Source organism: Trachurus japonicus, chromosome 12, assembly GCF_045865225.1.
Source record: "Trachurus japonicus isolate A0001 chromosome 12, Traja_1.0".
NCBI lineage: Eukaryota > Metazoa > Chordata > Actinopteri > Carangiformes > Carangidae > Trachurus > Trachurus japonicus.
The window spans coordinates 16,052,023-16,185,772 of record NC_140918.1 but is presented as its reverse complement, the minus strand read 5'-3'; the positions used below and the strand labels follow the sequence as shown (position 1 = coordinate 16,185,772).

The window sequence follows — 133,750 nt, the reverse complement described above, 5'->3', positions numbered from 1 at the left end:
ACTGATGGCACTTTTGATTATGTAAACTGTTACCTGCATTAACTGATATTGTGTTTTCTGTGATGGCAGCTCTGCAATCACCCATCCATCCCTAGCTGGAGCCAATCCCAGCTGGCACATGGGCCGAGGCCGAGGCCGAGGCCGAGTACATCTTGCACAGGTTCACCAGCGAGGAACGATGTGGAGAGGAACGACCTCACACACTCACATTCACCCATACAGAGTCACTAATCAACCTACGGAGCATGTCTTTGGACTGTGGGAGGAAGCTGGAGTTGCTTATTTACCCACCCAGCAGATACAGAGTAACATCAGTGTTTATGTGGAGTTAAAGGGATAGTTCACCCAAAATTCAAATTTCACTCATTATCTACTCACCCTCATGTCAACTAAGAGCTGTGAGAAGTTTCAGAGTCCTCCGTGCCTTCTCGTTGTTACAGGGGGGTCCGTGCAGCAGTATTTGTCCATATAATGGTTGTGAATGGATACCACTTTTCTTCGTCCAAAAAGACACACCAAAAAACATCCAAATACCTCCATACTGCTCGTCTGTAATGTCCCTCTTGTATTGAAGCCCTGACATGAGAAATTGTTTGGAAAAAAATTAAATAAGTCTATATTTTAAGCTTGTTTGTAGCGGAAGCTCCCAGTGTCTCAGTTCACTGCTCTTCCTGACCAACGGAACAATTTCTCATGTCGGGGCTTCAATACAAGAGGGACATTACAGACGAGCAGTATGGAGGTATTTGGATGTTTTTTGGTGTGTCTTTTTGGTCGAAGAAAAGTGGTATCCATTCACAACCATTATATGGACAAATACTGCTGCGCGGACCCCCCCGTAACTCAGAGAAGGAATGGAGGACTCTGAAAATTCTCACAGCTCTTAGTCGACATGAGGGTGAGTAGATAATGAGTGAAATTTGAATTTTGGGTGAACTATCCCTTTAACACTGTTGTGGCTATTTCTTGGTTTTAAATCTCTCCGCAGGAAAATCCCCCCCTCTGGCTCTACGCATCATCAATGTACGGTCACGAGGGGGGTGGAGCTAATCCCAGGCCCAGCTGACCCTCAGGAAAACACCAAACCTGAGGTGAACTGAGGATGCAGGTGATCACTCTCTGTGGATGCATCAGCACCAGCAGCCTCTTTCACTTTACTAGCAGCCAATTTGAGTCATTGTTAGTGTAGAAAAATTGATGATTGCACCTTTAAGAACGAGGTCTCCATGCCTCCCACTCCCATCCTCCTGGATATGTGACATTTGTCATGTTTTTGTACACTCTGTTCTGGATTATCTTTGCCTTTTATGCACATATTACACGCACATACTCAATCAGTGGAAGTTTTCGAGTTGATCTTACGTTTTATGTTGATGAGAATAGTTTTGTTCTGTATAGTTGAACCTCCATCAGACATAATTTAGACATTATATAAAGCGATGAAGGTTAGTAATTACTCTAATGCTCCGGGGGACACATTAGAGATAGTCTGATGGCTCTGGGCTTTTTCAGCAGCTGGTTTCCATGTCAGCATTTAATACTGCGCGAGGATGAGAATAGTGCCCTGTATGGACCTGTCAGAGGCAGAATGATATCAACATCCTGCTGACTTGTAGAGGCTCTGCTAGCGAGGCGTTTTCATAGTTGCGGGAGGGGGGAAGAGAGCCCGAAGCCATCCATCTTCCACCCCCATTTGTCCCTTCCAAAACAGAGCAGTGTCAAATGACAGAGAGGATCCTGTTCTGGTTTGTAGCCGACGCTGAAAAACCTACAGACGGTTAAAGCTTCATGTCTGTGTGGTTTGTTAGACATAAACAGTGGCTCGTGTGCAGCTGTGGGAGATAAAGTGTATACACTCAAGAAATGTAATCACAGCACAGTTGAATATACTGTAGCTTTTGAAGAGGGAAATATTCTGTTTTCACAACATGTCTTTCTGAGGACTAACTATCAAAATAGACAAACAGATACAGTATCCTGAAAAACCATGAAAATAGCTGCTCTGTTTTAGCTTGATACCACAATTTTGTAAAGATGACTTTTCCATCGAATTTTGGAAAAGGGAGGTCGTTTGGAAATTCCCCAAACTTGAACTGAAAGCATGTTTTCTTCAGCCCTGGTTCTGGGATGACATGCAGCTCAGGTTGAAGATGGGGTCTCTTAAGCCTTTCTCTGGTTTTAAACATAAAATATCTGAGTTTTTAGTCACTAACCGCATCTGTGGCTTTTAGCTCTGCAGGATTTGATTTTTTGAATTCTTTTGGCGATTGTAATCAATTATTTTGTTGTTAATACATCTGTTAATCTGTTTGTATTCATGCACACTGTGCTGCTGCTCATCTTGGCCAGGACATCCTCGAAAAAGAGATTGTTAGTCTCAGTGGATCACTTCCTGGATAAATAAAGGTTAAATAAATAAAAATAAATAAATAAAAAGTCACTAGAACTCGATGAACAAGTTCTCTTATTAGTAAAAAAAAAAAAAAAAAATTAAATTATGAGAGATTTACTACCAACCTAGAAACATTAATGAAGACTTCTCCACTTTCCACCTGCAGCACTAACAACATTAAAATGCTGTATAACTACATGTAAATCCAAGTTTTGAAATGGAGATTTTTCAATACTCCAATTAAATAAGAGCTTGTTTGTTTGTTACCAGGCTTGCACAAGTGCTCTGTAAGAGCTGTGTGTAGTGACTGAGTGAGTGAACAAACTTTATTTATGAAGTACTTCTCAACACAGTTGCTATAAAGAGAGGCAAGGCAAGGCAATTTTGCAAGGAGGGAAAGAGGCAAAAGAACAGGTTACACGCCAATGCAGAAATATAATGCTATGTTTTTTATTCATCGTCTGCAAAGTGCCAATAATGTTGAATAGTTTGACCTCTTTCTCTAAGTGTAAATGTGAACTCAAGCTCTCAGACAGCAGCTGAGCGCTCACTCTCTTTCTCTTTTGAAAAGCATTCATGCTCCATCTAGTGGCGCTTGTTGGCCGCACAGAGCAGCTCCAGATGTTCGCTCCATGTGGGGGCTTCAGCACAAGAGATGCAGATAAGAAGCAGATAATTTATATGAAAAGCATGCCTTTTATGTGTGTTTGTGTGCTTAAGTGTGTGTGGGAGTGGCAGTGGGAGGTCTTTTTTTTTCTTCTTTTTTTTTCAAACTCAAGTTTCACAATCCTGGAAACAGCTGCATGTTGGACTCTCTCCCGGAGGCTTACAAGCCAAATGGTCCTCAAACACAAAGTTATAACTGGTCATCTGCTTTTCATCCAGACTTAATTTGTGAAGACATCTGATCACACAACAACCAAACAAATCTTGATACTGAAATTCTCATTTATTGCTGAGTGAATGAGAGAGAACTTGGTTTCCCCCTGCAAAGACAGGTTTTCCAGTAAGTTTTTGTAATCGTTAAACATTACATTTCCAGGATGAGGTCAGTCATACATAACTACATAACTACAAACAGAGACGATGAATCTTATTTCAAATGACTTGAGTTGTGCAACTGCAGTGAACATGGGAGTCAGTTGTGGGAAAGAGAAAGTACAGATAGTACAGGGTGGACTGTGGGAAGAAAGTGTGTGTTTTCCCTGTTTTGTTTTGTTTTTGTTTTATCTTAAATACCAAGAGATTGAGGTCTACGTCTACTGAAGCTAATGGTAACTTACCTGTGGTCACGTTAAATCTGAATTCAGTGCATGCACGATACTGTACAAACACAGTATAGGGGACATCTTGTGTCCAGTGGTTAAACTTCTGAACTGAACAATGTTTGCAGATTCACAGATTCTGGATTTTCCCTTGATGAAGGAGAAACAGATGGGGTTTTAAGTATTTTAACAGCCTGATAAACAACAAACCAAATGAAAAACAAACATGCAGGAAGAGAAGAAAAGAGATGAAGGAAAAGCAGAAAAAGAAGGGTGACATAAACAAAACCCCAACTTAGTGGGGGATTTGTTTATGTCCGGTCTGGACAGTAAACTGCAAACCCTCTGTGACACAACTAAGACGGTGACACACAACCATGTGCTGACCAACCACTGCAGGATGCATTCAAGGGTGATGCTGTAAATTTATCTCTGTTCCTTTTATATTTTTTATTTGGCTTCACTCAGTACATTTCCTTTGTTCTGTCATCCTGCCTCTGCCTTAGATTTATGTTAAAGCAGAAGTAAGCAGAATATTTGTGTTAATATAAGTCTTAAATAGTTATATCTTCCGACAGCAATCACTTAGGCTACATAGAGTGTTTGGTCTGAAACACGGGTCTGTCAGTCACTCTGCTCTGCTCTGAGCCGAGGAGAAAACTTTCCTTGTATCCTACAACCTTCATCCAATGAGGAGAGAGAACGGCATAAAGGGACGGTCCTCTCTGTGTGTGCAGCCAAGGGATGCGCGTGAATGTGGTGACGTAGGGACGAGGGCGGGGACTGCTAACTCCATCGGCTGACAAGAAGTTAGCCAAAACAACCGGATCCCTTACTTCTGCTTTAATTTCTAATCATCACTCAAAAAAAATGTTGCATTATTTTTTTTCATATTTTTATTGGCAGTAACAGAAACAAATATTCATAGTTCAAACATAATCCCCCACTCCTTATTCAACTTATAGTTGAAGCTACTTGTATCATGTAGTTGAAGGGCATATTCACCCAACGTTTCATGTGATGCTCTTGAGGTCACAGTATCCACTGGCTGTTTCCAAAGAAACAGGCGTTATGTATGATGGCCAAGAGAGCTCAATGCTACAATTTAAAAAAAAAAAAACACATGCAAAGACACAAATGCCCTGCAAAAACTCACAACACAACAGAATAAGCGTTTCTGGGGACACAAAAATTGCCAGACTGGTGTGCTTTTGTTCAGTGTTTCTTAACTTGAGTTTGTTATGTTATGTCACATGATTAAGATATTGCAAACATACCATTATCTTAGTTTTAGCCAATTTTTTGGCTCGGGTGAAGTTTTCTGAATCTGTTTCTTTGCTTGTGTTTTCTTAAAGGGGAACTATGCAAGTCTGGTCGCTTTTCTGTTGTTTTGCTAACCCTCCTCCGGGCCATCTTGTTTTCAAAGAAGCTAGTGAGAAATCAATCCACAGAGCGGTGGATAACAATATTTATCCTTTGTGTTACAATGTGTATATTTGCTTAGTCTAATCTCTCATAAACAAGAGATTCCAGGTTACGGGGAGCATTTGTGTTGTGGTGCTGCCGAGATGAGAGTTGGGACAGAGGATCTGATCTTGTAGAGTTGGTTTCCGGCCAAGAGACACTAGGTGGAAGGCAGAGAGCATCCATTCTTCCTCATAACAAGTTATGAGTCATTTATTTAACCATCACAATTGCTCCAAAGCTGTTTAATTAAGGTAAAAATGTAGCATAGTTGAGTAAAAATCTTGCAGTTCCTCTTTAAGTTGCAGTGCTTTGAGCCCTCAGGGCCACCGTAATTATGAACCTCTCTCTCTCTCTACGACTGGTTGACAGCTAGCTAGCTCGGGGAGTCTCTCTCTCTCTCTCTCTACGACTGGTTGACAGCTAGCTAGCTCGGGGAGTCTCTCTCTCTACGACTGGTTGACAGCTAGCTAGCTCGGGGAGTCTCTCTCTCTACGACTGGTTGACAGCTAGCTAGCTCGGGGAGTCTCTCTCTCTCTACGACTGGTTGACAGCTAGCTAGCTCGGGGAGTCTCTCTCTCTCTACGACTGGTTGACAGCTAGCTAGCTCGGGGAGTCTCTCTCTCTCTCTCTCTACGACTGGTTGACAGCTAGCTAGCTCGGGGAGTCTCTCTCTCTCTCTACGACTGGTTGACAGCTAGCTAGCTCGGGGAGTCTCTCTCTCTCTCTCTCTACGACTGGTTGACAGCTAGCTAGCTCGGGGAGTCTCTCTCTCTCTCTCTCTACGACTGGTTGACAGCTAGCTAGCTCGGGGAGTCTCTCTCTCTCTCTCTACGACTGGTTGACAGCTAGCTAGCTCGGGGAGTCTCTCTCTCTCTCTCTCTACGACTGGTTGACAGCTAGCTAGCTCGTGGAGTCTCTCTCTCTACGACTGGTTGACAGCTAGCTAGCTCGGGGAGTCTCTCTCTCTCTCTCTCTCTCTCTCTCTCTACGACTGGTTGACAGCTAGCTAGCTCGGGGAGTCTCTCTCTCTCTCTCTCTCTACGACTGGTTGACAGCTAGCTAGCTCGGGGAGTCTCTCTCTCTCTCTCTCTCTACGACTGGTTGACAGCTAGCTAGCTCGGGGAGTCTCTCTCTCTCTCTCTCTCTCTACGACTGGTTCACAGCTAGCTAGCTCGGGGAGTCTCTCTCTCTCTCTCTCTCTACGACTGGTTGACAGCTAGCTAGCTCGGGGAGTCTCTCTCTCTCTCTCTCTACGACTGGTTGACAGCTAGCTAGCTCGGGGAGTCTCTCTCTCTCTCTCTCTACGACTGGTTGACAGCTAGCTAGCTCGGGGAGTCTCTCTCTCTACGACTGGTTGACAGCTAGCTAGCTCGGGGAGTCTCTCTCTCTACGACTGGTTGACAGCTAGCTAGCTCGGGGAGTCTCTCTCTCTCTCTCTCTACGACTGGTTGACAGCTAGCTAGCTCGGGGAGTCTCTCTCTCTCTACGACTGGTTGACAGCTAGCTAGCTCGGGGAGTCTCTCTCTCTCTACGACTGGTTGACAGCTAGCTAGCTCGGGGAGTCTCTCTCTCTCTCTCTACGACTGGTTGACAGCTAGCTAGCTCGGGGAGTCTCTCTCTCTCTCTACGACTGGTTGACAGCTAGCTAGCTCGGGGAGTCTCTCTCTCTCTCTCTCTACGACTGGTTGACAGCTAGCTAGCTCGGGGAGTCTCTCTCTCTCTCTCTCTACGACTGGTTGACAGCTAGCTAGCTCGGGGAGTCTCTCTCTCTCTCTCTCTACGACTGGTTGACAGCTAGCTAGCTCGGGGAGTCTCTCTCTCTCTACGACTGGTTGACAGCTAGCTAGCTCGGGGAGTCTCTCTCTCTCTCTCTACGACTGGTTGACAGCTAGCTAGCTCGGGAGTCTCTCTCCTCTCTACGACTGGTTGACAGCTAGCTAGCTCGGGGAGTCTCTCTCTCTCTCTCTACGACTGGTTGACAGCTAGCTAGCTCGGGGAGTCTCTCTCTCTCTCTCTCTACGACTGGTTGACAGCTAGCTAGCTCGGGGAGTCTCAATTTCAATTTTCAATTTCACAAGCTTTATTGGCATGACTGTCATTACAATATTGCCAAAGCATTACAAAAATGGTAAAATAAACATACAATATAAATAAATAAACAGATAATATAATAATACAGATGATACTAATAAACAAACAGTGTAGATATCATTTAGCAGGTAAAACTCAACAGTAGCAGCAGCAGCTGCTCATATAGAGGAGCTCATGTTGAGCAGCTCTTCTCTCTTTTTGTGACAGGCACAAACATATTTTGCTGCTTCTAGAGCAGTGGCTCTTTGTTCTCCTAACAAATGACAGAATTTGTCCTGGTCTGAGAGTTGGGTGAAGTTGGGTGTTGTTAGTGTGATGTTAGTGTATGTCTGTGTCCTGATGTGTGTGTATGCGTCACAGTGCAGCAGGAAGTGCTGCTCTGTCTCTACCTGTCTATGTGGACAGAGCTGACAGAGGCGCTCGTCTCTGGGCAGCCAGGTCTGTCTGTGGCGGCCGCTCTCTAAAGCCAGGCTGTGGCCGCTGAGTCTGTACATAGTCAAGGTTTTCCTCAGTCTGGGGTCAGTTACTGAACTCAAGTAATCTGCCATGGAGTATTCTTTGTTTAGGGCCAAATAGCATTGCAGTTTGCTTTGGGATTTGGTTGTACATGTCCAATAGTTGATGTAATTGTCTTTTTGTTTTTCTATAATTTGGTGGGGCCGGATTGTGTGAGGGTGGTCTTGGTGCTCGGTGCTGGTGGAGCTGAGCCTGTGGACCAGCTGGCTGAGGGGACTCCTGTCTTTGCTCTCCTCTTGGCACTGCAGGGCTTTGTGGTGGTAGGAGTTGGGGTCGCTGGCTTTGAGGTGTTGATAGAATTTGATTGCTCTTTTTTGGATCCGAATTAAAAGGGGAAATTGGCCTAATTCAGCTCTGCATCCATTATTGGGGGTGTTCCTATGGACTTTGAGGATGTTTTTGCAAATCTCGGTATGCAGGCTTTCGATCGGGTGTTTGTCCCATTTTTCAAAGTCTTGGGTTACAAGAGGACCCCACACCTCACTACCATATAGTATAATAGGTTCAATTACCGATTTAAATATTTTCATCCAGACTCTAACAGGGATATCAATACATGAGGATTTTTTAATGGACCAGAAAGCTCTTCTGCCCTTGTCTCGCAGATCGTTAATGGCCAGATTGAAATTTCCTGTGGCTGTAATGTTTAATCCCAGGTATGTGTAGTTGTGTGTGTGTTGTATGTCTGTAGAGTCCAGGAGGAACCTGTGTTGGTCTTTCTGACACTTGGGTCGTTTCTGGAAGACCATGACTCTGGTTTTGTCCAGGTTAATGGTCAGGGCCCAGGTCTGACAGAACTTTTGCAGATGATCTAATTGCTTTTGTAAAGCCTCCTTAGATGGAGCGAGCAGGATTAGATCATCTGCAAAGAGTAGACACTTGACTTCAGTGTCAGAGAGGGTGAGACCAGGGATGTCTGACTCTACCAGGGATTTGGCCAAATCATCAATATAAATATTGAACAGGGTGGGGCTGAGACTGCAGCCCTGCTTCACCCCTCTACTTTGGGGGAAGAAGTCGGTTTCCATGATTCCAATTTTTACAGCGCATTGATTATTTATGTACATTGTCTTGATTATATCATAGGTTTTTCCCCCAATACCTTTTTCTAGTAGTTTCAGAAACAGACCATGATGCCAAATTGAGTCGAATGCTTTCTTGAAATCTACAAAACAAGAGAAGATTTTGTTTTTGTTGTGGTGGACGTGTTTCTGGATGAGGGTGTGGAGGGTGTAGATGTGGTCAGTGGTTCTGTGTTGTGGAGTGAATCCAATCTGACTCTTGCTCAGGACATTATGTTCACTGAGGAAGTTTTGCAGACGGCTGTTTAAGATGCTGCAGAACAACTTCCCCAGGTTGCTGCTGACACATATGCCTCTGTAGTTGTTGGGCTCATACTTGTCTCCACTTTTATGGATTGGAGTGATAATCCCTTGGCCCCAGGTGTCTGGAAAATGACCGATGTTCAAGATGATATTAAATAATTTCAGTATGGCAGTCTTGATTTTATGGCTGCCGAACCGAAGCATTTCATTTAAGATGCGATCCGGTCCACTTGCCTTCCTTGGCTGCAGGGCCTGGATCTTGGTCAGTAGCTCCTCTTCACTAATTTCATGATCTAATGGGTTTTGGTTGTCTTTAACGACTGATTCAAGAGTTTCTAATTTGTTTAGCAGATTATTTTGGGCTGAATTCGGAGTGATTGTACTGTATAGATTTTCAAAGTGTTTTTTCCAAATTTCACCATTTTGAATTGCCAATTCTTCTTTGTGTGATTTGTTGAATGAATGCCATTTTTTCCAAAAATTATTTGAATCAATGGATTCTTCAATTTCTTCGAGGAGTTGCTGTTCGTGTTGCTTCTTTTTAGTGCTTAGTGTTTTTCTGTATAATTTCAATGATTCACAATAACGAAGGCGGAGCTCATGATTGTCAGGTTGCCGGTGTTTTTCATTGGATAATTTACGGAGTGTTTTTCTCAGACACCTGCAGTCAGAGTCAAACCACTTTTCATGAGTAGATTTGTTTGAACTGTGATGATGAGGTTTGCTAAGATTGGACAGAAGTGCTGTTTTGTCAAATATGTCATTGATATCCCCAACAGCCTGATTGAGGCCATCTTTATTGTGGGGATATAAGGTGGAGAGAAAATGGTCCAACTTCATTTGGATAGTTGGGTGCCCGATGGCTCTCTGGTAGTCATCTTTGCTATGACTTGTCCACCTATAAGGCTGTTTGGATGGGTTGAGTCTGCTGGGCTCTGCTACATGGGGGTCTGTTGGGCTCTTCCTAATGTACAGGGTGATTTTGCTGTGATCTGATAGGGGCGTTAGGGGGCTGACGGTGAATGCTCTTAGATAGGAGGGGTCTAGGTCTGTAATACTATAGTCTACTGTGCTGTTGCCAAGAGGAGAGCTGTATGTGTAGAGACCAAAGGAGTCCCCTCGAAGCCGACCGTTGACTATGTACAGACCCAGCGTGCGACACATCTGCAGCAGTTGATGCCCATTTCTGTTGACTGTTTTGTCTAGATTGTTTCTGTGCTGATGTGGAGGAGGGGGGATGTTGATCTGGCCAGGTATGTGTTTGTCCCCATGTGTATTTATTAAGTCAGGTTCTGTGCCTGTTCTGGCGTTGAGATCACCACAGATCAGCACGTTTCCCTGTGTCTGGTAATAGTTGATTTCGTCTTCCAGAATGGTAAAGGTGTTTTCGTTGTAGTAAGGGGACTCTGATGGGGGGATATAGGCTGTGCACAGGAATAGGTCTTTGTCTGTGGAGACAGCCTCTTTTTTTATTTTGAACCAAATTGAAAAATTTCCTTTTTTGATTAACTCTATTGAATGAGTGAGGTTTGCCTTGTACCAGATCAACATCCCCCCTGAATCTCTGCCTTGGCTTACATTCTTAAGTTTCGTGGATGGAAAAACCACTTCTCTATACCCCAGAGGACAACCAGTGGGCATGTCTCCTCTATTCCAAGTTTCCTGCAACACAATGATATCAGATTGTTCTATTTCTCTATTAAAGTCTGGGGTCCTGCTCTTAAGGCCAAAAGCCGAGGACCTCAGACCCTGGATGTTCCAACATGAAATAACAAACGATTTAGAATTCATTAACTATAAATCTCAAATGATGCATTCAGTGTTAAAATGAGATAAACTTCCAATCCTACTGACAATGAAGAGATTAATTCTAATGCATTTTAGGTATTCGTTTCAATCTAATAATATAATAATATTTAAAAATGAACAAATAAATAAATAATAATAGATATGATTGTCTACTGTACTTGGCCCATCAGGTGGGAGCAGAGCAGGCTCAGCATGTGTTGGATGTCTCTCAGCTGGCTGTGTGGGGGTGTAGGGGTGGGGGTAGGGGTTGGAAGGGTAAGGGGGGGGTCTGCTGCTCTCCTCACCACCTGGCTGTAGTTCAGTGGGCCGGGGCCTGGCTCCTGGTGATGGCGATGGGGTGGGGCTCTTGGGGGTAGGAGGGGCTCTGGGTAGGTGTGAGGGGGCTCGTAGCTGCCCTGGGGTCTCCGTGGAGATGGTCTGGAAGGTCTGGAAGGTCTGGAAGGTCTGGGAGGTCTGGGTGGTCTGGATGGCGGTCTGGGGGGGCTGTGGGCCGAGCTGCTCCTTCTGCGGGGGGTGGACTGGTCTCGGTTGAGAGCGACGTCCTTCAGTGTCCGGGCGAAGACGGGGACGATGTTTTTAAAGAGGTGCACGTTGTCATAGAGGCAGCTGATGTCCAGGGAGGGGTGGTGGGCCAGGTGGACGTTGGGCCTCAGGACACAGTCTCTGGAGACGCTGCTGTTGATCCTGTGGATGGTGTCTGGGTGGAAGTCTCTCCTGGGCAGCAGGGTGGACACCACCACTCTGCTGGTGGGGAAGGTGCTGGAGGCTTTCTCTATGACTCCTCTGAGGGACTCTGACACTCTGTCCTGCTGCGTCCTCAGCTCGTTGGTGCCGGTGTGGATGATGATGTGGCTGGGGGAGCCCAGCTGCTCCACCGACAGCAGCTCCAGGGCCTGGCGGCTGGTTGGACACCACAGTTTGGACACGTTGTGGTTGGGGAACAGTTTCTTTTCATCTAAGAACTTTCCATTGGAGTCGATGAGGATGACGATGTCTGGTTGCTGCGCCGGACTGGATGGACGAGGGGTGGAGTCCACCAGAGGGCTGGGGGGGGGTCTGGGTGTAGTGTTGGTCTGTGGACTAGAAGGGAGCTGCTGGGTTGGTGGGGCCTCTTGGGCCTGGTGGTTCTGAGTGGGGGGAGCATATTGGTCCCGGTGGTTCTGAGTGGAGCTTCCAGGGTCCTGGTTGTGGTCTGGGTGTGGGTCTAGCTGTCCTGTCAGGCCTGGGGGGTCTCTGTCTCTGTCCTGGAGCTTCTGTGACAGAGAGGCCAGCTCTCTCCTGGAGTCTCTCTCTCTCTCTCTCTACGACTGGTTGACAGCTAGCTAGCTCGGGGAGTCTCTCTCTCTCTCTCTCTCTACGACTGGTTGACAGCTAGCTGGCTCGGGGAGTCTCTCTCTCTCTCTCTCTCTACGACTGGTTGACAGCTAGCTAGCTCGGGGAGTCTCTCTCTCTCTCTCTCTACGACTGGTTGACAGCTAGCTAGCTCGGGGAGTCTCTCTCTCTCTCTACGACTGGTTGACAGCTAGCTAGCTCGGGGAGTCTCTCTCTCTCTCTCTCTCTCTACGACTGGTCTAGCTAGCTCGGGGAGTCTCTCTCTCTCTCTCTACGACTGGTTGACAGCTAGCTAGCTCGGGGAGTCTCTCTCTCTCTCTCTCTACGACTGGTTGACAGCTAGCTAGCTCGGGGAGTCTCTCTCTCTCTCTCTACGACTGGTTGACAGCTAGCTAGCTCGGGGAGTCTCTCTCTCTCTCTCTCTACGACTGGTTGACAGCTAGCTAGCTCGGGGAGTCTCTCTCTCTCTACGACTGGTTGACAGCTAGCTAGCTCGGGGAGTCTCTCTCTCTCTCTCTCTACGACTGGTTGACAGCTAGCTAGCTCGGGGAGTCTCTCTCTCTACGACTGGTTGACAGCTAGCTAGCTCGGGGAGTCTCTCTCTCTCTCTCTACGACTGGTTGACAGCTAGCTAGCTCGGGGAGTCTCTCTCTCTACGACTGGTTGACAGCTAGCTAGCTCGGGGAGTCTCTCTCTCTCTCTCTACGACTGGTTGACAGCTAGCTAGCTCGGGGAGTCTCTCTCTCTCTCTCTCTACGACTGGTTGACAGCTAGCTAGCTCGGGGAGTCTCTCTCTCTCTCTCTCTCTACGACTGGTTGACAGCTAGCTAGCTCGGGGAGTCTCTCTCTCTACGACTGGTTGACAGCTAGCTAGCTCGGGGAGTCTCTCTCTCTCTCTCTCTACGACTGGTTGACAGCTAGCTAGCTCGGGGAGTCTCTCTCTCTCTCTCTACGACTGGTTGACAGCTAGCTAGCTCGGGGAGTCTCTCTCTCTCTCTCTCTACGACTGGTTGACAGCTAGCTAGCTCGGAGAGTCTCTCTCTCTCTCTCTCTACGACTGGTTGACAGCTAGCTAGCTCGGGGAGTCTCTCTCTCTCTCTCTCTACGACTGGTTGACAGCTAGCTAGCTCGGGGAGTCTCTCTCTCTCTCTCTCTACGACTGGTTGACAGCTAGCTAGCTCGGGGAGTCTCTCTCTCTCTCTCTCTACGACTGGTTGACAGCTAGCTAGCTCGGGGAGTCTCTCTCTCTCTCTCTCTCTCTCTACGACTGGTTGACAGCTAGCTAGCTCGGGGAGTCTCTCTCTCTCTCTCTCTCTACGACTGGTTGACAGCTAGCTAGCTCGGGGAGTCTCTCTCTCTCTCTCTCTCTACGACTGGTTGACAGCTAGCTAGCTCGGGGAGTCTCTCTCTCTCTCTCTCTACGACTGGTTGACAGCTAGCTAGCTCGGGGAGTCTCTCTCTCTCTCTCTCTCTCTACGACTGGTTGACAGCTAGCTATCACAGAATCAGAGGACACTGACTGTAGAAGTAAATGTTGCTTGACTTTTGTTTTCATAATATAATTTTCCTGCACTGTATTTGCAAAATCTTTTTAACTTGTGTGCACTGGCCTTTTACAGTAAAGTCACATCCACATCTACTCCAACTGTTTCTTTGGCGATATTTCCCACATGTTGGGAAAGACTTTGAACACTTCCATGCTCCAACACAACTTTGATGTGTGAGCACTGCGGGGGGACTGTTTTGGCCATTTCTAAAGCTCTTATGTGTGTCGCTGCTGCTGCTGCTGGCCCCGGGGCCCCAACAGATCTTTTAATGTGGCTGTGCAGAGTAAAAATCAACGGGGTCACTGTTTGATCCACCGGAAATGACTCTTGCAGCAGCTTCATGTTGTATATTTACATCATTGTGAATCCTGATCCAGATCTTTTGTCTCCTGCACAGCTGCAGCAGCCACATAATAACTCATAAATTCTGCATGACGTCTGGCTCATGATCATAATAATGATGATGCAGCGCTATCTGCTGCCCCCTGCGGGCTGCTGGCGGGTACTGGTGGTGTAATGGTGGAGAAGCCCTCTAATCTCCTGACTGCAGACAGCAGCCTATGCACATGCACGCACACATAAGCCAAACATGGCGGTAAATAAGATTGTAGACGCTTTTAGTTTTGCTATAAAAACCATGATAGGAATAACACAATGCATGTGGTGATGCGTTGATGATGAGTGTGTCAGCTTCCTCTCATTGAAACAAGACCCTGCCAAAAATAAATAAAGCCTCAAGCTGATGTTTATATTTAGATATGCATATATATAGATATATAATAGATGGGTTATATTTGTCCCTGGAACCCAGTGTGTTGAGGTTTGTTGCAGCCGAGCTCGCCACTTAGCACCTTTAATGTTGGTGATACACATGTGAAACCGAGCCTGTGAAACATGGCATGATGCGTCTGTCAGTGGCTCTCACACGAGTCTTTATGCACGGCACCGCACGCCCACTCCCGGTGATGTGTTAAGGCGGATTGGCTGCTAAAGATACCAGCGGCCGTGTGCGCGCTGTGGTTGGCTGCGGCTCTGCTGGCCATTACGTTATGCTTACTCCACACACACAGGCAGTCGGAGAGAGGGAAGACGTAATGGTTTGATTCCCTGTGTGCACTTGCAATGGTCGTCGTTCTGACATTACTCGGCAAATTCCTCAAACGGGAGGTGCAATGAAGGTACGTGGAGCCGCCTGCGCTTCTGTGACGGGCTTTTTTTTGGGGGGGGGGGGGGATTCATGTAGGAGCCGATTTGTTGTATTTCTGCGCACGATGCTGCACAAGAGAGGCAGGAAATACCTCCATCCTGATGTCAATTCATTTTGTTTGCGTGCACTTAGTTGTAATTAGATCAACAGGCTTGCGTTTTAATGCTGCACCGGCTGCTGTCGCTGCTATTCCTGCTCTGTCAGCCTGATTTTTTTTATTTTATTATGATGATGATGATTATTATTTAGGTGGTCATGCAAAGCCTTGAAATGCTGCTATCCCCCCCCATCCACAGTCGCTCGGGTAAACACTGGGTACAGTGTGTAGCCTTTTAATGAGCCTGCTTTGACCCCACAGTGTGATAGTTCAGTGGACTAAAGCCGCTGGAGCGACGTCCATTCATCGTCAGGCTTTAATCCGCTCTAATGAGATAGAAGACTGCGGTCAGTGAGTGAGGAAGCGCGGGGATGTTTGGGAGACGTCTCGGTGTTGGAGAGGAGAGGAGAGGAGAGGAGAGGAGAGGATCACCTCTCAGGTCCGAGCTGTGTCAGGCTCTGGAGCTGCCTCTGTGTGTATGTGTGTGTGCCAGAGGCAGGCTGCCGCACAGCAAACAAACACACACACCAATGTACACACACACATACACATACACATGCATGCACACACACAGAGGGAGGAAAAGGTGATGCTGCTGTCTGGCAGCTCGAGCTCAGGAGGACTGGTGATGATGAAGATGATGGCGATGATGTCATTGGTGCTCTGGTGGCGGCAGGTTGGTGGCGATGAAAGGTTAGACAGGAGGACTACCACTGCAACCACCACATCCACCACCACCACCACCACCATCATCATCATCATCATTAGTGCTGTGTACACACAACATGAAGAGTGCTGTGTCTCTGTTGGAGGCTGCATCGCTTTAATAGGGCCTGATTCAGAAATCTAAATATCTTTTATTGCCAGAGATGCAACATAAAATACAGAATTTACTCAAATACTCTGCACTGCTTTGGAGTACAGGACACTGACCCGAGTATTTAATCTGTCAGACTTCAGCTCCACTGCATTTCATGGTGAAACACTGTGTGTGCAGGAACAGAGAGTTCCCTCAAGCACCAGATGTAAGATAAATGCGTGAGCGCTCGGGTCAGACCGGACCATTACTTTCACATCTAAACATGTGTGGACTTCAGGACAGGTCTATTGAGGTGATGTTGTTGTTTTTTCACATTTCTTTCATCTCGCATTTGGAGTAATGATAATCTTCTGCTTAGGTTTTCTGCCAGTGTCGGACATTTTGAACAATAACATTGTTATTTGACCTTTTCACTTTCATACATGTCCAAAAAAGTTAAGTTATATACATTTAACTATAAGATTTACATGTTGAACAACTTGAGCTCATGAGATATGATAGTGGCTTCTGTCTTACTAAGTGGAAACAATACTGTGATACTGATCAGATCCATTCTGCACAGTGAAGTTTTGCATGTAGGTCAAACATTTGAATAATGATTATCTCCGTACTGAGGAGGTGTGTAACCCTGGTGGTGGACAGTGCAGTTAATTTGCCTGAGGCACATTATTTTTGTGTTTTATTGATTAATCTGCTTTATATTGAAAAGCAGCTTTTCTGCCCCAGTGGCACAGACGGGGCCGTAGCTGAATTGTGTAAGCATACATCTCGGATCAGGCTGCAGGATCCATACAGTACGTGTTATCAATGCCATTTTAATCAGGGATGGACCTATGACTTGATCCATGATGTTTCCAAATGAATGTTTGATTTTGATATACTTTCCATTCAAAATCCTCTTACCGTTTCATTTTCCCTGTCGTCCATCACGCTGTACATCATGGACGCAAACACTCACAAATCTCTGCAGTAAAATTATAAGATGCAGCACTGATGGATCATACTTTATTCCAGATGAGGCTAAGCTCACTTAGGGCTAACTCCTAAAGTGGATGAAGAAGTCTAAAGCTATAAAGAGAGGCCGGAGGGCACGGCAGATTCCTTCTGCTGGTTGTGGGAAGAAAAAAAAAACAGTCCAGTTGTGTTTTAATATTTCAGGACAGTCTCCACAGCAGTCAATATCTGTTTGTGTTTGTGGCACCAAAAATGTTCTCCAGGCTAAATCCTCCGCAAGTCATCCTCTGCCCTTGGAGTAAACTGTGTAAATCTCTTATTTTGCAGACACAAATCCAAACTTAGCTGGTAGCCGATTGAGTTTTATGTGCATGTCTCTCCAGACTCCAGTGGATTTGACGGCTGCAGGCTCCAGCAGACGCCACTGAATCATGTACATCCAGGCCACGTTTGAGTGATGTGCACTTTGAATGAAATATTACATTTGAGTCTTATCACTTCAGACAAATGACGAGGGGCCGACAAATATTAGTTAATTTTCTCTGATAGCATTTCTCTGAACAGTCGAGCTTCTGAATTCACTTTTCGCACAGTTTGTGACATTTCCAGTTGATGCCAGAGGAAGAGGAGGAGGAGGAGATTCACCTGGCAGAGAGAGGAAATGAGATGTGAGGGAGAGACAGAGGGTGATGGAGAGATAGTGAATAATGGCGCTCTATAAAAAAAAAAAAGTATAATAGTGCACAGCTGTTTACACTGAAAGCCTCATAATACTGCCCAGTTTAGTGTGTGTCTGTGTATTGATCGCTAAATCACTGCAAATGCAGAAGCTGGGGGTTGGGCTGATGAATGCCGTGAGACAGAATTTGTCAACCGTCAGAGATTTTGTTACAGCAACACACACACACAGACACACAGATGCAGCTCTCCTCCATCGATCTTATAGCGTTGCATTCCCATAGTCAGAGTTGAGATCAGTTGCAAGCAGAGCCAGAGATGTCATCTGTTGTAGCCACTGGAGGCAATTTCATAGGCTTTAAACAACTTTTGTCACACACGGAGCGGCACCCTTGCGAGACCTGTAAACAAACTTTGATGGGTAAAATTGTTGGAGCTCCCCTTTAAACAGGTCTATTAGGACGAGGCGGATGGTGTTGCAATGCGGTGAGCGTCACTGATTGATACTAATATTTGATGTCGTAGTGTAGAGAGACAAGAAACATGGGCAAAGACACGGGATGTGTAACAAAGGCCCCCGGTCAGGATCAAACCGTGGATGCTGCTGTGATTTGGTTATGCAGTGTAAACATTGGACTATCATCGGCACCTGAGTGGTTTCAGGGTGTTAAATTCACTGGATTGAATTGACATTAATGCAGCACATCAGTCGACCGTATCTGCTTATGCTTGGAACAATTTTTTTTCCCCCACATTGTCTGTTAAAGTGAACTTCTCAGTCACCTGCTCAGAGGAACCGAGAAAGTGTTATCTGCTCCATTTCAGGCCTCGTCTCGGTTCCACTTAAACACTCTCAAGCTCCACATGACCCATTTTAGACTCTACACATCTGGTCCCGTCCCAAACGGTTCCACTTGTCAGTGTGTCGGTGGCGTCTTTGAGATCTGATCCTCACCAGATCGTTTTATGAGGTCAGTTTGCCGTTCATCAACACGACGAGGCCCTGGATGCTGCTGATTTCCCTCCCCCTGTGTTTGTTTATTTATTTATTTATTTATTTTACTATTTAAATCTGTGCCACTGTTACTTTTCGCTGATGCTCCCCTCTTGGTGGCCTCGAGTTTGTTTGCACACACACACACTGGATCTGGATTGTTTGCTGATCACATTCCAGCAGCACTGTGAGAAATAGCTCAATTATTTGGCCGAGCCCTGACGGCGATGACAAAATACATTACAACAACAACACAGTATTTCCAGAGGTAAAGTTAAAGTGATCAAACGGTGGAGATAATACAAATGCTGCTGCTAAAAAAAAAAAAAAGCAGTGTACTAGGCCTACATGTGATGTTTGCTCTTGCCGCTTGTTTGTTTGGGACTCCCTGCCTGCAGAGCTTACAGTGTGCTAATTGAAGTGACAGAGGGATCTCGTGCTGCTGGCTCCAGGCCAGATGAGACTGATTTCATGGGCAGACTGCAGCGACTCCTCATCCCGCAGTAAATGCAGTCAATATTCTTCTTAGTAGCTTTCACCCTCTCGTGAGGGAGGCCGGTTCTAACCTGGGAGACTTTTTTAGCAGTTGAACATCAGGTCAAGTTTGAGCCTCGGGCAAATAATTCGACTTGTTATGCATCGTATTCTGTGCATAAAGCGAGGAGGGGGGGGGGGGGGGGTGCATGGTGAGGAAGTGAGCAGCTCTTGGTAGATTTTAACCCAGTATTAGAGGACACATAAAAGTACAAACAGACAAGGGATTAACAGAAAATTAAGTATTGATAACTGATTAAACATCAATTAATCATTAATGTCAAATAGCTGGAGCATCCAACACCTGAAATTAGAAATTCTTTCCTGATTTTCTCAAATGTATGTTGCAGTAACTTGAACATTTTCAGGTTTTGCACCACTACTCAGGCAAAACAAGGTTTTTAAAGAAGAACACAGTGCATGGAGTGCTGCTTGGGTGTAGCAAAAAGGGTATCCCTCAGGTGCTCTTCAGTCAGGGAGATCCAGGAAAAGCTTACAAACGGAGAACTGAGGCACTCATGAGGGTGATACTTAAAAACGCCTTTATATTATTGACTGGCCTTCGTCAGGGCAAGGATGACAAACATACCATCCTTGCCCTGACGAAGGCCAGTCAATAATATTTGCCAGTTTGGCTGAAACGCGTAGGCATGTTTTTAATAGATTAGCCCTGTATCAATAAAGGCGTTTTTAAGTATCACCCTCATGAGTGCCTCAGTTCTCTGTTTGTAAGGTTTTTAAAGATATCATGTCACCTTGCTTCGATGAACTCTCCTTTTTTTCATTTTGTCAACCAAAAGATGAATCTGTTTCAGTTTGGTGATAGATAAACAGGAGAGAAACCATTAAATGAATGAAATCAGTCGAAGCTGTGAACTTTGTAAACACATCCTGACCCCTTTGACTCAGACCTTCCTCCCTCTTCTCACCGTGACTCCACATATAGTAGTGCCTCCTCGTTCCTGCATGGGATTACATAACGGATCCCTAAGCAGATGGGTGAGGTCAGATCACAGGGTGTTTGTGACAAGTCGGAGCAGAGCGCTGCCTTAAGAAGAGATGTGGCAGGACCCTGTGAATTCCATTGTTTTCCTCACGGAGCCGGGAACACACAGAGGGCTTACATTATGCTCATGTCAGCTATTGATTCTGCAGGCCGGGCCGAACAACAGAAGACATATTCTCTCCTCGCTCTCCTCCCCCTCCCTCCTCCTCTCATCAGTATGCTCCAAGGAGCCGTGGCTCCCATCACGCCATCTTTGCTCCCTGTCTCTGGCCCGTCTTGTGGTCAGCAAACACATCCCCACCGATTCTTCACCACATTCTGCTCTCGCTTCTTTAAAAAAAAAAAAAAAAAACTTGCTCGATGCTCAAACTTGAAACTTTTGTTTGCGGGCAGTGTGACGTCCAGTTGACTGCAGCAGGATATTTTCCATGTGGATTCCTCACACATCCTCTTCATCGTCCACTTGGCTCATTTGTTTATCAGATTGTATAAAATAATGCAGTCACTGTGAAATTTAACCCGCGGATCTCTTTGGAGAACATCATTAATAGGAGCTTTTAGAGTCCACTTCAGTCTAATTATCTCTAACCTCAAACACCCTAAAAGAGCACTCTCAATAATGTGCTGTCCAGTATCTCTCTCTCTTTTTCATTCACTCTTTTTCTTTCTTCTCTCTTAACACTTCGACAAGAAAGAATCTCCCTTTAAGTCTCTCTGGGTGTTATGATATAATTTATAAGGCACCGGCCTGGATGACACCGTGTATTTTCTAATAGTGTGATGATATGCAGAAAGGTGAGAAATGAAAGTGAGAAGCAACGCAGAGCAGAGTAGTTTCATACAGGACACTGACACTGAATTGTTAGCATATGAAAATAATATGTATCTAGATCTCCATCCACACACAGGAGTAATAGAAATTTTACAGTGTTAGTTTGATCCCTTCACTAAAAGCCGACCAGGCCGAATCCTCACACTGCACGATCACCAAAATCCAGACAGGAAAAAGCTCTGAGTTAGAAAAATGTTCATCTGAGTTGTTTTCAATTTTCACCAGATCTCAAGATTTGCAACCACTAGAAAATCGTTTGACCTTTGACTTCTTGGTCTTGGATTTTTGCCTCTCAGGCAATAAACTAGCTGTTTTATTTACCCTGATGGTGGAGGTTGTTGGAGCTGTGTACAGCTGGAGAGGAACTCTGCAGACATTAATGCTGCAAAAAACTTCACAATAACTTGACATTGTGTTTTTGTGTAAAACAAAAAAAGACGATAAAGTAAATTCTAAGTTTTTATTGTTTTTAACTACATATGATTCTGCAAAAAAAAATACAAGATGTGATCATCAATCAGAGATAAAAGAGTAAAAGACAGTGCTATGTTAAGGTTGACATGATAATAGCAGTTTTTTACGTATAAAGGGAAAATATAGGTGATTATTTAATGATACATTATAATGCAGCAACCACACTGTTTTCCTGTATAATATGAAAATAATAGACATTAAGATTAATTCAGTCATGGATTGTTATTGCATATACTGATATAGATTACTTGTACTATATACAAACTTCCTTTTATCCAACCAAATATGTCAACCTAAAATGTGAATAAAATGACTCGCAAGTCATGTAGATAATTTCCATTTGATGGGGCTGTGCAGCAATAAAAACTTTAAAAAAAAACCATAGCTCAGGGTTTAAATATTCCACTAAGCAGAAACACGATTTAGTTTCAATGAGGAGCTGGAAGAAGCTGATGCAGAATACATATGATGCTGTCAGAGAGGAGGGATTAAGATGATTCTCCAACCTTAAAGCTGTGAAAAGGATAAAAAGGTGGAAGAAATGTAACACGTCTGTCTCTGATGATGCCAGAGGTGTAATTTAATAAGCTCCACAAAACGTCTGTGTGAGATGAAAGTTTTATAAGTGTGTGTGTGTGTGTGCTCCGTAGGCAGGGGCATCGTCCATGTGGGCGTCATGCTGCGGACTGCTGAACGAGGTGATGGGCACGGGCACGGTGCGGGCACAGCAGCCGGGGTTTGGAGCGGGGGCGGGGCCCTTCCGCTTCGCCCCCAGCGCCGGCTACTCCACCTACCCCCCCACCAGCTCAGGGAGCGCTGCGGCTGGGCAGCTGTGCAAGGCCTGCGGACTGGCCTTCTCTGTCTTCAGACGCAAGGTAAACAGGATCGCACACACTCTCACACAGTCAGCCGGGGGGTGGCGTTCAGGGACATGAGGCATATGATGTCCAATAAAAAAACATGCTACATACATTAGGGGTGGGAGAAAAAAAATCGATTCCCATAAGTATCGCAATATTTTTTTTGACGATTTTTAAATCTTTTTTTTTAATATATATATATATATATATATATATATATATATATTGTGCAATGTGCATTTGTTTGCCTTTTTTTTTTTACATACAGAGAGTCCAGGCTTTGAAAAGGGTTTAAACTTTATAATGGTGTATGTTAATTTATAGGCTCCTACAGTATTTGTGTGCAGATAAATGTTAAAATGTAGCAGTTTTACCTCAGTCTATAGCTCATTTTGTCAGAAAGGTTTCAGAAGCCTGTTTTTTCTATACTCTTTTATTTTTGCCTCTTTTATGCAGTCCAGGCTTTTGAAAAGAGAGTAATATAGTATATTATATATATTGCATACTGTACATATTGCCTCTGAATAAATCTTAAAAACTGACTTATATGTGATTCCTGCAATAGTCTGTAGACAATCATAATCATTCAACTGTTTCACTGGTGTTAAAAATGCAGACTAAAAATCGAGAAAATCGGCAATATCGTAGAATCGCAATATAAATCGAAAATCGTTGAAGAATCGAATCGGGAGAAAAGTGTATCGTCCCAGCCCTACTGAACATAAACACTGAATATTTTCAAAGCAAACTCCGTGTTCAGCCTGTAACAGCTGTCTGACCCCCTCCCTTCCTCCTCCCTCTGTGTCGGTGCAATATAAAAAAAAAATCAGCTGTCAGAGAACAGGCTGGGAACTTGCTTGAGTAATCCTTCACATCACACATTTACTCAGCATTTTTTTTTTTTTTTTTTGACAGAATTATGTAATGGTTGCGTGCTGTTGTGAGAGGGACTCCTCATTCATGGTGCATTCAGGGAAACACTGACATCTGTAATTACTGAGTCCCTTGCTGAACCTTTTTAGGTGTTAAAAACTGTGAGATAACACACATTAGGAGATATTTCCTGCCCACCAATGTGAACCAGTTCCACCTTATACATTAGAGTCTCCCCATATAAGACCAAACATCATCCCTTTTCACATTTTTAAAGGTCATGTGTTGTCTGTCTGCATCACCGTCAGGATGTAACTCATGAATGTGCCTCTTTTTGTGAGGTCAGAGCACTGAAATCTCTCGAACTCAGTGCATGAGGGTTATTTATGCACTTTATCTATACAGAGGAGGCTGACTGAGCGTACAGCAGCTTCTTTAAGAGTGAGCAGAGCCATTAATAGAGTCGGTAAGAAAAGCTCAGGCTAAAGGCTGAGGTCACAAACAGGTACAGGGTGATCATGTACAGTACAGCCTGCAGCCTGTAGGTTTACTGTGACTGAAAATTTATCTGAGGCGAGTTTAAAGTCTCAATGGTAAAAAATCTAAATACATTCAGTCAACTGCTGTTCTTAAATACAATTTTGATGTACTTGACCTGAGTGTTAATGCAACAACAGGTCTTAATTCACTAGTGTCAACTGTGGTGACTGACTTTCACATTAGGAAGGGCGGTCCTCTCTGTGTGTGCAGCCGAGGGATGCGCGTGAATGTGGTGACGTAGGGACGAGGACCAATAGATCCATGACGAGGGCGGGGCTGCTAACTCCATCAGCTGACAAGAATTTAGCCAACACGACCGGATCGCTTACTTCTGCTTTAAGATTTCACAAGGACTCCTGCTAGAAATTAGCTGCTGTTACAATTCAGTTGGTTGGTTTTATTTACATAAGTGTGTCTTGATCAAAGAGGTGAACATACAGTATCCACTGTTTAACCAAAAAAAGCAGCAAACAAAGAAAAGCTATAGAAACATTTAAGTTTCCCACGTTTTGTGGTACTTGACCAAGACTAAGTTCAAGGTCAAGGTCTTGATTTTGTCTCAGAATCAACAACATATTTACTCGGACTAAACCAACCCTAACCCCCTTGGTCTTGGTCTTGACTCAGCCTCGACCCCATCAAAGTCTTGGTCTTGGTTTTGACTCGGTACCCTCACATTTAATTTATGACCCTGTGGAAGGGCTGGTATTTTGATTGGGTACCACTGAACTACCTTAAATAAACAGTAAAATGCTGGTTGCACACTTGTCATTTAGTCAGGATTTTAAATAAGTGCAAAAAGGTCATGGAGAATTCTCAGTGTTGTAATCTTTTTCTATGTAATCCTTATTCTACCACTTAAAAACCGCAAAGTCACCAATGTGAATCACACGCTGTGATGAATGTGCTAAAATGCAAACCCACTGCCACATGCATCATATTATATTCATGCTGGTATTTGCAGGGTCTCTGCACAGCTGCATGTGTCAGAGTTTAATGGCAGAGTGTGTCTGTCTGGCAGTCGGACGCACCGAGTGCTGCAGTGGCCCCCGGTCTTCAGATCGCTCTATCATCATCCACACACCAGCTACCTTTCTGACGACAGGTCAACTCCCCCAGAGACACACGTTTGTGTGCGAGTGTGATATTTTCGCACTAGGGGATTAACAGCAAATGATTGAAGAAAAGTAGCTGTTGTGCTGGAAAATCTTCCTCTGCTGGACCAGACTGTTTATGTGGCCTAGTGATAAGGAAATGTTTACAGCCGTGGTCGACCTGCTTTCCTGCCCATTTGAAGTGTCAATCTACTCCGCTGCTCTGTATCAGGAGACAGTGTTAAGTCTGTAAAATGTCAAACATCACCAGCAGCTAGAGACAGTTTATTTCTCTTTTCTTTACTCTCTCCTAGAAAATAACTGCGAACACAGGGTGAATCACTGTGATGGACTTGTGTTGCCAGTTTATAGTCTCTCTTGTGTCTCTTTTTTTATTTTATTTTTTACATTTAAAGGGACAACGAGGAGTTTCTAATCGGTTATAAAAAAGTCTCACGTTAATGTGGATGAATCTCCGCTACCCACACTTGTTAATGGGCCCATTTTCGATAAATATATCATTCTGTCTCTATCGTTATTTTGTTACTATTAGTGGTGGCGGAGATGCTGGTCGAGCCGACCAGCGTTTCTTTACTTTCAGTTTCGCAACGAGTCATGAGAATAACGTAGCTGAATCGCCGTTTATGGTCGGAACTAAGACGGTATGTGAACCTCTTTGAACCTCTGACTTTAATTATTGATGAATGAAAACATGAGTCCGTCTTGCGCCGGTCAAAAGAATTTTACGGTGTGCGCGGAGGCTCATAAATGTAGTGTGAAAACGCTTCGCTTTTCCAAAACTCCTCGTTGTCCCTTTAACAAGGTCTTGAAAATGTTTGTTTTGTTCAAACAAAAGTTAAAAATCCAAAAATATTAAGTTTACAATGACAGAACACAGCAAAAAACAGGAAATCTTCACACCTGAGAAGACACAACTTGGAAATATTTGAGCATTTGTGGCTTAAAGCAGAAGTAAGCGGAATATTTGTGTTAATATAAGTCTTAAATAGTTATATCTTCCGACGGCAATCACTTATATAGAGTGTTTGGTCTGAAACACGGGTCTGTCAGTCACTCTGCTCTGCTGTAAGCCGAGGAGAAAACTTTCCTTGTATCCTACAACCTTTATCCAATGAGGAGAGAGAACGGCATAAAGGGGCGGTCCTCTCTGTGTGTGCAGCCAAGGGATGCGCGTGAATGTGGTGACGTAGGGACGAGGGCGGGGACTGCTAACTCCATCGGCTGACAGGAAGTTAGCCAAAACGACTGGATCGCTTACTTCAGCTATAGGCTTATAATTCATTTTACTGACTGATATGGCATTACATGGAAAACACATGCACACATTTTTCACACATGTAAAACAAAAACCCCAGTTACTAGTTTAGCTGAGTTTAAACTCCAGTTTGCTCAGAAAAATGTATTCGCCTAAAATCATTCAGTGAAGTGATAACAAAAAAAAATTTAATTATTCAGCAGCAATTCCAATGAATAATAATTAATGATGATAATACTGCATGGATTATCACTCAGTCCTCATCAACAATATCTTGCAAGGAAAACTGTGGGCTGGTGAAAACAATGCCATCAGCATTGTGCTCGGCTCCATCACATGACCTATTTTCTACTGATCAGATCAGTCAAACTCATCAGTGCTTGGTTGATTTATTCATCAGAAGTGACATTGAGTTAAATATGCTAACAGATCTGGGCCTACTTAGGAATAATGGAAAATACAGCTTCGTTAAATGATGAGCGTTGAAGATGAAATTGTTTTGTTTTGTTTGACTCAGAAGAAAAGGAATTGCTGATCAAATCGCTTTCTTCTCCTCCGTCTGTCTGCAGCACATCTGCTGTGATTGTAAGAAGAGCTTCTGCGCCCTGTGCTCGGTGCTGCAGGAGAACCTGCGCTGCTGCACGACCTGCCACCTGCTGCGCGGCACGGCCTTCCAGCGGCCGCGGCTCATGCAGCTCCGCGTGAAGGACCTGCGCCAGTACCTGCTGCTGCGCAACATCCCCACCGACACCTGCAGGGAAAAGGAGGACCTGGTGGACCTGGTGCTCTGCCATCAGGGCACGAGGGAGACGCACAGAGCCGTGGTGGTGGAGGAGGACGAGGAGGAGGAGGAGGAGGAGGAAGAGGAGGAGGAGGAAGAAGGAGAAGAAGAAGGAGAGGACACACATGAGGAGGAGGAGGAGGAGGAGGAGGAGGAAGAGGAGGAGGAAGATGAAGGGGGAGATGACACAGACAGTCTGCACTCCCTCCCCCACTCGCGCCCCGCCTCGCCCCCCTCCGCCACGCGCTCCACCTCTGAACAGTCGGTCCTCTCCGCCTCTCAGGGAGACGTGCTCAGCCCAAGTGACAGCTCAGGGACCACCAGCCAGGTCTGATGTGCAGACACACACAGACACACACACACACACACACACACACACACACACACACACACACTCACACGTGCGCTCACTCATTCACTGATTTCCATATGCCATACTTCTTTCACATCTGTCCTCATTCTATCCGAGATAATTAATTTCAAAGGTGAAATCAACTTATTTACAAGTTTCAGTCTGGCTGTTTTTAAGTCAGGCGAAGGCCCACTCCTTTCAACTGACAAAACAAACAAACAAACAAACAAACGCCCTCTCGTGCATCGCTTCAGATGTCACGCTTTTATTTCATCTCGTGCTTTATTCTTTCCTTTATTTTCTGCCTTTTTAACTGTTTTGTTTTGGTCTCATGGTGGTTTTCAGTTTCAGTTTCAGTTTAGTTTATTTGAAAGGGACAATGCACATTAATAAACATTGTAGCCTATAAAAAAAACACACATGGAAATGTACTCGAATTAGCTTAAAAAGCTAGTTTTCATCGATTATCCTTCTGCCAATTTGTACAAGGCAACCTTTAAAAAGAACAACAATGGAATAAAATATTGTACCACATAGGGTAGAACACATACACATACTAACTGTCTGTAAATACATACATAATAAATACACATTTGGACGACAACAAGGTGATGTGTGTCCACGTTAATAAATACACATTTGGACAACAATATCAACATCAGTGCTCACATCTTTGGCCAGCTCTTAACATTTGTTTGGATATGATGGAGATTCTCTGATTTATTGTGGCACTGAATGGTGGTTTTGTCCTGAATGAGGAGTTTCTCCCTGAAAAACCTGCTCCATCTGTAGATCTGTTTACCTCCTCTGACATTGACAAAGCTCTGAACTGCTGGATGCTCTCATGTCCACGTGACAGCTGCAAACAGCTGGGTTAGCTCCATGTGTGTGAGTGTTTGTGTGTATTTACGTGCATGTGTGTGTCTGTGCACGCTCTCTCTCGCTCTCTCCGACCAGCCAGCCAGCCACGCAGCTTAAGCCCTTTGCCTTTTTTAGGTCTGTTACATGGGCTGAGTCTGTTATGTAAGAGCCACACAGGTTGAGAACTCCCCACAGCGTCACAGCTGCAGCTAAACAACAGAAACACTCCAGCACATCGCTCCTCTCTCTCTCTCTCTCATGGCCCTGTGCATAATCTCTCTGTATGATTTTCTCTTTCCTCTTCAGTTTGTGCCACATCAAGGCTTTATGATTCTCAGGGGTTATTTATTCTGTCAAATGTGTGGATGTAGAAGGAAGAAAATTACTGTGTAGCTGCAGTTCATTTGTATCAAACAAAAAGGACATCCAAATTGCAGCAGCAATCTGCAAGTCCAAATAGATTTTATATCAAACAAGAAAACATATAGCATATAGGCCTACTGCAGTGTGCAGTTGTATGTAGTCTTTTGGTGGACCTAAAGTGAACCAATTCCTTCCAGTTTTCTCTGAATAGATGTTTGGCATGTTGATTTGGTAACTATGAAAGCTGCTCTTCAGATTTGAAAAAGATCATATAAATATGTATAAATAATATATAAGTAATCAAGCTGGGGCAACACAATGAAACAGTGGTATCACCTCACATCGGGCCTTTGTGTGGAGTCTGCATGTTCTCTGGCTCCTTCCCACAGTCTAAGAACATGCTCTCTCTTTTGATTGGAGACTCTAACCTACGATTTTATGTTTATTTAACAGGGACAATACATACAACATTGCCATAGAAAATGGAAAATGTGATGCATATAAGACTGCTTCAGCTAATTTGCAGTCTTTGTCCCTGGTCAGGCTTTGAAATAGGATAAAATATACTGAATACAATAAATGCAATAATAAAAATACAGTGGATAATACAGTGAATAGGTTGAATAGCCAGCAGAGATTGGCTCCAGCCCCCCCTTGCAACCCTGCACTATTAAGCAATCAATCTTATCTAACTTTGAACAGGTTGAATAGTCTAATGTAAATGGTGATTGACAAGATAAGAAAAATCTAACATGTCATCATTTTAAAACAACAGAAATCCACCAGACTGTCTGTCTGTATCATGTGGGTTTTCTATAGTTAAAACAGGAATTAGCATGACTTATTGGATGTATATTTAATATTTTATACATAGTATAAAGACTCTACCAGGGAGGTTTCTATATGTGACCTCATATTTTAATGATATTTGGCAGAAGAAGTCATTAGATCTTGATGTTTCAGAACATCTATCTAATATTTTCTCATTAACTGTTGCTAATAAATCTGGCCCACGTAACTCATTTCCATTGTCAGTCACCATGTACGACATATTTAGATGCAGCGGAAACATTTCTGAATAAGTTGTATTATTAAAGCAACAAATGCAGCCGCTCTGACATGACTCTGCACTCTCTGAGAGCTCTTTAGTACTTTCACATGTTTGAAGCAGCTCAAACATCAAGTCAGAGAAAATTTCCTCCTCTGAGGTTTGGCGTGTCGACGCCGCCGCCACCGCCACTCCTGCATGTGCGTGTGCGTCTCTGAGGGGTCTAGTCTGAGTGAAAGCATGATGTCTGGGCGAGGGCAGGCGTCTCGCACCGCGACGCTGACGGATACATTATTAACACATCTTCATTCGAGGAAGTGGGTAATCTGCTGGAATGTACTGAAGCAGAGAGAGAGAGAGACAGACAGAAGGAGATACTTAGTTTATATTTTTTATGGTACAGACTATTGATATCATACAGATATAGAATATTTCATCTCTTCACAAGCGTCCTTTTGTCCGGAAGATAAAAGGGTAAAGAGTACAGAAATGGCCGAGATGACACCGAGCTCTGCGGCATCTGAACTATTCTATGTCTCCATTTATTCTCCTTTTCATCTGGCTCCATCCTGACCTCCACCTTCAAAGAGAATAATTAACTGCGGAGATAAGAGCAGCTGAGTCAGTGTTCAAACATCTCCATTTGTTCATTAGACATCTGAGCTGTTGCAATTTAAACATTAGCTCACAGATCGCTGTGAAGTCTCTCTTTTTTTCTATCATGGGATTGACAGTCATAACAGAGCTGGAGGAAATTATGAATTATAATCAGGCATCTTGTACGGGATCTAGAAAGATGGGAGAAGGACCAGAGTGCACTTTAATTTTTTTATTTTTTCTACCTTCTTTATGAATAGGAAGTGATCATCTTTATGAGACAAAGACATCAACTGTGTTTCTTTCCAGTTCAGTAGCTTTAAATCTGGAATTAGATTTGGTGTCTTGGTTGCATTTTACGCATCATTTGATTTATAGTGTTTGCACAGGCTGAGCAGTGAGTGAAATGCTGTTATGGGAGTTTAAACAGATGTAAATTGACTTCAGCTTGTTGATTTCCACCCACACAGGAGCATGAGGATACTCCAACCGCGTCCCTCTTGAACCTGGAGCCCACTGAAAATATCATGGAGGTATGATGTTCTTTTTTTTTCTTTCCTTTTTTTGTATTCGACATGTCCTTGTGTGAGGAGTTAAGTCCTGCTGCTCATTTAGTGACCGCCGCCGCTCTGTCTCCCCCCCCACCCCTGTGTGTGGAGTGTAGGTCAGTCCGGCGACACAGAGGAGGATCAGGGCCTCGCTGTCTGATCTGGACAATGAAGCGGCGATAGAAAACCTCTCAGTCCGCCAGCTAAAAGAGATACTCGCCAGGAACTTTGTCAATTACTCCGGCTGCTGCGAGAAGTGGGAGCTGCTGGAGCGAGTTCATCGACTCTACAGAGAAAATGAGCAGAACAGGAAATCCAGTAAGCACTTTTGATTTGACTTTATATTTGAAATTTATAAAAAGCGTCACGACTTCTCTTCTCGTATGATTAAAAATACCTTTTCTCCTTCTTTCTTTTAGTGGAAAACGTGAGCATAACTGCAGGTAATGATTATTTATCATACTTTAAATATGTTTAAATATATGTATATGTTTATTTATGCACTTGGCTTTCTCTCATAATTGAAAAACAAATGCAATGATTCAATGTTTCAACCTTGTTTTATGTAAAAGGGCAAATCCACTGTTCCCTAAACTAATAGATTTTTTTGTTGTTATCACTGCCCATTCGTATCTATAAAGTGGTTGCATATCCTCCACCTCTGTGCAACAGTGGAGATGGAGGTAAGAAATCTTCGTATAAAAGGTCACCTCACAGCACCCTCTGCATCTCCTCCATCAACAAATATTGTACGTTGCACTAATCATCTGCCGGCACTGAACAGTAAAGGCATGCCACAGCCATTTTTACCCACTCGGTCCTTTATGTCATCCTCTATATTATGTCATTATGGTCACTCAAGTCATTATCCACTGTCTGAGTCGGTGTCTCCTCGTTCTGTCGCCTGTGTTTCTTTTCCAGTGTGCATCGTCTCGTTTCACTGAGCAGGACAGCCTCTCGTTCTGTCATTAACACTCTCACTAAGAGCTTTTACCTTCTGATGAGTCATCGTGTTGCTTCAGCGGCAGCATGCCTCCATCAGGTGTAATTACACTGACAGGCTTCCTAGACGCTTCCTCTTGTTGATATGAAGGACTCGAGGATCATATTAGTCCACTTAGCCCACTGTTAGTGAGACGTGCGGGGACAACAGACAGTGGCTCTTTTACAGATGCGAACAGCTGGAGCCAAATTGAGGCCGGTGAGCCGATCAGCGAGCTGTCAGACGTTTAACTCACAGAGGCCAGAGATGATCGATTGGTGGCATATGAGGACATTTTTTACCCTTTTTTTTAAAAATAATTCTCCTATGATTTATTTCTGAACTTTGACTTGAAGTAAAAGCAACAGCTGCACTTGTAAAATGACTTTACAGATCTGGCTCTGGTTGATGCCAGTTTTTCACAAGATAAATTATTATAATGCTGCTGATGAAGCATTCTCACCAGGAGGAGTAGCTGTTCTTCAGCTTTCTACCTTATCACATGATCTTCATTAGCAGATGGATTTTTTTCCCCAGTTGTCATGGAAATATAGTTTTCAGTTTTCCATTTGCTTTTTCTGAGCAAAGAACATTTTTGTCCGTGTCGGTTTAAAAGCTGAGGATCAACTTAGCTCGGTTATCACAGGTAGATGACAGATTGAATTGACACAGTATAATGGCACAGTCCTAATGTGTATGTAAATGCATTTTTTATTCTTGTAGGAGTTTTAAGCTTCCACACAGTGGTTGTCACTCTGCTTGGGGTCCACACACAACAAACAAGTGTTAAAATCACAGTAAAGAATGAAACAAGCCAGAATATAGAAATACAGAATGAAATACAGAAATTAATTACAAATAACTTTACATGTAAAACAATAAACAATAGTTCATTAATTGTCATAAATACACATTTAGAAAAAGGGGAAGAAGACCGCTGTGACTCATTTTTGTTTTTTGGACAAAAACTCAAGCAAATAAAAGCAGTTTTGTGTAACAGATGTGGCATTTATTAGGTAACAGACTTGGACTTGCTGCTGTAACATAGTGAGGAGCAGAGATTTAGGAGAGGAGAGAATTAACTGCTCGTGGACAAACAGGTGAATGATGCAGCTACAGGACTGCAGGAGTTTGAAGTTTTTCCATCACAACATCATTGAACCCATTCAGCATCGTAACGAGCCTTACAGAGAAACTTTGTTAACTAACTGTCTAATTTCATGTCTTTGTCCACAGATGGAGTCAAAGCTCAGCTGGCGGCCGACGAAAACCTGTGTCGCATCTGCATGGACGCCATCATCGACTGCGTGCTGCTGGAGTGCGGCCACATGGTCACCTGCACCAAATGCGGGAAGAGGATGAGCGAGTGCCCCATCTGCCGGCAGTACGTGGTGCGGGCCGTGCACGTCTTCAAGTCTTAAAACTCTGAGCGAGCGCGCGTGCACGTCGTGGCCCGAGCCCCCGAATTCATCGCCCAGGATGAACTTTTGCTGTGCATGACGTGACGTCTCGCAGGGCCCAATGCTGCAGCAGGCGCCAGCAACTTCCTGGTCTCTGAAACCAGACTGTTGCCTCTGGCCTACCACGGTTTGCCCCCCCCTCCTCCTCCTCCTCCTCCTCCTCCTTCCAAATCCCCCTCTTACTAACTCATGTCCCAGTCCCACTTCTCCTCCTCCTCCTCCTCCTCCTCCTCCTCCCTGGTGGACCATCATCAGCTGCACCGGGACGCTCACTCTCTCTGTCTCTTAGCTCTGTTAAACACACAGCAGACTCCCAGCTGCCATCACTTCCTACTCTCCATTCTCTGTTTAGATTTGACTCACAGGAGAGGAGAGGAGAGGAGAGGAGAGGAGGTGGTCCCGCCGTGGATACTTGAAGTGGATCGGGGAGAGTTTTTTTTTTCTTTCTGTGTGCTGAAGGGAAACAGTGTGACGAAGAAGAAAAAAAAAAAAAAAAAGATCCCAGGGTTAGAGTCAATATGGTTTACACAGTCATGCCACATGACACCGTGTTATCTCCCTCAGTGTTCTTTAGGATGTGCAATATCTGAAAAAAAAACATGTTTCTAGAAAATGTTAATTCTTTAATTAATCCAAACATGCACCAAGTCATCATCATCATCATCGTCGTCGTCGTCGTCGTCTTCATTGTCGTCTCTCACACAGGAGGGTGTATGGTGCCAAACGTCATGCCTTTTTTTGATTGATATTTGGGTTTAGGACTTCACAGTATATGCATCTCATAACCAGCAAAGCTTGGTGTGATAGTTTTGTTTGTTTTTTTCTTTCTTTCTCTTTTCTCCGACGAACTTTAGGAAATAAAAGTGTGTACCTGTAAAAACCTTTGGACACTCACTGTGTGAATGTGTTTCCTCCATCTGGAAACAAAGCGCACAGGTGTGTGGTCACCTGCCGTACTTCACATTCCTACTACACCTACTGAGCGGGAAAAGTTGATTCTGGACCTTTTGAAACAGCAGTATGACAAAAAAGAAAAACTAACTAAATAGCTAACTTTTTTTTCTTTCCTGGCTTTCAACCACATTTCCTGACCCAAGGTGAAGAAGACCATGGGATGCTGCTGAAAGATACAGCTATTATACGGACCTTGAGTCAAGCTGATCATCCTTCTTTGATTTTAAATAACTTCCACCAAGCAATACCATTTGATTTAACATTTAAAGTCTACCAAGTGTCTTTTGTTTGATTGTGTTGTCCGTCAATGTCCATTCTTAGGTAGGTAACAGGTGCTACTTCCTCTACACAACCTTTTTTTTTTGTCTTTCTTTTGGTCATGTTGTCGAGGTGTCCTTCCAAACATCCAGCGAGAGGTAGAAGAAGCCTGGTTTACTTTAACCTGTTATGCAAAATGAAACACTTTGTTTTCTTGTCATGAGATCCAGTTAACTCAGATGTCACTAAAAAAAATATCTGTCTTCAGTATGCCTGTGGTATGTTTAAAAAAAAAAAGCTGAATTGCTGTTAAGTGAATTGCATATAGATAGTTTATATTGTTGTTTACTGATAAGTTATTAAATGTATATTTTTCCATGTACTCGGGAGACAACATGATTTAAAAATCTAATCAGTACAAAGGGTTTAAAAATAAAAATATAAACAGTTTTTGAGAATGTATTTCTGCTGGTTTTGGTCAGACGAGCTCCTCGGTCCTCTGATCGTGTTGGTCTCTCACCATTAAAGTTGCGTCCTTTGGTCTCGCTTTCTAGCACTTTTTATTTATTGATTTTTTTTGTTGCCGTTGTTGTCGTCTGCTTCAGATTAAAACCTGACACTGACACCATGCACTGTAACAAACACTGTAACTCTGTAAGTCTGTTTGTCGATGCTGCTGTTTCTCAAAGATGTCATTCATGGGCAGCTACAGTATTATCAGAGTAGGAGGGTATCATGAGCACTCATAATCCTGGATCTTTATATTTTGGAATGTTGAACCTTTTTATTTTGGTAAACGAGAGAAAATAATTTATTAGATTCAATAAAATGCAGTACTACAAACCAGATGATAAAACCCTGCTCTTCATTTGTAATTTTAGGTTGATGTTGTTTACTCAGGGCCATAACGGAGGCTGACATGTTGCCTGTCTTCACCTGCCAAATAATAGGACGTAATCTGCAAACAGAAATATTCCAGTATGAGCATATAATCTTTGTTTATGTAATCAAACCCCATTTTTCAATTACATATCTTGTGCATTAGCCGCTCGGTGTGTTTGTATTGTACATAGATGTTTTCATTATTAAGTGCTGGATTCACATTTGCCTACCTCTGCATATCTGTTTGGTTTCACTGTAAACAGATACAGGTTGTATCAAACTGTTGTATCAAATTTTCCATTTGCTGTTAGCACAGTAACCAAAGGTGTCACCAAAAAGTCAAGGAGGGAAACCACGCATGTTTCGGTATTTAAAATGAGTTTAATATCTCAAAGGCTGACTTAACTTTTCCTAGAGGCTTTACATGTACAGTATGTACACTGAACATTTACAGTAATGTACTAAAATATTTCATGGAGACATGGTCGTCTAATAAAAACAAACAAAGTACAATTTAAATGTAAACCCATCCACTGAAGTGTATCAACTGCTATTCAAAAGGTACGCAAAAAACTTTGAAATACTTTTTATTTAAAAAAAGTTTCGCTTCAAGATCAAGAAAAATGCAAATCTACTCAATCGTTACATCGTAGAGTCGGAAATGTTATTAGACAAGTTCCAATAGCAAAATCTGTGATTTCTGTACCACTTCAAATATTAAGATGGTGAATAGAGGCGCACAGTAAGAACGATACTTCTGAAAATGCTACCAAATAATGCAAAAGATGCAATAGGTTTTGATGATTTTAAACAAAAAAAGTCATTAAAAAAATAAAACTTTTAAGAAACAATTTTAAAGAAAACAACCTTTGTTCCAGCTGAATCTGTGATTAGGAATAAAGAGTGAACAAAATCCATTTTCATGTTTACATTTTCACAAATCTTTCAGGAAAGATGCTTTTGCAGTTTCTTCCTGAACAGTGTGGACACGTAATGCCTATAAAACTTTTACCTCATTTTTAATTTACTAATATTTGGCCCTAAAACTGAATTTATCAACTTTGTGGAGATAAATATTGAAGCAAATATGGTTTAAATAATAGAGAAGATTTTCCCTCATCGCTATTCTGAACTCAAATTTCTGGGTCATAAGAATTTCGGGATGTACGGTATAAAGAAAGACTCATAGTTAACACTTATCTTGTCTGTTCTCATCTAAAAGATTTGTGTGAATGTAACGTCCTGTTCCTGGACTTTGGTTATTCTTTATTTCTTGCATGATTCAGCTCTGACTCCCAGTCTTTAATCATGTGGAGTTCAGCTAAAGGACAGGAGTAAACAGATGATTATAATATTTAACAGTTACTAACTCTACTGACTGTGTTGTAAACAGATTTCTTTTCTGCATGCAGCGCTAAGACGCTTCCTTTCACAAAGCACCAACGACACTAAAGAGTGATGTCTGACAGAACAGACACCTTGTATGCAGGTATGTGTTTATATGATATAATATAACCCAGTAACTAGAAGCTGTTAGTAGAATTCGCAGAACATTTTAGTGCTGAAAAAATAGGCTTTATACACTGTACACTGTATAGTGTGTGTGAATACATTCATGTATTCGTATTTACCGTATCAGTGCAAATAAACTCTTTAGACTTTTCTTCTAGAGACAGAGCAACACCGTATGTAGTCATATGAAAAACAAAATGCACATTGCCTGTGTCCAATCACAGACCGCGCATCGACATATATATTAAAATACAAAAACAGCCACACAAACACAAACTACCAACCTACAGTTTGGCAACAAATCTTCAGACCTTTGCCTCTCAACAATAAAGAGCTTAACAGTAATGCCGAGTGATTATCAACTTCAATGGTATGACACTGTACACTGGTGCAGTCAATTCTGCACATAAATGTATGAAACACTTTCTGATACAAAAATATTACTCTATAATGCAATAAACTTTGCATTGGAACAAAAAATAGTCTATGAACACCAGAAGATTAAACATGATACAATACGTAAACAATCAATACAAAGAAATAAATAACTTATGAACAGGTGCAAACAACAACAAAAACATTTTTGCAATATTGCCTTCGCTGGACAAGGTTTCCGCTTTTTTTTTTTTTTTACATTCTGGCTTTGCAGCACGGCGACAGACAACGTCCCCGGTGTCTGTTCAGTAGTCTGCAGATGTTTGTGAGACCCGGTGCCGCTTCTCCACGAGCGCACAGTCGTCTGCTGCCTCCATGTGGACAGTAGCTTCACCGCTTGTACAATGTCAAAACTGTCTCCCACACAGTCCCCGTGCGTCTAGCTGATCTTTTGCAGCAGTTTCTCCTCTATCAGTTCAAACTGCACGCTGACCGACATTTCTGCGATGAACTGGTCACATCCCTCCTTGGTCACCTGTTTGCAGTATCGCAGGTCGATGTGACATATGCTTCCGCAGCGTTTGAAATAGGTCAGCGACTGGTCTGTGACCCTGTTACAGACTGCACAAGGAGAAATTGGGTTAGAAGAAAAAGAACAAATGATGCGTAATGGGTCACCTGCACTGACAAAAAGCTATGACACACATGGATTAATCAACCCTTTGGGATATTCTAGGACATGAAATCCAAAGGCCGCACTGTGGTGAGCAGTATTTTTGGAATAAATGTGGAGACTGCTGCACCCGACAGGAAGCCGAAACACATTTGTCTTTCAGCTGTTTCCATGAATGGCCACGGCTTTTAACATTTTATGGCCTCCCAGAGAGAAAACAAGCGTACAATCTGATTATTTTTAGCATTGTGTGCCCTTTCCAATAAAGGGTGAAATCAATTTGGATGATATTTAATGCCTCCGACAGAATAACAACAAGTAACGATACAAACTAAAGCGTTTGACACCTCTCTGAAACAGTTTCAACAAAAACTGAACGTTAACATCCCCTTAAGGATAGGTAAAAAAGAAAAGTAGGTGTGTTAATGTAACTGTGTTTTCAGGTTTTAAATCTTTTCCTGCTAGTAATGTTTTAGGTGATAAAATGTTCACGTGTGCGTGTGTGTGTTATTTGTGTTTAAGGGACCAATATGATCCTTCAGCTAAAGAGATGATACTTCAGTGCATCTAATTCAAGTTTCCATGTGAGGGAGCAAGTCAGATGCAGGCAGATTTACAGCCAACAAAGACAGGCTCGCACCTGACAGGTTGATGTCAGTGAGCGAGTCTCTGGTGGTCGTCCCTGCGGCAGTCAGGATGTTGACAGACTGGTCCGTCACGTGGTTGCAGTAGCTGAGATCCAGCTTGGATAACAAGGGCATGTAACGGATGATGAGGCGCAGAGACGTGTCTGTGATGTCCAGCCCGGCCAGACGCAGGTCCTCCACGTTCCTCAGCTTACTCCTGTTGTCTAACTGACCTGAAGGAAGAGGGAAGGGCGTTAATGGTCGGACAGAGGAAAAAAGTAATGTGTCTCAGTGTAATAATAGTAATAACAATAATAATGAAAAACTGTATTTATATTTTTCTTAGTAAGTAAAATTAAACTTGGTAAGAGAAAGGAAGAATTCAAGTAAGCATCATAAAAGTGTAGGACATCATAAAAACATCCCAGCATTGAGTAAATGTTCTACCAGCAATAAAAACATGTGGAAACAATACTGGAGTTAAAACAATAAAACAAGAATCAAACATTAGCTCGCTCAATTGCCAAATCTCTTTTAAAAACTCACTCACAAGTTTCAGTTGGGCAGTTTGGGCCAATTAGCCTTTGCGTGAATTTTTTTAATTGACTTAAATTAAATGTTAAAGGGATAGTTCACCCAAAATTCAAATTTCACTCATTATCTACTCACCCTCATGTCGACTAAGGGCTGGGAGAAGTTTCAGAGTCCTCCGTGCCTTCTCTGAGTTACGGGGGGGTCCACGCAGCACTGCATTGCCATATGACGGTAGCGAACGGGGCTCACTTTTCTTCATCCAAAAGACATACCAAAAAACATCCAAGTACCTCCATACTGCTCGCCCTCTTGTATTGAAGCCCCAACATGAGAAACTGTTCCGAAAAAAATTAAATAAGTCTATATTTTAAGCTTGTTTGTAGCGGAAGCTGTCTCACTTCACTGCTCTGCCTGTGCAGTGCAAATCGCACAAGATTTTTTTTCGGAACAATTTCTCATGTTAGGGCTTCAATACAAGAGGGACAATACAGACGAGCAGTATGGAGGTATTTTGATGTTTTTTGGTGTGTCTTTTTGACGACGAAGAAAAGTGAGTCATGTGGCAATGCAGTGCTGCGCCGAGCCCCCCTGTAACTCAGAGAAGGCACGGAGGACTCTGAAACTTCTCCCAGCCCTTAGTCGACATGAGGGTGAGTAGAAAATGAGTGAAATTTGAATTTTGGGTGAACTATCCCTTTAAATCTGGTGATGTTCTATATGTTTCTTTAGGATTAAAGGATTTCTCTCTGCTTTGTCAGAGCGTGTGAACGGCAGGTTGGTACCTGGCCTGTTATCCGTGGGAGGCGACAGCAGGTCTCTCATCTGGGCGTCTTTCAGTCCCTCCACCCACTGGACGTCCAGAGTTCGCAGGAGAGGACAGCTGGAGGTGCAGAGCGCGGAGACAGCCACCCAGGAGCAACCGGACAGCAGCAGCACGCGCAGACCTGCGGGGGCGCCAAAGAAGACACCCAACACGTCAGCACGTTGAAACCAAGCAGCTTTCTTCGTGTTCTTTTGTCAGCTCTATCGAGGGGTTTTCTACGTGGCCGCCAGCAGCAGCAGCAACATAGCAAGCTAAATATACACTCCAGATTCATCTCGTCTCTTCAGCCTGGTTTGAAAATGTGTCCTATTTTCCAGGTTTTCTGTCTCCAGAGTTTCAGTTAATCTGAGGTCACAAAATAAACCAACACAGATGCAGTTAATATTCATATCTAATTAACCACATGATCCAGCACAGACGTGAATAAGTAGCAAAGAAAATCACACAAACTAACTAAACCATCTAAACTCAGGAGACTCCTGGGAAACAATTACCATCATGGAGGAGCCATGTGGGAACATGTTACACTCGTGGTTCATATTCAGAGAGTTTCACAAAGACAACTCAAACTTTTTTATTAGTGTCAGAAAAATATTTTGGGTTGTGCAGTAAAACCACCATCTATTTTACACTCTGCAGTTTTATAAATGGCTAATTCTGGTCAATTACTGCATGTGCTAATGGTTACTAAGGCGGCATCAAGGTGACTCACCCTCTCCCTGCATCTCTATAATTTACCTGTCAAATACATTTTTTCATCATAACAAAGAAACCAGCTCCTCGGGTTCTTTCTATTCATTATTCTTTGTAACATTTATGTAGAATTATGTAAAAATTTCAACATCATCCGTCTCATGTGGATCTGCTCGGCTATAGAACATCTCTGAGCTTTTTGCCTCCTTTTGTCCCCGACCTCATGTAATATTTAACACACAACACTGTCACAGAGAGCACTCTAATTTCCTTTCCAGAGTTGCATCTAATCTCTTCCACTGGCTGTTGATGAAACCCAAACAAAGCGCACACAAAGTGTTACTCCCGGTTGATTGTGTCGTGTGTTTACCTGGCAGCCTGTTGATGAGCCAGCTCAGCTGCTTCTTGGAGATGTTGGTCCAGCTGAGGTCCAGAGCCACCGGCTGCCTCCGGATGATGCCGCTCAGCATGAGGGGCGTGATGGACTTACACCGGTTCAGATTGATGTGCTTCCAAAGCCTCTTGTCGCAGCACCTGTCGACACACACAGGGGAAGACTTCTATTAAGGCTGGGATGATATACTTTTCTCCCAATTCGATTCTTCTGCGATTTTTTGGATGCCGATTCGATTTAAATTGCGATTCTACGATATTGCCGATTTTCTCGATTTTTAGTCTGCATTTTTAACACCAGTGAAACAGTTGAATGATTATGATTGATGATTCCAGGAACCATATTTCCCCCAAAAATAAATGTAAGTCAGTTTTTAAGATTTATTCAGCAGCAATATATATGTTTACTCTCTTTTCAAAAGCCTGGACTGCATAAAAGAGGCAAAAATAAAAGAGTATAGAAAAAGCAGGCTTCTGAAACCTTTCTGACAAAATGAGATACAGATAGACAGGTTAAACTGCTACATTTTAACATTTATCTGCACACAAATACTGTAGGAGCCTATAAATTAAACATAACATAACACATAAACATACTCCATTATAAAGTGAACTTAAACCCTTTTCAAAACCTGGACTCTCTGTATGTAAAAAAGGTGAACAATGCACATTGCACAATATTAAAAAAATAATAATAATAAATTCTAAAAAAAAAAAAAATCGTTTTAAAAATCGTCAAAAAAAATATTGCGATTCTTATGTGAAACGATTTTTTCTCTCCATAGCAACGCTTTTTGTGTGATGCAGCCTAGGATACATGTTTTCATCCGTATAACTGTTCTTACCATCTGTTCCACGTCCTGCACACGCGCATGCACACGCAGAGATCTCTGTGCGTCAGGTGGCCGAACACCGTCATCCACATCTCCCGTCGCATCACGTGAGCTTCGCCGTCGTCGAGGGGGAGTCTGTCGGGCGGCGGGCTGATGGGAGGCGGCCGGATCACGTGGCGCTCCATCTGGATGCATTTGGGCGGCGAGCGGCAGGGCAGCGGCCGGGGGCACATGGGCGTGATGGGGGCGCTGCTCCTGTTCCAGCCGAGGGGCGAGTAGCCGCGCGGCGTCCCGTTCACCTCCCGCCCCCGGTGTCGCAGCCAGTCGCCCAGGTCGCTGCTGCCGTTGTTGAGAGGCCAGCGAGGCTTCTGGTCGTCCACTTCGTTCTCGGGCTCCTGTTTGACCGGCCTGTGGTTCTGATTGGCCAGGCTGTCCTCCGTCTTCAGCGGGCGTCTGTTCTGATTGGCCAAACCGTCTTCCGTTTTTAGAGCCTTGCGACTCTGGTTAGTGGTCGTGTCCTCCGTTTTCAGTGGTTTTCGGTTCTGATTGGTCACAGAGTCCTCGCTCTTCAGCGGCCGCCGCTGACCGTGATTGGCCGGGCTGTCCTCCGTCTTCACCGGACCGTGGTTCTGGTTGCTCAGACAGTCTTCCGTCTTGGGAACCTCCTGGTTGAACTCTTTGCTCAGCTCCTTGTTGGGGAGGCGTCGGCGCTGATGGCGAGCTTTAATCTGAGCCGAGCTCCTCTCCTGAGCGTCTCCCGACTCGCTGCTCGGCCCGGCTCTGGGGGAGTTGGACGAGGAGTGGTCGCTCTCTCTGGCGGCAGATGTCCTCAGCAGTGGACTCAACATGACCTTGCTTTTGTCGTCCACGCCGCTGTCTCTTTCTTTTATCGGCGTCTCCTCCTCCTCTTCCTCCTCATCTTCGTCTTGGTCCTCGTCGTCATACTCGGTTTTCTCTCTTAAAAGAACCCTGTCCAACGGGAATCCGTCTTCTTCATTATCCTCCGGATCATCATCGTCATCGCCGTGATCGTTCTCTGTCTTGATTTGACGCAGCAGCTTCGGAGCCATGGGATCATCTGGTTTTGAAAGCTTCTTCTGTGAAAGAACGAGACTGATTATTTTTGAGGCAGGCAAAATTATCAGGTTATCAGTGTGAAGCTGAGAATACTAATTAAAGCTTTTCATGTTTGATTTTTACAGTTTCTCTCCTATTTTCCAGATGTCTAAGGGAGCTCTGCGGATACTCTGATGTATTTCAATCAAATTTTTTAATTTAAAATGGAAACAATTTGGTCCAAGAGCGGTGACCCAAAAGCAGCAACAATATTTTCGCACAGTTCTTTTCTTCTGTTCTCAGGGTTTTTTCTTTCTGCTGCTGCACTACGACCTGCTGGACGCACCACAGCTGTTCACTTCCAACTAAAGTCTAACTTCAATACAAACAATGATGGCAACCTGGCAGCCACCTCTCTCCACTTTGTCTTACCTTCTTTTTCACAATGACAGGTTCATCATTGGTGTCAAAAAGTTTCCTCTTTTTCCTCAGCGGGTTGTCCTCGATCCTCGGTCGCGGCGGACCGTCCAGAGACAGCAAGGGGGGACGTTTCTTTGGAGGCTCCTCGTCTTTCCTCTTGGGGACTTCTTCCCGCTCTGCTTTTCTCTTCACGGCAGACGTGGTCGTCAAAGCGGTAACGGTCGCTGTCGCCACCATGGGGGGGTCGGGCTCCTCTTTTGAATCCCGGTTTAAGCGCGGTTCTTTCAGTAGCGAGCCAGGAAGGTTTGATGCGTATTTGAAACCTGGCCCCCTTTTTTGCTTTGAGGCCAAAAGGTTAGAAACAAAGAGAGCACAACTTTATTTTACTAGTTCTGAGATCCTGAGACACATTAATTGTTCTCAGTTTGTTTTGTTTTTTACACAATTCACACTCATACCATACAAAGCCTATACAGATGCTTACTTTCCCTGTTTTCCCAGCATGGTTGCACTTTGGGCACTCCCAGCAGTTAGGCAATTCATCGTTGACGACTCCATTTGAATCTTTTACCTGAACAAAAAGAAGCACATAGGGACGATTTAACAGATTTAATACTCTAAGAAAACACTCTCCAGTCGCACATGTTTTCTACTGAGTAATTTACCTTAAGACAGTTAGGATGAACAATCTCATTGCAGATGGAGCACTCCATGAGCATGAGATTAAATTTTTCCTCCTCATCCTCCACAGTGTCCTCCTTCCCTGCCTCTCCACAGACGAGACACACCGCTGTGTGGGGCAGGACGGGCTGGAGACAAAAACACCGAGGACAGGATAAGGTCAAGTCACTCTCCTCTTTTAGAACAACTCCTGTTGCTCAAACCTGTGATTAAACTGGCTAAACCACACCTCCTTTTCTGTCACTTACATATCACATCGCTGCATTAGCTATCAGCAGTGTTTTATGTGTGTCACCTGTGAGCTAAACAGCATCAAGACACTTGATTTTTAAAATGTGGCTCAGTGTATTCCCATATTAAAGATTCAGGTTATATACAGTAGAATAAATTGTGTTTCTTTTACTGTAACTTGCTCTAAAAATGGTTTATTCATTTTTATTTGATCATATTCACTCAAATCCAATACGTTATGCTTTGTAACTCCCATCTTGTTTAGAGATTCTCGTCTCTTCCTAAGCAAACGAGATGCTTTACTCATGTGGCACAGCAGGTGATGATGAACCGAGGGATATACTTAGCTCTGCATCGGAGCAAGTGAGCATCAAGAGTGGGTTCAGCATATTGGCGCAGATTAAACCACCGGTTGCTAAACAGCTGAAGACCATGAGTGTGGGATAATGAGGCAGAAGCCAAGTGGCCACACTGTCAAACTGAATGCATCTCATTGTCTACACACTGTCTGCTGCAGAAACAATCAAACCCAGTCCTCGCTACGTGTCTCTGTCCGTGGTGCTGAAACATACAACCACACTACACATGGCCGTCTGCTAACCCTTCTGTTTCTGCTGCTGCTGCTGCTGCTTGCTTTTCTTACTACTACCAGTGTTACCACCGCAACAAATGAAAAATAGGAACCAGCAATCACTTAGAGTTACCACAGCAACCACACAATTCACCCAACAATTCACCTCCTTCTGCCCTAGCAGCCAGGTTAAAAACTCCAGTTTCACAGAATTAAAGGAGAGGTTTTAGTTTTTGAGAAATGCACTTAAAAGACTGAAAGCAGTCAAACTGAACCCTAGGTTTTGTGTATGTTACACAAATAAAACATATCATGGTAATTTGAGGGTTTCATAGTTGTTGGTAGGTTGGTTCTTTGTCTTTGGATAAACCCATGTTAGCTGTCTCCCCCTGTTTCTAGTCCTTATGCTAAGCTAAGTGACTGATGGCTGCAGCTTCACACTGACACAGAAGTTGTCTCAATCTTGTCACTGAACTATTTGTTTATCACATAAAAAAATCCACAGGGAACAATATGAAGGAGGAACTCACTGCTATGCACTGCCTCATTATACAGGACTGTTTCATTCGGCCTGGCCCCCCGAACTTCTTCATGTCTTTACAGAAGTGGCACTCTCCGCACTCCGTCCGCAGGCATGCCTCACACTTCCGACAGCGGGTCCTTCTCCTCCTGGCGCCAGATGTTCCCCGACTGGCTGACAGCTTGACTGCTGATGCAGGAGAAGCTGCCATCTTAGGTTTCGGCCGATTGGGAGGCCGAGGCTGAAAGGATGAAGAGGATACAGTGTCAGGTACCAAAAAAAACAAACATCAGAGAACAGATATACTATATTAAATAAATAGCATCTATAGGTCTGATTAATTAGCTTCCTCATTAAGTTGTATGTGTATTAATCAATGTTATTCTGCTACATATTGAGAAGAAATATAAATGTATTCAATTATAATAAATGTATGAATTTGTACATACAAAAAATCAATACAGTAATAGCATGAAGCATATCTGAGCATGTATGTGTGTCCAAGGCAACATGTTTGCATTCGCAAGACTTAAAGGTTTGGGATCCTCAAATTACCAGATACTAAATAGTCAGCCAAGCGTATATTATAAATCATGTATTGTACATAATTATCAATTTTTAATTCAATATTTTTTTACCAATTAATTATGATTTATCAGTACAAGGAAGTCATGAGAGCACCTCGATCTTAAGCTCTGAATTGCACTGTATTTCATTTAGTAATGGTGCTGTAGCTCTTTAATAAGCGCTTACAATCATGTTGTATAATAAGAAAGACCAAAACATTAGATTGAATTCAGCTGTGGTCAGTGATATGCTCCATGTCGGTGGTACAGCCAGATCCTTTCTCTGCTCTTTCTGATTCTGGGTCAGTGATTCCAAACAAAAACACATGCAAAATAAAAACAAAAAAATAAAACAGGAAACAGCACCTGCATCCTTATGTGAATACAGATACAGTGTATTATTTTCAGACACAAACCTGATCAAGACGTGCTGTGTTTTAACACATTTTTCATGGCTGTTATAGCACAAGATCCAGGAGAAAACAAACACATCAAGAATGTCCCCAGAGGCGTCTTCCAGATTTAGCACTTCACTTGCTTGCATGTTCCTACTTCAAAGAGAAGCTGCACTTATGGCTACATTTCACACATGGATCACTAGGACCCATTATTCTGTGTTAGGGGGCGTGCAGACAGATTTATAACAGTGCACATTAAATGTGCTCTATTTAATAGAAGTGGGTAATGGAGATGAGATGCCTTTGATCTGAATCATTACTCTTCTTGTGTTATATATGTTTTTGCTCCTTTCCAAGCTCAGAACCTCAAACCACAACAATGTATTTTTAACATGAAAACCACATGTCAAAATGCTGCCAACCGTGCCACGTGAGGAGATGTGTGGCAGAGGGTGAGATGAAATAAACGGGAACGGGGAGTGAGAAACACTGCAGCTCTTGGAAATGAAGATCAGATTTCTTTAGTTACATCGGCAGTGCAGATTTTCCTAGCGTCAGCATAGCAACAGCCACGTCCCGTTCCCTAACAGAACAGTCTATGACACGGAGACTTGTAACCAATAAGAACTGTAATGAGACCCTCTACCAGAAAAAGAAAGCAGCCTCAATCTTAACCATATTACAATAATTTATTCTAACAACAGCCATGAAATAGACTGACATAGGCATTCGGATGTGTGGTTACCAGACAGGATTAGAGTGAAATATTGGGGAAGGAGGAGGAGGGGTGGGGTGGGGGGGGCTGGGCGTGTGCAGCCTGTACTGTACTGTACTGTTCTGTTCTGGGGGTATTCAGGAGGATTACAGACACTGAAATGAGACCAGATATCCCAGGAAAAAAAAAAAGAAACCCCGCACTGTAGCTGAAGCACCGTATTCTGTAACGCTGCTCCTGCCAGGTACGATGTGTCAAACTGAAGGTCTCACTTTATGATCAATCTGCTGATGCCAGACTCTGCACATTTAATAACAGGGAGTCAGACGCTGTGGTGTATACATACTGTGTCCTCGCTGCTGCTCTGTTACACCTGGGACTTGAACTGCATGTGAGAGGATTGAATCAAAAATGATAGAGGGGAAGACGATTTGAGATAGCTGTCCATATTGTCCCCTAAATCCCCCTCTAAATCCCCCCCTACTGTCTGCTGCTGAGGGGGGTGATCACAAAAGCAGATATCCCTCTGACAGACTAGGTCAACAACAATATTATGCCTCTCAGTTTAAGTAACTACCCTGTGTCTCAGGTACACATGCTTTTTTGCGACAATATCTAAGCTACCTGATCGGGAGATATGATACAGCTCGTATCTGACTTGAGTTCAGCCACCGGTAGTTGTCTAGTGTACGCATGTCCCCTCTTTGTACAGTAATAAGGACAGTACAAGTGACCAACTAGTAATTCCTTGGCTCCTCAAAGCGCATTCAGCTGGGAATCGTTATGAGAGACGGGCTCTTATGTTCACCGACACAGCCTTGGCAACTCTTCAGCTACTGTGGAGAACAGTGGAAATCAATTACTGGAGTGTGCTTAACATCACCTTAAGCACACACAGAGGACAGCACGTTCTGAGCACAGGTTGCAGAAAACAACAGGGCAAATTGTTTAATCAAAGCAGATAAAAAATCCTGAATCAGATAGCCGGTCGCAGCAGAAAGAAACACACCTCAGAGTCTGGTAAACACTGGTGTGAACAGATCACTGACACGTTTGTTATTACATTTCTTTTTTTTTAAATGCCTTATTTCCCCTTTATGCTGTCTAGGAATATGCATAGAAACAATTAACTTGGCAATAAAATGGGTTCACAAGTTCCAGGAGGGATTACTTTCCTGTTAAGCTTTAGGGATGGCATATGTTGTAAAGCTGATGCTGCACATCATGCAATTGCTCTGGTGCACAACATGTAGGATTTTGGCCAGATTTCACTAAGAAGACAAGAAGTTACACACCAAAAGGCTCCGGTGTGTATTGTAACTCGGAAGCAGTGAAGACTGTGGATTAAAAAACTGCAAATAAATAAATAAATAGTATCAGTTGGAACAACAACAACTCCTTGGAGTGTTTACACCTTGGTTTCAAGATGGTGACAGGAGGCTGTATAAGCAGCTTTTATGGCAGTTCAAATAATTCACAACTTGCTCAGATTGCTGCTTAAAAGCTCAACTGTGTGTTTGGCTTTTGGGCAACACTTCCTAAACTCTTCACAGCTACTCAGCCTGCTGTGGATTTCTTTAATTGCAGTTCAAATAGCTGAGCTGTGACACCAAGAACAGGTGCATCCACACAAGACTGAAACAAACAGACCTGAAAAGGTCTGACGGTATTTGTCAAAAAAGAAGAAATAAAGATTCAGTCATCTGTGGTCAATGTATGATTTTAAATCCAAATACACATCATTAATGTAAAGGGATGTGTTGCAGAGTAAAGTCAGAGAAACATTCAAATTAACAACACATTTCTTTCTGTGTCAGCAAGTCTCATCTCATCAACCTGACATTCATATTGCACAATATTTAAAAAAAGAAGAAAATTCTTAATGACTGCCCTCTCATTAACACATACTGCCACAATAACCTTTTGTTTTGTTTTGCCCATCTGCTGCTTTTGCAATCAAACCATCAAAGATTCATCCTCTGCATCTCCATGAATTCCCATTCCTCTGCTTCTCTCCTTTGAAACAACCAATAGCAGCCCTGAGGCTCTGAGCTATATAAACACAGCCCTCTCCTGATTGCTGGCTTTACCTGACAAAAACACACAAGCATGCACACACACACACACACACACGCGAGCCCAACACAAAAACCTAAAAAAAAACAAAGGGCAAAAATCAAACACTAAGCTCAGTAGGTAGACTGAATCAATGCATTTCTCTCCAGGTAGCTCCATTTCCTCGCTGCCCTGTGATGCTGCACGCTGATCTGTCTGGCACAAGCATTCCTCTGGTGGCCTCACTATGCCTGCCTGCAGGGGTTTGATGTGCTAACCTGCTCAGAGTCTGAGTCGTAGTCCTCATCATCAGCGCTCAGCGACATGGCCATGGCTGGTTTTCACACACCGTCCAGCTCACAGCAAACTGACATGGCTGCAGTCTCCTCCTCCTTCTCTACTCCTGCTACTGCTGTCTGGCCTACAGCCCTCCCTCCTGCTCCAAAGCTCCACAATACCACAAGCAGATGTAGGAAACACAGACAAGCCTGCCTCATTAATATGGATTGACTCCCTGTAAGAGAGGAGGGGTGCCGGGAAGCACGGGGCCAATGGGAGGCTGCAGTGCATCAGAATATGTACCGGGGTAGTCCGCCTCCGTCCAATGAAAAGAGAAAATGCAGGAATCGTGTTGTCATATTCATGATGAGTATCACAGGAAGAGGAGAGCAGGCTCTGCACAGCCAATAGAGCCAGATGGCATCTCATTACAAAAGGCAAACACAAAGAGGCCCCGCGACCAGCAGCTGGCCTTTGGAGGGACGGGCGGGGGGTGATCCAGAGGCTCCACGAGACCAATAGAAACCACCTCCATACATTCATATACAACACACCCCACTCTCCCCCCTGTTGAGGCTTCTCTGCCTGTTACACAGCTCGTGCGGTGTTTAGACTCACAGAAAATAAAGCATGGACCACATCTCAAACACAAAACAGATACAATAGAGTCATACTGCGGTGCATGCAAACACTTTACTAATTAAACTTAACCTCTTTTTGGTTGACGTACAATACAGGCTGAGCACACGAACTGTACTCTTCACCACCCTTATAATTATTTCTGCACATTTTGACAAGTGCTGTTCTTGATTATAATGCACTGTAACTAAGAGAACAATGCAAATGAATACCCAATTCAGTTATCAGTTATAATTATGGCTTTGGCTTTCTAACCCTGGCATTAAGGAAAAAGACTCAATTAAAACAAAGGGAAAATAATACAGAAATCAAGTCAAGACAGAAACTGCAGGCCAGTTATGTATGTAAATATACATTTGTTAATTTGTATTTACATACTAAGAATATGGCTGAAATGTCCCTTTTAATTGCCCATTATAACCACAATACCTGCCAGTAATTATAAATCCTTACACCAGTCTGAGCTTGGTAAACTAGAACTGTGACCACAAACATGAAAGCCATGATGTAGTGAGGTGTAGGTCAGCATCAGTTGCTCTGTACTTGCTGTTCACATTAATCAATGTTTTTTGTTATCTACAATTCACTTGAACAGTTGTTTTGTGATCCAGAGGACAAATTAAATCGTGAAAACAAAACACAGCATGTAGACAAATGTGTTTTCGGGGTGGGAGAAATAAATGATAAAAAAAAAACTCATTATATACTTCGTTAAGCAATACTGCAGCCAGTTAAGTCAAAATTATGCAAATAAGTACATCTACTGCTCCAGGGAAGGAGTGCAATGAGTGTCAGAGCAGGAGAGGGGAGAGAGAGTAAGAGGGGCTGAAATTAATGAGACAATGAGAGGAGAGTGAGGACGAAGGTAAGAGAGGTAGGAACAGGAAATTCAAAGAAGAACAGGAGCAAAAATAATGTGAAATGTATAGGTGGAAGCGACAGAATCTAGATGTTCACACTGCCCGTTTGTATTATGATTCAATTGAGAAAACAGATCAAAGAGAAATAAACTGGGTCAACCTGATGCTGCTTCAAATAAAAACTATTCTGGAGTAACTTCATAAAGTAGTAATACTAAACTTATAGTTATATAAATACTACAGTTCCATAACTAAACTAATTAAAATTCAATACATAAGCTTTTCTGGCAATGAGTCATATTTTAAAATTGTATTTCTGTATTCTCAGCAGCTGATTTGTAGCAGTAGCCATCACACAAAAGTATTTTATACCACTACTGTGTTTGAGCCATCACTATGGAGAGTGATCCCCACCACCATCTCTCTCTCACTGTCAAAATACATTGCACTATTACACTCAACTAAAAACTACAAAGACGATTTCTTCAACATACATCCTCCCATACGAGAGCTAAATTCTCAGATGAAAAGTTCAAATATTTAAGCCAAGCAACAGGTGCATAACATCAAAGCTGATTTTTCAGTTGTAAGATGTGAAAAAGCCCCAATGAATTGTGTATAAAATGTAAAATGCAACTTAATTTGAAAGACACAGTTGTGATGCAACTGACCCACTCTTACCTTTATAGTTTTCTTCGGCCAGAACACCACAGGAAGTCCAGTGATCGCTAATTTGGGGTCATCATCCGCATGTTCCTTTAAGACAACCTAAACAGCCACAGAGGAAGTTAAAAATGTTACTTTTTGAATCATATGTCTTGTAAATTCATGTGTGTAACTAACTTGTAACTTGTTCTCTATCTACCTTCATGTCTTCCAGCAGGGCTTGTGCATTCTCTAGTCCCACTGGGACACTTTTCTTATTTTCAGGGAGTGACTCCAGTTTCTCAATTAGTGTCTTCAGTCCGTTCAGTTCATACTCCGTCAAATGAGTCCATTTATTCTGAGATTCTGAGGCCGGAGAGTCGGAGGGGGTTTTGGGGAAATCTAGAGAAGTGGAGCCAGGATTACAGCTGTCCTCCGAGTCAACAGATAAAACAGCTTTGAGGTGTTGGCCCCTCCCGTTGTCTGGAGAACAGGGGCCATCCTGAGCGACCCTCTCTGGTTTTTCACCCTGTTCCTCCTTCACTTGAGTTTCACACGAGTCCTCGTTCATGTCCTGGCTCCGCGAGTCAGAGGAAGGGCTCTCTGTGTTTGCCTTTGTCTCATAGTCTGAAGGGACAAAATAAGAGAGAAATCTAATTATGAAATTACTTGTTTTCTATCTCTCCACACTTATTTTTTTTGCAGTGCCAGGTGCAGAGATAAAATACCATCTGGTAACAGCAGAGCACCAGAGTAAATTACTGTATACGTCCAACAGTAATGAGCAAGGTCTTTTAAAAAGAGAGATTAGAAGCAGCTGGGAGGATATTCCTACATTTGTGGGTATGTTCGTAGCTTAACAAGAGTTAGCTGGACTCCCTCCAGCAGAACCAACACAAATGAGAAGACTGAGTATTTTCTCACTTTGCATGGGCAAAGACAAGTGCACAGACCATAACCCACCCTTTAAAATCTAATGACCTCACAGGCTTCACAGGTCTTGACTCATAGTTTGGTTAAAGGCACTAAAACAGAGCTAATGCTGACAAATCGAATTAGAGCACCTAGAAATCAGGGTGTGTCGATAATGTTTCTGGAGAGACTGTTAAAATGCAGCAGGACAGATGGAGATCAGAAATGTCATTCATTATTAACATCTAACAAGAGATTTAGTAACTGGAGAGAGCTAATTACAACTGCAGTACAGGGTTTTTGAGGAGTTTCTGAAGACGCACAAGAGATATTACAAAATGGCTGCATTACTGAATTTCACTGACCCATTAGAACAGGTTCCTTGCGCATCTCCTGAGAAAGGTAGGAGCGTTTGGTGAGGCAGTGCAGGTATCTCTCCAGGACATACCAGCATATCTCATAGTAGAAGGGGAAGCGGAACTTGGGATGAACCTGAAAGCAGAGACAAAAACAAACAAACGTGTATTTACATGCACTCAATAATCCATGGGTAATTTAGTCTTTGTTTGCTTTTTGTAGTAACCTGATCTCTTAAATGTCTTGTAATTAAAACTGGTGCTGTTGGATTTCTGCAGGCAGATTTCTGTCTGTTTTTGACATGTTTTACAGACTTCAGACAGAAAATGCATCACTACAGTAGTGTAAAGGAATAAAGAAGCTAAGACTATATGTAAATATAAATATGTTTTCCCCCCAACACTGCAGAAACTGTGCACACAAACAAACTGACTGTATTATTATTCTTTTTTAAATAATACAACACTGAAGAGGTCAGTGAACTACACAAATAAAATAGTAAACATGATCCAGAAATAACCCAGAAAGAATAATTTGCATCTCCCCAAACTATTTCAGGCTTTTTAATTTGGAATCCGGTACATAAACACACAAGTAAGAATTTCCTTTGGGCCCTACATATCTTTTCAGTATGTTTTTTCGACACTGCCAGATATTCTGCCCTTACAATCCAAACTAAACTAATTCCTTCTCCATCACACCTCTAACTCTTTCGTCTCTTTCCCCTGGTTCTCCAGGAGATTAACTTATCCCAGGTAGAGTTCAGTGTACTGCAGTGCAGATCAGATCTCTGCCACACACCTTAGTCCTGTTCTCTATCTCATGGATGGTGAGCTGCATAGGAATGTTAAAGCTGTGCAGTATGTTGCCTCCGAACACCAGCGTGTCCTCAGGAGTGTAGACAGCATGAATCCAACCTTAATTATATTAAAAAATAAATAAAAAAGGCACAAGTAAAACACTTATATAAAGAGATAAGGATTATACAGGATTCATGCAAACTCACAGAGATGAATGTAGTGTATAATGCTCAGATAAAGCTTAGGATCTCTGTTCATTCAAGTGGCTGCTAATCTATTCCTGCTGGCTACTTTAGAACAACCATGCCAACACACCAGATGGGATGAAGAAGGTGTATCCTTGCTTAAGCTCCACTCTCTGGCATCCATCAGCTCGGTCTCCCAGGAAGATGTCACTCTGCTTGCCTGACAGGACCCAGTCTTCGTACAGGGCAAGGTTATGAGAGGTGGGAGGCACCAGCCAGAACACCTGAGGAGAGGCAGAAATCCTTATTTAGAGGTCATTTTGTACAGTCGTGACCAGGTTAGGTTTCCAGAAATGTTATCAGACATTTATTTTATTCATTTCTTCCCCTAAGTGAAGGCACAAAGAAAATAAACTGAACTTACTTTCTGTCCCTTGAACACATGATACCACACAGAAGTTCCCCCAAAATCAATGTGGAAATCTGTGTAGCAGCCCTTCACACTCATCAGACAATACCTAGAAGAGAAAATTGAAAAACTCAATTATTTACAAGATATGCACTGTACAAAGTAGATAGTAAGGATCTCCAGGTTTAACAGACTGCAATCCATTTTTAAAAAAGTCTATGAAAGAAAAGCACAGTTCATCCAATTAGAAGACAGCAGTAATCCCAGTTGTGTTTTACAAAACATTACCTACCAATGAAAACAACTCACAGGGGCACTACAGCATAGAAAATTGTTCACAATAGGACATCATTCCTCTGAAATTAATTGGAGAATGATAAGCGCTCCAAGACATTAATGATTCACCAATTTAGCTTTGTTTATCTGAAAAAAGTCTGTGCACTGAGGTGTAAACAGAAATTAAAAAAGGAAATCTTTACACTGTATTATGTTGTGTAACCCACTGAGAGATGATGTGACCGTTTCTTTAATAAAATTTAAAAAAAGAATAGAGCCACTGACCCAGTCAGCTGTAACAGTATGAACAAGTAGTGGAGTTCATTATCTATGTGACTGACCAGCAAATGTCAAGACTGGTCAGTTAATGATGGGATGTGATATGATGTGGTAACAATAGATATAGCTCGGCTCTTTTTTAGTGCACTGCTGCTTACACATGTCATCTCTGTCTTGGTTTTGCAAGCCACAGCTAGCGTCAAATTAGTTGATTTACAGTACATCTCTTAACTTGTACCTCATTACTCTCCAGGATGAGCTGTCAATATAATCAAGCAGAACAGGTTGCTGTCTAGAAATGTTAAAAATTATCACTGGCATCATTTTTTGTCAGCTTCGTGTCGTGTTCTGATCTAAAACATCTGCAGTGTCATCACTTGTAAGGCGAACCAGGTCACTCTGAACTAACAATGACACAGCAGCCAGGGCAAAGAATGGCTTATAGGCACAATTGCACATTTGACTCTATAATAATAATTTCATTTGCATGAAAGAGCATGACAAACCGAGGGCAAATGACAAAATGCAACTAACAGTTATTCTCATTATAAATTTATCCGCTAATACTTCTCTGCACTTGGTGCTTGAACTGTGACAAAATCCCCATCAAATCAAAGCTAGAGACCAAACTGACTTCATGTAGCTTGTTTGGTGTTTATGCTTTTAGAAAACACAATATACACATAGATACATTATCAAAATGCAATCAATTGTAAATTACTGATTAATAAATAAATAATTAATCAACCCTTATAAAAATAGCAAATTTCTGTGACATGTTTCTATTTGCAAAATGTACTGTATATGAATTACACATTTGTACAACTAATAATGATGCATGGTAAATAGGTAAGTAAATAAGTAAGGCTGTACAATATATCAAAAGAAATTTATTTATATATTATGCAGCTTTATGACAGAATGATTATATCCTAAAAGAGACCTAAAGGCAGAATAGAAATCTTTCAGGCAATGTTGTGACAAGTAGCAATTTAAGGGGAAGCCTGCAAGCATCAGCTGGCTTATGAAAAAAAAGAAAGAAAGAAAAAAGACTAAAATGGTGGTGGAAATCTGTTAATGAATATCAGTAAAAGTCAGTCTTTTCTCCTCTGGCCTGACCTACACAGGCACATATCTAACTTCAATGAACTGTATTCAATTAATATAATAAGAATGTAATGTAGCTCAGGACGGGGACGGACAGGGATAAGTAGGGTGGAAATACCAGCAACTGAGGTTTAAAGGAACATCACGGTTGGTTTTGATTCCTGTGTACCAATGCTGACAGCTGACTGGCCGAGAGGTGTCTGTGCAGTCAGACCACAGCCGTTATAAACCATCCTCCACCATCAAAAACTCTGCTGCCTAGCAACAATCAAGAGCACTTACAGGAGGTGGAAAACACAGACAGCATGCAGCCCTCTACAGTCATGGAGACATTCAGATGGGAGGGAGATGTGCACTTCAACAAACACAACTGGGATCACCCATACCTTTGCACTTTGGGGTACTTCATCTCTGAGATTACATTGGTGGCTTCTGTTTGGCTTTGTTTCAGATCACGAGGCCACATATTGTCCACCCAGTCAACTTGATCCACCTGTGAGAGAAATTAAAGGGACAGTTCAACATTTTGGCAAATTGGCCCATTGCCATAATCCCTATAGTCATAGCAGTAGGTTTGTTACCTTGTCAGTGCAAGTTATTTTTAGAACGGTGGAGCCAAATCGCAAGCTGCTCAGAACTACGCTACGGAGGCTAATGGGATTTCTTGGTTTATCATCAAACTCATCAAATACACAATCCAACAACTCCAAAACGCTCTCGTGGACAAGTTCTGACCTGCACATTCACCGCGCTATGCGATAATAACCGAACGTTACAAGACAGAATTGTTTTCGAGGTCAATTCATGCAAAACCGCTGATGCGCTTTTCTGTCTGGGGCAGTTTTTTGTGTCTCTGCATTTGCCTTGTTGGATTGTGTATTTGATGAGTTTGATGAGGGAAACCAAGAAATCCCAGGAGCCTCCGTAGCGTAGCTCTGAGCAGCTCACGGCTCTGCTCCGCCGTTCTAAAAATAGCTTGCACCGACAATTAAAGGTAACAAACCTACTCCTAAAACTATAGGGATTATGGCAATGGGCCAATTTGCCAAAAATGTTGAACTATCCCTTTAAAACTGTATGCTTAGCGATCAGTGTTGTTAGTCAAACTTTCTTCCAAGATGGCACCAGGTTCGTCACATTCATATAACCAACATCACAACACCATACAGAGAGTGTGTGTTGTGTTACCACTACGGGTCGTTTGATGAGGTTCTCCAGCTTGGTGTGGCTGAACTCTAAACTGATGACATTGAAGAGTCTGTCCCGCTCCTCCTCTGGCGTCTCATAATACCGGACAAACTGAGCCATGCTCATTTCAGAGCCTTTCTGTGTGCTCACATCCATGACATCCACAGACCGACGACTGCCTGCAAAAGAACCACCAGGACACATGATGAAATGAACTGGTGACCACTTCCCCTGTCATCAACATGTAATACAATATGTCTGCAAGGTGGAATAAACATGCACATGTTATCTTTGTTATCTTAGATTTATACACAGAAAATGTGTTTTGTTCACAATGGACAGATTCCAACATGAACAACTGCAGCATCTCACATTATACAGATTATTTATAATTTCTTCCACTAGGGGGCGCAACTACACTCCAATCAGGCCTCACTTCATACAGATGACTTTTGGCATATTCAGAAATTATTGTAGCTGGTAAATTGTCTAATAAATATGTTTAATATATAAATAACAGATACAAATGCAAGATACTGAATGGAAACATAGACTTTTCAGTATTACATAAAAAGCCCCTCAGTAAGTGGTCATGAACAAACACCTAGTTTAAGAAAAATGATAAGACTGTCTTACTGTCTATTTCAACATGTGAGAGAGTTGTGTGCATGTTCATTCAGTTAAAATCACTAACATAAACCAAAGACTGTGATACTGGTGAAAGAAGACATATCATTAATGTCATTTAAAAATACTACGGCTATGACATTTAATTTCATTGTTGATTTACATCCACCTGTCAGATTATTTTAAGCATAACATAACATTTTTGGTGCTTACTTTCTTTTGCATATGTAATATCTTACAAAACAGCAGCTTTTTTTATTAACATTTTCTTCCTCTTCTTTCCACAGACTTTTAAACTCGCAGTCTAAACCTTAGGACAGACCTACTGTAGTTACATTATAGGCTGTTTGAACATGTTTTTGAACATGTATTTCCCCTCTGTACACTGTGTTGTCATAGTAAATATGACAATGGATGAGACAATATGGCACTCTGAGGACAATTCAAATCTTTTGTGGTGCAAGTGTCTTCAATCAGTGTGATTAATCTGGCAACTATTTTATTGCAGAGATTTCTTATCTGGCATGTCTTGGATTTTAAATTATTATTAATGATCATTTTTGCACTATTCGGTCACTCACTAACCTATACAGTTGTTGTTCCACCCAATCTCTGGCTTGGCAGCTGGGATTCTATCTCTCTTTCTGATGCACCAAAATGTAATTGCTACATCAGTAAACATATTAGCTTTAATGTGTGTGATGTCTGTAGCTTTCAACTTACCAACTAAACCTTTTACTTCACTCACTGTAAAGTCTGAATCAGGCATCCTGTGCAGACCAAAGAGAGGTATAATGACAATCAGTTAATCTGTTACATGCACTGACAATAAAAAAAAAAGAATATATGGCAGGTTCTGTCAAATATTATTCTTTATAACTTTCTATAAACAGGTCAGTGGCTTCTCACCTGATCCCTAGTCCATCCTTCTCTTTAAAAATGAGTGGGACCCTGAGAGCCTCTCTTTGCACATACTCATAAGTGAAGTCTGCAAGACAGTGAGTGCCTGTTTTAGTCCATGGCATTAACAGAATTAAACTGGTAGTAAAACAACAACACAACACACAACAACAACATGGATAGATGTCTTCTTGCAGTGCAATGACAAGCAGTAGTAAACGCTGATCAAAGGTGGATATGATGTTGGTGTCACATTACCTTTACCCTCCATCTGGCAGACAAAGTTTGCGTTGTAACTGTCACTGGCGAGCTTTTCCTCCACGCTGAAACCTCTGATGTTTGTGATTTCTTCAACATCAGACAAATCCTCGTTTTCGTCATACATCCTCCGGCAGATGGAGCGCTGCCATTGAAAACCAAGATGATTAACATGACAAAACTGAATCACTGGTGCAGGGCAGAGCGAGCTCACTGCCACAAAGGCCCTTGTCTGTTACACAAACACACCGTATTACTGGTGTAAAGTGACTGAATAATTATTTCATCCCAAACTTAAAACTAAACCAGGACTCCAGACAAACTTTTTTTTTTTACTAGGAGCACAGTGGCCCCTAATTTAGCGGCGTGGTCAGAAAATTTAGGGACATAAATCAACTTGCAAGGCAAACATTCACATTTCCTTTTCATTCATGATCCTCACACACATTGCCCTGCCATCTGTAATGACAGATAACAGATTTATTTATTTTTTTGAGTCGCCCCTTGCACATTTCACCTGTCTAAGGTAAATTTACTGCATGCACATGTGCAAGAAGATGAAAAATTTACTTGTGCTGTCTCAAATTTTAGGTGCATAATGCCCCCATTTAGGGTCAGTCTGCAGCCCTGTGAATGAGGGGGGAGTTTTTTTTTTTTTTTTTTTTAACAGTACATACGTTGCAGCAGTAGACTCATTTTTCCTTAACTGTGACGTCAAGTACAATAATTATTAAACGACACTTGTCCAGGGAGAAGGCAGCTGTTTTGTTTGGTACGTTATCAACTGGCGATAAATGTGAATCTTTGCAGGTTTTCCACTGATTTGGATGTTGGTTTATCTTGTTTTAACTAACGCACGGCTCGCCGAACAACTATGGAGACAAAGATAAGTTATAAAAGCACAAAATGTCAGGTCTATTGATTTCCCTCGCGGGACCCTGCCTCGAGCAGGTTAAACCGACTTGACAAACATCCTAACGGGTACAGTTGCAAACGTTAGCCTTTAGCTCACTAATTAGCTCGCTGCTGCCTGCCAGTCTCGGTTCATAAGCTAACGTTAACACGGCAGATGGTTATGGGCTACACACCAGCCTGCGTCCAGATTCAGCACACGTTTCCGCGGGCTGAGCCATCGTCTCTTTTGTGAATGTTTTGTCCGGAAGACGACTCAGTTTCGGGAAAGCATCTTCGTGCGTGGCGAAGTTTAAAGGAGCACTTTAGCTTACACGCTTTTTCAGGTTCAAAACAAGGGAACCATGTTTTGTGTATTACGTCATCGCCAGGAACCAAAACATTGTAGGACAGCGTCACTGCATGTCAGTCCCATTGGGGTTTTTTTTTTCTCATCTGCTTTTTTTACAAACCAGGAAACATCATGCATGCATTTGGCGGACAACATGCTATTTGTTTGTGCCAAGAACAAACAACATTCCCTGTGACGAACTGTTAGCGACATGCTCAGTTTGCCGTGCGAAAGTAAAACAAGCGATAAGCATCTAGTTCCCAACGAACCGCTGCTTTTGTCCCTTTTCATTCATTTTAACATTATTTATACTTTAGATGCACTGGCCGTGGCGGGAATGACGTGGAATGGGGTAATAGTGCATTCAACCGTTCAAGTTTTTTTCCCCCAATCTATTTATGTTACAATTATCGCACATTGAAGGTGGTAAATACGCTACTATTACCCCCCCAAGGGCTGTGAAACAACAACCCCCATTACTGAGCAAATATGCAGCCAACAGTTTTTCCTCAGTAGCGGATGTTGTTCACTGAGCGCACAGGCTTGTGGGTAATGCAAGGTGCAGGCACGCCGGAGACTGGTGGTGGGGAAAAAAAGAATAGCTTCCGCAGTTCCGTCAGCTGGCTGAGGGTAAATGTTTTGCAAGTGTACACTGTTAGCATGTTGAATGCTTGTTTCTGTTGCTTCCCGCAAGAGTAACTAGGTTAACTACACCAGCGCTGCTCGTCCTGTCCTCGGTTAAAACGGAAAACATGAGTCTGAACGAGCATTCACTGCAAGCACTGTCCTGGAGAAAGCTGTACCTGAGTCGAGCTAAGCTGAAGGCTTCCAGTCGGACATCAGCCCTGCTTTCAGGATTTGCAATGGTAAGCTGTCTGTTGCACTATGCTTTCACTTTTTGTATGAATGAATCTGTCACATCCTACAGCAGGATACTGGAGTGAGTTGTATAAAGTTGTATTTCCTGGTCTCTTCCTTTGACAGGTGGCTATGGTGGAAGTACAGCTGGACAACAGCTATCCTTACCCACCTGCTCTCCTCATCGCCTTCAGTGCCTGCACGACCGTCCTTGTGGCTGTTCATCTGTTCGCTCTCATGGTCAGCACCTGCATTTTGCCCAATATTGAGGCGGTCAGCAATGTCCACAACCTGAATTCTGTGAAGGAGTCTCCACATGAGCGAATGCACCGGCACATTGAACTAGCATGGGCTTTTTCCACAGTCATCGGGACGCTGCTCTTTCTAGCCGAGGTGGTTCTACTCTGCTGGGTAAAATTTTTGCCAGTGAAGCCCAACAAGTCCAGCAATAATACAGTTTCATCGGGTGTGGCAGCTGCCATTACATCCACCTCTATCATGGTCCCCTTTGGTTTAGTCTTCATTGTCTTTGCTGTGCATTTCTACCGCTCTTTGGTGAGCCACAAGACTGACCGACAGTTTGAGGAGCTGGAGGAGCTGTCTAACCTCACCAGGCTTCAAAATGAGCTTGACAACAGAGGGGAATCTTCCATCTTGCAGTCCCCAAGCTCACATTTCCCATAGACGTGTGTACACATCTACGGGGGAACTTTTAACTCCTTGGGATCTCTCCAAGCCAGAAGCCACATTATAGGCTTCTATTTTTCTACGGGAATGAAGTTGTAAATCTCACCTCTTTGTTGTGAATTTTACTTTTGTGAAAAGATTATTTTTTAGAAGACGTTTGATTAACTGTGAACTCATAAATCTGCCATAATGCATGTAACTTGAAATTGGAGAGTCTTAACTGCCATAGTTGCTTGATTTACCGTATCTCTTACATTATGGCAGAGATATCTGAACAATAACTTGGAATCCTGTCTGTTGCCTGCTGCACCTATTTAACTGTTTGTCAGTGACCACTGTTTGTTAGGATATTTTACCTTGTTGTGTTTTGTGAGCCACAAGTATTTAACTTTCTATCTTGTTCACAGTGTATATGTAATGTATGCAATGTGCATTTGTAATCCCTGTTGTTTGTGTAGACTGACTCAACAGCTGCCACAACTACAGTATTATTTGAATATATTTGCTGACATATTGTAGCAAAGGCTGATGCTAAAATAAAAACTTTTTTTTACCGACTTGCAAAGATTCCAAATTGAGAAAGTAATGAATACATGCTGAAAATATATCAATATTGACTATATATCTGTTTAGATTATTATCCGTGTGCTCTATAACCAGCTGAGCAGGTCCCAGGAAAATACAACTCCTCCACAGAGGTTACAGGGGAAGTACTTGTTGATATAGACACCAGTGCTCCCCTGTGCTTCATTTTGTAAATCCAGAGCATTGCACTTGTCTCACATACCCTGAATTAGCATGTTTCTTTCATCATTCACTCTTAGTGCCAATGGGGTGCTTTTCCGTCAAACTGATGTTTATTCTAAGTCATTTGGGATTTTATTCCGAATGATCTGAGTTAGCGGTCTGTATTGGGGGACGTAAAGGTTCATGCAATGGTTAGAAATCCATTTAGAGGTTGAGGTCTTGGGAAACAGAGAGTCTACTTTAGGATCATAATTAAAAGGTTGAGGTGGGATGGGGATGAGAAGAGATCTGCATCTTTTGCGGGAGCACATACTCTTTTTTTTAATGATGAGATAAACTATTTAAGAATGAACAGAGCATAGTACCAGAACTTCCTTATTCAATAACAAAGTGTGTCTAGTTTACAAGTTTGAATAGACTGTCAGGGTATACAACCATCATCAGAATCCAACATACAGAATGTGTAGTAAAAAAAAATATGAGGTCTTATCAGTTGAATATCCCAATAATATTACTGGTAATACTGAATTCATGGTATGACCAAATCTGACGGTCTCTGGTTGTGTGTTTGTATAGGCACTAAACATGCCTAATGTAGTAAATTTAGTAATCAAGTGCAACATTATCCATTTTTCATCATATACATAGTTGAACAGTAAATTAGGAACCCTATCTGAACTGTTGTGGCAGAAGCACCAAGCCTTTTATTATGATTACAGATAGGCTAGTTGGCCACCAGCATTGGTAGTTGATAGGGTTAACATTAAAAAATAGTTAGCACATTAGTAATTGATGATTTTGGTTTACATCACAGTGAAGAACAAATCTTTTGGTTGGAAACCTTTTGACAAACTGAAAACACAGGATGTGCCATGCCATTTTTATTTTTTGTCTGTGTGTATGATGGGGTGGAAACTTGCTGTTGCTCCTCTTGTTGTTGCTCATCAATACTGATCCATATAGGCTGACTGGGCCTCCTCTAACACCAACTGCATATTCACCAGGTGTATCTTGAAAGATGAGATAAGGTCATGTTTTAATCCACAATACAGCATGAGCTGTCCATGATTATTGCTTTTGTGCCAGGTAAGTTTTGAGAGAGCAGTGAGAGAGGTATAAGGAAAGTATAGTCGTTAAACTGAATATGTGGTTGTAATAATAGCCACAGCCATGAGACGTACCTGTGGAATGGGATACTTCGTTGGGGTTGGGGCTTCATCCCTCCCAAAATCAGACAGGGTCCCACATTTTGCTACTCCATTCACCCAAAAGCCTTCATAGAGCTGGCCTTTGTCAGAGTGGTAGTACTTTCCATCCCCGCTCTTCTTGCCATCTTGCCATCCGCCTTCATACCAGTTTCCATTTGCTTGGACAAAGTTGGAAAAGTTTTAAAATTGACCATCTTTGTCAACAAATCATAGTCATATCTTTGGTTTGAAAATGTTTGCTTACCAAATCGGATGATGCCCTGTCCATGATTTTTATCCTTCATCCACTCGCCCTCGTAGATATCACCATTCTCGTAGTACATTCTTCCCCAGCCACTCCGCTGGTCCTCAGCCCACTCCCCTTCATACACTGCTGAATTATTATAGAAGTACGTCCCGTAACCCTGAAGGGAAAGAAAGTGAAGCAAAACTTATCACAGAGTGTAATTATGTTTGGTTATCATGAATGGCAGTTTATCACTTACGTGCTTCTTTCCATTCTTCCATCTCCCGCAGTACTTCCTTTCATACTGCTTTGTACCAGGGAGGAGTACACTGTAGGTACCATACCCATCGCATTTTCCATACTTCCACTCTCCATTATAAATGGCACCACGTGTCTTCCAAACCTGTATCCCCTTTCCTGGAAGATATTAAAAAGCACAAACGTTTTAGCTATACTGTAAACAAACATTATAATGATTCACAACCAAGTGTTCACAAATGTCACAAATCCCAACACAGTGTCTAACCATGCTTCTTGTTGTCCTTCCACTCTCCAGTGTATTCATTTCCTCTGACTGAGAAGACTGTGTGCCTCATTCCACATTTCTGGGACTTAATATCCAGCAGGATTGAGATCTTCTTGCTTCCCTTTTTAACATATGGCATGGCTGGAGGTAGCTTGATGGAAACCTGCCTAAAGCATAAAAATAAAACATGTTAGACCCATGATTCTTTACAGTTCAACCTATTGCCCCCAAACTGACAATACTAAACGTAAGACAATGGCAGCTAACAGTATGCATAATGTGTACATACTGTAAAAAAAAATTGAATAGAATAGAACTTTAGAATAGAATACTTCCTGCACTAATCTGCAATGCATTAATGATTGTGTCACAGCAGCTCCAATAGAATAGAATAAAAAATACAGGAAGGATAATTAATTAATTATTAAAGAGTTGTACACCTGCACTTTGTACACTACATTGCACAATTGTTCATCCTGCACTAACTGAATTGTATGTTTTTATGTCTCCTTATAGTTTTATACAGATTTATACAGATCAAAATCTGTTAGTGCAGGTGTACAACTCTTTAATATTATTAGGCTATTCTGTATTAAAGAGTCTGATAATAATGGGAAATGATAACATTTTGCTAAAAGTATATCAACAGTCGTCCTTTTCTCAGTATGTTACTACTACATTATGTGTTAGCCTATTGATTTTACAAAAACAATTGCTGATGAGACAAACAAAACGACAAATGCACATGCGGGAGTCAAAGAAACACTGTAACTTAACACCTTGCAAATTACTAGGATGTGAAAATTAGTGACTAAATCAGAGCAAATGACTCGTACCTGAGCGATATTTCCAAGCGGATGACTTAATTAAACTCAATCCGCGAGTAAACTCAACTCAACGCAAGCAGCTACTGAATCAATCCAAGGAACGCGCTGGGGTCATGTCATGTTTGTGTGTACACTCTTGTAACTTAGCAACAGAATGGTGCATACTGTGCGTGTATTATAGTTTTTGTTTTTTTAATATAAAGTTGATTTTAAAATGATTTACTATATTTGAAAGCATCAGCCACCATTTGTAACAATCATTTTATGTACATTGATTTATGTTCTTTTAATTATATTCACTTGCGTCTCCAGGATACGCTCAGCTCATCGGTTGTCCTGGCAGCGGTTTACGATGTGCGCATGCTCAGTGCAGTCCAAACTAAAAGAGGGTCTGCGTGAAGCCGTGAACAGCCAGTCAGTAGTCAGAGTGAGGAGGGAGTCAGGCAGCTGCCGTCCTCTTCGCCTCATCCGCGACTGCACCACAATGTCCAAACCGAAGTTCCAGACGGAGTGGGAGGAAATCGATGAGGAGTACCAACAGTTACAGGTGACATTAAACAAAAACAACAACAACACAAATGTCTAAATCTACCGTCGCTTGTGGTTGGATTTGTTGGATGTAGTGTGTCGTGGATGGCACTGACAGCACTGACTGTGTAGTGGCTACGTTACGTTAGTTTGGCTGCCTCTTTCCTGTTCGCCATTCATTCTCAGATCAACCTTAATTCCAGCATCGAGCTAGAAAGAAGAAAAAAACTGCGGTATTTGTAGCAACATCTGTGAGACGGGTTATGTTTCAGAGAGAGGGGGTTTGTTTATTTTTTTTGACTAAACTGTAACGTCCCTGAGTTTTAGCCGCTAACGTTAGCAGCAGGTTGGCTGCTGCTGCTAGTGATGCGGCTAATAAGCAGCTACAGTAACTTAGCTTAGCTGTACAGTGTAGTTCAGCCCGACTGAATACATGTTTCAAACGACTAGAGCAAGAGTTAGGTACAAGTCGTAGATTACTTTTGGTTGTTGCTGTTGGTTTATGTGAGTAAATTATGTCTTGGTCACTGAATGCCCCCCCATCCCGTGCATCAATACCACGGCTAGCTCACCTTAGCTAGCTGGCTAACTTGAAACAACAATACAAGTAGTAGGTGATGGGGGCAGTATTGACAAGATAACCAGGTACTTTGAGGTGCAAAACAGGCGCCGTGTGGTGTCACCCCTCTCTCCCCATGGTGGCACCAGACAGCTGAGACGTGGGTCTGTGTCTGTGATGCCATCACAATGTAAAATGTGGAGCTGCTCCTCAGGGAGGTGATGAAGGTGACTGTCACTTGTTCAGGGATATTTCTTTATTATTATTATTAAATGAAGCTCACACGTTTTGATGAGTAACTGATGCCAGATATTTCACCTGCATGGACACAGCTTTCCATTCATAAGTAGTGTTATCCGTCCAGATTTAATATCTTTTACATCTCTGGCTTTACAGGGTAGTTCTGCTAACTCTAGTGCCTGTGGGGTTTTAAAGAGACCTGCCCATGTGCACATTGTTGATAGACTTTTTCTAAACCCTTAGAATCATACATCTATTTTAAAATGGTTGTATGCATGTTAACAGTATCATGAGTAACTAGACTGTGCAGGGACATGCATATTGTAAATAGAAAAGCAGCATAAAGCATGGATCGCACAATGTCACAGCAGAAAGGATAGTGGTTCATGTAAAGAGTTCATACCTTCCATTAAACATTTCCCAGAGTTTAGTATAATGCATGCATGAGCCAGTATATTTTGTCTTTATGTGCACAAAACAGGTTTGTTCAGGCCACTTCTCCCATTTTAATGTTGAAATGCAATCTTAATTGTGGGAGTTTTAAACAAAGGTTGACACTTTAACCTCATACAGATCAGATATGAGACTGAGTGTAGGAAGTAGACTGATGTCAAGGGTTCATGTGGTTGTGCAAATCAGTCTTGGGAAGGGGGAATAGGCATGACTTCTTAACCTCAAGCCACAGGACTATGTCTGCTGATAATGATGTGCGTCCTCTCCTCCACACACTCATTGCCAAAGGGGAAGAGGCTTGAGTCTGGTGCTGGTCAGCTCCGATGCATGAAACCCGAGATAGCCTATATCCTGTATTTGACCACATAGGAGTATTTAGAAGGAAGGGTGTCAAACGAGATTTCACAGCACGAAGCGTTTTCATCTCCACTTCGTAGAGACTCTATTCAGTTTTGTCCACTGAAAATGTTTAAAGCTTGGCAACAACATGTATTTTCACTGTCTAAAATAATTGTTTCAGCAGAGCGTGACAACAACTCAATGTATCTTCTGCGTAGACTGTAATCACCCATCAGTAGCAACTTGTCATTTTGTTTCGATTCACTTGTGACCGCAGTTCTCTTGCAGAAATGTACATTTAAATGAGCTGTTGTCCATTTCACTGAGTCAGCAGGCTTACAAATCTTCGTTATTGACTTTGTGTATTTGTTTGATCCCTAGGAAACTCACAAAATATACAGACAAAAACTTGAGGAGCTCACCAATCTTCAGACAACATGCAGCAGCTCCATCAGTAAGCAGAGGAAATGCCTGAAAGACCTACGGTACAGCTTGGGAAAGTAAGTATCCTGTTCAGCACAGAATCCAGATTTCTGTTCTTATATTTTAGTAAATGATTTGCTTAAGTTACCATATAGTGAGTGCACAGTCTAGCTAATCAAACAATTGAGTCCGATGTAGAAACTGCATCCTATTTCCTTTACGGCATTCCCACATGCTCATTGTTTACAGTGTCCCTTCTAAGTCATGTGGAAAGGGAGGAAGAAAAATTGATAATGTTTTGTCGGTACTCAAGGAAATGATTGTGCAGCCAAGTCAGCAAGGAAGCTGTTTATGATAACTTCACTCATCACCCCGTATGGAAAAGACAAGTAGTAAAGGCAGGGTTAATAGATTTCTTCAATTGAATTGAACAGTGTGTGTCTGTGCTCCCCATGAAAAAATGTTTTTGTTTGTGGACGTCTTTGTCAAGTTACAGACTTTGCAAAAACAGCTACCGTTTCATCAGCAGTAACTGAATTGTCATCTTTCATTTTGACACATGTAATATAAACAGAGAAAGATACTGTATTTTATATCGATTTAAAGGGATCGTTCACCCAAAATTCAAATGTCACTCATTATCTACTCACCCTCATATCGACTAAGGGCTGGGAGAAGTTTCAGAGTCATCCGTGCCTTCTCGGAGTTACTGGGGGGTCCACGCAGCAGTATTTGTCCATATAATGGTTGTGAATGGTGCTCACTTTTCTTCGTCCAAAAAGACACGCCAAAAAACATCCAAATACCTCCATGCTGCTCATCTGTAATGTCCCTCTTGTATTGAAGCCCCGACATGAGAAGTTGTTCCGCCGGTCAGTGCAAATGACACAGGCAGAGCAGTGAACTGAGACACTGGGAGCTTCTGCTACAAACAAGCTTAAAATATAGACTTATTTAATTTTTTTCGGAACAATTTCTCATGTCGGGGCTTCAATACAAGAGGGACATTACAGATGAGCAGCATGGAGGTATTTGGATGTTTTTTGGTGTGTCTTTTTGGATGAAGAAAAGTGAGCACCATTCACAACCATTATGGACAAATACTGCTGCACGGACCCCCCCGTAACTCTGAGAAGGAGCGGAGGACTCTGAAAATTCTCCCAGCCCTTAGTCGACATGAGGGTGAGTAGATAATGAGTGAAATTTGAATTTTGGGTGAACTATCCCTTTTAAGGAGTTCTTCCTCCTCTCGGTCGCTTTTCCTCTCATCATTATTTCATCTGTTGATTACAGGTGCGCAAAGGGGTGTGATGAGAAAGACCTGAATCTCATAACGGACATCAAATCACAAATCAAAGATAAAGAAAATGTCTTCTTTGACATGGAAGCGTATTTGCCAAAGAGGAACGGGTCGGTGCTTTTTCATGCCACAAGTTCATCATAGACCATCAGTTTTATTTCTCAGATGTATTAATGCGGATGTTTTCTTTTGTTTTATTTCCAGTCTGTACTTAAATTTGGTCCTGGGCAATGTGAACGTAACGCTTCTCAGCAACCAGGCAAAGTATGTCAAGAGCTCTGACAAGACACTCTGGATCTGCTTGTGATCGTTGGTTTATTTTCTTCACCTCTTCTTTTTTCCTCATAGATTTGCCTACAAAGACGAGTATGAGAAGTTCAAGCTTTATATGACAATAATCCTGATGTTTGGAGCCATAACCTGCCTCTTCTTTCTCAACTGTCGGTGAGTTTTATGTTTTCCCCTCAAGCGTTGTTGCTGATGTTGATTTGCCTCTCTCAGGAAATGTGCTATATAAATAAAGTGTCTGCTTCTTCTTATACTTATTAAAGAGTGGCTAACAATTTTATTTTCTCTATTTGTTTTAGTGTCACTGATGAAATCTTCAACTTTTTGCTAGTGTGGTACTACTGCACATTGACCATAAGGGAAAGCATCCTCATGAGCAACGGCTCCAGGTGTGTTGTGATGTTAATTCAGACTCAGCTTCTTCTACATCTCTGTAATTCAAGATAGGAGTTTTGATTTTCTCTGAAGTGCTTGTCTGTTCTTCGTCTACTCATACACTCCATTTGTTCTGCTCCCCAGGATCAAAGGTTGGTGGGTGTCTCATCATTATGTATCCACCTTTCTGTCAGGTGTGATGCTTACCTGGTGAGTTTTGGTGACAACCAAAGCAAGAACGGCTGCTTGGTTAGTCTAAATCTAATCCTTGTTTAACCTCGTCTCTTCTCACAGGCCAGAGGGCCCCATGTATCAGATGTTCAGGAGCCAGTTTCTTGCTTTCTCCATCTATCAGAGTAAGTCGTTGATATCTTTTTACAAAACCTATGTACCGGTAAATGTAAAATTCTGTTTGCGGTGCTCTGAGGGTACAAAGGGTAACACTGAAATTGATTGAGACTAGGATTTTTGTTTGATGTCTAGACAGTGTTGACTCACATCAAATCCCCATAAGTAGTTTTTTTTTCTGTTGAAATAATGTATTACATTCAGCACTATGCTGGGCCTGGTTACAGTGGTGGCAGGAGGTTAAAATGAAGCATGTTGTCACTCTTTTGTTATGAGCACCCTGTAGCAAACACAGGATTTCACAGGCTTTCTGTTGTTGTTGTTGTTGTTGTTGCTCTGCCAAGTTCACAAACGGTGAAGCATGCCAAATATTATTTCTCACTGTCCAAGGTGATGCACACTCCAGATGCTTTGTTTTGTCTGGCTAACAGACCAAAACCAGACAGATTCATCTTACCACAAGAAAGAAAAAGAAAGCAGCAAATTCTCACCTGTTAATTTTCAGTCCATCAACTCTTTGACTGATTGTTTCAGTTTTAGGATGATATTTATTTTATTTTTTTGGGTTTAGCTGCTTATCTCAGCATTTCCTCTTAAATATTCCCATGTTGGGTGTTGTCACCTTATGAAACTAATGATTGTGCACTGAGGCCGGAGTAGGTCAAGGATCACCTGCAACGCATTTGTCACGCGATAGTGAAATGTCCATGACATTTGTCTAGAGTGTATTTAGTCTGGTGCAACAATGATGACAGTAACTAAATTTGGAGGCAGCGAGACACAAGGATCTTGATGTCTGGAGATGACGTTTACACATTGAGTTGAGATGAGTTTATACATTTTAGTGCAAAAATGTTCCTGTGTGGATGGAAAATGTCTTGTCACCCGAATAGAGAAGTGAAGTCTGTCACATACTGGTGGTTACAGTCATCTTCTAGTTTATCACATGTGAGAACTAACGTCTCTGGTCACAGCTTTCTACGAAAAGTCAAAATAGTAGTCATAGTTTAAAAAAGAAAGAAAAGCTGTCAAGTTCAGCCTAAAATGAGACTGTGTGACTATAGTCCTGTTGTGTTTCTGAGGACAGAACGACCCCATTTCAATGTGTAACGCTTCACATCACAGGCCTCTATTTATTTTAGTTTTATGGGGGGAAGGTAACTGGTGTTAATCTGGTGATTGAGGCATGAATCAGGTCATCTGAACCTCATTGATCGGTTCGTGTCGGCCCTGCAGTAATCTGTAAATTGTGTTCATCCATTTGCTCCGCAGGCTTTGTTCAGTTCCTCCAGTACTACTACCAGAGCGGCTGCTTATACCGGCTGCGAGCTCTGGGAGAGAGGAATCAGTTGGACCTCACAGTGGGTGAGTTGTAAGCTATTCTGGGTGCTAGTCATTTCATTGGTTTGAACTCTTGAGCCATCTGCAACGTCGTGTCTGGGGAGGAGGGGGGGGAAAAAAAAATAGGGCAAAGGTGAGATGGAGACAGTTGTTAACATCAGTGCTGGCACGCAGATATCGGAGTAATTTGAGTAAGGTCTCGGTGGACGGTCTTTAATGTCAGAGAAGGCCGATCGTTTGTGGAGTGCTCTGTGTCGTGTTGTCCTGAGGTCACTGTTCCAGCTCTTCTGTTTCTCTGCAGAGGGATTTCAGTCCTGGATGTGGAGAGGCCTCACTTTTCTTTTGCCATTCCTCTTTTTTGGCCATGTAAGTCGAAGCAAAAGTTTTCTCTAGAACGAGGACATTGCACATGATCATAGAAGCTCACCGAGCAGTGCCACGACACATTCTTCATTTGTAATTTAAAGTGTATCAGATGCACTTAAATCTCAGTTAGTCCAACGAATATGCTTTTTTTGATAGCGATTGTACCTAATGAGAAGAAGGATGTGTGAAAGTTAGCTTGTGAGATGAGTTTGCGACAACTTCATGAAAGATAATGCCTCCTGTTCCTCCCCAGTTTTGGCAGCTGTACAACTCAGTGACCCTGTTTCGCTTGGCAGGACATGAGGACTGTAAGGAGTGGCAGGTAAGGATTGCATTTGCAGATCCATCGTTTAAATGTCAAAGGACGTGTCGAGGCAGAGTTTTAAAAAAACCACTTAGTTTGACAGGCTTCCTCTATAGAATAATCCATGCATTTTGCCTGCCAACCGAGTTCACAGTTTCACAATCGACGCTCTAATGAGAGTTTAAATGATTCGCTGGCTGGTTACGTTTAAAGGTTTTGTCCAGAAGTGTGCATGGATGATTAATATGACACAAATAAACTAAAATGAAAAACTAAAGTGATGTAGTGTTTTTAAGAATTTTACCTCCACCTGCCTCGGCATGTCCTCAACTACAGGTCACAGTTATAAAATAACTTGTCACAGCTCGTCTTGAAATAAAACACTTGTTTGCTCATTTTCTTCCCAGGTATTTATGCTGGCACTGACGTTTCTCGTCCTGTTCCTGGGAAATTTCCTCACCACGGTAAAAGTTGTCCACCAAAAAATTCAAAAAAACCAGGAAAAGGTGCAAAAAAGTGACTGAGACATAAACTCGCGGAGAGACACCTCAGATTCATCCAACGGCCAGTAATTCCGAAGCAACACGCACAATCGCTTGTTAGACTGACCACAGCACGGTCGGGCCAGGAGACAGCAAAGATGAAACCACTGTTTTCTCTCAGGCTCTGATTCCAGCAGCGGCGTCCAGCCAGAGCACCTGGCCAACAGGCTTTTTGCTTTCTAATGACTCGTCGTTGTCGTTGATGTTGCTGCTCAAGTCGGTCCCAACACACACACAGTGTTGTTCACCTCATAGATGAACAGTTTGTCGCTTTACATTGTACATTAAAAACAAAAAAAGAGAAAGGAAAAAAAGTGAGTGGGAAGGATGCGTTAAATTTTGTTGTTTGTGTCAGTGCATGAATCCGTCTGAGAGCCTTTGTTCAAATCATATGCAACTAAAAGAGGGCAGGTAGCATCGGTGAAAAGAGCAGAATATAGTTTGCCTTTTGAAGACCCAACGTCTGTCATGTACGTACTTCATACTTCTGTGAAGTAGGAACAGTCAAACTGTCTCTGGCTCGAACAAACTTGGACGTGTTCACCTCAGCACTGCGATGTAAGTCCTCAACTCCGTGTTGTGCTGTTTCACTGCTAACCAGTCGGTTGTTTTACTAGACTTTTGTTCTCATAAATATCAAACGTAGGTCTTTCAACTTAAAACAAACCAAACAAACATGAAGCTGATATTGGACTGCCCAGATATACTTTAAGTTTCATGGGGGGGCAAAAACATCCTCCAGGTTGTTGTTTTCAGTCAGTGGCTGCTCTGTTCTTTTGTTTGTTTTTCTTTTTTCCTAAAAAGATTCAGGATAATAAGGGAACTCAACACTATTATTCCCTTCAGGCAGACGTAAATGTTTATGTTTGGTTATCTGGCTAAGTCACTTTAACACATACAAACTGTCTCGATAAAAACACCTCAACTGAGCTCCTTCCTAGCACTGTCAGCTTTTTTTTTAAATCATTAACATAATGCTAACAAACTGTAGTAAATGTGTAGGTTTATCCTGTTTTACTAACGATCTACATTGATACTGGTATAGAGAGAGCTTTAAGCTCGGTGAACAATTTTATCGCAAATGTTAAAATTCAGCTTAAACACTTGAAGTCCAGCCACAGTGTTTGATTTTGTCATGACTGCCCACCAGGTCCCACCTTGTTCTGCAATGTTGCAGAAATGTATTATGATCAAACCGCTGCTATCGGCACCTGTACTGTAAAACTATGATACACAATGATGATCAATGATGTGCTGGATGATAGTTGTTTTTGTTTAGTTTTTTTTTTTTTCCAATCAGCATAGTAAATTAAATATGTGTACTAGTTAAGTAATGGGCAGTTCTGGGGCTTTTGCTCTAGCTCACTGTAGTTTTGTCTGGTTCACATTTCACGCTTGTTTGAAATTATTACACAAGAGTCTTTTTGTTTTTTCAGCGTCAGGTCAGGTGGGTTCAAACGAACAGCTGTAGTGGTGTCAGGTCTCTGTTGCCTTATTCTCCCTCTGGTCTGTCACAGCAAAAAAAAAAAAAAAAAGTAAATGCCCTGCTCTACTTCTTTTTTTTTTTTTTTGAAAATCCAAAGACTTTGGCATCTTTTTTCTTTCTTTTTTTCTTCACAAAATGCAGTCACATTGGTCCTGTAGAGAATCACAGTATTTATGTTTCACTTTTTATTGAGGGAAAATTGAATCATGTTTCAGTTTCAGACCAAAATGTTACATTTGATGTGAGCGCTGCCAGAATGCACAAAACAATTCCTCGTTTTTATGATGTATCTGATGTTACATAATGTTTTCATTGTTCATTTCAAGACTGTAACTGGTGCCTGAAAACGATCAGTGACAAGAGACAGTTGGCAATTTCTCTATCTGTGTACATTGTTGTAAAAAAAAAAAATATTAATAAACACCTAATTAAAAAAAAAGAGCTCTTCATGTTTCTTGTGCAGTCAGACACAAACTGCGTCATTTTGCTTTTTTGACACTAGTGGGCGCTGTAGGTAAAGATAAGAGCCCTGTTGTAGCTGATGCAGCTTCAAAACAAATTCCAGCCCAGTTTTTTTCTTTACTGGAAATGAACTAACCTTGTTGGGTTTTTTCTTCTCAGTATTGTTAAAGCTACAGTGTCTTTACTAACTGAATTTCAACAACTGTTTACCCAGGGTGTCTCAGTCAGATCTTGAACATGCATTAAAATGTTAATAAGCTAAATTGACATTATAAAAACTATTTGTTCATATTCTCCCAATAAATATACTTTTAGATTGTATAAACAGTACAAACGTTTGTATTAGAAAAAAAGGTATTAAAAAAAATAAGTGGAAAAAAAACATGAACCAAAAGCGTTTCAAGCTCGAACACCACGAAAATCTCTGTGCTGCAACTTGCAAAATTGTCTTTCCTGTTGCATCATTTTCGTTTGACGGTAAATGTGTCTGATTCACTGGGGCTCAGACTTCAAGAGTGCCAGCCATTTCCACATCAGACAGTCTCAGATACTGAGCACACTTCACTTACTGAACATTCAACTGTGCGAGTTGTTCACCTGTGGTGCTCAACCACGTAGGAGGGTGGAGTCCTCAAGCCATTATAGTCCTTTTACAAAACCACACACTTCTTCTTCCTCTTGTGGGTCTTCTGTTTTCGTTGAAAGGCCAAAGCTTTCTTGGTGGCCTCTCGAAAAATGTCCTCCACGTTCTCCTGATACTTTGCTGAACACTCGAGGTAGAGCTCTGCATTCATCTGCTGCCGGGTCTCCTCACCCTACAACCAACACCAGGAATTAGACTGTGACATGCATATTGTTATTGCACTGGGACTCCAGTCCAGTTAAAATATGATTATGGGTTCGGGTTAAGGACGACACCCTTTAACCTTAAAGGGATAGTTCTACATTTAGGCAAATTGGCCCATTGCCATGATCCCTATAGTTTTAGCAGTAGGTTCGTTACCTTTAATTGTCGGTGCAAGCTGTTTTTAGAACGGCGGAGCAGAGGCGTGAGCTGCTCAAAGCTTGCACCGACAAGTAAAGGTAACGAACCTACTCCTAAAACTATAGGGATTATGGCAATGGGCCAATTTGCCAAAAATGTGGAACTATCCCTTTAAGTTTTCATAGCTAAGTCAATGTCTTACTCTGTTCTTCTTTGTCTTACCTGTATGTAAGTGATGGGAGCCAGGTTCAAGGCCTTCAGTTTCCTTGAACACTCTTTGTCTTTCCTGAGGTCGATCTTGCAGCCAATCAGGATGACCGGTACCTCCCGACAGAAGTGCTTCACCTCTGGGAACCACTGCATTAGAAATAAATCAATCAATGTCTCACACACCGGTCCGAGATACAACACAATATTTTATTTAACATTACAATAACATTTCTTCTGTCGGCAGCTTTCTGACACTGTGGCTACTGAGCAGAGAAAGTACCTGCATGCATAAGGTCAATGTCCATGGCCACGTGAGTTAATCATAGCTACAGGAATGCAGCCAACATCAACACACCGGGCTCCTGACAATCATTTACATTCACTTGAGCTGCAAACCTGAAACACCAGTCGAGCAGTGACATTCTTGTTTGTCTTCGCCCGGCCGTTGTTGATGTACTGCAGAATGATTACCTTTATCAGGACGTTCTCATAGCTGGTGGGGTTGGTCACATCAAAGCAGACCAGGACCAGATTGGCTTCTTGGTATGAAAGCGGTCGAAGTCTGTCATAGTCATCCTGTCCTGAGAATAAACAAAGGTGTGAAACATGGGTTAGCTGATAAAATGCACAAGTGTGAAAAGGAAACGCCAATAAAGTGCAGACAACAGACAGGACTAAGTGGTCTAAAACATCAAGATACAACATATGGTGGTTGGCGTAGATGTAGAAAACCCACATCCTGGCTTCAGCTTCCTTTTCCGTTTATGTAAGGAACTCTGCTGCAGTTATACAGAAGATAAGTTGCCAGTAGTCTATAATGGGTTTTCCTAAAAACTGTTTGAAATAAAGGTTTTGTCACACAGAAACACAGCAGGCTGTAAAATACATGTCAGCTTTAGGGTCAACTGAGAATTATTTAAGGACCACTAATACAAGATGGTGCCATTTTATGACACTCTCCTGTGCCAAAAGTAGACATTATTTCCACCGGATACATTCAGTATTTAATTAAATTTGAACTGAAATGAATTATGCTGACTTTTTTTTCCTCAAACAATACTTAGAAAGTATTGTTGAACTTGAAGGTGATCCACTGGATAATAACAAAACATAACAGTCACATATAAGGGAGTATAATATAATATATAAAGTAAAAGCTCATTCAGAAGATTTTATTGAATCTAATTGTTTTTTTTTGGATTCCTCCTTCTACAAAATGTTGTCTGCATAACAAGAATAATATGCAAAACAGCTTCCTGGTTCCTATAAGATGCTTTTGATGAAACTGACGTTAATTGTGACCTTTACCACTTCCTCTGTGTCTCTCAAAGACAGATTAATTTGATAAAGACAGAATGAAGAACCACAGTGAATTTTATTTTTTCTTTAACATAAGAATGACCACTATGAAATAATGCCCCCTATGGCGGTCACATCAACACTGACATCTGAGTCAGTACGTGTGCTCTTTGTCTGCACAATGTTTCTATTATATTCAGTCCGGTGGACACAGTGTGTGTGGTTACTGCTCGTCATGCTCACAACACTAATGTCCTCTTTTCACATTATAGAGAAAAAAAAGTTCTGCTCTGACACTGAGAACTGATTGTTGGAGGTGATTTTCAATGAGGAAACTTACCGGCCGTGTCGTACAGGTTGAGTTTTATCTCTTTTCCTCCCAGTTTTATCGTGGTGGCATATTTTTCAAACACTGATGGTGCATATTTCTGTTTTTGACACAAGAGAAATATGTCGATTTTATAATACAGCTATGTGTTGACATATTATTTCATGTGTTGTCATTTCAGCACAATTCAAGTGACATTATTAAATTAGCCAATCATTTAATACATGGATTCAGGTCACAGTAATGACAGAACTAAATAAGGTTTTACTCAATTACATAGGTGAGAAATGACTTGGGTACTAAAGGATAATACAATATCAGGAGATGAGGTACAATATGGGACACTAAACCACCTCTTACCTCTGGAAAGTCACCTTTGGCATAAACCATGAGAAGAGATGTTTTCCCGCAGCCTCCATCTCCAACAATCACAATTTTAAGTTCTTCTCCTTTCTTGGCGGTACCATTACCAGGCCCAGCACCGTTTTGTGTCATTTTGCCTCCAAACAGGTCAAACAGGTGCCAGGTAGGACGAGGCTGAAGATACTCCCTCCAGATTTAGGTTAAATACATGGTAGAAACTGATGAGTCTACATTTGGATAGGCTGAGGTGGTTTGCAGGCAGTGTCGGGAGAGAGGAACAGACAACCCTCATGTTTTACCAGGTAGCTCTATCTAGTCACCACTTCCTCTTCCTGTCTCCTCGCTGAAGCAGTTTCCAATTGACCCCCCTACGCGTCCTACTGTCGGTCCTCTCACCGAAGCAACATGTCTGTATATGAATAATACTGCGGCTGAGTTACACATGTGGAGCATCTGAGTCTGGCTGCTCCTACTTCCTCTATTGCATGTGCTCGCCGTTTTCATTCTATGGGTGTGTACTTGATGTGAAGCACTGCCTCCATGCACAAAAGAGTGCGTGTGAGAAAATGCTTGAACTGTTCAGTCCTATTTCTGAGAAAAGATCAACAAGGGCTGTTCAAACAGGCCCTAATCAGTACTGTTAGATGTCTGGATTGTTATCCGTGACGTCATGTGTGTGGCCTGTGAGATGCTCTGGTGACAGTGAATGGGCTGAATTGGTATCTCCAGTAGAGCGTCTGAATTTGTTATCACAGAAACAAACACAAGTAGAAAGCATTGAAGCAACTTTATTTGATTAATAGATGAAGGACAAATGATGACCTGTAATAAACCACATCCTTTAAATATACAACACCTGTGTGAATTTTTTTTTCCCGGTTGCCAACCCTTTACATTGTGAGGTGTGGAAGTTTGAATCTTTATGGAATATTCCTATAAATACCAGTATACAAGAAAGAAATGCGAGAATATAGATGTATTTGTGAATGATTAAATATGACATTGATTTAAATTGCTTTAGATTATGTTTCGTATCATATGTTACTTACAAGGAATGCCTTTGCCTTTTAAGAAACTATTTTGGATCCAGGGGGTAGTTACAAGGAAGATGTCAGTCACCCTCTGTTCAGTCTGTATGGCTGAAGACGGCAGTGACATCACAGGCTGGGCGTAAGGATTGACTTTTCTCTGTCGGCCTAGGGTGCAATGTACATAGATCCAGCAGCAAACTCATGAAATGGGCAAAATAAAGTGACTGAGATGGAGATAATATTAGAGGATACTGTGCGTCACCTAGCTGTACAGCGCCACATGACTACAAGATGGTTTTTTTAATCGGAGAGTAATGGAAACAAGCTATTTTAGGTTGTGACAAAATAATCTCTGAGTAACGACATCAGCTGAGATCTCCCTTCAACAACATCTTGGACTAGGAATGAAAGTTAAAAAAATTTACCAAATGGACATGCAGTTTGTTCTGATACATGTTCTTTAGACATTACATTATATTGCATGCAATAATATAAAATTTTTGATACACAATTTGGAAAGATGCTCTAATGCTAAATAGATATGTAGGTAGGTTATAGGCTGTCAGAAAAAAGCGGGTCATAATGGAGCGCATAATCAGAATACACCACAGTGATTATTTCATGATTGACATTTTCTGTCATCAAGGCAGCCCAAGCTCAAACCGATGTGGGCTACAAGGTCAGACTGAAGGGTTATATTTCAGTGGTCAGTGGTGAGAAAGGATGCAGTTTGTTAGTGCAGAAAATTTGGGCAAGCTGTCCCTTTAAGAGGATAAGCTGACACTGCCCTTCACTGTGTCTATTTTAAGAGACATCATGTAATCTTTCAAGTATTTTGCCTGAAAACATATTCATACATACCCTAACAACTAAATGAGAATTCCACCTCCGACAGCCATGTCTTCTTGCAGCATCAACCATGTTTACTGTGTATTTTAGTGTAGTGTGTAGCCAATATATCAGTGCAGGATAAAATTATCTTTTAAATACAGGCCCAATGTAATTTTCAGTGGATCCATCAAAAAATACAACAATCTGCTTCAGTTTCCACAACAACAAAACAAAAATGAGTGTACAGTCTATTTATTTAAGTCAAATCAAAAAAACACAGACAGATGATAGTATTACCAAGTAAAAGAGACTAAATCACAGACCATACTGTGGAATATTACACTACTGATAACACTAACATGCAGATAAAGATAAGATTAAGAAGTAGAGAGAAGAGGAGCTATTGTTTTAGATACAACAAATACAGTACCACCAATCTGCATTAAAACATCCTTGAATAAGCCAGTGTCTACCCATAAATAATCAAAAATCACAAAACGCAGAGGATACCTGATTGGATTCAGGAAACAATCCGTCAGAGTGAAAGGCTGGCAATACAATGAGAAACAGAGAGAAAGAGTGCACGTGGCAGTTTGCCTGCCTGCCTGGTTTGTCTGACTCCAGAGAAATAGCCACACACCACTCTCATGTGCCCCCTATGCTTTTACAATACTGCACTGTGCAGCACAAGCTATGAAAAATTGCTGCAGCCTATATTAATCTAAAAAAAAGAAAAAAGAGAGAGTGCTTGTTTGACTCACGAGGTGAAACTGGTAGTACAACATATGAATAACCCTATAAAGGATATTAATTGTCCTGTAGGTGTACAAAATATCCATACATGTAAAGCCCCATTTTCATCAGTTAATAAACAAAGAGCAATTGTCAAAAATAGTAGTTAATCGCCGTGCAGAGAGACAGCTGTCCTGCAGAAGAGAGAGGCCAATCCTCTGTGTGGAATATTCCAGTCTGTCAGCGGCGAGCAGTGTTGGATGGCGCAACCCACCGGGGAGGAGTTTTTTTTTTTTTTTTTTGAACAAAGGCCTATAAATAACCTCATTAACGGATTTGAACGCAAATCCCCTAGCTAATGTCAAATGTTCGCCTTTGGTAACATACATAAAAACCATCACAATCTTGCCCTCACTACACTCAGGGTGGTGGTCTATCGAGTCTGAGAGAGTAGAGCCGTAGTGCCTGCCTGCCTGTCTGTCTGTCTGTCTCTCTGTCTGCAGCCTTGTGACCTGCAAATGGAGGAATGCGCGCTCTTGGCAGCCGGAGCTAGGAGTGGATATCTAGAAAAACAGGCCTCTCTGACACACTGACAACGGGGGTTTCCTGTGTCCTCAAACGCACCGTGCACACACACACATACCACCACCACCACAACACTGCGCAATACACACAAAGCAGTGGCACACCTGGAGAACCAAACGATTAAACACCCCTCCCCCATCTCTGAGTCTCTCTCTCCCTCTCTCTGTTTTCAGCTCCTTACGTCGAACAAGCAGTGGAATCGCATCTTGTTTGTTTGTATTATCTGGTCTACAGCACTTAAAAACACACGGTGACGACGACGCAACGATCTTTGTTGTGTCGAGCCAAAGAGAGAGCAGCAGAGTAGAAGACGCGAAAGCCCAGAGTCGAGCACCCGCGGTGTTATTTTCACCCAGATACAAAACTACAGGGCTGCAGCAGGATTCCTGTTGACCTTATATGGCAGTGCGGGGGGTGCTGCAACACGCTCGAGCTCTCATGGCAACCGTCCAGAGCTCTCGGATTACTGCCGTTGCCAGGGCGAGTCAGCCAGCCCAGCAACCGACAGCCTGTACGCGCTTAATAACGTTTCCTTCCTCTTACGCACTGTCGACTGCCTTTCATCTTTCTTTTTTTTTTATATATATATATATATATAGTTCGTGTAAAACATAACACTTTTCAAGAAAAATCATCCCCGTGTCGCTTGGTGTGTAGACTTCCCGTTGAATCTCTGAGAATCACCGAGAATTGTCCCCAGAAAAAAAGCCTCTCTCTCCCCGAGAGCACGAGCCTCACCCAGTTATGGCGCAGCAACATTCTACAGCACAGTGCTCTCCTTTGTCTGTAAAGAAGCCATTTTGAGAAGAGAACAGCAGAGAAACCATTGAACAAGAGTAGCTTACATTTCCACCAAAAGGTGTCTTCGGACAAAGGGAAGCACTGAAATATACGAGATTTCTCCCAATAAGATTCATTTTGCTCGTTTTAAGACTTGGATTACATGTTTTGAATGCTACCTGTAAGTTTACAACATCTATCAAAAAATGTTGGTTACAGCTTTTTAAGCTAAAGTCATATTTATTGATAGCATTTTAATCACGATATATTGTTTATGTCGTCTGTTCTCTATGAGAATAACTACATGTAAACATACAAACTGTTAAATTAAGTTAAATAGCTCAAAATCCATTACCTTTCAAAAACAACATTTCCTTGTGGTTTTATATGATGTAGCTCAGCTAGAAATGTCGAAATGAAAGAGGTTATACTTGACTGCAATCCTGTCTTCAAGGAGAGAGAGGAGATGGTTTGCATATTGCCCACACAGATGATGCTTGAAGATGCATATTCGCTGGCAGAGAGGCAATGACTAGCACTGATCAAAAAGTTTTCAAAAGAGCTCTATCATTCGTGCTAATGGATTCCTTCCTTTGCAGGAGACGCATTCCCACCCCTTATTAATGTCATTATTAAAGGATCCGAAGATGGAGCTGAAAACATTCCTCCTGCCCCAGCGTTTAGGCCTGTTAACTGCATTTCACCAAAGTGCTGAGGTAAATATTTTCACCATGAGAGTTTTCCCTCCATCTGTTTCCTCTTAAACGTAACAGTGTATTTTTTTTTAGACTGCTGTAGAAAATGTAAATAAAAAAATGGCACAGACTGGGCTTATTTAGAAATTTAAATATGTCCTTGAAGCAAGGTCAAGCCGACATTTACACTTTGGACATAGTCTTAAATGGCAAATGGACAGCACAAACCTAACCGTGCTTGAAGTTGTCTCCACAGTTGCAGGAAGGGTACAACACAAGTCATCAGGGTGTTAAGCGTTGCTGTTGTGAAAGGAAAGTGTTTAAAGTCATTAATCAAAGCCAAGGGATTATCAATCAACAGTCAAATTTGCAGGCAGCACAATAAACTGTTTTGCAAACGGGCCATTAGTTATCCATGGCCTGTCTGCTGTCCTGTGAAGTGCAGATAGGTACATAATCTGGACTGTAGGCTGTATACTTATATGTCAGCATGCCAGTGAACATAATAAATACAGCTGGCTGTTACAAATGCCACAATGTCTATGTGATAAAAGTGATAAGCTCAGTAGATAAATTGACAGAAAAATACTTTTAATAACAGTAACTGCATGCCTCACATTTACATTACTAAATTATCAAAATGTCAAATTATAAAAGAGTTGAACTTACTCATTGCTACTCATATCCTACAAGGCCATAAGTGCAATGCCAGCAATCAGCCATTACACACTTAGTTACTTTAACTGTGTTTTTACCCCACCTAACCTAACATCTTCAAACCCATAAAGCTGTTTATTCACAACATTTGGTTTCTTTTCACTTAAGAAATATAAATACTATTGTATGGGTGTGCCATGACCTAGTTAAGACAAAGATGGATTCCAGGCAGAGGAAAAAAGGCTCAAAATGTCACAGGGTATTACATCCAGCACATTCTCTTCCTTCTTCTCAGTCCTTTAAAAGGAGCAATCATAGTTTTATCATAGTCCGTGAGAGATGAGGAAATCAAGTGTAAGATCCCTTTTGGAACAAAGGAAACCCATATAGGCCATTGAGTCCTGTTTTTTAGGAAAATGGCTGCCGAGAGCGCTCGGCCCCCTCTCTCTGCTCTCTGTTGAAGGACTCCTGAACCGTGCCTCTAATAGCAGACAGCTCCTCTGCTGCTGCGCTCTGATTGGCCCGCCGTGCTGCCGCTGTTAACCAGCCAATTGCCCGAGCACTACAAAACACCAGGCAATGTCAAACAAAACCCACTTTATTCGACACTATACAGTTCGCGAAAACATATGTTAAATCAAAAATAAATAAAAAATCCAAACTGTTAAAACTATGTGATAAAAGAGCCCCGCGCTTGCTTGTAAAAGCCGACCGAATCACAGGTTTGGGACTAGTTTGTTGTAGCGGATTGGACGAACTGTCAGAGAAAGAGATGTAACAAGCCGCCGCATTCCAACGGTTGTTAACGTTAGCATGACTGTAAATTTCAACAAATAATAACCGAGCTTCATATTAAAAAATAAAATTTAAAAAATCCTCGTTGAGACCCAAACAGCTCGCCGTCAGCGATTTTAGCTTCACAGCAGCGCAGTCCCTGTTTGTTTCTTGTCGTTTTCTAATATAAATTCAGGTTTCTATACAAAAAACTACGACCGATCCATTTTTATTAGCCTTCAGTGGCAGTTAAGAAGAGATTGCCCCCTGTGTCTCTCCTGTGTTTGCCATTTGGGTAAATGCAGCCGGCAGATTCGACACAAAAACGATTATGAGGTTTAGCAGCACGCGACTGTTACAAACCCCAAAATAATATTATATATGAAAATAAAATCGCTAATCGAGCCTGTTAAAATTCTGTAATTCCACCTTCTGCATAAATAACGCAGAATTACCAACGGAGGGAAATAAGTATACATCGAAAGTGCAGCTAGCATCGGAGGTGGGCAAGCCTAGCGGTGTATTGTGGGAGAGACAGGAGCCACAGACCAGAGGCACACACACACAATATGTGTTGGCTCTCGCTGAAAAGGAGGCAGTATTCTTCAAGCTAAATCATGTAATGTAAGCGGCGAGAGGAAAGCGATTTCTTTCGTCTTTTCATCAGTTAAAAGAAAAAACACTCGATCGGACGAACCATGTCCAAGCCAGGCGAGAGAAACAGATTGAACGAAGACCATGGCAGAAAGCAGAGTTCAAGTAAGCTTGTTCTTTTTTTCCTCTTTCTCCAGCCCTCCTAATGCCTAGTGTTTTCCGTAACTGGGATATAGGCTACACTAGATCCCGATTTCGCTCTCACTTGGGTTACCCCCCCTTCCACCAAAGTCATGCATCTGTGTCGTTTGGCTGTGTTTTTTTTGTTGTTTTTTTCAATGTTGGGGGCTGGTTTACAGGACCGTGTTTAGCGTTGCCTCACGAAAGCTCCTCTCTCCTTGTCGCTGCCTGTCGTTTCAGGTTTGGCGAACGGCATGGACAGTCATCCCGTCTGCGGCTCGGCGGAGAAGCGGAATCACCACTGGAGAAGTTACAAGTTGATTATCGACCCGGCGCTGAAGAAGGGATCACACAAACTGTATCGCTACGATGGGCAGACTTTCAGCATGCCCGTAAGTGGACCCCTCCTTTTGACGGCGGGCGAGAAGCGGCTACAATAGTAACCGAGTAGCCGACCTCCATGATAGGTTACAATGTGGCTGTGTTTGCCGTGGCCGGCCACGGGCATGCTCCAGCATCCTAAAAGACTGTCTGTCGGTCGGACGGCGTTGGTTTGTAATCAAACAACGCGTCACGGTTTGTGCAAGGAGGACGACTTTGCAACAAGTTAGTGGCGTGTGAAGTTGTGAATGGGATGGATAACAGCATTGTGTGTCACCCCCCTCCTCCTCCTCCTCCTCCTCCTCTCCCTCTCTCTTCTCCCAGAACCCGGGGATACCGCCGGTGGACATCGTCCGGGACCCGAGGATCGGCCGTCTCTGGACGAAGTACAAAGAGACGGATCTACCGGTGCCAAAATTTAAGGTACAACGCTCTGACATACAGCATGGTGCCAGTTTATTTTTTGTTCCTTGTGGAAAGGGGGTGCTGTCAAAAGTTGCAGACACACCCCCTTCACTCATCAGTGGGACGTGGAGTCCAAGTATGATTGTCAGAGGGCAGATAAGCACCGAAATAACCTGCACCTCTCTAATGCATGCCCCGTTTTTGGACTTTAAGTTGTGTTTTTTCTAACATGACTCTCTGGATTTGCATGTCGATCGTAACTAACCCGACACTGCCCTTCTTATCCCAGCTGTCAGAAACGACCCCACATGGTGCAGACATTAACCCGAAAGCACTTCCAACATTATAACTCACCTCTTTTCTTATTGCAGATCGACGAGTGTTACATCGGCCCCGTGCCCCCGAAGGAGGTGACGTTCGCCCGGCTCAACGACAACATCAGAGAAGGATTTCTTACGGACATGTGCAAAAAATTTGGAGAACTCGAGCAGGTCGAAATCCTGTACAATCCGAAGAACAAAAAGCACTTGGGAATTGCCAAAGTTGTTTTTGAGAACGTGAAAGCCGCCAAGGTGGCCGTGCAGTCGCTCCACAACACGTCTGTTATGGGAAACATCATCCACGTGGAGCTGGATCCAAAAGGTAAACAGTGATTCACTCATTCAAGGAGGAAGACGCGTAACCTACATTTATGCCCGATCGGGCCTGTTTTCTGCTGCAGGAGCACTTTGTGTACTTAAAGTGAATTGTTGCCTTGTTGATCATTAGAGAGGGGGGCAATAGTCACGTGTGTAAATTTACGTGCGTTGCCTGGTAACGTGGGATAATTGAATTTCATTGAATGTAAGCCTGCTCCCGCGAGCCCACAGCTGAGGGTGCTGTGTACTCCCACTGTGCCTAATTTCAGACCTGTAAACAAACACAAACCAACCTGTCATACCCCCCCTCCCCTCACCACCTTCACTGTTTATCCTCTGTCACTTTTAATAGAAATTGTAGATATTTCTGTCGGTTTTTCACTCAGTGTTGTTGGTATTCAGAGTCTTTGCTTCTGGTTTTTGCACAACAGCAACTTTAATTCCTCTTTAGAAAATGCAAAAATATTTACTGATTAATTTTTGCACATGTGCTAATTTAATTAGTTAAAACTAATGGGCAGTGTTGGCGGTTGCTTTATGTACAGTTTGTTTGGTTGCATAAGTGCTATTTTGTTTTATTGCCACAATTTATTTTCCATTAAATGTCAGAAAGGTGCTTCAATAAGTGTTTATAAGGAGCGAAGCTTGTGATTGTTTTATTTAGTACATAAAAGTGTACAAAGCTTATGAAGACATGTTTTGGTTGTTATGGCATCTATGCTTTGCAGTCAATATTTCTGATTACTATATGTACTTGAACAATCATTATTTTACAATTCATGGGTAGGCAGACGTGCAATGTTTTCTAAATAGTGTATACTCTAAGGAAACTGTATACATGTTACCCATTTACAAATGTTTAGTTTTGTGTTCAGCTGGTTACACTGTGATTTGAATGGAAACCCTCTCGTATGAAGCCAGTTTTATAGTCTTGGCAGCAGATCAACTCATGCTTACTGTTTTGCAGGTGAGAATCGCCTTAGGTACTTCCAGCTCCTGATGAATGGCAGCTACACTCCGAAGAACCTGCCTGTCGGCGGAGAGGAGACCAGAGAAGTTTCCCCTCGTAGCCTGGCAGAAGCCTTACTGGTAAAAAAAAAACCTTTAATTGTATCGACCAGTCTTTTTGTTGTCACTTTAAACACTTTTGCACTCTCTCTGTTTTTTTGCGAGGTCAGCCTGGAGAACTGTTACATGTTATTGTGAAATGGGATTACCGAGTCGTGGTGTTACTTTGTAACAATGAACCAATTTGCAGATTTAAGCTGACATACCAATCTGTAATCCATTTTATTGGTGCAGCAAATAGTGGAGCAGAGCAGAGGAAATGTTATCCGGACACTTTGGCCTGTGAAGTGAAATCACAAAGCCACTGAAAATGTGCACTTTGACCTTGTAGCATGAGATCCTGCAGGCATTGTGCCTAGATACTCTTATCCTCCAGTTTGGCCTTAGGTGCAAACTGTGACTGCTAACTGCTAATACGGTCGGGAATGTCATCTCGCTGTTTTACATCACCTTCTAATGTGACCTAGAGACAATCTAAGTGTCGTTCTCAGTGGTTTGATGATAGAGCGTTGTCTCGCTTTTGACACGTTGTTTGTTTCTTCACAAACAGGATCCCATCCGCAGGTTGTCGGAGGGCAACATGTCCGCTGTGGGAGCAACATTACCGCCCAGCAGCTCCACCACTCCTCTGTCCCTGGAGACGGGCTACTCCAGCCTAAGGCAGGACACCCCCCAGTCCCAGGGAACCCCTCATACCCCACGCCAGACGAGTACGCCTTTTTCTCAAGACTCCAATTTCTCCAGTCGGCAGTCCACGCCCGCGTACCAGTCCAGCCGGCCCGAGAGCTCCGGAGGAGGAGGAGGAGGAGGGGGAGGAGGAGGAGGATACAAATCCCGGAGACACGAGAGCAAGTTCCAGGACGCGTACAACCGCAGACCAGAGAGGCCTCAGTACCGTAGCAACATGTACCGAAGCACGACGTCTGAGCCGGCCCCCTTCAAACAGCAGCAGCACCAACTCACCCCGCCCGAACCCCCTCCCTCCACGCCCTCCTTCACCTACACAGCGCCTCGCCCCGCGACACCCAACTTTAAGTCGGCGTTCTCGCCCTACCAGGCCCCCTTGCCCCCCGCGTTCCCCCCTTCAGAGCCAGCTTTCCATCACCCGCCTCAAAGAGAGGGCGAGTACCTCCGACCTCCGCAGCCGCCCCTGGCCGCCGCCGCCACTGACTTTTTGCCAGTCAAGGAGAGACCAGAAACTCCTCCCATCCCCGAGCCCCCGCCCGAGCCCATGCCCCAGCCCGCCACCCCTCCTCCCCAGACGCCAGAACACTGCCCCTCGCCCGGCTCCCCCACGCTGGACCCAGAGCGCAACAGCCTGGACTCGCGCATCGAGATGCTCCTCAAAGAGAAAAGGACAAAACTGCTGCCCTTCCTGGAGGAGCGCGACTCGGACACTGAGGTGCGAATGGAGGGAAGCCCCATTTCCTCCTCGTCCTCTCAGCTTTCCCCAATCCCCCCTTACACAAGCGGCTCTCAAGGCGGGCAGCAAAATTCCCGTCCCTCCAGCACAGGTCTGGAGGACATCAGTCCGACGCCGCTGCCGGACTCGGAGGACGAGGAGCCGATTCCCGGAACCGCCTCTCTGATCAAGAGAGGCGGCTCACCTGTCCACGAGAAGATCAACAGTGACCTCAAGGACGGACACTTTCGAGGCCACACTCCTACTGAAAAGATGGACACGGTAAGACGGATGTTTTCTTTATTTTTCTGACATTTTTTGAATTGAAGTGCAAATTTGCAATTAGAATAACAACTGCACGGTTCCACGTGTGGGGCTTCTTAGTACCCTCAGGTGCCAAATGTTGCCCAAATGAGCGCGTAATCCTCGTCTTGATTAGCTGATAGGAGCATGGCGCTGATGTTTACGCACAGCTGTGAATGACAGTTACACACAGGACACAGGAAGTGAGGTCTAGTTTCAGTGTAAGGTGGTAGTAGTAAACTTTCTCTTTTGTTTTGTTCGTTTTGTTCTGCCTTAGAAAGGAAGTTCCGGTTTCACACTAAACCACGTGCATAAGTAGCACAAAGACTTTTTGAGTAAGCTGCCTGCTGTTGCATTGTTCATTTTATGTGTGAACAATTAAAACAATCTTAAAACTGGTAAAACAAAAAGTAGTGTGTCTAATGACTTCATCTCATTTATTCCTTTTTATGTGTTTGCACAATAGCAATAGTTTGTGCATAAGCTACTAAAAGATGCAAAAGTAAAAAAGTTAAAAGAAGAGCTGAAATGAATGATCAGTGAAAAGGTACAGATGTGGGGCGTGTTGCCTGAGTTTCCTGTGATGTCGTATTTCTACACTTGTGCTTTGAAAGGAGAAACGAGGGCTGCTCTGCTGTTGGGGAATTGAACACTCTTGTTTCCTCTTTCTAACACTCGCTGCACGCGCTCAGGCAGAGGAAAACACAGTTTGGCTGTTGGCCCCATTCAACGCCGCACTTCCTGGTTTTGCTGATCCTGACAGTCAGGATTGGTCACAGCGTCTCTGGTCTCACATTTCGAGTTATCACAAAACAAACAGCGCAAACAGGTCATTTGGGTAACGACACCACTCCCCGTACCGAGCCAACTCTGCGCAGTTTCATTTCTGCAGCAGTTTGGACAGAGATCCTTGTTTAATATGAAAGAAGGAAGAGAGTTATGCTGTTATGTTTGACAGCATTATTCCTGCACTGATATTCGGGTTTGGTAGCACACAGTTTGATGCCTGAACAAACAACTTTGTTTGGAAACCTACTGACCAAAGATTATGGGTCAGTTGTGTTTGACTGTGTCAGTGCATGTCCTAAACTTTCTAAACTTTGAATTTAGGCCAGCATTAAAATATTTGGTGCTCTTATTTAAATGTCCCGATCAGATTAGTAATCTTGTTTACTCATTCTTTTAACAGTTATTCTCCTAAAATAGATGCTTTCATTTTTGTATGGCTGCTTCTTTACAGGCATTTGAGAACTCACTTTATTTCAGTTTTTTTTGTTTGTTTGTTTAGTATAAACCCCCCCAAAATAGCTTTAACCCAGGTAGTTTTACAGAAAGAACTATTGTAAAAGTTAAAGCAATCCTAACTTAAGATCCACTTATTAGTTTTATACCTGAGCGGGTTTTGCTCAGTTGTCATGGAGCTGAAAAGAGCAGGTGACCTGTGAAAAGGGCTTGAAGATGTTCATCTCTCACAGCGCTGACACCCTGTCTCCTCACACGCAGGCTCAACAGTCGTCGGGAGAAGACATGGAAATCTCAGACGACGAGATGCCGGGGACTCCGATCACCGGCGGAGAGTGCGGGAAGGGCATCGTGGTCAACTCCGCCGTGTCCCCGATGCAGACCATCTCCATCCCTCCCCCCGGCTTCCCGCCTTTACACCAAGCGGGCTTCGGCATCCCGCACCACCACCTGGCCGCTCACTCCGCCGTCCCCGGACATCCCGCTCACCTGGCCGCTCACCCGGGAGTGCCTCACCACATGCTGCCGCACATGGCGCCCTACGCCCACAGCATGGTGCCGCTGATGCAGATGGAGCTGATGAACTGCCTGCGGTGGGAACAGTGGAGCACGGTGCCCATGTCCTTCCAGATGCAGCAGCAGATGCTGAGTCGCATCGCTCAGACTCGAGGGCCCTACCCCTACCCGCATTTTATCGACAGCGCCGCGTCGGGGCCGTTCGGCGGGCCGTACGCACCGCTGTCTATCGGTGCGGCGGCGCCGGCCAGCGGCAACGCGGCGGCAGCGGGGGCGCCCGGGCAACAATGGCAGCATCCCAGTATACCAAAGTTCAACCCCACTGTTCCTCCTCCCGGATACGAGAGTAAAAAGGAGGATCCGCACAAGGCCACCGTGGACGGCGTGCTGCTGGTCATCGTCAAGGAGCTGAAGGCCATCATGAAGAGGGACCTCAACCGCAAGATGGTGGAGGTGGTGGCGTTCAGAGCCTTCGACGACTGGTGGGACAAGAAGGAGCGCTCAGCGAAGGTAAGTCTGGCAGTTCACCTTTAAAGACACAAACACACTGTAGGAGAGTTTCTATCTACACACACATACACACATCGACTGTGTGTTACAAATATACCTGGACTCACTCTAGATGATTTATTAATGTCAATTAAATCGCCAAAACAAATTATTATGGGCATATTATATGAATTAATTGAACAGCAGTGGATTGCAGTGACATTATTCAGTCTTCACTACAGAATAAATGTTCATTATAAACATTCACAGTGAGATAACTTGATGCTTTTTGCACATAATAAAAAAATTGTACTGACCTCTTGTCTCTGTGGCCCGGCTGCTTCCACAAGAGTCGTCCAATATTTATCAATATAAAAGGATAATTATAAAATTGAACTAAAACAAATCTCCTTGTACAGCCACAGGTCGGCAGCAGGAGCTTATGATTTTTCACCTATAATTATAAAATGATTTGGACAAAAAGTTGATGTGTAAACATTTAACAAGAATATAGACAGGTTGTGTTATGCTGAATTGATCTGTCAAATACTCAAATTAATTAAGCAATTCAGTTTTTTCAAGGAAAAACATGAATAAACAACCAAACACCTTTAGAAAAACTTTTGTTTGTAGCACCTGATCCTGAAATTCAAGAGTATTGTTCCAGACCAGGGTTTAATACAAGTTGCATTGTTTTTCCCAGGCGTCTTTAACTCCAGTGAAGGGTGCGGAAGGGAAGGAAGAAGAAAGACCCAAACCCAAAGAGACAATGGGTTCAAGTCTGCTGGAGAACTGGAACAAGGGCGAGGGACTGGGCTACGAGGGAATGGGCCTGGGGATCGGTCTGCGAGGAGCCATCCGTCTGCCGTCCTTCAAGGTAAAGCCCTGAGATGTGTCTCTACCTTAACATGTATCAGGAGGAAGCTTCTTTTCTCTCCAGCAGCTGCTCTGCCTGTTGATAGTTAATATTCACGTGTTCTTTCAGGTGAAGAGGAAGGACCCACCTGAGGCGGCGGCTGCGGGCGACAACAAACGAGCCCGACCCTCCACTCCAGTGGACGACGAGCTGGAGGATGAAGGTAACTCTACTCTCTACCGTCGGCGCAGCAGCAAAGATGTGAGTCTCTCTTTTCTTTTCTGGTGCTGATTCATCTTTCATCTTTCATCCCTGTCAGACCGGGATCGAGACCCAGCTGAGCTCCCGTCGGACGACTCTAAATTGGACGGCGACGGCATGGCCGCAAAGAGACGGCATTCGCGGCCCCTGGAGCTCGACAGTGAGGGAGAGGAGGAGCTGGACACCTCGGGCAAGGAGGAGTCTCTGTCCGACAGGGAGGAACCGGATGAAGCCGAGCCTGCAGAGAGGCTGTCATCAGGAAAAGTAAGCGTTGGGGAAAATCACTACTTTTACTTACATTTGTTTGTGTATGAATATGAATTCCTCTGATTATAAATCAATCTCTCTTAGGCGAGTGGCGACGAGGAGGGTGATGATGAAGACTCATCCAGTGAGAGCTCGTCCTCCGATTCGTCTGATGATGGTACTTTAAATATCTGGCAACAGCACAAACCTCTTTTTTTATTTCTATCAAGTCTCTTTCCTGTAATAAATCATTACAACTATTACAGAAGCCGGCAGTTCAGCCTCGTCCAAGGCCAGCTCCTCCTCCGCGGAAAGCTCGGACTCCTCCGAGTACGAGATGAGCTCAGAGGACGAAGACGACGAGGAAGCGGTGACGGCGGCCGAAGAGGCGGAGGACGAAGGCAAAGTGGCCCGGTCGTCCTCGTCTTCTTCGTCCTCGTCGTCTTCGTCTTCCGATGAAGAGGAGGGGGCCGGCGGCGGCGAGGCGGAGGTCAAGCCGCCGAGCCCTCCCGCAGAACCGGTCCTGGAGGAGAAGGAGGACAGGAAGATCAAGGAGGAGCTCAGCGTTGCGCTCAAACACAGACCTCCGAGCCCCGAGGAGCAGGAGGAGGAGGAGGCCATGGACCTGAAGCCGCCTTCACCTCAAGGCATCGCAGGTGAGAGTCGACAGACGGGTCTCATCATTTATCATATTATCATATTATCATACTGTTGTGCTATTTCACTTTCACTTTCTTTTATCCATCTCACAAACAAACATTAGACAGTAAAAACCAACCAACTAACCAACAAGCAGCAGTGGGGCTGTACGTACTTCCATCTCTGACAAATGGAGGACATACAAAAAAAAAACATAGATAAATAGACAATTAATATGGTAAAGTATCACTTAAACAAACGAAGGACACACTTCAGAAAGGCACCTAACTTATAAATAACTTTTGTTTTATCGGACATGTCCTTCTCTTTTTCAATCATGTTTCATCGGCCTTAGTGTGTCTGTTGTGTTTATGTTGTCTGTTGTCTCTGTGCTGTATGATTGATTTTTGACCTGGTGGTAAAATAAAGTGTGTCCAAACAAATTTCCATCAGTACGATAAATATTGATGAATAGTGATGTTGTGACAGCTTGTATGAACTAGATTTAACCTTTATTCCCACACTGTGCAGCCGACCAATGACACCATACAAGAGTTTAGTGAAATTCTACCGACGGATATTTGCTTGGACACACTTTAGTTTCCCCATGTGGGATCAATAAAGCTTACCTAACCTCACCTAACCATCATATTGAAGTATTTACTCCAGGTTAAATTAATTAATGATCTTCTTTTGTCTCGTAGTCAAAGAACGAGACGTCAGAGACAGCGTCGTTCCTGCGGTGAAGTCTGAACCTCAGGAGCATGCAGCGAGCCTTCGGCCGCCCACGCCCACGGGCGCCCTGCCCGACAGCGACCAGGAGTCCAAACCCAAAGGTAAAGCAGAGCCCGGGGACGTTCCCTGCACCCCGGGCCGACTAGCCCCGCCCCCTCTAGATCCAAACACGCCTCCTGTCCCCAAACCAGCCTCCACGTCCGTAATGCACCTGCCTCTCCCTCCTCACCCGGCGCTAGAAGGCCGCTCCCTCCTCCACCCGCCCCCCGGCCCCCTCCCCGACCTCGCGCAGCGGCCCCGGCTCCCCACAGACGAAGACATCCCCCGCACGCCAGGCAGGGACCTGATGGAGCGTGCCCGCAGTCTGGGCAAGTCCCAGAGCACGGACACGGTGCCCATCACACCTGGAAGCGACGCCCCGCTCACCGGCAGCAGCCTGTTGCTTAGCTCCCCGCACATCCCCGGCAGCCCCTTCTCCTACCCCGCCCAGTCCCCCGTCCTGAGCGCCGGCGTCCCGCGCACTCCAGGAAGGGACTTAACCTTCACCCCCGTCTTCCCCGACCCCTCAGCACTAACTCTGAATAGGAAAGTGTCCTCAGAGAGCCTGGACGACAGGCCGGTGTTTAAGGAGCCGCCCGTCAGCGCGCTGCCTAACCAGGCGCTGTCGGCCGGCGCCGAGCTCTCGGCCAGTGTCCCTGAAGATCTGCCCGCCGGTCTCACTGTCGACGTCCCTGTCCCATCAGACACCGCTCCGTCAAAGAGGAAACCCGGACGACCCAAGGGCAAAAAGATGCCGGCTACCTCTGCGGCCGACGAGTCTCTGGAGCTCTCGTCCGAGTCCACGCCGTGCCCAGACGCCGCCGCCGCCGCCGCCGACAGACACCTCGGAGACCTGCCGGTGCAGACGCTGTCCTCCAAGTCCCCCGACCACCCCAGCCTCGACTTCCGGGAAGAAGAAGACGCGGAGGCGCGGACGGTCCTGCCCGCCGAGGACGGCTTCCTGTCCTACGACGACGAGGCGCCGGTGGCCGTGAAGCCCACGCGGAGGGCGAGGAGGGGCTGGGAGGAGCTGCTGCTGGTCAGCCTGTCCCCCGTCACCACGCCGCCCCGGCCGTACTTCAACCCGCGCTCCGAGTTCGAGGAGATGACCATCCTGTACGACATCTGGAACGAGGGCATAGACGACGAGGACGTCCGGCTCCTGCAGGTCACCTACGACAAGATGCTGCAGCAGGACAACGGCAACGACTGGCTCAACGACACGCTCTGGGTCAACCACCCTTATATCCTTCACTACTGACCACCTACTCATTAACTCAGATTGGGTTTTCTATAATATTCATCTGTATATGTCTGTCACTTTACAAAACAGATTACTCCTCAAAAGAGAAAAATAAAAGACACAGATCAAAGATATTAATAAATATATTATATATGTAAGATAGATATATGTTATATTATATTATTATAATGATATTATTGTCTTTTTTAAAGTAGTTTTGTATGTGTATCAAATAGCAGCCCCCACTGGTGGTGAAACTGAGGAACTGTCTGTCTGGAACAAAGTAGCCCAGTTTCTGTTGATGCACAGTGTTTTCAGTTTCCTCCTTGACTCCCCTGCACCGACCAACATCCCCGGGGTGAAGAAGAAGAGGAGAGACGACGGCATGAGGGATCACATGACCGGCTGCGCCAGAAGCGAGGGATACTACAAGATCGACAAGAAGGACAAGATCAAGTACCTGCAGAGCACGCGGCTGCAGTCGGAGGAGCCGCCGGTGGACACACAGGTGGGCAGGAGAAGATGCTTAAGTTACCCACGTGAAAACATGAGAGACAAGCAGCACATCTAACTCTCTCTCTCTCTCTCTCTCTGTCTCTTCTCTGTGCAGGGGATGAGTATTCCTGCTCAGGTCCACGCCTCTTCCAGATCTGGCTCGGAGCGGCGGTCGGAGCAGCGGCGCTTGCTGTCCTCTTTCGCGTGTGACAGTGACCTGCTCAAGTTCAACCAGCTGAAGGTAAACAAACAGAACTTTGCCCCAACGGGACCGCCTGCTTTCACCCCGACTTTAATATAGAAAAAAAAACAGCACACAGACAGCTGATAAATTCAGGATGTTGAGCTGTTGTTAAAATAGTCGACAAAAGGTCAGTTACAAGAGTTTGCATCAGGGGGAAAAAAACTAAACTACATCATGTTTTCAACCGTTCTCCCATTTTTTTCCCCCTCTTTCAGTTCCGTAAGAAGAAAATCAGATTCTGTAGGTCGCACATCCACGACTGGGGTCTGTTCGCCCAGGAGCCCATCGCTGCTGATGAAATGGTGATCGAATACGTGGGACAGAACATCAGACAGGTGAGAGACAGAGGACCGGTTTGCTTTGGAGTGGGTTTTCTCTGTGTATATGAACACTTATTATATTTTATTAACCTAAAATATGCAGGTGCATCTCAATAAATTAGAATATAATGGAGGTCAGCTGTATTCCCCGTGATAGTGTCGCTACTGAACCAGACTAAGAGACCGTTTAAAGGCTCAGTTTTGGGTTCATTAACGGATTAGAGTGTGACACCGTTAGGTTACAATAGTGAACTTGATTTGTACTTTTTTATTTTCCAACATTTTCATCCTTGACAGTACATGGCAAACAAGACAACAACTACACACAAAAATAATAATAAAAAGAAAAATATAATATAATAGTGAACTTTTTCCCTATATTCTGATCTTTTTAGATACAGAATTTTGGGGGTTTTCATTCAATGTAAGCCATGATCGTTACAATTAAAAGAAATAAAGTGTGTGTGCAATGAATCTACAATATTTGAGTTTAACTATTTGAATTGAACTACTGAAATAAATGAACTTTTCCATGATATTCTAATTTATTGAGATGCATCTGTATCTCCAGTGCACATTTGCTTTTCAGGATAACCAGGGCTGTAAAAAATCATGTGATAAATTGCATTGAGATTTACAATGGGGTTTAACACAACAGCCTCACAACCAGACAAGAACACAGAGTTGAAAATTAATCTCTGAGTCCCCAGTTTCATTTTAAACTTGTCAGACATCAACAAATGACCGTGTTGTTTTTACAGGTGATTGCCGACATGCGAGAGAAGCGCTACGAGGAGGAGGGCATCGGCAGCAGCTACATGTTCCGCGTCGACCACGACACCATCATCGATGCTACAAAGTGTGGAAACTTCGCCCGTTTCATCAACCACAGCTGCAATGTAAGAAAACAGCTGTACAGCGTCTCCTCGAAAAAATGATTTGACCAGTGGTTCATTTACATTTACTCATGAGCTCCACCTCAGCACCGTTAACACTGAATTTGCTGTTAGTTTTTCTGTTTCCCTATCTTTTACTATCTCAGAGGGAAATATTAGTATTTTTACTTTACATATTTATCTCACAGTTATTGGTACTGGTACATGACAGTGTTTTCTTTTGTTGTTGTTTTATTTATTCTAAACGTTTGCGGTTTTCCAACAAGATTTAGTCTCCAATCAGGGTTTGAATTTTCTTAGAAAAACCATACTATATTGGGAACATTTCAACCTGCAAATGAACACATTTTACAAATTGTAGCACAGCAGTTTTCCTTATTTGTTTCATTTCAAAACTTTTTCTTTTGCTAAATTTACATTAAAAATTGGTTGAATTATTGTCGCTGCTCTGTAAGTTTTTAGTTTTACAGATCTTGGGCAGAAATGTCTTTTTTAAATTCAAGAGATTTTTGCAGATTAAAATACCCAGCATTTAATAAGGTATTCAAAATCACAACTAAAAGCCTCCGTTCACAGGGTTTAACACATTGTTATATTGCTATTGTTGTATTTTCCATCTGTGTATTTTCTTCTACCACTGTCCATGACCACAACTTATCAGCCATTAAACAATTTGCTGTATTTCTTTTTCTTTCAGCCTAACTGTTACGCAAAGGTCATCACGGTTGAGTCTCAGAAGAAGATCGTGATCTACTCCCGGCAGCCGATCAACGTCAACGAGGAGATCACGTACGACTACAAGTTCCCCATCGAGGATGTGAAGATCCCGTGTTTGTGTGGGGCCGAGAACTGTAGAGGAACGCTGAATTAACGTCCGGAGAATCTCCTACAGGATGTACAAAGAGCTTTCCCTAAACTTTTCTTCAAGGCTCCTCCCTCCCTCCCTCCCTCCCTCCCTCCCCGGACTCGGACAAAGTCGACACCAACACTCCCGGAACGAGGAGGAACCGAAGAAGGGAAGGTTTCGTTTGGGAGCGAGGGAGAAGAAACCTGCAAAGTCGTCTGGAGAGAGGTCAGGCTTCCTGTACGGCAACTCTTCACATATTTAACTCTAGATTGTTTACGATTTATGGTGCTCTTGAAATGAAAAAAAAAAGCAAAACAATGCATAGTTTTTTATGTATGCCAGTGACCCAGAACTTAAAACACTTGACTTGCTGGTGCAGCGTTTCCTCCTCCTCCTCCTCCTCCTCCTCCTCCTCCTCCTCCTCCTCCTCCTCCTCCTCCTCCTCCTCTCAACGTTGGACAGTATTTTTCAGCTCGGCTCCTTCCACAAAGAGTCCTGGTTTGTACAGTTCTACATTCGTCTCATTAGCTTTACGAAACACAACACAGACTCACATGATCAGCTGCTTACTAACACTGTTAAAACGCACAAAAGCCCAACCAGGAAAAGACCCACCCCCCCACCCCAACCCCCTCTCTCTCTCTCTCTCTCTGTGGGAGAAGACGTGGTCGCCACCTGAGCAGACAGGCAGATGTTTCCACCCGGCATTAGGCGGGAGGAAGGACTGAACCCATGCTTCTCTCGCTCCTACCTCCTCCGCACCAGTTTTCTCTGAAACGAATCAAACTGATGAAACGACAACAAAAACGAAAACAAAAAAAAAGGTTAAATCCTGCCACAAAAAATCTGGAAATCTTTGGAAATCACACCTGCTTTCACCAGCCAATGATGGATCGTGCTGCTTCCTATTAGTTTATGCAAAAGTGAAAAGATGACGTGCAAAAATTTGTATTACTGATATTCCAGTGTTTTCCAGTTTTGTTTAAATAGTTCACTTCTTGCGTGTTTCCTTCAAAGACACTATATTTGTGTGTGTGTGTGTGTGTGTGTGTGTGTGTGTGTAAGAGAAAGATCGAGAGAGAATGTGAGTGTGTGTGTGTGTGTGTGAGAGAGAAAGTTGAGTGTGTCAGGCCTCTGACTTGGAGTATTTATCATCATATCTGAGTGTGTGTGTGTGTGTGTGTGTGTGTGTGTGAATGTGTGTGCACTGCCCCCTGCAGGCCACAGGCGCAGAAGGCCGACCAATGCAGAGTAAGAAGATTTAAAATTGAATCGCTCCCTCTCTCTCTCTCCTGTCTTGCAGCATCTTGGTAAATTGAGTTTTCAGCTTTGGGGGGAAAAAAAGAAGGTTTGTTTCTCATTTTAAGTGCCATATAAATGTGTAACTGTCTTTGTTTGAACACCTGAGCAGAAGACATGTGACAGGTAGAAACAGTCAAAGTGTTTGTTTGTTTTTTTCTTTTCTTTTCACCTGCCGCTGTGGTGTCATGCATGTACAAAGAGTTGCTGCCTTTCCTTTTTTTTCTTTCTTTCCCACCAGCGTGGGTGTTTGATGGTGACGATGATGATACTGATGTTTCATCCTCATCTTCATCCGTACCTGAGGTCTCATGTCTGTGCTCATTGACCCCCCCCCCCTCAGCAGCAACACGTATTACTCCACCAGTGTTTCTTCGACCCCCCCACCCCGACAGACGCCCACTCACCCTTCACCACAGGGGTCGTTCTTTCTTTATAAACTCATTAAGATTTTTTTTTTAACTATCGGTGAATGCACTCTAGGCTTGCACTTCTGCTTTACGCCCTCTTCGATCTTCAATCAGCCCCGCGCCCTCAAGACCAAGTCAGTCTCTTTGCTTTTCATTCAGTTGGATCGATTCTGGAGATTTCCTCTCTTCTTTTTCTTTTTTTTTTTCCACCAGTGATGTTTATATTGTAAATGATGACTTGTACAGAAGATCTAAAGCTTTTTTATCTTCACAGGGGTAACACTTTTAAGATGCATCTTTCTCTTGTCGCTTTCTCTCTTTTTTTTTTCTTTTTTTTTTTAACAGAAGATTGAGTATTTAAAACTATTTTCAGGGATCTGTAAAAGGAATCTGAGGGTTTCAAAGGTTGTTTATTTAAAGGAAAGGTCCACTGTGTCCAGAGAAAAGTCTCCACCTCCCTTTTTGAAAGATTGTTTCTTGTAGAAACGTCTTCATTTTCTGCCCATTTGCTTTATAATCCTTAAAATGTAAATGTAAATACTGTAACTGTGAATACTATATAAATATATATATTTTTGTTCCCTGGGATTTGCTACGTGAATACAGCTCAGAGGTCTATGTAACATATGAGGTGAGCGACGAGCTGGTAGCAGGAAATTCAGCTTGTGTCAAGCTTTGTTTTTTTTATTTTCTGTTGTAAATTCTATGAAAAGTTGTTTGCGGTGTGGAGAAAAAAAAGGTGCAGAATTGGCATGAGAAGAGGATTGAAGCTTCAGCCCGTTTCTCATGTCTATTTATTACACAACAAATGTATGAAAAAGGAAAAAAAAAATGGAAATAAAGCGATTTTGCATACATCCATAAACAGTGATTTGTTTTTTCATCGATTCATTGAGACCTGAGTTCAAACCCCTCGTGCTCCGACTGATTTTCATGAATGAAGGCAGAAGGCAGCAGCAGCAGCAGCAGCTGAACCAAACAATGACTCTGTGTCAGGCTGGTTTGATGGAGGAGGTCGTGTGATTCACTCCTCACTGACAAACACAAACACATTCAGGATGTTTCACACTAGAGCAAAAGAAAACAGGACATGTACAGTAAGGAGATTTGCTTGGTGTCATAGATGGATAGATACTTTATTCACCCTGAGGGAAATTGATCTGTCCGCTGCTCCATGTATTCCAATAAAGAAGAAAAGAAAAAACTGCATATAAAATAAAAGTAAAAGAATGCAAGAATCAACAGCAGCAAATAGAAAAATACTTGGAAGTGTTCTTAAAGTGGCTGAGGTGACTTATTGAATATATTGAAATTAAAAAGTATATTGAAATGTGATCCACCAGGACTCAACTTAAATTTTAATTGATCAGATTATCAGATCAGAACATAAATGTTAATAATCAAATGGAAAACTGAGGTAAAAGTAAGAGGAAGTGGTAGCTTCAAAGAGTTAAATGGAGCCGACATGTGAGTGGAAAGTCATTGGTTCGATCTCTACTAGACCCTGGGAAACTCTATGGGTCCTGGTGGGAACAAAAAGGAGCTCACTGGCTTGTTCAGTCCAGGTCGAAGGGCAGAGCGCTCGGCCGACTTCACCCGTCATTTCCTCCTCTGGTTGAAGCCGTGGTATTCATTCATCAGTGAATTCAGCTGCTGTTGTGTTTGGTTGCAGCCTGACATCACGTTGGCTGGCCCAACCCTGGACTCACATCCACACACACACACAGAAAAGGCTTTACAGTGTTGCTTTCTCTCTTTGTGTGTGTGTGTGTGTGTGTGTGTGTGTGTTCTCCTGAGGCCGTGACAGGAGGAGGATGGTGTGGTGTGACCACAAGCAGAGAGGATGGGATGGGAGAGTGAGCTTAGACAGCATGGGTGTCCAGTTCACACTCGCCTCCATCTGCTGAGTGATATCGAACACACACGGCTCCTCAGGGACTGATCTGATTGGTCAGATGTTATCACTCCGACTGCGCTCTCTTGTTTTTGTTGGTCATTTTTCCAGCTACGTTTGTCACCACAGATTTATTTATTGCTATAATGACATACCGACCTGATGTCCTGTTTTATTGTTACACTTCTGCTCTCAAACTCAAGTTAAACTCTGAATTCTTATAATGTTTTGACTTGAAAATCCATTAGATTTATGTCTTATTATTCTTCTTCTTATCTGTTTATTTGGTAGTAAGTAGTTTAATTAATTAGATTTAAGTTTCACTAAAGGATTAAGTTTCACTAAAGGATATAGATTACAGATATGACCCTAATTTTGACATTTGACAAACACAGATTTTCCTTTCCACACCTATGTGAACCTGCAGGGTTGTGCTAGATCTACAACCTGTCTGAGCTTTTTTTTGTTGTTTTTTTTGCATAATTGTCTTTGTTGTTTTTTCCTCTCAGGTGTTTTACAGTCTATTTGCATACCAATCTGCACAAAGTTCATTGATGGTAGCCTAATGGATCCTGGCAAATATGCAAAATCAATGCACAGAGAAAAGTTTGCATGTTGGATGCACTTTATTGCAGTACACTTTATTTAAAGTCATTTATCATGTGTTTTGCAATAGTAGAGATTTGACTTGGAAAAGCACAGGTGTTATAAATGATGATTTTGTTTTGTCAGGGAGCCAACATGCAAAAATAACAGGTCAAGGTGAATGGATTTGATGCCTTATTAATATTATTAATTAGACCTGTGGTTCTCCTATCAGGACACAGGCCGTGTAAACAGACCAGACTCATGTTCAGGCTTGTTTGGGTTCACAGCTGCACAGATTGAGTAGCCATGAGTTGCTGCGCCCACACACTGTTTGGTTTCAAATAATACAACAGCAACAAAATGTTTTTTGATAAATATGATAATATTATATACAGTATATATAAAACTAAGGCCACTAAAACTCACAGTTGTGGCTAACACTTTTCACCAGCCTGTCATCTAAAAAAAAAAACAACCTTTTCACCCTATGCCATAATTAGGCAAAATATTTATTTGGTCCATTACTTCGTTTTATGATAAAATACTTGTAAAACACACAATATTTCCATCTACCTCTGTATTTATAGCTAATTTGCAAGAGCTAACATACAGTAAACTTTAGGCTTTAGCCTTTTTTTTTGTTTTTAACTATTAACAGACATTATTTTGAATAGTTGTCGAGCTACGAACTAATTTAGATCCAGTGTGATGAAAAACAATGAAAAACATCCCATGTTAGCTAGTCCAGCTACTAGCTACAATATAAAAAGCCTAGTTATAAATGCACTTGTGCTACCAATTTAACCATTATTAGTAAGGCACTAAAACAACAATAATACATCCTCATATTACAGTACTTGTCTTCACAGTTTGTTTCTTTAACAGGGCCGTTGTATAGGGGAGAAAGGTGATGATAATTCTAGGGGCCCAGCGGCCAGTTGGGCCCACAAAAAACCCCAGTAGTCTAATCTTTGTATGACTGAATTATTCTGCATAAGACCCTGACTGATACTCATAGTAATGCTGCATTAGCATCAAAACAAAGTAGGCTAAATAAAAAATGATAATACATAGTAGTCTACGAAAAAAAGTGGAAAAGTCAGGGGCCCCAGAATTCCTAGCAACGGCCCTGTTCTTTAATAGCTATATATCTATGTATTAGTTGTAGTATCTCTACAGGTGTGACTGCTCACACACTCACAAACTTTGCTGACCCACAAGAAAAAAACAAAACAATTAATCTTTGTTTGGTTGTTTGTTGTGTTTCATGATTTGAACTTGGTGCAGCGCTACAGTCCGGAGACGAGGCCTCCCAGTCCCAGCACAGTGATTTGAAGCAGCTGCAGCGACACAGCCGACCCGAGGCGACCACCACCACCTGCCGTGAGGAGTTTGGCATCTCTGGACGCGGAGACGACGCGGCTGAAGGTCGGGTGGATGTGCCTGAAGTTGTTCTGCAGAGGCGTCACCTGCTCTGCATCCTCCTCTGTGGAGAAGATCTGAGAGGTGAACTGAGCCAGCTGTAAGGGAAGATATAAAATCATTAGGCCTATATTCATACACTGAACCCAACAGAGCCATATTATTATATAATCTGAAATGACTGTGGAGAGACATACTTGAGACCATGAGATGTAGATGGGGACTTCATACATCGTCCAGACCACCACTTGAGAACATGGAGGGGTGGTGAGGCTGCCGTAGTAGCGGTAATACTGAGTCATGTTGTGTTTGGGCAGAAGGCTCATCAGTGGGAATGGCTTGATTTTAGTAGTTTGGCCTGAGGAAAAGGATACGCAGCAGCGATTACAACATCACAAACGACATCTAGAAATTTAGATCTAGATTTTTTCGTCCATTTCCACAAACCTTTGTAAGCTACAGAGGACAGTTTCTGTGATATGTGTCCAAAGTGCACATTGTCTGCATAAACAACCTGCAACACAAACAAAGTCAGGGCGTGTTTATATATGAAAATACCTACACTATATGAGATATAGATTTGACAAACTGACATCAATGAAGAATCCAAGCACGGCGAGGCCTGTGGGGTCGCCCAACGCAGCTGTCAGGTTTGGGTAGATGGACTTCATGTTGACTATGTGCATCTGGATTGAAACATAAAAGCACATGAGGCAGCATCAGGGACTCCGCACCAGTCTGCTGCTGCTGCTGCTACCGGAGGTTTGTAAACTGTGACAGTGCAGATCTGTCTCTACTGACCGTAGGCTACTGTACCTCCATCGGGTATCTGCGTCTGTCCACCGTGTGCTCCGAGCCGTTGGTGGCCAGGCCTCCCCAGTGGAAGTGCACCTGGATGGTGTGGTACACATCTGGAAGACCCCCGCCGCTCACCGACATGCCGCCGCCCACCTGCAGCACGACTGTGAGGCAAACCAGAAAGAAACAATCACCTAGACATTGTTACCACTGGTACCAATACAATCAGCTAAAACACAGTCATGATTCGTATACTGTATTATATGCCACCAGACAGGCGACACAAGGCCGGTTCACGCCTCCCAAACCAAACACCAACTTTTTGAAGCATACAATAGAATACAGATCAATGGAGGCAGGCAGAGATGGACAGAGTACTTGACCCCAGTACTTGAGTAAGAGTACAAATACTACTAGTCAAAATTTACTCTGTTACAAGTAAAAGTAGCTCAGTCGACATGTTACTCAAGTAAGAGTAAAAAAGTACTTGCTTTTAAAGGTACTTAAGTATCCAAAAGTACATGCTTTTAAATTTACTTTAAAGCAGAAGTAAGTGATATATTTGTGTTAATATAAGTCTTAAATAGTTATATCTTCCGACAGCAATCACTTACATAGAGTGTTTGGTCCGAAACACGGGTCTGTCAGTCACTCTGCTCTGCTCTGAGCCGAAGAGAAAACTTTTATCGTATCCTACAGTTTTTATCCAATGAGGAGAGAGAACGGCATGCAGGGCTGTGTGTGCAGCCAAGGGACGCCGTGAATGTGGCGACGTAGGGACGAGGACTGTTATGGTGCGTTCAAGGAAACTCGTGTTTTTCCGACCGTGAAGTCGTACCAGTTCGATCTGGTACCACTTCACGGTCGGAAGTTACGAGTGGCCGTTATAGTGACTTTCACCGGTAAAACAGGTCGGAAAAACACGAGGGGGTTGCCTGGAACGCTACAAAGTCGTAAGTTGTGACTTGAAGCTGTAATTTACGATTTCAAAAGCCTGCCTGGAACGCAGCATTAGCGAAAACGACCGGACCACTTACTTCTGCTTTAAGCAAAAGTAAAAGTAAGAGTAAATTTCTTATTTTTCACATCAGTGAATTACTATAATTTTTTCTAAATGAATTTAAGGACCTTTTAACTCTTGTTTCTGAGAATTAACTCTTTGAAACCAGCTGATGTGCTGCTTTTAGGGGTTAGGGTTTCCTCCTCTGACAAACACAGCTTGTGTTCAATAGTATTTTAGAGAAAAAAAAAAGAAAAAAAGAGCAGACCTGAAAGTAACAAGTACTTTTCATCCTTCCTAGAAATTAACTTGAGTAAAAGTAAAAATATTTGTCTTGGAAATGTATTCAAGTAAGTAATAAGTACCAAAGAAATCTAATACTCAAGCAAAGTACAAATCCTCTGGATATGTACTTAAGTACAGTACTCAAGTAAATTTACTCCGTTACTGTCCACCACTGGAAGCATGGAACTCCTTACCACTGCCAATAACTAAACTCACACAGAAACTAACATTCAAAAAGCAAATAAAATATCTTGGAACTTCATATCTGTACAATAACATACGCACACACATAGGTACACACAAAGGGTTTTATGTAGGGTAGCAGGGTTTCTTGTTGTCATTTTCATTTGTTTTACCCTTTTATTTTATATCTTACATACGTTCTTTGATGTAGATGACAATCCAATTATGCAGATTTAATGTAAGTTTTTGTTGACTTGTCTTTTTCGTGTTGTGATTGTAGATGTGTGTTTAAATGGTTTTAAATGTGGACCCCAGGTAGACTAGTGGTGCTCTAGAGTGCGAACAAATAAAACAAATAAAAACCCAGAGACACACACAACACAACAACACACACACAGGCTGAGGACGGTGTCAGCTGGATATTCACCAGAGTGTCCGTCGTTTTCCAGCGTCCAGTGGCCTGTCTGGGTCAGATCGAAGCCCTCCAGATGCAAAGAGCCCAGAGAGTCGTTTCTGCTCATGTGCTGGTCGAGGTTGATGGGAGAGTGGTGCTCTTCAAGTAGAGGGTGGCATGATGGGAACGTGTCTCCCCATGAGTAAGGGTCTGAGCAGGGGAGACGGGATGGGAGAGAAGTGATGAGTTCACTGGGTCCTGAGACAATTATCTGATAAGAGCTGAAAAAGCAAATCTCTCCACAAGATCCATTTAGTAGCTGTCACAAATTCTTCCTCGAGTCGGGAGGAAGTCGCTTTCTGTGTTGAAACTTAAATTGAGATGTCTTTTAACAATCTCTCCCTCTGAGCTTTCAATCACACCACCCTCACATTGCACAGTTGTCATGATAATATGCTTAAATTCCCTGTTTTTCCTCATTTTCAAAGTATTTTTTATTGGTTTTGATAGTTTTTTTGTGGAAAACTTAACAATTTAACCTCTTGAGCCTTGTATCAGTTACTCAAATGACTCAAATCCAGATGTTACCGCCTTCTTTTCCGCTCTTTTCACAATCTGCTCATTCCTCATAAAACCTCTGTCCGTGGGTCGCAGGAAGATGTTGCTTCAAACCAAAAAAGGACTTTAATTGTATAAAATAACTTGATAATTTAGTTCAGTCTTTTCTAGTGCACACGTGAATTTCCTGTCTGTGTAGTTTTAAATAAAGAAGTAGTTGACATGTCACTTACCACAATGTGGCTCATTGTAACAGTAATCGTCTGGAATATAAAAACAAATAGAAACATCAATTTTCTTCTGTCTAATTTGATTAGCTTGAATTCAATTAGATTTACATATGAAATATTGTTTTTTTTATGTGGCAGGAGACAAAAGCAGCAGCCTCACCTGATTTGGCGTGAGCGACCAGAGTGATGAGGAGAGCAGCGGTCCAGATCATGGTGGGGTCCGAGGGGCCGCGGCAGCAGACAGGTGTCAGCGTGTGAGGTAGACTGAGGAGGAGCAGAGCCGACGTGCTGCTTTTAAATGGGAGCGGAGGTGAAAGCTGAGGTTTACTTTTCTCCTGGTCGGATCAGTGAACCGTGTCATTACCAGTCCGGTGGTCTTCTTCTTCTTTTTTTTTCTGATTTTCTTCTGATCAACAGGCTCATTGATGCACAGACAGCCTCACCCCTCCCTCCCCTCCCCTCTCCTCCCCTCTCCTCCCCTCCCCTCCCCTCCCCTCTCCTCCCCTCTCCTCCCTCGCTGCTGCCAGCATCGATGCCCAGTGACTAGTAACGAGACGCATTATTCATCTCCTGGGAATCAGAGCAGCAGATTATACAGTTTAACGTCACCGATGATGGAGAAGAAGTGGAAATCCCACCTGTGTCATTGTGTGAGATCAGGTTTACTTTTTTTTTTTTTTTTTTTAACCTTTAGGTTTTTCCTCTCAGCTCCTGTCCTTGTCCTCCACAGCCAGACATCAAAGTCCTGTGAGTGAGTAAATGGAGGGGCATAAATTATATTATATAGCCTACTTTCTCCTCGGGTGTTTTAAATGTTTCCAAAAATAAAAAAATACAGTATATAATATTGAACTAATGTTGTGGCGCATGTTGTGACGTGGTAGTTCTGCTGCCAGATAATATATCCAACCTGGTTTATATAAGAAGCTCTCCTGTCTGCTCCTTCAAGGCTGAAGGGTTTTAAAGTGATTTTAAATGTCTCCACTGTCTCATAAATTCAATCATGGTCTTGACAGAGCAGCTCAGCGTTAAGTGTTGCGTCTCTCCCTTCCAGGAATAGATTATGTGATTGTGTCACTACTCGGCCCGTGTGTGAACAAAGCCTCTTTTCTTAAGGGACAATGCTCTCCAGCAGGGTATCACTATCTCCGCTCCGCCTGCTGCCTTATGAGTCACCGTGGTGTCGCTATATCCGCTTTCTTTAAATTATCTGACTTGGTTTGATTGCTGTGGATTGGATTTATCCCACAACCTGTCTGGTCATGGGGGGATGGATGGGGGGATTTCCCCTGCATCCCACCTTAATCCTCTTTGACATTTGGTCAGTGCTGGTGGAGGAATTCCTTCAGCCAAGTCAGAGAGCAGCTAAATGTCACGATTGATGAGGTTCAAGGTAAAAGTTCAGTATGTCTTCAAACCCACTGACGCATGAGTCGTCCTTCATGGTGCAATTTATTTGGCATTTGATTAGATGTACATCTACCTCAGAAAAACACAACCCACCGCCCCCCCACCCCCTCCCTGCAAACGAAGCATTTTTGTAAAATTTAAAGGCTATGAAATAAAAGACAATGAAATGTAACATTTGTTTGTATTATACATAAAACATTTCAAATCCATTGAAATTAGTTGTAACACCACCATAGTCTTTGCACAGTAACTACAGTGTAAATGCAGCTGTTGGGAGTCATGGGGCAGGTTTTCGATGCATGTGGAAATATTAAACTATATGCAGGAGTCTTTGAGCCTATTGTACAGGACAAACTGTAGAGCTAAAACTTTCCATCAACAAAAAAAAAAAGAAATTAAAAAAAACAAAACAAAAAAAACAACAAATCTCTTAGCATGCCAGAAGATAAAAACATGCACTGCAGGTCAAAAAAGCAGGTTGAAAAATAAAAACCAAACAAGCTTGATGAGGAACAAAAGAAATCCAAACCAGTAAACCATCTCCTATACACACATGCACATTATATTTTCTACAAGTTATGAGATTTTGTTTGATGGGGAATCCACTGTGGATTGTCAATATGCCAAATAAATGGAGAAAATAAGCTTCAGCACAAAGAAAAATAATATTTATACATAAAGTACATTCAAACATGAGACACTCACGTGCACAGTCATTCAGACACATTTACAGCTGTTTTTCTAGAGGCAGATCAGAAGCGGTTTGAATGCTGGTGGCTGTGGGTCGACTCTGACTCCCTCAGGCTTAGAAAATTCATCCTTGAGTGAATCAAACGATTGTCGTCATAACTCGGGTCTAACTCGTTCCAAATATACAGTTTACACTTTTCCATTATTACAATTTTTTTCTTGTTTTTATTTTTTATTTTTTAAGCGATCCCACTGAGAAACAAGAATAACAACAGACCCATCAATCAACACCAGGACAGAAAAGGTTCACGTCTGCAGTCGGGAGACATCATCGTCTTTAGTAGCTGAAAACAAGCTTGATAACTGAGACAACAAATGTAGTAGTGTATGAAGAGTCACACAAACACACACATCAGGGATGGAGGGGCAGCATCCAAATGTAACAACTGAAAAATTACCTTCCAAAAAAAAGAAAAAAAAAAGAACAATAAAAAACAAAACCTGATTTAGTCGAGAGATGAGCGTGCAAAACACTGGAGTCACGAAACCTGGTTCAGTTAGCAAATATACAACTCCCCTGTGATGATAAATATCAACACTGGGGCTGCCTGCATCATTAACCCACTAAATGACTTCATGATTTTAAATAAATCTTTTTTTTCCTTTTTTCTTTTTTTAGATTGAATTAAACCGGATATCGTCCATAATCTTCACACATACATTTGAAAAGCTTCATTGCTTCCGCTCGCTGATCATTCGGGAGATCGGGCTGCGTCTATCCCACAATTAAACAATCGAGATTACAGCCTGCAGTCATAAATTATCATCAAAAAACAAAACAAAACAAAAACAAAACAAAAGAACACAATACCAAACTCAGTATTCATCAGTACCACAACATTCGTTGATACATAACGCCTTGTTTTGGCATTACCTAATAAAAACCCTACGGGAGGAATCTAACTGTACCTTCTTTCAAGGGTTAAACCTCTGAACTACGAAACATCTTTTGCTGCAAATATGCGCTATAAACCTGGAAGACGGCTTCATGTGTCGGAGCAGTAAGAAAGTGAAGAGACAGAAGGTTTTTTTTTATGAGCGAGTAGAAATCGAGATCTGGGACATGCTGGGACAGATGAGAGCGTTACTTTGTAGCCCGGAGGTCGAGTGATCGTTACAGATGTGCCCATTAAAAACGACAGCACGGTGCAAAGAAAGAAAGAAAGAAAGAAAGAAAAGAAATTACGGACGAGGGACAAAAGCTGGCTTCACTGTCCGTCTGTCGCTATTCGCCTTGTGCTGGACAGAAACACACGAGTATTACAAACTGGACTGGCACAGACCTGAGGGGGTTATTTACATCAGGACTTCTGGACCGATCAGGGCCAAATCTGAGATGTTTCAAAAGCTCCGCTGAGTCCATGCTAAAAGTAAAAGTGCAGCTTCCTCAGCCTGAATGTAGTGTTTGTTTGTTTGTTTTTTTTTCTTCTCGGTACAGAAACAGTCTGCTCTGCTCCCTCAGATCCCAGTGTCTCAAAAAGAAACAACAAAACAAAAACAAAACAAATCAAAAAAGCACTCAAGAGTCCGACTGAGCAGTCTTCAGAAAGAGGGCATCCGTCGCCGCCGTGACGCCTCAGACATCCGGCTGCTCCGCCTCCTGATACGTCTGTATAAACTTCATCTCTTAGTGTCTTTAGATTAAACGACACAACGCTGCGCTGCGTCGACTCGTCTCCCGTCCGCAGACCGCGCTCCTGACCTTCCTCCGCTGGCTGGTAAAGTCCTATACCACGGTGCTGAGGGAGGCGCAGTCAGGAGGCGCGGGCGCGGGGGCGCGGCCGTCCGTCGGCGTGTCGGGCCCCACCAGGAGCGTGCTGCTGTCTATGGAGTCCTCCCTCTCCTGAGTGGCCAGCGCCGAGCCGGGCATCATGGGACCGGACGCGTTGTTGGGAAGATCGCCCTGGAGACCGTCTCCCATTGTGTTCATCTGGCTCGGCACCATGGAAACCCCGCTGTGTCCTGAGGGCGACAACAGAGAGAGGAAGTGAAAACTCTTTTTCTGTGCATGATGATGATTAGGGCTGGGACGACACGCTTTTCTCCCGATTCGATTCTTCTACGATTTTTTGGATGCCGATTCGATTTAAATTGCGATTCTACGATATTGCCGATTTTCTTGATTTTTAGTCTGCATTTTTAAAACCGGTGAAACAGTTGAGTGATTATGATTGTCTACGGACTATTACAGGAATCACATGTAAGTCAGTTTTTAAGATTTATTCAGCAGCAATATAAATGTTCACTCTCTTTTCAAAAGCCTGGACTGCATAAAAGAGGCAAAAATCAAAGAGTATAGAAAAAACAGGCTTCTGAAACCTTTCTGACAAAATGAGATATAGACTCAGGTAAACTGCACACAAATACTGTAGGAGCCTATAAATTATCATACTCCATTATAAAGTGAACTTAAACCCTTTTCAAAACCTGGACTCTGTATGTAAAAAAGGCGAACAAATGCACATTGCACAAAAAAAAAAAGACCCTGCGCCTACCGAGGTCCACGTAGAGGAGGCTGTCTGGGTTGATGGAGGCCTCGTACGGAGGCGGGGGGTCGTCGGGGTGCTGGATGTCTGGGTATTTGTAGGCTGCGTACGGCGGAGGAGGCTCTTGGAAGTGAAAAGCGCCTCCTTCTCCGTCGTCAGACAGATGCAGGGGGGTGAGGCCGGTGCCGAAGGCGTCGGGGCCGTAGTCGAAGCCGGGGACTCGTCTTCCAAGGTTGAAGTGGTGCACTGAGCGAATAAAAACAAACACAGAGCGCAAAGTGAAACGACTGCAACAGTTCACAACGAGCAGCCGTTTGAAATTAATATAAAAACTCATGTGCTGCTGTTAAATCAACTGAGACTAATTATAATGAGAGAGCTTCATTACATAACCAGATTACTATGAACCAGAGAGTCGTGTTGTGTACGTGCATGTGTGTGTGTGGTGTGACGCTCACAGTTTCCTCCAATCAGGGTCTCGATGCGTTCGCGCCGCCGCTGACGGAGTCTGTGCACCATGAAGAGCAGCAGAGAGAGGATGAGGAAGGACGAGATGCAGCTGACGATCAGCCTCATCCCGCTGGCCATCGAGTCGAACAGGCTGTTTCCGTCTGAGGGGGAAGACGACAAAACGAGAACGTTACTCTATTGGTTTAAAAAGACCTGTTGGAGTCACGCTGCTCAGTTTGACAAGTTTCTCCTTATAGGTAGGAAGATTTGAAAAAGCAGCGGCAAAAGTCGCACATACAACATCTCATTTGAATTAACTGACACGACTTAAAGGGATAGTTCAACATTTTGGCAAATTGGCCCATTGCCATAATCCCTATAGTTTTAGGAGTAGGTTTGTTACCTTTAATTGTCGGTGCAAGCTATTTTTAGAACGGCGGAGCAGAGCTGTGAGCTGCTCAGAGCTACGCTACAGAGGCTCATGGGATTTCTTGGTTTCCCTCATCAAACTCATCAAATACACAATCCAACAACTCCAAAATGCTCTGGTGGACAAGTTGTGACCTGCACATTCACCACGCTATGAGATAATAATGGAACGTTACGAGACGGAGTTGTTTTAGAGGCAAATGCAGAGACTACTAGCTGAAAAAGTGTCCCCGACGGAAACGAGCATCAGTGGTTTTGCATGAATTTACCTCTAAAACAACTCTGTCTCGTAACTTTCCATTATTATCTCATGGCGTGGTGAATGTGCAGGTCACAACTTGTCCTCGAGAGCGTTTTGGAGTTGTTGGATTGTATATTTGATGAGTTTGATGAGGGAAACCAAGAAATCCCATTAACCTCCGTAGGCTATCTCTGTGCAGCTCGCTGCTCTGCTCCGCCGTTCTAAAAATAGCTTGCACCGACGATTAAAGGTAATTAACCTACTCCTAAAACAATAAGGATTATGGCAATGGGCCAATTTGCCAAAATGTTCAACTATCCCTTTAATGACAAGGTGCCAGTACCTGGGTCCAGGCAGGTGAACTTGCAGCACTCTTTGGGGTCCTTGCGGAAGTGCTGGCAGCCCTGCGGCCGCTCGCACAGCGCGGCCACGCACATCTCCGGCTCGCCGTCGTGACACGTGCAGCTCAGACACGGGTCGTCCCCTTTAGGGGTGAAGTAGTAGCCCTCGTTCACCACGTTGTCTTTTATATCCACACACGTTTGCCCTGCGAAGGAAGTATAACCTGAAGACATAGTGCGGAAAACATCAACACAACAACTGAAACTAAATAAATATTGTTGTTACTTTGATGAATGTGGACAATGACTAAGTGAGCACATACTCCTCTTGCAGAGAAAAGGGAACTTTTTGTAGCAGTTCTCAGCGTGCCAACTGTGCAGGCCGCGCTCGTTCATGCTTTTGATCTGAAAGCGCTGCAGCTGAGCACAGAAGACGTTGTCCTGGGTGGGAGACGCCTCCCCGAAATTGGTCAGACCCTCGGGGGGCAGGAACACCTGCATCGACCCTGTTGAGTCATAAAACAGCAGCAGTTTAAAACACTGATATTGTGATATTCTGTCTATAAAGAGGCAGACAAACACAAATGTGATACCTTTGTATGCGACCTCCCAGCGGCCCTCCAGAGAGTGGTTCTGATTGGTGATCACATACTGGTAACCGACCCAAAACCTTTGAAAACAAACAGAAAGAGCTGAAAGTTACAGCATCAACTGATCCCTACGAGGATGAAAAAAGAAAATACAACTTTCGGCCACTAGATGGCCTCCAATCGATATCAGACCCACCTACACTTCAACAGGCTGACACATTCGACTCTACACTGTAGCACATCAAGAGAAGTCAATAAGAGAAAGTCTTTGATTTCAGTTCAGAAAGTGGAGTTGAAATGTAACATCTGGTCTCCAGTGTGTAAGACACGGGAGGATGAGAGAGCAGAGGTTGGACATGGACATGTACGGGGTCAGAAATAACAGAAAAGTTACACCCCCACCCTGTCCTCTACTTTTTGTCTTGTTTTTTCTGTTTTGTTTCTACCTATGTTTTGATAGGCATTTGTATTTATGATTTATGTTTATTTAATTTTACTGTGCAGAGACTCTGTTCAGAGAAATTTTGGGTACTGGGAAAAAAAACAAACAGAAAAGGAAATGTGTGTAACCTCATTTTATCTGTAATCACTGTTGCATTTCTTAAAATAGATTGATAAAGCGTTTGCAGAAAAGTGTTTCTTCGTGCAGCAGTTTTCTTCACAGAAACTACAGACTGTAACAGATACTAAGTGTGATCACAAGAAAGTATTTTTCACACACTGGTCACTGGTAAATGTTTGTAGGAAGTCACAAGATTGTGACTCAACTTCAGCGAAGTTCGGTTCTTTCAGGAACTCGAACGACGACACAGCTGGTTCTCACTCACTTGCACTGGTCTCTGCGCTCACAGACTTTGTCGTCAAAGTCCACCTCGATCTTCAGGATGAACTGCAGCTCCTCATTGGTCACAAACGTAGCCAATGAGCCGTTGACTTTCTGACAGGTGTCCACGGCCTGCCAGTAGTTCTCGTTCCTCAGGTAGACTTTGTAACAGCTGGCCGTCTTCTCGTAGTGGTGCCAGCCGCTGGGGCATTTCTCTGCGGACGGAGAATATGCATTAGCGCTGTGGTTGGTGAAAGCTGCGTCCGCAATCGCTGTGCAGAATCGATAACTCACAGATCGACATGCCACAGATCGACATGCCACATGCCGGGTGAGAGTAAAGTGAGATACTTACTGTTGAAGCGTACAGGCTGAGCCACACCGAGGAAGTCTTCTTCGTCGTCATAATCGTTGCCAAAACGAAACCTCTCCTCCTTTATAGCTGCAAGAAAATGACAAAAAGTCAAAATGTGTGGACGTGTTTTGTCCCCTTTTATATTTATTATAAAAAGTTCTCCGGATCTTTTTTTTTATTTTTTTTTTAATAAGAGCCCAGATTTGTTTATGTTGTGCAACCTGTTAAAAGCTTGTGATGTAATGAGCCACTGTCTGACTGCTCCCCTGTTTAAAGGCAAGAATAAACCGTTTTCATTTGTCTGAGAGCCTGACACATAAATAGATAAACCCATAAACTGCCAGTGCTGCTTATTTCTGCACTAGCTCCGTCTGGTATTTCCTCATTCACAATTATGATGGGAAAAAGAGCCCTGTTTGTGTTTCATGTTTCATGTATTCTTGGACTCGTCATTGTGAACTAATGCGTCTCCGATCAATGACTCTTCCTGCGCTGAGGTTCATTACTTATAATAATAGGAATTTAGAAAAGACTAGACTAGACTCAGAAAAGATCAAGGAGGAACTCCAGATGCAGATTTGAGGAAGATAAAAGCAGAACCAAGTCTTTAAAGACTGACAGTTTTACTTGTACTGCCATTTTAAGTTTACAGTGGTTTGGATCTGGTGTGTGTTACTATGGTCTGCACATGAAAATGTGGTGGGAGAGGTGACAGGCTAGAAATACCAAAACGATACGAATGTCAGTGATCAATACCATAACCAACAGACACATTTTACTTTACCTATAATAATAAGTAGGATGTTATTATTGATTAATCAAAATAAACTTTGTACTCCTGTGCATTTAACTCAGAAATGAATGAAAATAAAAAAAAATGTTATATTAAAGCAGGAGCCTCAGTTTTCAAATTAAGAATTTAACTGAACTAAAAACTTTCTTATCTCCATCTTTAGCTCACACTTGAAATATTTCATTAAAAATAATCATATGACACAGTGTTTTACTTTGACAACAGATACAGTTTCAGTTCTGCAGTCCTATACTGTATGTGTTGTTCACTGTGGGGGTCTGTAGTTGCAACATGGCCGACTTTTATACAGCCTGCAATTTTTTGCTAATTAGATTTTTTATAAGACCATTTCCTCTTTTCATGTGCTGACAATACAAGCTTGAACAGTTCCCTCTGCATTTGTGTGGCTGGGATTGGAGTGAAGGATTGCTGCACCTTGCCATGTTATTCAACAAAGAGCTAATCCCAAACAAGAACATTGATTTCCATGCGTGCTGTTGATTCAGCAGACAATAGCCCCTCACTGAGGCATGTGTAAACACTGTGTGGGTTTTTTCCTTGCTTCTCTCTATGAAATCACAGCCGCTCTACACAGGCAGAGATGTAACGATCGGCTGCAACTGTTTTAAACGAACAACAACACCACCACCACCACACATTTGCTTCTGAACATACAGAACATACTGTAAATTAAACTGACTTGTGGTTGGCAACTGTTTTATCTGTGGATAAACAAAGCAAACCAGAGGAAGTTTCTGCTTCCCCAACAATTCCTGCCTTTATTTTGTTGGCAGGCTTACAGCGTTAACTCACGGAGAGCACAACCGCTGCTGTATGGAGGTCACATGCTGGACTCAATCCATTCAATAATTCCCATTATGCGGTCAGAGATCTGGGGATAAGGTCTATCAGGATTTAAGAGGGGGGGAAAACAATAGGATTTCGGTCAAAGGCTTAGCAGCGCTGCAACATCTATGATCAACAAACAGTAAACAAAAACAGAGACACACACAGACACATGTGCAGCCACTCGGAATTTAACTCTGCCTCCTTCTGCCATGTGACGCCGTCGTCGGTGCAGAGCAGCTAATCTCGCATTGTGATTCACTGGGGGGGATTAGGGGGACTTTTCCATACCTGCAGACTTAAAACCAGGTCTGAACGACTTGGTAAACGTGGGACATGTGTTTGGGCTCTTATTGTGCTATAAACACATATTAGAAATCTGACTGGGCTACTTTGCAGTTAAATTAGTAACGTGCATCTTCACTGGCCACACGATTCAATTTTGATTATGATTCACCAGTCTACAATTCGATTACACGATGCATCTCGATGCATTTCAATGCATCATATCCTCAATTTTCTATGTTGCCACACATGGCCTTTTCATTAATTAACATAAACAGTCAGATAATAACATAGAATTAAACAGAAAATATAATTTAAATGTATTTCCATTTAAATGAACTCCTCCTTGGAGTCTGAACACACAAAGAAAAAGAAAAGGCCTACCCTTCTTAAAAGGTGCACTTGAATCTTGGCATTTTGCCTTTAAAATTAAATAAATAACTGTCTCTGTATGTGAACAGTTTCATCAAAAATCGATCATGTGACATAACTGCGTCGATGCATCTTTGAAACGATTATTTTTGGCACCCCTAAGTTAAATTGCATTTGTTCTCTCACTACCACTTCTATATATTAGGCTTAAATGAAATGTTGTATAATGAAATGGCCTGTACCTACTCACTGTGTCCACATGCACCACTGAACACTAGCGACTATAGCTTGATTAAATCCCAGTGTGTCCTTAAGGCGCCGTGGCTGCGCTCACACCTGTACGCAGAGCTCTTCCAATCGGCCGAGTGTGAAAAGGTTTCTGGGTGTTGCTATTCTTTCCAGAAATCAATCATGTTATGGGTGTTAGGTAACAGAGTGGGTGTAAAAGGGGCTTAAGTGAGATATACTCACGGGGACAGTCCATCTCGTCGCTCTTGTCCTCGCATGCTGTCCAGCCGTCACACTGCCAGGACATTGGGATACATTGCATCTTTCCACTGCGGCAGGCAAACTGCCCGGGGCTGCAGCGCTGCTCTGAAATACAACGAGAGGGTTCGCGGGGTCAAAACCTGCACATGAATAAGATCTTTTGATACAAGAGAAAACCATTTTGAGGCAGAGTGCAGCGGCGGGCTGAATGAGGGCACTTCAGTTTTTTTATGGCAGGTGATAAGAGGAAGAGATCGTCGATGGAGTGAAACTTTGGGGAAGGGAGTAAATTAATAAACAAGAGTGAAAGAAAAGCAGCGCTACCACCACAGTTAGCGGAAAGATCTGAGTCTAAACACTTCAGCTATACAGTATAAGTGTGTCCAAACATTTGATGGTGCTGTATGTGCTGTTAGCTCATTAGCTCCACTGACAATTTAATACACCGTTCTGTTGTTTGTTTGTTTTGTTTTTTCATAAGCTTAAGTTTTGTGTTGTATTTGCAAATCTTTAAACCACAAACTATTTCTTTCAATATCTGGATAATTGTAGTGTGGTTTTAGTTTGTTTTTTCGTGTTGTTTTTAGTATATATGTGCTGAACCCCAAGAAGAATAGCCATTGCTCATATAATGAAGTAATGGCTGATGGGGATCCTAATAAATAAACAGAGAGACAGCAAAAAAGGAAAAAACAGATAATTAACAGAGCTTAGAAAGGGCGAAGAAAATCCACAACAGCTAGTAGCTCAATAGGTTTAGATTAGTTAACACACATTCAGAAATGTGACTCCACCAGAAGAACATTGTTCTGTCATGTCTGCAGGTTTGATCAGGCGTCGAGTAGCTTATCGTGTTAAACAAAACCAGACCAGGAAGAGCAAAAAACAATGGGAGTTTTGTGAGCGCGTCTTTAAATAACAGTTTAACGGCGGCGACAGGAGAAGAGTCTCAGATGCAGAGCAGACGCATGTTTCACTTCCACACGGGTCAGCCTCTGGTCTGTTTACATGCGTCTGCAACACAGTTTGTGTTAAGTGGGTCTCAAAGTCGTATGTGATTAACTTGAGAGATGCCTGTGTTTGTGTGAAGCCTGCGTCACGTAATGAATGACCCAGTCTACAGGAAAACAGTCCATGCATCAATGTTATTGATCATGGAATTGGAGAATGAACGTATTGAATTCATGTAGACACTATAATTACAACTAAGAAGATTTGCTTATATGATATAATATTAAGTCGGAGTCTGACCTAAAAACCACAAAGGACTCTTCCTCCAGTGAAAACTACGTCTGAATAAAAGACAGTAATGATAAAACAAGCACAGGTGTTTTCAGTTGGATTTTTTCCATCACAGGAGCTTTATGCACAAAAGAAAAGAGTTCAAACTGAAGCAGCTGATTTATTTTCTAGCAGCAGAGACCAGACAGCCACTACACTGGAAGACATACAGCTTGCTTACCTGACAATAATCTTGCCAGAGCTAGCCGCGGACCTGAAACAAATAGAAACAATAGAGTGACTATCCTGTGTGTCAGTGTCTTGACTTGAGGGCATTTTTTAAATTGCACTTGTCCAAAGTCAGTGACATCGTTCATCCTGTTTGTGCTGCTCAGTGCGTCGTTGTCGTCTATGAGGAAATCTCTTTATTTTCACCCTCAACAACTCTCTGGTATTCCTCAGTGACCAGTGATGTTCCCAGTTGCTTCCCCAGTAGTGGGTACAATAAGCCATCTGTCTCTTGGATGCAGGTGGTGGTGGTAGTGGTATGTACCTAGACCACCCACTCACGTCACAAATATGTTTGCACTATTTTTTTTACTTAGAAAAAAAGCTATTTTGAGCGCTATTTCAAGAATGTGACTGTTGTTTCACCTGTGGACCGGCTGGTGTCGAACAAAAAAACAACTTTTGTGACCCCACAGAGCCTCCAGTGGCTTTAATGCAGTGATTAAAACTAATCTTTATTAAAGAGTTGAGTTCTGACTGATGCAAAAGACCGGTTGCTTGGAAATGCACTGGTGAATTCATTCTACTACAAGCAAGACTTCAATTACTTTTCTTACATTATGATCAAATTGCTTCATGCAGCCTGTGTAAAAGTTGAGTTTGACAACTATTCAGGCCCTCAAAAAACATAAATTAACAAACAAATTTTTAAAATCGGGGGAATCTGACCCTATTCTTCATGGCCACCTAACTTCACATTGTTCACCCACACTTAGCAGCCGTCCAACACAGCAGACGTCACCCTGTCTTAGTTAAAGCTAAGTGGATTGAGACGCATTACCGACCCGTCTCTGTCTCCTGGGATTGAATGTGTGTCAGGTTGATGGATAACATTAAAGGCCATGAATCCCACATACATTAGCAAGGGTCTGTGAATGATCTTAATAGTTAGAGAAAGAGAAAGTATGAAAAAAAAAATGCTTATTGCTTTTCCAGACAATAAGTCGATTTTCTTTGAGTGCTTCATAAGACACTGTAATTGGATGAAAATATCATCTCTCACCTTCACCAACTTACTATAGGAAAACAATAACCATGTTTTTAAATCAATCCCAGCTAATGATTTTTAAATAATACACGTTGTAGTAAGACACGTTGCTTTGCTATGCTACCCGATAAAGCTAACTTTCAAATACAAGTCATATCTAGCCACTTATTGCTTATTTAAAACAAAGCTAACCCTCGTTGAGCCTCTCATCAATGTGCTCGAGACTTAAAAATTCATGCCTCATGCTCTCTGATGCATCCGAGTGCTGCTTCAATAAAGACCTGTTGCCTGCACACATTTGTATTCATGCCTTCTGTGCTTTTCTGATAACTGCTGCTACTGGAAAAATCCACGAGAGCAGAATTTATGCAGATAACCAGCAGCCCGCTGCTTTAGGTTATCAGATATTACACATCGAAGGCGCAGCTCGGGCATCTCCAGATAATAACAGCCTCTGTGTCTAAAGGCTTCGAGCTGAAGTGCGCTTCCCCTCGCCATTATCTGGACATCCTGCTGCTTGGGAGTGGACCGACTACCTGAGCCAGCTTTTGATTAACATAGCTGCACAAAGGCTCCGATTTCCCTCTGATTTTACAGAGATTTCACAGCTTGCGGTAGGTTAAGGGAAGGTGGTCAATAATGTTGTTTTCACCACTGGTAATTAACCACCACAAATCCTATGCAAGGTAGTGGACATGCTTGTTGACATGCATGCACACACTTAGTATACTTAGCAAATATCAGTGCTGGAGATGCACTAATGCATCTGCCTAAGAAGAATCCCATTATTAATGACTAATGATGAATGACAAATGCAGCATCTCTGAATCACTGAGATGGGGTGGGAGCAAGGAGCAAGGAGGATACACTCCTCTCTTACTGAGAGGCTATTTCTCTGGCTTTTGTGATGTGAAGTCCACAAATGAGTGAACTAGCTACCCTCTGCATCTCTTACATAACCAAACAGAAAAATACAATAAAGACAATGAGACTACCCCAACTGAGTCCCACCGAAGTATAACGGCACAGTGAGCCGGCCTTGTGCACACGCTGCTGCTGCATCATCTCCAGCCACTGATGATTCACATCAGCTCTGAGGCTCGCTGTTAAAAGCAGTGAGTGGGTACAGGAATTCATGTCCATTTCATTGTATCAACTCGCATTAAAAACCAATGTATTCTTTCTGCAGTGTGTGGAGGAAGTCAGAGCGGGTCAAACTCCTAGAAAAACTAAGCCGTTTGGTTTGCAAAACAAGAAAGATATTAATCACCAAGACGTTTATCGCATATTTCCTGTCAACACTAACACATAAGTTTGTGTTAGCACTTAATGTGCCAGAGTTAATATTAAAGTGGTAAACAGAGCTGCTCTTAAGTGCAGAGCTGTACCTATGAGGCAAATCATTAGAAAACACTAATACTGGTCATTTACAAATTAATTTAAATGAGTTCCAGGGGCAATAATTGAGATTTTTTTAACTGGCTTCGATTATGAAATCTATCTGCAGGGGAGTGAAATCTGTCTGCTCCCATGGCACCGGCAGTGTCCTCTCTTGACATTTTCCTCAGCATTTTTATGTCCTCCACATTCACTTTCCCCTGGTTGACGATACAGCAGAGCAGCAGGAAAGAAATATAGCAAAACATTTCAGCAGCCAAGGTGAGAAAGTCTTGTTCACGAGCCAGGTGCATGTAGAAGGTCAGAGCTGTGTGACATCGACAGCAGGAAATAATCTGTGCTCTTGTAACTTCTAATTGCCGACAGCAGACAGGGTGATAAAACTAGTTTTGAAAGTACTGAGCTTGGCAGGACTGGAGTTTCAGCAAATTTTAGTTAATTATTCTTATCATCAATAACAAAATGCTTCACACATATTTTAGTCGAATCGTGTTTTCCTTATTTCAAACAAATAAGCCAGGGATTTGCTCATTGAGCCAATGAGCAAATCTCTGCTTTTCTAAATCTGACGGGAAATTATGTGCAGACAACTAATCACCCAGTGGTGTTTCACCAAATTACCACTTCTCATTTTAAGAAAAATACAAAGTGTAATGGATGGATGTTGTGCCTTTAGAAAGACGACATAACGACGAGGGTAAATGTCCAAAATCGATGACTATATGCTGTGACTGTGACAAATAGGATTGTATGAACACACAGGCACCATAGTCTGCCTTTAAATTTGGATAAACTGTGTCACCTGTCTTACCACCACGTCAATAATAAAATCTATTAAACATTTACTTCACTAAATATGTAACAATTTGCAGCCGTCCTCTCCATTTGGGTCAGAGCAGGTTAAACTGTTATAACTGCAGAGGATCAGGTGAACAAAAGCATCTGACTGTTGTTGGCACATGATGCCTGCCAGAAGATAAACTACAGCCAACTTTTTGTGGAGAACAAACAGTGATGAAGTAGCTGCCAGTGCCACAGACAATGAACAAAGTTCAGTTGACTTGTTGCACACATTGAAGAGAAAGGGAGATGTGAATCTGGACCATGTTTACACCATGCACTGCACTCTGCTACGTTGATCTGGTTTTGTAATTCATTTTCCAGATGTTCACCATTGTTAGATGTGTTGAACATCTACAAACTGAGTTTACAGTCTGCATTGATGTAGTTCATTGCACCCCGACAGACAGTACGTGTGGACTACACCAACATGTTTTAAAGACCACATTCGTTCTGACATCCATGTCTTCGTATCAAGGGAGCTCACCACAGAACATACTTATGTGCTAACTACAAAGCCAACAGCCCCATCATGGGTATATACTTGTGCTTTTGTGTCATAACTTTGCAGTATTGGAGGGATTTAACGATAGCATAAGAAAATTTGAAATCTGTGGGTCACGATATTTGCATGGCAAACTGATACTGATGCTGAAATATCAATTGACCATTCTCCCGTAGATGTAGAACATTTAAACTCAAACTTTTTTCCTTTTACAAATCTTAAAAAGCCAATTAGAAACATGGACATTATGCACACTGGATAAAACCTAAACCTTAGCCTTAAAGCTCCAGTTGGTAAGTTGACGAAAGTGAAAGTAAACTCCGCGACTTGGTCGGAAATTTCAAGACAATACTCCGTCAGGTCCCTTATGAACCTCTGCCAATCGCCCCACACACACACAGACACACACAAAGTAGCCATGAACGCACCCAAAAAAAAAAAAAAAAAAAGATGTACCGTATCCATAGCACGACGTGTAGGAGCGGCGATTGGCTGCTCCTCCTGCTCCCTCTACCTGACTGGTGGAGAATCGTCGGGCGCGGTGGATTTTGGCAAATACGATTACAGGCTGTAGGTGGAGCCAGAGGAGTTGGATTTTGTCCTAAATTACTCATTTAATGTCTGACCATCAGAATATAGTGACAATTCCAGCAAATATGACTGAATAATTGTTACCAACTGAAGCTTTAAAGAGCAGTATAGTTTGCTGTTGTGGAAACCAGGTAAATCAAGCACCAACTGGATGTTGTTGTGAGTGTCTCCTGATCCATTAGGATTTTAAAAAAAGGTCTGATTCTGTGACTGCAAGACGGCTCAAGCATAAAGGTACAGGCGACGTGTTTCATGCTTACCGCTGCGCAAGCATTTTCATTGAATTATGTTTTTAAAAAATAGGATTATTCTGGGCCTCAAGCTTTGGGGAAAGCAGCACTTGATGTGCACCAGCATGATCACCAAACATACACACCCTCCCTGAAAAACCCTGTGCAAGAAAACAGGTAGTTCCCTGCAGGATCCCTGGCATGAAGGCCACAGCATCACCCAAACAACACGCAGTGATTTCAAAATACTCAAATAGACAGACAGAGCCTTCACTTCCAGATCAGTCCCTCAACTTATATAAACAAAACATCTTCTGTTCACTCTTAAACATTAGAGCAAACCCTGAATTTGCCTTTGAAAATATCATTATAATTAACAACACTCAAATGAGCCACAAAGACCCTACTAAGCCCAGGAGCCAAACCTCTACACAAATAATAATAAAAACATAAAACAAGGGGCCTGCAGTGCTGTTGTGTGTAATAGGTTTTCCGGGCAAGTGGTTACTCATTTGGATTGAGCCAAACAATACATTTATTTTATCCATGAGCTGAGCTGATAGGAGCTAATTAAATCTACACAACTGTCAGGATCACAAGACTAGACCTAAAGGAGACCATCCTTGCTGCTTAACTATACCTGGAGGGCTGCAGTCTAGTCAAAGGAAAAACAACTGAGGCAAGTGACCTAAAATCATTTGACTGTTTGGTTCATAAACCATTGGCATTTTGGGACAAATGTGATACCAGAGGAAGGCTTTAATGTGCCAATATTGTGTCTGAAGCAGTTAGATTAGTCCACAAGACAAAATACACGCTTTGTTTACTTGTCGAGGGGGTTTTCTATTGTTCTAATGAGCCATGTGTTGTCTCCAGTTCTTGGCACCTGTGACATGTGATTATTTATCCTGTGATACGAATTAGATCATCTTGATTTGTCAGTGTAACGATAATCCAAAACATACTCACACAGTCTCATGAGAACTACATTACTGTGTTGATCAGTTTGATATGTCTAACTGTGCAGATACAGGATGAATTGAAGGGTAAACAGACCTTTTTTTAAGAAGGTACCCACCTTTAATATGTCAACAAATAGTATGTTTACAGCTTATTCACTCAATATTAATAGGAGTCAAAAGTAAACACTTGCTAGAGAAGCAATGGTCTGCATTTGGAACAGCATAGGACAAGGGTAAATGTCCAAAATCAATGACTATATGCTGTGACTGTAACAAAAAGGATTGTATGAAAACACAGACACCATAGTCTACCTTTATATTTGGATAAACTGTGTCACTCCTCTTACCACCACATCAACAATAAAATCTATTAAACATTTACTTCACTAGACTTTCACAGCTGAAGCAGTGACTATTGGGATGTACCTTTAATATGTCACAGATATTAACATCTTATTCCCTCAATATAAATATATTAATATGAGTCAGAAGTAACTACTTGCTAGAAAAGCAATGGTCTGCATTTGGAACAACATGAACAGCGTTAAGTGTTTATTTCCTGAAAATAATAACGAGGCTGTGTGAACTGTGCAGTTAAATCATTAAGTGTTGTGGTCTAATGATTGCAGACTGCTGGTTTAAGTTGGCCTATTTTCATGAAAATGTACTGCTCCAGTGCCTGCAGCGTGGCGGCAGTCCACACTGGCCGGCGGCGGCGGCCGTGGCCCATCGGCGGGTGTAAAAACCACCGGAGACCGTGGTCTATCCAGGAGGCCTCACCGCCGGACCCGCCGCTCTCAGCTGTAATCTGTTCCCCTCACACTTCCCCAGACCACGGTAATGTAAGCAAAGGGGAGAAAAAAAAACAACTTGGATTATTTATATTTACCTGTCCGGGGTGGGTCCGTTAACGTGAGGACGAAGAGAAGAGAGAAGAGGACGAAACTGCTGCTGTCAGCCTTAGGCAACATTTATCCTCCATTCATAGTAACTCCTCTATCCAGAAATGTAAAACATAGACCGAGGATCTTGCTGCACCGCCGCCGCCCTCTTCGGAGTTACAACGTTAGACGCTTTACACAGTTTAAACCCATTTCTGTTTATACATTCAAAACACCAACTAACGCAGGAAAAAAATACCGTAAGTGAAACATAGTCGCGTCGCCCAGAGGGGGAGGAGGGGGAAAAAAACAAAACGAAAAAACAAAAACAGACTGTGGTTAATCTGGCCGAGCAGCTAACGTTTAGTAGCTAACTGGCGCTACCGTTGACGTCGTCCGCTTCTCTCTGCGCCGCAGCTGCTGCTCGGTGTGGAGCGGCGCGGATCCAAGATGGCGGCGGCCTCTCATCACAACAATCCCAAACATGCAGCACACACACACACACACAGACACAGACACAGGGCTATCAGCTGGAGGAGCTACCGGGGGGGCGGAGTCAAACGGATTAAACCCCGGCGGGTGACACTTGATAACCAATGTGTATGTTTGGTACCCGATTAGATATTATGTGATAAATCCAACCCAATATAATATCACTGCGTGGTCGGTGGCGGTCGTAACGACGACTCATGGCTGACGCAGTTTATTATTTGACGTGACCCCCATGCCATCCATCACTCAATAATAATACATTCGAGATAGGCAATTTGAAACACTCATGAAACTGGATTCAACCTTTTGCCATTTGGGATCATCTAGAAACCTTTGCAATAAAAAAAAAATCATAAACATGCAGATCTAATAACATGTCTCTATGGTTTTTCTTCCCCTTTTGGCACAGTCTAACTTTTTTGACTTTGAGAGACAGCCTGTAAGGTCAAACTGCAAGATAATTATCATAATGGGTGAGTCAGTGAGGAAACTGGGAGAGACTTATAAATGTCTTTAACAGCAAATTAAGGGATTTATAGCAACAATATGCACATCATGAATCATCATCACTCCATTACAATCCACACACCCACTGGGCCTCATCTACTCGTGAAATGAAAGTTGTATAAATCCTAATGCAATTCATAAGTGTTATTACAGTCAGCATTTAAAGCTTCCTCTTTGGCTCACTAATTCACCTAAGATAGTGCCATCACGTCCTGATCACAAGTGGGTTCGGCTTGCATAAACATATTAATGATGAAATGTTTCACTAAAATGATGATACATTCATCCCTACCATTTGTCAACAATCTCATTCAAGTTTTGAAATGTAGGCCTATGCATGAGGATTAGAACCACATACGATTTTTTATTTTATTTTTAGAATTCCCGGAAAAAAAGTCATAATAAAAAAACCTCTGTGGCCCTAATCCTCTTCTGTAGAAACTGATTTTGAGTATCAGAAATGTATCTTTAGAAAGGATGTTTTTTCCTGCTTTAAATCAATAATCATGTGCTAATATAAACCACTGTACTTATATATACGGCCTTGTGTACACTCTAAAGTTCGGCTGATGTTAATATAAAGCTGAGTGCAGCTCAGAAAGGAAACACTGTCTGGGGAAACACAGAGCGGGACTTTAGTGGTAAAAAAGCCTTGTACTGTCAGATGATACCCACTTGACTCAGACTGCTGATATTAGCTTCCGCTGAGGTTTGAAACACATTTTTGCATAAGAGCACTGTGGAGTTTATCCTCCACCTATTACACTTAAGCTGCATGAAGCTTCACTGCCAAACAGCAAAGAGTAATCCTTGCACTGTACCTATGTGGTTGCAAGAACTGTTTTAACATTATCATTAAAAGTCCACAAATTAAATCAGAGGTTAACTCTCAGTAGCCTTTGTAATGCACAGAACTCAATCAAATCCACGTTTAATTCATTATTCATTATGAACTGAACCTATGACCCAGGACTCCCCTAAGAATGAAAAGTAAGCAGTATGTGCACCAACTCCTCCACACAACACACTAACCTCATTTGATAAAAAAGATTTAGATTAAGAGTAGGCTGTAACCTCTGGTCTTTAAAAAAACAGATTGTATTGGAGTTTTTCCGTGTGTAGAGTAAACACACAATAGTATGACAAGACCATGCAGTGGGCTACGTACAGTTTAATGCAGGACACAGATCAGAGCTCACTCAGGTCGTACATTAGTAATAGTCTCTGCAGATCATTTTTGCTCTAATATGTGCATTTTAGTTACAGATTTTAAGAAGTGTACATCTCTGCCTGTACAAGTTTAAACTTTGAATGAACAAAGAAATAAGGCAATACAAACATTCATCATTTACACTGATACTCAGTGAACTGTCTTACTGATAATTCAATTAGTTATTTAGCCCTAATACTCTCTAACATAAAAGCAGAAGAAATTATGATTTTGTATTGCTATTACATAACTGAATGTGCTTTTTTTCCCTTTTACTGCTGTTACTTTTCTACCATTATTTACAAAGCTAAAAAATATTCATTTACATCCCTGCCGTTCATAAAATAAAATAGAATAAAATGTGAGCCTTTGAATATGATGAGATTTATTTTAGTCCAAACACATCATGTGCAAAATGCCTCCAACAAGTGTTGAAACTGAGACCATAAACTGCCCATGACCACGGTGCGCCTGAGAAACAGCTCCGGCCAGTGGAGAGTTGTGGTAACAACAGGAAAGTTCACGAGGTCTAAAATGAACAACGCACACTTCACTTCACAGGCTAGCAACAGGACTAATACATTAACACAGTGTGCTGTACCTCACTGTTACTGCTCTGTACAGTCTGCAGACAGGTTACACATCACTGACAGGATTTTCATCTTGTCATGGCAGATTAACCTGACAGTCACCGTCACGGTTATTATCACTCATAACTGAGTTCTTAATTCTTTGTTAGATTTTGTTTTCAAACTTTTCCTTTCACACTGAAGTTCAGGCTGCATGCAGAGAAATAAGACGTGTTATTCAGATGCTTTAAATTGTGCTGAGTGGCAAAATCTACATTCATCTGATTCCTCATTAGTTTCTTTCAATTTGTCATCACCCACGCCTTATTCTCTCTGTAAGTGCCTCAAATAAAATGAAAACACTGAATAGGTGAATCTGTCCAGGTTCTCAGGATTCTGCTCACAGTCCAAACACATGCACATTAGGTTTTTTGGCAGCTCTAGAGTGTGCATACCGTAGGTGTGTGTTGTTTGTCTCTGTGTGCCGGCCCTGTGACAGACAGTTGAACTGCCCCGGATGAACCCCACCTTCGCTCTTTTATAATACTTTTTGACCTTTTGAAATGCAGATTAACAACCACAAAGGATACAATTTCAGTCATTCATTGGTTTGAATGTCAGTAGTTTATTTTCTTTGTCTTATTTCTCTGTAAATTTCCATCCACAAGTAAGTTCAGTAGCAGTTATTAAGTGCCTGCATTGCCTCTATTGAGCTTACAGGAAACAAAAAACAAATTTAAGCACATTGAAGAGATAGGAACCAGGAAGAAAAAACTTAATATCATGATGTGGTTCAGTTGTTATCTGTCATTCAAATGATCAGGATCATTTCCCCGCACACAGCACAGCACACAGCTCTTCGATATACTATTCACGTGTCATTATGTTGGAGATTTATGCACGTAAATAAAACTCTTGTATCCCTTTTCTTATGGAGAAGGCCAAAATGAAAGGATAATAAATAAGAAGTTATTGTTTTACATAAAAACAGCCATACAACTGCACACATTTGAGCTAGAAAATAAAAGATTCAGTACCTGCAAGTTACAATCGTGCAACAACACAATGTAGGCACCAAATCACGTGTGTGTGCAATGATAGTGAGCGTGTTTGGCATTAGATGTTATCGGATGAGATGTTTTATCTGTCAAATGACTTCCATCACTGATTTTACATAGATTTGATCTGGATATTATCATTATATGCATATCTACTATGTGATAAGAAGAATGGCCTCACTTTAGGCTCGTGGGCTTTCTCATGTGGGTTTAAATTACCAGTTTTAAAGGAGTCTAAATGAGTCATCAAAATGTAAACCCTAAGCTCAACAGAAGGTTAATTGAGGCATATGACCATGTGATAATTGAACTATCTTTAAGAGGAAGGATAAATTCATATTCTTAAAAAAATAAAGGAACAATACACAGTTTAGCACCAATTCAAAAAGTCTTTATTAAAGTCAATTCTACACCTTTAATGTAACATTATAAAACTCATTGTCAGTAGCTGTGACAGTAGGAGTCAAACTGATCCAGTACAAACCAGACAGACAACATGTCTATGGACCGTGAAGTATGACAAGAAATCAAATTTCCTGACATAAGTGTATACCAGGGACAGGTTAACTGTTAACTTACCATTTTACATGATGTCCCAAGTTTCTGTTTTTCCATATGACTGATATTGGATGTTGGGTGTCTGACACTCAGTGGGGGGGTGGCATTAAGATGATACCATCAAAAGAAAAGAAAACAGGAAACAGGAAAAAAGACACACTACAAAGGAGCGACAGAAGATAGCAAAAAAGTGTGAGAAGAGAACAAACATTTAAAAACCATTTGAACTATTTTTGAGGCTGGGCAATATTTTATTATCATTTAACAGCATTCAGCTGACTTACGTAGTTTTTTTTTTGTTTTTTTTCATAATTACTACATAGATGACTAACAAATGAATCATAGTGCCCAGCCATAAGCTCTTGCATAGAAAAAGAAAGGTGAAGGTTGGCGCCTAGGCCATGTCCTCTTCCCCTTCCTCCTCAAATTCACCCTCCTCCTCAGCGGTGGCCTCCTGGTACTGCTGGTACTCAGACACCAGGTCGTTCATGTTGCTCTCGGCCTCCGTGAACTCCATCTCGTCCATGCCCTCACCAGTGTACCTGAAAGATAAAAAGAAAACACTTACTTCCTCTGATTTTTTTTCTTTTACAGTCATTATATGTTTATGTATGAATTCTGCGTAAGTACACATCTACGACATCAGTATTTTTCACTCACCAGTGGAGGAAAGCCTTGCGGCGGAACATGGCGGTGAACTGCTCTGAGATGCGCTTGAACAGCTCCTGGATGGCCGTGCTGTTGCCGATGAAGGTGGCGGCCATCTTGAGGCCGCGGGGAGGGATGTCGCAGACGGCGGTCTTGACGTTGTTGGGGATCCACTCCACAAAGTAGCTGCTGTTCTTGTTCTGCACGTTCAGCATCTGCTCGTCCACCTCCTTCATGGACATGCGGCCTCGGAAGATGGCGGCGACCGTGAGGTAACGCCCGTGGCGCGGATCGCAGGCCGCCATCATGTTCTTGGCATCGAACATCTGCTGGGTGAGCTCAGGGACTGTCAACGCCCTGGAAAGAGAGAGGTGATTCAATTGAGAATTATTTTAAATGCATTAAAAGCACTTGCAGGTCCGATACAGGCTCTAAACAGCGGGCTCCTCCCTCTCTACCTGTACTGCTGGCTGCCCCGGCTGGTCAGGGGGGCAAAGCCTGGCATGAAGAAGTGCAGCCTGGGGAAGGGCACCATGTTGACGGCCAGTTTCCTCAGATCAGCGTTGAGCTGGCCGGGGAAGCGCAGACAGGTGGTCACGCCGCTCATGGTGGCAGAGACGAGGTGGTTGAGGTCCCCGTAGGTGGGCGTGGTGAGCTTCAGCGTGCGGAAGCAGATGTCATACAGGGCCTCATTATCAATGCAGTAGGTCTCATCGGTGTTCTCGACCAGCTGGTGCACCGACAGCGTAGCGTTGTACGGCTCCACCACTGTGTCTGACACCTGGGAGAGGAGGGAAGAGTGGAAACAAAGGGAGGAAAAGGATGAGCATGAAAGCATAGAGGTATCTGGTGTCGAATGTTAATAACTTTAAGACATTTTGGCGCATGATGTGTACCTTGGGTGACGGCACCACACTAAAAGTGTTCATAATGCGGTCGGGATACTCCTCCCTGATTTTGCTGATTAGCAGAGTGCCCATCCCAGAGCCGGTGCCTCCGCCCAGGGAGTGTGTGAGCTGGAAACCCTGAAGGCAGTCGCAGCTCTCCGCCTCCTTCCTCACCACATCCAGGACCGAGTCCACCAGCTCAGCTCCTTCAGTGTAGTGACCTTTCGCCCAGTTGTTACCAGCTCCGCTCTGGCCTGTGTTATGCAAATAAATAAAAATGCAAATAGACGTCTATCACAGTCTTGCAGAGGTGTGGAAAACTTATCATTTTAGTATTAAAGTGCTGGATCAGCCCAAGTTAAAAAAAAATACAGATTTACTGTATGTTTACATTTAAATTCTTACCAAAGACAAAGTTGTCAGGTCTAAAGACTTGACCAAACGGACCAGACCTAACAGAGTCCATTGTTCCAGGCTCCAAGTCCACCAGCACTGCACGGGGAACATACTTCCCACCTGGTGATGAAAGGCACAAAAAGGTGATGTCAAGAGAAAACCGACACAGTCCAGAAACAACCACTCAAGCAACAAGCTGCTTGTGTTTCCGTCCACCACTATAATTACTATTTTCATATTATTATCCAACACATACATGCCTTTTGAAACATTCACCATACAAAACAAAGCAAAAGACTGCGTCTGCTGTGTGACATAACACCACATTGTTTGAACTGATGTGAACTACAGTTTTACATCAATTATAAATGACGTTTGAACGCTTCATCGAGGCAGTGAAGCATACTGAGGTCATACACAAGTACAGAATAACAAACTAAAAAAAAAGAAGAGGAAAACCATTTGCAAAAGTGGTTTAGGAACTGTTAATAATTGCTAATAATGCTCAGGTACATATTCTACAACCCCTCATACTTAACCTTGACTTCCTTGCTATTTGATACAGTAACCAGGAAGGTGAGTCAGGAGAGACCTATGGGATTTCTAATGGCTTCTCTCTGAACAAGGACCCCCTGCAGGACTCCTGCGGTACTAACAACCCCAGAGGTATAGGATTACCTTGACTGCCTGCTTGAGAAATTATTTAATCTAACTCTGTAGCTCGGGAAAAACAAAAGCCCGTAGCAAAGTGAAGTTCACCTGCTGCCTCGTTGTAATACACGTTGATTCGCTCCAGTTGCAGGTCGCTGTCCCCGCTGTATGTCCCGGTCGGGTCGATGCCATGTTCGTCACTTATCACCTCCCAAAACTACAGTCGGAAATAGAGAATAAAGCACAATGGTTAAATTAGCCGACGAGCTAGCACGACCGATCCTGAAACAGCCGGTCTATCATTAGCTGCGGCGCTAAGTAAGCTAATTTAGCAGCCCGCTGAAACCGAATTTAACACTTGCGGTTACTTTTCAGCGACTCCACTTTCAAACTATCAAAATTTCCCCAACCTTGGCTCCAATTTGATTTCCACACTGGCCGGCCTGCAGATGCACGATTTCCCTCATTTTTGGTCGAGATTGGAAACTTCAAAACCTCAAGTGAACTGGCAAGGGGGGAAAAGAGTTGTAACCGTTCTTGTGCTCCAGCAACGGACTAACCTGAGAAGGCAGGAACGTTGCCAACTCCCAGTCGACCGATAAACGCGATTGGTTCAAAGGAACGTCAATCAAAACACGACGGGCATCTGATTGGACGAGAAAACTTGGTTTCGAGTTCTGTTTTTGATTAGTACTCTCGGGGCTCCGTTGCCTAGGTAACAGAAATTGAACTCAAACACAATAGTGTTTCTGTAGAGACTCCCTGAGCACCGCTGTCGCGCTTGTGTCTATGCAACAGTGAATGACAAAGAACAAAAGGAGATCAAGGATTTCCATTATTTTGAATTGAATTGAATTGAATAAGCTTTATTTATCCGTAAGGAAATTCCTGATGCCAGCAGCCCATACATTCAAACAACACGACAATAGACAGAATAGCAAACAAACAGCACCTTTAAAAATAAAAATGCTTGCTAATACTGGTGGCTAAAAAGGTGTGTAAGAAAAAAAGAGTATATTAAAAACAAAGTGCATAAAATACATACAACATTAGTGAGTCGTGTAGCCTGATTGCCCTGGGGATAATGATCTGATGAGTCATTATTCAGTTGAACAGTTTTGGGATCTGGCACCCACACTGAATGTGCTCTTAGATTTTTGTGTCCTCATGTGAACTGATTGTATTGTATGTATATGTTTATTATATAGTTATTTAGTATCTAACTAATCCTGCTCCCCATGCAGGAAAAGGGATGAATAATAGGATTGTGTGGAGCATAATGAAACTCACCTGATGCACTTATTTTCCAGTCGTTTCCAGTTTTTGATATTCCTATCTATGAACTACCAAATCAAATAATTTAATCCAAGTTTCAGGGTGTTTCTCCTTTAACACATAGGCTTTAACACATAGTCGAGGTGTCATTCCAAATCAATATTTTCTGTAAGGATTTATCAGATAGATGTCATTCAACACTTCAACTGAATGAGGCAATATCTTTTTTATTACTGTCTCTTGTGTTGTGTTAGCATTTATTTTTTGTCTAGAAACCATGAGACCCAAAATGAAGGAAAAGAAGAGTGCAAAAAGGAAGGAACACAAGAGAGTGGAATTTGACTGTGAAACCATCCAGACCAGTGAGCTCAACAAAGAAGAGGGGGACAAAGGGTTTCCATACACACACATTTACATAGACACG

The 133,750-nt window shown here is 42.8% G+C and overlaps 10 protein-coding genes across 25 annotated transcripts; 4 read left to right on the top strand and 6 right to left on the bottom strand.

Moving 5' to 3' along the window:
* The first annotated feature begins 14,676 nt into the window (after positions 1 to 14,676).
* rnf34b (ring finger protein 34b) lies at positions 14,677 to 35,033 on the top strand. Of its 5 annotated transcripts, none has more exons than XM_085793509.1 (9): positions 14,712 to 14,922; positions 21,991 to 22,215; positions 26,553 to 26,810; positions 26,850 to 27,092; positions 30,456 to 30,518; positions 30,650 to 30,851; positions 30,953 to 30,976; positions 31,175 to 31,216; positions 32,752 to 35,033. In XM_085793509.1, exons 1-9 carry the CDS (start codon positions 14,917 to 14,919, stop codon positions 32,934 to 32,936), a joined length of 1,248 nt encoding a protein of 415 aa, XP_085649635.1. In that variant the 5' UTR covers positions 14,712 to 14,916; the 3' UTR covers positions 32,937 to 35,033. The 5 variants fall into 5 exon arrangements, with proteins under 5 accessions (XP_085649636.1, XP_085649635.1, XP_085649634.1 ...); XM_085793508.1 differs by having other exon boundaries at positions 26,844 to 27,092; XM_085793507.1 differs by having other exon boundaries at positions 26,553 to 27,092.
* Positions 35,034 to 36,606: 1,573 nt separating this feature from the next.
* Positions 36,607 to 59,752, bottom strand: kdm2bb (lysine (K)-specific demethylase 2Bb). Of its 6 annotated transcripts, none has more exons than XM_085793499.1 (21): positions 59,554 to 59,752; positions 58,466 to 58,610; positions 58,217 to 58,295; positions 58,031 to 58,077; positions 56,681 to 56,859; positions 55,879 to 55,985; positions 53,846 to 53,939; positions 53,552 to 53,705; positions 53,238 to 53,353; positions 52,445 to 52,571; positions 51,388 to 51,794; positions 51,204 to 51,290; positions 45,021 to 45,251; positions 43,673 to 43,816; positions 43,492 to 43,578; positions 43,020 to 43,346; positions 41,544 to 42,628; positions 40,676 to 40,839; positions 39,572 to 39,733; positions 38,270 to 38,488; positions 36,607 to 37,577 (listed from the first exon to the last, which is right to left on the bottom strand). In XM_085793499.1, exons 1-21 carry the CDS (start codon positions 59,596 to 59,598, stop codon positions 37,396 to 37,398), a joined length of 4,188 nt encoding a protein of 1,395 aa, XP_085649625.1. In that variant the 5' UTR covers positions 59,599 to 59,752; the 3' UTR covers positions 36,607 to 37,395. The 6 variants fall into 6 exon arrangements, with proteins under 6 accessions (XP_085649625.1, XP_085649623.1, XP_085649624.1 ...); XM_085793497.1 differs by having other exon boundaries at positions 43,020 to 43,355; positions 59,554 to 59,745; XM_085793498.1 differs by having other exon boundaries at positions 41,544 to 42,625; positions 43,020 to 43,355; positions 59,554 to 59,745.
* Positions 59,174 to 62,282, top strand: orai1b (ORAI calcium release-activated calcium modulator 1b). 2 transcript variants are annotated; one of them, XM_085793505.1, is made up of 3 exons: positions 59,174 to 59,235; positions 60,402 to 60,574; positions 60,693 to 61,474. In XM_085793505.1, the coding sequence occupies exons 2-3, from the start codon at positions 60,461 to 60,463 to the stop codon at positions 61,248 to 61,250; spliced, it is 672 nt and encodes a 223-aa protein (XP_085649631.1). In that variant the 5' UTR covers positions 59,174 to 59,235; positions 60,402 to 60,460; the 3' UTR covers positions 61,251 to 61,474. The 2 variants fall into 2 exon arrangements, with proteins under 2 accessions (XP_085649631.1, XP_085649630.1); XM_085793504.1 differs by having other exon boundaries at positions 59,174 to 60,574; positions 60,693 to 62,282.
* A 595-nt stretch (positions 62,283 to 62,877) lies between these two features.
* morn3 (MORN repeat containing 3) lies at positions 62,878 to 64,904 on the bottom strand. Its single transcript, XM_085792417.1, has 6 exons — positions 64,797 to 64,904; positions 63,961 to 64,127; positions 63,694 to 63,851; positions 63,453 to 63,612; positions 63,182 to 63,366; positions 62,878 to 63,010 (listed from the first exon to the last, which is right to left on the bottom strand). The coding sequence occupies exons 2-6, from the start codon at positions 64,097 to 64,099 to the stop codon at positions 62,945 to 62,947; spliced, it is 708 nt and encodes a 235-aa protein (XP_085648543.1). The 5' UTR covers positions 64,100 to 64,127; positions 64,797 to 64,904; the 3' UTR covers positions 62,878 to 62,944.
* Positions 64,905 to 65,239: 335 nt separating this feature from the next.
* tmem120b (transmembrane protein 120B) lies at positions 65,240 to 73,761 on the top strand. Its single transcript, XM_085793503.1, has 12 exons — positions 65,240 to 65,334; positions 67,288 to 67,406; positions 68,623 to 68,739; positions 68,834 to 68,893; positions 68,978 to 69,073; positions 69,217 to 69,306; positions 69,437 to 69,502; positions 69,587 to 69,648; positions 70,913 to 71,005; positions 71,283 to 71,347; positions 71,601 to 71,669; positions 72,059 to 73,761. The coding sequence occupies exons 1-12, from the start codon at positions 65,272 to 65,274 to the stop codon at positions 72,173 to 72,175; spliced, it is 1,017 nt and encodes a 338-aa protein (XP_085649629.1). The 5' UTR covers positions 65,240 to 65,271; the 3' UTR covers positions 72,176 to 73,761.
* Positions 73,762 to 73,846: 85 nt separating this feature from the next.
* rhof (ras homolog family member F) lies at positions 73,847 to 77,803 on the bottom strand. Its single transcript, XM_085793506.1, has 5 exons — positions 77,324 to 77,803; positions 76,976 to 77,063; positions 75,808 to 75,917; positions 75,349 to 75,483; positions 73,847 to 74,956 (listed from the first exon to the last, which is right to left on the bottom strand). Exons 1-5 carry the CDS (start codon positions 77,456 to 77,458, stop codon positions 74,792 to 74,794), a joined length of 633 nt encoding a protein of 210 aa, XP_085649632.1. The 5' UTR covers positions 77,459 to 77,803; the 3' UTR covers positions 73,847 to 74,791.
* A 3,492-nt stretch (positions 77,804 to 81,295) lies between these two features.
* On the top strand, positions 81,296 to 97,595 carry setd1ba (SET domain containing 1B, histone lysine methyltransferase a). 3 transcript variants are annotated; one of them, XM_085793495.1, is made up of 19 exons: positions 81,296 to 81,466; positions 81,885 to 82,001; positions 84,426 to 84,577; positions 84,891 to 84,989; positions 85,343 to 85,613; positions 86,577 to 86,698; positions 87,228 to 88,361; positions 89,886 to 90,650; positions 91,333 to 91,506; positions 91,615 to 91,708; positions 91,805 to 92,010; positions 92,098 to 92,170; positions 92,259 to 92,648; positions 93,336 to 94,649; positions 94,990 to 95,156; positions 95,259 to 95,384; positions 95,603 to 95,722; positions 96,469 to 96,606; positions 97,301 to 97,595. In XM_085793495.1, exons 3-19 carry the CDS (start codon positions 84,440 to 84,442, stop codon positions 97,472 to 97,474), a joined length of 5,505 nt encoding a protein of 1,834 aa, XP_085649621.1. In that variant the 5' UTR covers positions 81,296 to 81,466; positions 81,885 to 82,001; positions 84,426 to 84,439; the 3' UTR covers positions 97,475 to 97,595. The 3 variants fall into 3 exon arrangements, with proteins under 3 accessions (XP_085649621.1, XP_085649622.1, XP_085649620.1); XM_085793496.1 differs by lacking the exons at positions 81,296 to 81,466; positions 81,885 to 82,001 and adding an exon at positions 83,856 to 84,170 and having other exon boundaries at positions 93,336 to 93,467; positions 94,110 to 94,649; XM_085793494.1 differs by lacking the exons at positions 81,296 to 81,466; positions 81,885 to 82,001 and adding an exon at positions 83,856 to 84,170.
* A 5,205-nt stretch (positions 97,596 to 102,800) lies between these two features.
* car15 (carbonic anhydrase 15) lies at positions 102,801 to 106,886 on the bottom strand. The gene is made up of 8 exons (XM_085793493.1): positions 106,672 to 106,886; positions 106,515 to 106,544; positions 105,757 to 105,933; positions 103,880 to 104,025; positions 103,657 to 103,749; positions 103,511 to 103,577; positions 103,261 to 103,421; positions 102,801 to 103,161 (listed from the first exon to the last, which is right to left on the bottom strand). The coding sequence occupies exons 1-8, from the start codon at positions 106,721 to 106,723 to the stop codon at positions 102,931 to 102,933; spliced, it is 957 nt and encodes a 318-aa protein (XP_085649619.1). The 5' UTR covers positions 106,724 to 106,886; the 3' UTR covers positions 102,801 to 102,930.
* Positions 106,887 to 108,589: 1,703 nt separating this feature from the next.
* Positions 108,590 to 125,506, bottom strand: dgcr2 (DiGeorge syndrome critical region gene 2). Of its 4 annotated transcripts, none has more exons than XM_085793488.1 (11): positions 125,084 to 125,506; positions 118,634 to 118,666; positions 117,154 to 117,276; positions 114,387 to 114,473; positions 114,036 to 114,246; positions 113,212 to 113,288; positions 112,942 to 113,124; positions 112,621 to 112,842; positions 111,616 to 111,768; positions 111,167 to 111,403; positions 108,590 to 110,633 (listed from the first exon to the last, which is right to left on the bottom strand). In XM_085793488.1, exons 1-11 carry the CDS (start codon positions 125,163 to 125,165, stop codon positions 110,398 to 110,400), a joined length of 1,644 nt encoding a protein of 547 aa, XP_085649614.1. In that variant the 5' UTR covers positions 125,166 to 125,506; the 3' UTR covers positions 108,590 to 110,397. The 4 variants fall into 4 exon arrangements, with proteins under 4 accessions (XP_085649614.1, XP_085649615.1, XP_085649616.1 ...); XM_085793489.1 differs by having other exon boundaries at positions 112,621 to 112,824; XM_085793490.1 differs by lacking the exon at positions 118,634 to 118,666.
* A 3,774-nt stretch (positions 125,507 to 129,280) lies between these two features.
* LOC146977339 (tubulin beta-4B chain-like) lies at positions 129,281 to 132,608 on the bottom strand. The gene is made up of 7 exons (XM_085793487.1): positions 132,462 to 132,608; positions 132,160 to 132,268; positions 131,410 to 131,520; positions 131,014 to 131,258; positions 130,576 to 130,898; positions 130,130 to 130,474; positions 129,281 to 130,011 (listed from the first exon to the last, which is right to left on the bottom strand). Exons 1-7 carry the CDS (start codon positions 132,516 to 132,518, stop codon positions 129,864 to 129,866), a joined length of 1,338 nt encoding a protein of 445 aa, XP_085649613.1. The 5' UTR covers positions 132,519 to 132,608; the 3' UTR covers positions 129,281 to 129,863.
* Positions 132,609 to 133,750: the final 1,142 nt, after the last annotated feature.

What these genes read in the sequence shown, in the direction of transcription:
- rnf34b (XM_085793507.1), top strand. An exon ending in TCTCTGTCTTCAGACGCAAG is followed by an intron (nt 22,216 to 26,552) that starts GTAAACAGGATC and finishes GTCTGTCTGCAG; the next exon opens with CACATCTGCTGTGATTGTAA. An exon ending in CCACTGAAAATATCATGGAG is followed by an intron (nt 30,519 to 30,649) that starts GTATGATGTTCT and finishes TGTGGAGTGTAG; the next exon opens with GTCAGTCCGGCGACACAGAG.
- setd1ba (XM_085793494.1), top strand. Translation starts at nt 84,110, where the DNA reads ATGTCCAAGCCAGGCGAGAGAAACAGATTGAACGAAGACCATGGCAGA. An exon ending in TACCGGTGCCAAAATTTAAG is followed by an intron (nt 84,990 to 85,342) that starts GTACAACGCTCT and finishes TTCTTATTGCAG; the next exon opens with ATCGACGAGTGTTACATCGG. An exon ending in GCTCTGGGTCAACCACCCTT is followed by an intron (nt 94,650 to 94,989) that starts ATATCCTTCACT and finishes ACTCCCCTGCAC; the next exon opens with CGACCAACATCCCCGGGGTG.
- morn3 (XM_085792417.1), bottom strand. Translation starts at nt 64,099, where the DNA reads ATGCCATATGTTAAAAAGGGAAGCAAGAAGATCTCAATCCTGCTGGAT. An exon ending in GAAGGACAACAAGAAGCATG is followed by an intron (nt 63,852 to 63,960) that starts GTTAGACACTGT and finishes AATATCTTCCAG; the next exon opens with GAAAGGGGATACAGGTTTGG. An exon ending in GGAAGAATGGAAAGAAGCAC is followed by an intron (nt 63,613 to 63,693) that starts GTAAGTGATAAA and finishes CTTTCCCTTCAG; the next exon opens with GGTTACGGGACGTACTTCTA.
- dgcr2 (XM_085793488.1), bottom strand. Translation starts at nt 125,165, where the DNA reads ATGTTGCCTAAGGCTGACAGCAGCAGTTTCGTCCTCTTCTCTCTTCTC. An exon ending in CTGGGAGGTCGCATACAAAG is followed by an intron (nt 113,125 to 113,211) that starts GTATCACATTTG and finishes ATGACTCAACAG; the next exon opens with GGTCGATGCAGGTGTTCCTG. An exon ending in CCCTTTTCTCTGCAAGAGGA is followed by an intron (nt 112,843 to 112,941) that starts GTATGTGCTCAC and finishes CTATGTCTTCAG; the next exon opens with GTTATACTTCCTTCGCAGGG.
- LOC146977339 (XM_085793487.1), bottom strand. Translation starts at nt 132,518, where the DNA reads ATGAGGGAAATCGTGCATCTGCAGGCCGGCCAGTGTGGAAATCAAATT. An exon ending in ACCTGACAACTTTGTCTTTG is followed by an intron (nt 131,259 to 131,409) that starts GTAAGAATTTAA and finishes TGCATAACACAG; the next exon opens with GCCAGAGCGGAGCTGGTAAC. An exon ending in CGCAAGGCTTTCCTCCACTG is followed by an intron (nt 130,012 to 130,129) that starts GTGAGTGAAAAA and finishes TTTATCTTTCAG; the next exon opens with GTACACTGGTGAGGGCATGG.
- kdm2bb (XM_085793497.1), bottom strand. Translation starts at nt 59,598, where the DNA reads ATGGCTCAGCCCGCGGAAACGTGTGCTGAATCTGGACGCAGGCTG. An exon ending in GGCCGAAGAAAACTATAAAG is followed by an intron (nt 45,252 to 51,203) that starts GTAAGAGTGGGT and finishes TCATCCTTTCAG; the next exon opens with CCTCGGCCTCCCAATCGGCC. An exon ending in TTCATCCTAACTGTCTTAAG is followed by an intron (nt 43,579 to 43,672) that starts GTAAATTACTCA and finishes CTTTTTGTTCAG; the next exon opens with GTAAAAGATTCAAATGGAGT.
- orai1b (XM_085793504.1), top strand. Translation starts at nt 60,461, where the DNA reads ATGAGTCTGAACGAGCATTCACTGCAAGCACTGTCCTGGAGAAAGCTG. An exon ending in TGCTTTCAGGATTTGCAATG is followed by an intron (nt 60,575 to 60,692) that starts GTAAGCTGTCTG and finishes TTCCTTTGACAG; the next exon opens with GTGGCTATGGTGGAAGTACA.
- rhof (XM_085793506.1), bottom strand. Translation starts at nt 77,458, where the DNA reads ATGACACAAAACGGTGCTGGGCCTGGTAATGGTACCGCCAAGAAAGGA. An exon ending in CCAAAGGTGACTTTCCAGAG is followed by an intron (nt 77,064 to 77,323) that starts GTAAGAGGTGGT and finishes TGTCAAAAACAG; the next exon opens with AAATATGCACCATCAGTGTT. An exon ending in ATGAGAACGTCCTGATAAAG is followed by an intron (nt 75,484 to 75,807) that starts GTAATCATTCTG and finishes TTTCTAATGCAG; the next exon opens with TGGTTCCCAGAGGTGAAGCA.
- car15 (XM_085793493.1), bottom strand. Translation starts at nt 106,723, where the DNA reads ATGATCTGGACCGCTGCTCTCCTCATCACTCTGGTCGCTCACGCCAAA. An exon ending in GGTCGCTCACGCCAAATCAG is followed by an intron (nt 106,545 to 106,671) that starts GTGAGGCTGCTG and finishes TTTATATTCCAG; the next exon opens with ACGATTACTGTTACAATGAG. An exon ending in TTACAATGAGCCACATTGTG is followed by an intron (nt 105,934 to 106,514) that starts GTAAGTGACATG and finishes TCCCCTGCTCAG; the next exon opens with ACCCTTACTCATGGGGAGAC.
- tmem120b (XM_085793503.1), top strand. Translation starts at nt 65,272, where the DNA reads ATGTCCAAACCGAAGTTCCAGACGGAGTGGGAGGAAATCGATGAGGAG. An exon ending in CTTCTCAGCAACCAGGCAAA is followed by an intron (nt 68,894 to 68,977) that starts GTATGTCAAGAG and finishes TTTTCCTCATAG; the next exon opens with ATTTGCCTACAAAGACGAGT. An exon ending in CTCATGAGCAACGGCTCCAG is followed by an intron (nt 69,307 to 69,436) that starts GTGTGTTGTGAT and finishes TCTGCTCCCCAG; the next exon opens with GATCAAAGGTTGGTGGGTGT.